Here is a 144,179-nt window from a genome sequence, read left to right on the forward strand (position 1 = left end):
AAAGTCGGGCCTAAAGAAGCCACACGTGTGAAAAGAAAACTCCGACCACATTTGGAGCAGTCGACGAAATGTCTGGATCAAAAGGTGGCCTAACTAGGGAGACTATACCCATTTTATTGGGCTCCTTTTTTGCTTATTGGGTTTGATGGGTAAGATTAAAATACCCTCTAGGGTTTTTTCCTGATATATATATATATATATAAACGAACAAATTAATAATATAAATGTGAAAATCTCCTGCATGATTCAACTGATGTCATTCCTACGTTTTGGATCTCAATGGAATAAGGTATGTTGTTGGACTGCCTTGTATTGCCTACATATTTTGTTAATCAATAAATATTTGAAATTTATAAGAAAATATTTATAACACGATTAAATATATACGAATACAATAAATTCATATATGAGATTGGTATCCAGGGCAAGCACTTACATGAAAATTAATTAAACCTACCTTGATTCGCAAGGAAGATGTAAAATAATGATTTCGATCAACTTTTGATTTGGAGTTCCACCTATATACTAAAAGCAAATTAAAAAAGAGGGAGAGAGTAAATAACTAAATAATAAATAAAAGATGGAAATCAATAAAGAGCTCCTTTGGTAAAAATGCGACAGTTGGAACAATCAACACGTGTCACTTTTAGAAACTGCTCCTAAAAATTCATTATTGGGTGGAGCAGCATCTCACCATGCACCTTTGACCGTGTACGAAAACTAATATAGATGTATATTAAGATTCACACACAGAATGTAGAATTATTTTATAGTTATATAGATTTAGTATCATTAGATGAGATTAAGATTAAATACTTATTTGTTTTCAAGGAATATATTCTTATTTATTATTGTTAATCTTAATCGTTTATTTTCGTTCATTTAATGATCTTAAATCTATATAAAACTAAAAGAGTTTTAATTAATTAATCAGTGATCATGATATTGCTATTGAATGACAATGTCATTAATCTAATTTAATTAGATACGATCAATTGGTATACATATTCTTATTTATTATTGTTAATCTTAATCGTTTATTTTCGTTCATTTAATGATCTTAAATCTATATAAAACTAAAAGAGTTTTAATTAATTAATCAGTGATCATGATATTGCTATTGAATGACAATGTCACTTAATCTTAATTTTTACGATCATATATGATTATACGTTGTACCTAGAATTGTGTCCATACTTTGTGGAATACCACCAAACCTTCTGGCCCAATGTAGATGCTACAAGTGTATGAATTTAAATGCTTTGTATTTGTTTAATTATCACTTTTTATGATTTTCATCAGTTATGCTCAAAATATAGAATTAAGACTATTTTATTTATGGATTAGAATGAAAAGGAGAAGGAACTTGAGATGTACGTTGGCCAAGTGGCCTTTAAAACTTGATTACTTTAGATTATGACATAACTTTAAGGGTTTATATAACATATTAGATTATTAGAATCGTTCTATAAAAATGTTTTTATAATATTTAATTTAAATTAATCGATTAATATATCAAATATCAGTTATTAAACTAAAAAAGAAATCGATGTAAAAATATTCAACTGGATGACTTTAAAGGTGAGGAAATAAAAAGTATTATATATATATATATAGGGCTAATTTTTAAAGCACGTGCGTGCACAATGAGTTCGCAAAATAAATGTCGGACAATAAATATGTATGCTTCCTAAGTAATATGCTTGAATTCAAGTAATTAACTATTATGTATTTGTAGATAAGTTCCAATCCTTTTCACATAAAAAATATCAAAGTTCTAAAGAACTAAGATATGGTTTTCATCATTTCTCATGGGCAGTATAAAAGCAGTATGTGTAAATGGCCTCTGGGGGCACCATTGTATATATTTATAGGAATCTCCTATGATTTCAAATTCTTGAACAGCAAATACTTTCTATAATTGGAAACTGTATCTTCTCCGGGAAGTAGTCGGAAAACAAATACCAGTACTTAAATACTTGGCTTAGTGTTCTTTAACACTGATAAACATTAGGGTTTATGTTTTTAATAGCGGTCTCATTTAATATGTGATTTCCGGCTCTCTACCACTACGGGACCGATGAATCTTGCATTACTGGGTTTTCATTATTAATTAAATGAAATAAACCACCCACCTTTGCTAATTTAATGGTATAATCAGATCAGATGTAATAATCTATTAAGTAATCATGGAATAGTGAAATTTATTTACTTTGATACCTTTATTATTCTACAGTTACAAACAATAAAAATAAAATGATAGCAATGTTATTTTTAGTAATGCGATTAAACAGTAATACACTTACGTTTAGAAAAATACCATCCATCCTTTCACTTTTACAGTACTGTCTTCTCCAAGTAAAAATAATATTATTCAAATTAAATATGGTTAGAATCAACACTTAATTACCGACCTGCGACAAACGGGTGTTGGTACAAGTGATTGGAATTCAGGAATTTGAGCTTGTAAGATCAAATTTGAATCCTACCACCATCACTCTTGGTGAACAACCCGTAAATTCTTATGTAAATCCCGATTGGGTTTTAGACATGCCTGACTTTGGACAGGAGGAACGGTCACTGACCTAAACTTTTAATAAAAAAAATATACCGACATACGCAATTATCTTATAATAGTTTTATGTGATTTTAATCCAAACCCATTTGATTGAGTAAGAATTACAATTTGAGTAATGATTTTTTCATTTAAATTCAAATATAAAAGATCTAAAATAAAATTTTCAAAGATATGAAACCAGGCCACGTTGAATTAAAAAGGAGCAAAATTTTTGTTACGAATTTGACGTACACGTAGCATGTTTTCAAAGGGTACATCATTCCAAAACAATTAAAATCAACGGGGCTAAACTATCATTTTCTGAAAATGATGGACTTGTACAAGGTGTCACCGTAAAACACATAAGATTAAACTCATTCATTAAACAACTCGCAGGTAGCCACGCGTTCGAAACCCCCGGCCGACAATGATCCACTCTATTCACAGAAGAAAATTATTGTACTCTAAAGGCCCACAAAAGTCCCAATTGGGTAAACCATTAAACTTTCGACACGTGGGGTCCTCCTAATTGATTCGCTTTGGAGTTTGGACCCCCCTCATTGGGAGAATACCGGAATCTCAACCTTGGGTCCGCACTTACGCGATTAGACGCGTGTTGATGACGCTTTTTATGCATTTATTAAAAAGATAGGGGGTCCCATGAATGGGGATAATACGGTTACTAGACGACGCGTGTTTGGACCCGCACTTTCTGACATTGGTATTTTTCCATCTTGAGCTTTTGTGCTGAAAGATTGTGTAGACGCACATTTTTCGTCCTTACATAAAATTATTATATATATATAATATATAATATATAATTTATTTGTTATTATTATTATTATTATTATTATTATTTTTTTTTTCCTCTTTTCTTTACAGGCTGAAATAAGAAAGCAAAGCCCGTTACACATGTGCCAGACCCAACACAAGGTTCCCAAACCCTAACAGTTTCTCGTCCAGTGCCGTTTCCAGAACCAAGCCAGCAAGTCCCCCACGCCCCACGTCTCTGGCCACGCACGCAACCGTCACCGGATTTCACGGCAACCATCAATAACCCCCACAAGCAAACAATGAGAGTTAGAGTTTGATTAGGACTCAAACTAGGCTAAAAATAAGATGCATTTACTTTGTATAAATAACCATGTAATCTCATAGTTAAAAAAACAGAGAGGATTAGGCGCAAGAATACAAGCAAACAAATCGACCAAAAGGCTAAAATACTTGTACTCGTTGAAACGATAAATAAAAGAGAAAGGTATTTTTTTTTTACCTTCGTTTTTAGTTGGCTTTCGTTGCATGCTTGATGTTTTCATTTCATTGAACCAAAGAAAAACACCTTCAAGGAGGCTCGGCCGATGAACTCTAGAGGAAGGTTCGGGGTTTTAAAACCAGATCTAGTCTCCTCTGAGGCCATTTTGCAAAAACAATGTGTATTTTTGAAACCGGGGGGTCGAAAGCTTTTGGAAAAGGCCTCCCTTTTTGTGTTTTGCCGCTGATGACTGGAGGCCGACGTCGATCGACGACGACGACGAGGCGGCGCTGCGATGGCCGGACTCTGGGTTCATCAAGAACCCAGGCGACCGTTCATCCTTGGATGAACACGGAGCAGAGAAATGAATGAAAAAGAGGAAAGGCATTCGTTTGAAAGAAATAATTTTTTTTTTTTTAAGCCCAGATTTTGACACATATAGCCCCAGAACCTGCGTGTTTTAAAGAAAAAATGGGGTAAACTACCCTTTGGTCCCTCGCATTTAAAGAGTTATTTTGACCCCGAATTGGCTTTTGAATTGGTCTCTAATTCTGATTTTCTTTCAATTTAGCCGCTTAACTTGTTTTTGATTCAATTTAATACTTATACTAACCTTTTTTATTTATTCCATATCATGTAATTATATACGTATTTTCTATATTTCATTTATATACTTAGTGTTATACATATATATTATTTTAATTAACTGTTTCTAGCTACTACATCTTATAATTTTATACGTTATATATGTATTTTTTTATTATTTATCAATCTTACTCATTTTATCTTATAATTATATTTCTATTAACATTTTTTTTGTATTTACATATGTATATATATATATATATTCATTTTACCTATTATTGATATTTTTCCTTTATACTTTAACATATATATTTCTTGTTTCATTCAATAATTATTTATTCCATTTTTATTTTATTTATTTCCCCTTTTACTTTTTACTATTATTATTATTTATTTATGCTATTATATTATTATTTTTATTATTATATACGTATATGTATTACTCATTTTTTACTCTTTATTTCTATATATCTTTTATGTATTTTTTATATTCTACATATATATATATATTTTATTTATTATTTTCATCGTTATTATTTCATTACTATTTTTACTATTATAATTGTTCTTTTTATTATATGTATATTACGCATATTTTTTTTTCTTTTTTTATTTTCATTGCTTTATATTTTATTTTATTATGTGTATTTTTTTTATCCATTTATATTTTGTTATATTCTTCTTTTTCTTTATTTGTATTTTCGTTTTTCCTTTGCATATTTATTTTATTTAGGCATATCATTTTTCTTTTTTGTATACATCGTTTTTTATATATGTTTCGTTTGTTCGCCTTATTTTTCTATTTCATTACTTTCATTACCTAACCCTTTCCTTGGCTTTTTGAGAGAACTTCAAACAATCAGTGGTAAGCAATTTGGATCAATATTTTATCTTTTAATTTAACTTTCAATTTTCTTAATTAAAGACAACTGGAAATTACACAGTACCGAAAGGGCAGTTCAAGGGTGCTAGCCCTTCCTTGACTGTAATCGACTCCCGAATCCGACACATCTCTGGTAAGACGCAGATCAGGTAAGAAATAGGGTATCCGATCAACCCATTTATTTTTAAAATAAATGATCGGTGGCGACTCCAATCCACATTTTCCTAAGTCGAAGCCCAATTCCGGGGCCCAACCGAAAGACGGTTGCGACAGCTTGGCGACTCTGCTGGGGACGGTAAGCGAGTCAGGCTAAGGTAATTTCCAGTTGTCTTTTTAACGAAAAGGGTAAGTTTAAATTTTAAAGGTAAAATTTCGATCCTTATTGCTTACTTTTGATTATATTTTTCGAGTAAATAGTTGTACTAATCGTTTTCTCATGATTTCAGCTTTCCAAACATTTTTCTAAGGCTCTAAACCCGAGCTCCGAACCCGTTTTAAGTGGGGGTGAAAGCGACGCCTTCGTGTGAATTTATTCACCGTATGGGCCTAGCAAGTAGCCTTCGGGATTCATATACCTTATGCCTTCGTGTGAATTTATTCTCCGTGGGCATAAGGGAATGTGTCCTCTCGAGTTTAACTTAGTCCACACAAGCCTGTAATGGGTTTCGGACTAAGGGTCTGGTCGGTCCAAGGGGGCGCCAGCAAGGAGAACTCGAGTACCGTTTTTAGAACCCAAACCGGGAGGCTTTGAATAAATAGAGCCTACCCCAAAACCACATTCCAAAACCTAGGACTTTATTTCCTAACCTTTTTATTTTTATGTTTTTTTATTTACCATTTATTTTATTTATTTTTATCTATTTCTATTTACTAACGTTTTTTGCCTTTGTGTTTGTTTTCTAGCATTTGCATCATTACAAGAGGCTATTGATCCCTAAAAAACGTTTGTTATACACAAAATAATTCGAGTTAAATGGACAAAGGTGTTGTAATACAAGAGATTGAAAACGCTGAGGCACGACTATGGTCCGAGAAGGCTCAGAAAGAGAAGGGAGACAGTCTTCAGGGAAACTATGTGTCAGAACTGGTTAGTTATGCCGCTGTCAGCCTGAAACAGAATAATTTCCAGGAGCTGCGAAACATTTGGGATAGTTGGAAGAATGACAGAAAGCAGAAGTTCAGTCAACGATATGGTGATATCGCCCTCTTGCTCCATGTCAAGACTGATGAGCCCTTACTCCGAGCATTAATTCAATTCTGGAATCCGGGATATAGTTGTTTCACCTTTAACCAGGAAGACATGGTGCCTACTATCGAAGAGTATACTACTCTACTACTGCGAAAGCATCAAGCTTGAGCGAGCCTACATTAAACACATCAAAAGCCAGCCCTTCAGAATGCACTGGCCAAAGTTGCAGGGTAGATGAGAATGGGTAATCGATCGGACTCAGCGTAGAGGCAGTGGAGAAGGAATTGAATGGATACACATAAAGCAACTAATGAAAAACCACCCCGATGAGTGGAAGACTATAGACCTTTTTGCACTGGGTCTGTACGGTTTGATTATCTTTCCAAAAGCTTTGGGGTGCATTGACGCTGCCGTGGTGGAACTATTTGAGCAACTAAACGAGTTAACCCAGCACCAGCCATCTTGGCCGACCTTTCGATCGCTCAACCATTGCCGAGAACTGGCGAGGAAGATTTACCGGGTGTATTCAGCTCCTTCAGGTCTGGATTCACAGCCATTTCTGGAAGACTAACGGGTTGCCTACCGCCGTTCAGCACCACCTATTCACCTCTAGGTGAATTCATCACCTTGAAGTGGCATGAAGGCGCTTCGAAAGAAAAATGGATGAAGGTCTTTACGCATCTTCAGGATCAGGATATTGTCTGGAGAGCCCCCTGGCTATTTCTCAGTGACGTTCTTTTCCGATGTGGTGACTCTGACACTGTGACCTTACTTGGACTTTGGGGAGCAGTCGGGTATGCTCCGCTATTAGCACTTAGACAGTACGGAGCACGTCAGTTTGTCCCAGCAACATGCGGGTTGGCTAAGTCAGAGTTTGAGTATCACGGCGCAGCTATAAGAAGATGATCAAAGAAGCAGCCGATTCGTGGAGGAAAGTATTCCGGATGGATGTTGTAGCTGCCAGAAGCATGCTCACTCCGGATTATGTGGAGTGGCGAAGGTCAAGAAAGAATGACAACATCCCTGTGCCAGACCATGATGACACCCGGACCATGGAAGAACACCTCATGCATGTCCCTTCTGAACTCGAGATAGCCAAGACCGAGTTGAAGCCGTGAATAATGAGCTGAGCAAGAATAAGGAACTTGAAGCTGAACGTTATCATGGAAGCTTGATGCTGACTCTCAGAAAGATCGGGCAAGAAAAATTGGAAAAAGAACAAAAAAGAGTCCGTTTTGAGCTTGAAGACTTGAGAAAGGGGTATCAGGATAAGGTCAAGGATAATTCCAAGTTGAAGGTAACCTCTGAATCTGGAAAGACAGCTCATAGCCTGAAAAGGAAGTTTGAGGGGCCTGATGAGAAAGCTTGGAAGGAACAGATGAAGACTGCCCAAAGACGCTTGGCAGATAGTCAACATCAGAACCAACGCTTGAGGGTTCGGGTGGCTGACTTAGAGAAAAACATGAGAAAGATGGCAAGACGATAGCTGAGTTAGAAGCTATTAGATGGGTTCAACAGGCAAGCAAACGAGCTTCAGATGGTGCCCTTCGACGGAGGACTACAATGGCGTTTCCGTTGGGAACAACACACCTTTAGTCTGTCTTTATGTCTCTAAAAAGATAAAACATTTTTGTCTGAATATTATTTATAATAATGACACTTTTCTGGATCAGTGCCTCCATGCATGCATCATACATTGCATTCTTGCATTTTATATTTCACGTTTGTTTATTTTATATTTTCCATGTTTTTACATTCATATTAACTAACAGAACATGTCTCAGACACCGAGTTTACCACCGCAAGCATCAGATACACATCACCCGCACAATACTCGAGCAAGAAAGAGACAAATGGAAGCCAGAATGGAGAAGATCGAAGAACACATGGCAAGACTTCAAAAGGAGCTAGAAGATAAGATGGCTCAGAACAGTGAAAGTACTCTTGAGTCCATCAAGAAAAATCAGGAGTCATTGGTCGACCAAATCGTAGCCAAGTTGTCAGGTCTACAGCAAGCTAGTGCATCAGGGGGCATCTCTTCCGAGGGGGTGGCCATACCACCAACCCCGCAAGTGGTTCTCTCACCCGGAATATTACCCGGGGACGCATCTGCTACTAAAGGGAAAGCAGCACTACCCGGGGACTCATTCGCTACCAAAGCGAAAGTTGCACCTGCTGAAAATACAAACTTCACAATCATCCCTGATGATCATTCCGGATGATTATAATGTCCCAGACTTTGACGAGGAAGATAAAGCCAAAAAGATGGAAGAAAAGATAAAATATTAGAAGATCAAATAAAGATGGTTCAGGGAGACCATGATTATTATGGAGTGGACGCAATGGAGCTAAGCCTAGTTCACTGGTGCTTCCACCAAAGTTTAAAATTCCTGAGTTTGAGAAGTTCGACGGGAACAGTTGCCCTCAGCCCATATCACTATGTTCTGTCGAAAGATGACAGGATATGGAGGGAAGATCAACTCCTGAAGAAGTTCGACGGGAACAGTTGCCCTTCAGCCCATATCACTATGTTCTGTCGAAAGATGACAGGATATGGAGGGAATGATCAACTCCTGATCCATTGTTTTCAGGAGAGCCTGTCCGGTTCAGCTATTCGGTGGTACAACCAGCTTAGCCGAACTCATATCAAGACGTGGAAAGACTTAGCCAAGTCTTTCCTGGAACAGTATAAGCATATCAACGATATGAGACCAGACCGGGTCATGTTACAAAGCCTGGAGAAGAAACACAATGAGAGTTTCCGACAGTACGCACAGAGATGGAGGGATTTATCTGTGCAAGTTCATCCACCTTTGGATGAAAAGGAAACTAGAAAGCTGTTTGTACAGACCCTGAGGGCACCTTACTTCGGGCATTTGGTAGCAATCACGTCGGGGAGTTTTTCAGATTTAGTCATGGCCGGCGAAATGATCGAGTTGGCCATTAAACAAGGAAAGATTGAGGGAGGACTCCAGTAAAAAGCCTCCCACGAAAAACAAGGAGCGAGAGATCAACAATGTGAACACCTACAACGTCAACAAGGGGGTTACGATCTCAAGCTCAAATTCCACAGCAGCTGTACCATCCGGTACTTCTAGACAGAACCAGAGGGAACCAAGAAGAGAAAGGGAAAGGGAGCAGTTTGATCCCATCCCCATGACGTATAAAGAACTATACCAACAGCTCTTCGACACTCATGCAGTGTCGCCTTATCCTATGAATCCAATAAATCCCCCTTACCCGAAATGGTATGACGAGAGCGCTCACTGCGAATATCATGGCGGTGTGCAGGGGCATTCGATTGAAAGTTGTCTCGCATTCAAGAGACTTGTGCAACGGATGAGAAACAAGAATTGGATCACTTTCAACTCCGGAGCACCAAATGTCGCTCAGAATCCCTTGCCCAATCATCAGGAGACAGGAATTAATGCCATTACTACTGAAGGGGGAAGGAGAATTAAATCAAGGGTTTCGGAAATTAAATCTCCTTTGGCTTGGGTATGGAGCCAAATGGTAAAGGCAGGATTTCTTGCACCGTATTCAGATACGACAGAAAATGAAGACGGTAATCATTGTTATTTCCACAACAAAGAAGGGCATAAAGTGCAAGATTGCCCGGAGTTCAGATTGTTAGTCCAGCTCATGATGGATCGAAAGGAGCTGGAGTTTTATGAAGAAATTTTAGATTCTTTGGAAGCAGATGTTTGTGCCACCGGAGAATCATCAGATAGAAAATTTGGTAGGGGTAGTCCTTTGATAATTACCCCTAAGGCAAGCATGACAGTAACGACACCAACCAAGGTGGTAATCTCCGCGCCGCGGCCTTTCAATATAAGGACAATCGGCAAGTGCCATGGAAGTACGAGTGTCAGGTGAGCACTTCCGGAGAATGTAATAGTAAAGTGGGGCAAAGACCACTGGAGCCATTCAAAGAAGATGTGCTAGTCGTCAATGAACCTATAAAGGAGGAAGAAGCTAAGGAGTTCCTCAAGATCTTGAAGCACAGCGAGTATAACATTGTAGAACAGCTCCACAACTTACCTACACGTACTTCAATGCTAGCACTATTTTTAAGCTCGGAAGCACACCGAGAAGCGTTGTTGAATGTCCTTAATCAAACGTTCGTGCCACAAGACATACCAGTCAGCAAGATGGATCGACTGGTGAACAATATTCAAGCTGATAATCTCATCTCGTTTTCAGATGATGAGATTCCATCAGGAGGAAGAGGCCGAACGAAGGCGTTACACATTACTACCTATTGTAAGGGGCACGCTTTGCCAAGTGTCTTAATCGATAATGGTTCAGCCTTGAACGTGATGCCTTTGATTACATTGAAGAGGCTACCAATAGATACCTCTCATATGAGAGCTTGTCAGAATGTGGTCCGAGCATTTGATGGGACCAAAAGAGAGGTAATCGGAAAGATTGAGGTACCATTGACCATCGGACCAGCCACCTATAATGTCGAGTTCCTTGTGATGGATATCATGCCGTCCTATAGCTGTCTTTTGGGAAGGCCGTGGATTCATCAGGCAGGTGCAGTACCCTCCACGTTGCACCAGAAAGTTAAATTTGTCATTGACGGGGCCTTGATAATTATCAACGCTGAGGAAGATATCGTGGCAAGCGTGACCACGGAGGCTCCATACCTCGAAGTAGACGAGGAAGCGGTAGAATGTTCGTTCCGCTCCTTGGAGTTTGTGAATGCCACATTTGTGGCAGAAGGGAAGAGAATCCCAAGACCTCGACTCTCCAAATGCACAAGGATGGAGATCAAGCAAACCCTAGGTCGAGGCGCCAGAACCGGGAGAGGTTTTGGGAAATATTTGCAAGGGATGATCAATCCTGTCATTCCTATCCCAAAATCAGACCAATTTGGGCTCGGTTTTCAGCCCGGTTATCATGAAAAGAGAAAGGAAATCCAAAAGAACCGGGAGAGAAGGTTAGCTAGATTGACTGGAAACGAACTCCAATGGAAGCCTATGACATTCCCGCCGCTTTTCAGAACATTCAAGTCAGGTGGTTATGTGTTTGAGACCACCACATCCGAGTTAGAAACGGCTCTGGAAGATCTGAACGTTAATGCCGTGACCACAGAAGATGTTGACAACGGAGATAGATCTGGGATATGCCTTCTGCCACATGGGTTCGTGCCTAGCAGTTGGTCGGTGGAAGAACTACCTGTGGTTTACAAGAATCTTTCAGAGTAATATTCGAACTATCCCTATTTGCCTATACCCGGGGCAATAGGTGATCTTTTGTAAGGGTGAATAAATGTTTTGTTTAAATTTAATAAAGGATGCATTTTTCTTTTCCATGGCAAACAAAGTTTTCTTTTATCATTATCTATCTCCTTCAGTATTTCATTTCCAGTTACTCTCAAAGTTAGTTCTTGACCATTCCGTGTGGGATATATCCTCTCACACATACACATCTTCCTTCTTTCAGGTTCCCAGATAACGATAATGTGGGCACTAATGACCCTGATCCGGAGGTGGATTTTGAATCAACCATTTGTCTTGGGGAATTTGAAGAATGCGATAATGAAGAAGAGTACAACTTACCTACCGAATTGTTGAGAATGATAGAAAAAGAAGAAAAGCAAATACTGCCGCATGAGGAGTCGATCGAAATCTTAAATTTGGGCACTGAGGAAGATCGAAAGGAGGTTAAAATCGGCACAACTCTTTCGACTGAAGCAAGAAAAAACCTGATAGCCTTACTTCAGGAGTACGAAGATGTGTTTGCTTGGTCGTATCAAGACATGCCGGGACTAGACACAGATATGGTTGTTCACAAACTGCCAATCAAACCAGAATTCAAACCAGTGCAGCAAAAACTGAGAAGAATGCGACCAGAAATGCTCCTTAAGATCAAGGAGGAAGTCAAGAAGCAATTTGATGCCGGTTTTCTCCAAGTAGCCAAATACCCTGAATGGGTGGCCAACATAGTGCCTGTGCCGAAGAAGGACGGGAAAGTACGCATGTGTGTCGATTACCGGGACCTTAATAAGGCCAGTCCCAAGGACAACTTTCCTCTGCCACACATAGACACTCTGGTGGACAATACGGCCGGGAACGCCTACTTTTCATTCATGGATGGATTTTCGGGGTACAATCAGATCAAGATGCATCCCGAAGACATGGAGAAGACCACTTTCGTCACAATGTGGGGAACTTTCTGTTACAAAGTGATGCCTTTCGGATTAAAGAATGCTGGGGCAACATATCAGAGAGCTATGGTGACCCTGTTCCACGACATGATGCACAAAGAAATCGAGGTTTATGTCGACGACATGATTGTTAAGGCACAGACCGAAAGTGAACACGTCAAGAATCTGAGGAAGCTCTTCCAGAGATTGAGAAAGTTCCAACTAAGACTGAACCCTAGCAAGTGTACCTTCGGGGTAACATCTGGAAAACTACTAGGCTTTATAGTCAGCAGAGAGCATACAGGTCGATCCTGATAAGGTTAAGGCTATCCAGAATCTACCTCCACCACGAACCCAAAAAGAAGTCCGAGGTTTTCTGGGCAGACTAAACTACATAGCTCGGTTCATCTCTCAGTTAACCGACAAATGTGACCCCATCTTTCGTCTCCTCCGAAAGAATAGCCCTGGAGCATGGGATAAAAACTGTCAGATGCATTTGAGAAGGTAAAAGAGTACTTCTCACACTCCTGTCCTAGTGTCCCCTATCCCAGGAAAACCTCTGTTTTTGTATCTCTCCATATTCGAGAACTCCATGGGGTGTGTTCTGGGTCAACACGATGAGTCTGGGAAGAAGGAAAGAGCCATCTACTACTTAAGCAAGAAGTTCACCGATTGCGAGGTCCGATATCCTCCTATTGAGAAGGTTTGTTGTGCCCTGATATGGGCTACAAAAAGACTTCGACAATACATGTTGTATCACACCACTTGGCTGATTTCCAAGTTAGACCCACTAAAATACATGATGGGTGTACCTGCTCTATCCGGAAGGTTAGCCCGATGGCAGATGCTTTTGTCTGAATTTGACATCGAATACGTGAGCCAAAAAGCGGTAAAAGGCAGCGCCATATCCGATTTTTTGGCAAGCAAAACTGATGAGAGCTATGAGCCGCTGGACTTTGATTTCCCGGACGAGGACTTAATGGCCATATCTTTAGAGGAAGCAAGCATTTCAACGGACGGTTCCTGGAGAATGCACTTCGATGGGGCATCAAATGCACTAGGACATGGCATCGGGGCAATTCTAGTCTCCCCAGAAGGGAGTCACTACCCATTTACCAGCAGACTGAACTTTGATTGTACCAATAACATGGCAGAATATGAAGCCTGTGTCTTGGGAATTCGGGCTGCACTGGGGCAAAATATAAAACTTTACGGGTGTATGGAGACTCAGCCTTAGTAGTCTATCAGCTCCGAGGAGAATGGGAAACCAAGGATAAAGCTGTTAGAGTACCGAAACTAGTGTTAGATCTACTCGAAGAGTTCGACAAAGTCACCTTCCACTACGTGCCTAGAGAAGAAAATCAAATGGCTGACGCTCTAGCTACCTTGGCAGCCACATTCAAGGCTGGCGGGGAGTCTGAAATGATGCCAATTAACATGCAGTCGTATGAGTACCCAGCTCATTGTTACCAAATTGAAGAAATGAAGGACACTAAGCCTTGGTACTACGACATTCTGCAGTATATCAAGCATCGGAATTATCCAGAAAAAACCACTGAAATCGAGAAGAAAACCCTTAGAAGGTTGGCAGCTGGATATGTCCTTGACAGAGAGGTTTTATACAAGAAAAGCCATAACCAAGTTCTGTTAAGGTGCGTCGATGCTGAAGAGGCAAAAATGATAGTGGAAGAAGTACATGATGGGGTTTGTGGAGCACATGCAAATGGGCATATGATGTCAAGACAAATAATGAGATGCGGATATTTTTGGTCCACACTGGAAAGTGATTGCATCAACTATGCTAGGAGATGTCATAAATGTCAGATTTATGGAGACAAGATAAATGTTCCACCCCATCCACTTCATGTAATGACGTCACCATGGCCTTTTTCCGTGTGGGGCATGGACGTTATCGGGCAAATCCATCCGAAGGCTTCGAATGGTCACCGTTTCATTCTCGTAGCAATTGATTATTTCACGAAATGGGTAGAGGTCGCGTCATACGCCAGTGTCACTCAATCCACTATTTTCAAGTTTCTGAAGAAAGAAATTATATGTCGGTATGGTCTACCTGAAAGGATTATCACCGATAACGCAACAAACTTGAACAACAAGATGATTGTGCTGCTTGCGAACAGTTCAACATAAAACATCACAATTCCACTGCTTACAGACCAAAGATGAACGGAGCAGTAGAAGCAGCAAACAAAAATATTAAGAAGATAGGAGAAAACAACTGAAACCTACAAAGACTGGCATGAGAAGTTGTCTTTTGCTTTGTTCGCTTATCGAACCTCGGTACGTACATCGACTGGGGCAACTCCATTTTCACTAGCCTACGGAATGGAAGCAGTGCTACCCATTGAAGTCGAGATTCCGTCTCTCAGGGTCTTGTCAGAAGTCAAACTAGATGATGCAGTGGGCACAATCCAGATATGATCAGCTTAATCTGATAGATGAAAAAAGACTGAAAGCCATTCATCATGGTCAAATCTATCAGAAACGAATGATCAGAGCACACGACAAAAAGGTGCGCCCGAGAATATTCCGTGAAGGGGATCTAGTGCTAAAAAGAATTTGGCCAGTCCAGAAAGATTTCCGAGGAAAATGGACGCCAAATTGGGAAGGTCCTTATGTCGTGAAGAAGGCTTTCTCCGGAGGAGCCCTTATCCTGGCTGAATGGACGGACCTGAGCTGCCACATCCCATTAACTCGGACGCAGTCAAGAAATACTTCGCTTAGGATGAAAACCCGAGAGGGCGTCCTAAGTTAAAAAAAAAAAAAAAAAACGTTTGGGGTGAAAACCCGAAAGGGCGCCCTAAATTGAAAAAAGAAAAAAGAGGAAAAAGAAGAGAAAATAAGGTGGGTTCAAGGTGAAAACCCGCAAAAGGGCGTCTTGCAACTAAGGATGGGTCCAAGTTGAAAACCGGAAAGGGCGATTTGGATATCAACGGTGGAAACATCCCGGCACATGAATCTTCTACGAACTCAACAAATCGGAGAAATGTGCACCCTCCCAAACGTTGTCGCATTTTCAAAGATCCTTTGGCAAAGGCTGCATTCAAAGTCACCAACGGCTTTCAACTCATAAGTGCCCACGTTATCGAGATCTAAGACATTCATTTACACATCATTGTGTATTCGTTTTCTAGAATGTTTGCCATGTATTATTTGTTCTTCTCCTCCCTTATGAATAAAGACCATCTTTCCTCCAATTCCTTTTGAGCATCTTGAATTAGATTTAAACCTAATGATTTATTTATTTTTATGAAAGATAATCGCATATTACTGTACAAAGATTCATTGAAAAGTACAGGTACCCAGAAGCCGATCAAGGCTCATGCACATGCTTGAGATGGTTGAGGAGCACCAAAAAAAAAAAATCATCATTAAAAAGTTTTGAAGAATTCAAGACCAGAGATCGGAACTTCAAGCTCAAGAGTCAACAACGACAGGCCACTGGAGATCGAGATTACTCTCCAGAGCTCAGAATAACATATGTTGCATATGCATTTTAGGCACACCTAAGAGCATGACATCCATAACATCACATATATGCATATCTTTGCAGGTTTTACTCAGAGCCAATTTCAACTTCACAACGAAGGATATTGGACTCCAGACAACGTAAGTTCAACTTCACGACGAAGGGACCGCTGGTTGTCAACAAACATTTCTCAATTTCAGAGCCAATTTCAACTTCACAACGAAGGATATTGGACTCCAGACAACGTAAGTTCAACTTCACGACGAAGGGACCGCTGGTTGTCAACGAACATTTCTCAATTTCAGAGCCAATTTCAACTTCACAACGAAGGATATTGGACTCCAGACAACGTAAGTTCAACTTCACGACGAAGGGACCGCTGGTTGTCAACGAACATTTCTCAATTTCAGAGCCAATTTCAACTTCACAACGAAGGATATTGGACTCCAGACAATGCAAGTTCAACTTCACGACGAAGGGACCGTTGCTTGTCAACAACGACTTCCCAATCTCAGAGCCAATTTCAACTTCACAACGAAGGATATTGGACTCCAAACAACGCAAGTTCAACTTCACGACCGAAGGGACCGCTGCTTGTCAACAAAATTTCATTCATTCAATTTCAACTTCACAACGAAGGACATCGGACTCGAAACAACACAATTTGCTCAAGAGTAGATTTCAACTCCACGACGGAGGATATCTAACTCGAAGCCAAACTTCACAACAAAGGACTCATACTCAGAATCTTCCAGTTTTGACTCAACCTCACGACAAGGGAGTCATTTCATGATCAAATTTCAACTCTATGACAAAGAATAGTGGATGTGGACGAAATTTGTGTCTTTTAATCTTTGCTTATTTTCGTTACACGATAATGAGCAAGAGGGGCAGCTGTAGACGCACATTTTCGTCCTTACATAAAATTATTATATATATATATATAATATATAATTATTTGTTTTATTATTATATTATTATTATTATTTTTTTTTTCCTCTTTTCTTTACAGGCTGAAATAAGAAAGCAAAGCCGTTACACATGTGCCAGACCCACACAAGGTCCCAACCCTAACAGTTTCTCGTCCAGTGCCGTTTCCAGAACCAAAGCCAGCAAGTCCCCCACGCCCCACGTCTCTGGCCACGCGCAACCGTCACCGGATTTCACGGCAACCATCAATAACCCCCACAAGCAACAATGAGAGTTAGAGTTTGATTAGGACTCAAACTAGGCTAAATAAGATGCATTTACTTTGTATAAATAACCATGTAATCTCATAGTTAAAAAAACAGAGAGGATTAGGCGCAAGATACAAGCAAACAAACGACCAAAAGGCTAAATACTTGTACTCGTTGAAACGATAAATAAAGAGAAAGGTATTTTTTTTACCTTCGTTTTTAGTTGGCTTTCGTTCATGCTTGATGTTTTCATTTCATTTGAAACCAAACAAGAACCCAGGCGACCGTTCCTTGGATGAACACGGAGCAGAGAAATGAATGAAAAGAGGAAAGGCATTCGTTTGAAAGAATAATTTTTTTTTTAAGCCCAGATTTTGACACATATAGCCCCGAACCTGCGTGTTTTAAAGAAAATGGGGTAAACTACCCTTTTGGTCCCTCGCATATTTTAAAGAGTTATTTTGACCCCGAATTGGCTTTTGAATTGGTCTCTAATTCTGATTTTCTTTCAATTTAGCCGCTTAACTTGTTTTTGATTCAATTTAATACTTATACTAACCTTTTTTATTTATTCCATATCATGTAATTATATACGTATTTCTATATATTCATTTTATATACTTAGTGTTATACATATATATTATTTTAATTAACTGTTTTCTAGCTACATCTTATATATTATTATTTTATTATTTATCAATCTTACTCATTTTATCTTATAATTAATTTCTTTAACATTTTGTTTTACATATGTATATATATATATTCATTTTACCTATTGATATTTCCTTTTATACTTTAACATATATATATTTTTGTTTCATTCAATAATTATTTATTCCATTTTTATTTTATTTATTTCCCCTTTTACTTTTACTATTTATTATTTATTTATTTTAGCTATTATATTATTATTTATTATTATATACGTATATATTACTCATTTTTACTCTTTATTTCTATATATCTTTTATGTTTTTTATATTCTACATATATATATATTTTATTATTATTTTCATCGTTATTATTTCATTACTATTTTTACTATTATAATTGTTCTTTTATTATATGTATATTACGCATATTTTTTTTCTTTTTTATTTCATTGCTTTATATTTATTTTATTGTGTATTTTTTTATCCATTTATGTGTTATATTTTCTTCTTTTTCTTTATTTGTATTTCGTTTTTTCCTTTGCATATTATTTTATATTTAGGCATATTTCATTCTTTCTTTTTTGTATACATCGTTTTTTATATATTGTTTCGTTTGTTCGCCTTATTTTTCTATTTCATTACTTTCATTACCTAACCCTTTCCTTGGCTTTTTGAGAGAACTTCAAACAATCAGTGGTAAGCAATTTGGATCAATATTTTATCTTTTAATTTAACTTTCAATCTTCTTAATTAAAGACAACTGGAAATTACACAGTACCGAAAGGGCAGTTCAAGGGTGCTAGCCCTTCCTTGACTGTAATCGACTCCCGAATCCGACACATCTCTGGTAAGACGCAGATCAGGTAAGAAATAGGGTATCCGATCAACCCATTTATTTTTAAAATAAATGATCGGTGGCGACTCCAATCCACATTTTCCTAAGTCGAAGCCCAATTCCGGGGCCCAACCGAAAGACGGTTGCGACAGATTGGTACGTGAATCACACGTGTTTTTGTTTTTTTCAGTATTACTATTATCATTAGTGCGTTTGTAGACGTCGATATGATCTAACCCTAATCAAACGAAGAAGGAAATCAAATTAATGTTAATATTTTTAATCAATTAAACATTACTTTAATTAGTTTTAACAAAATAATTCAAATTATTTTACCATGTTTAAGTTTTAAAAATTAGGTATAATTAATTTATGATAAATATTTTATATAATTTGTGATTAAAAAATCAAATTAATTTATGAATATATATATATATATATATATATATATATATATATATCTTTATATTCTTTTGCATATATAAGTAAGATTTTTTAATGTTATTAATAAATCAAAAATCATATAAATTTATATAATATATTTATGATGTTGTTTTTAAAGATGAGATTTTATGGTTAAGGTAATAATGTGAGTATAAAGGAGTCAATGAATTTGTGGGAAAAAAGAACATGCAAAAGAGTTGTAATTAGAAGATCAAATTAAATAAAATATAATGCTAAGGGACTATATTGAAAAAAGATGAAATTTATTATTAACAATAGAAATTGAAGTTACATAAATGTTATGCAGTGATAGAGGATCCTACTGTTCAAATTTGATCAAAATAAAAATAACATGAAGGAGAAATTAAATAAATAAATAAATCATGTAAAGTTGAGAGATTAAGTTGAAGAAATGACAAATTTGATACAAATAATGAATTGAAGTGACAGATATTTTAATGTAATTGAGAAGTATGTGATTCATATTTGATAAAAAGCAGGCTTAAACGAAATAGGATTAAAAAACAAAGCAATTAAGAATTAAATCATAAAATAATCATATTACTTAACTAAAAGTTAAACTAAAAATTTAAAATTTAAATATTCAATAGAAAATATAAAAAACATATATATTATATAAAAATTTAAATTTTAAAAAAGTGATAACTCGTAGCACTTGTACAACGGATGAAGATTATATTTTAAACGTTGCTATTGAATAAATGTTACTTTAATCCCTTTTTATTAATTGTTTGTTGATAAAGATATGAGTCTTAATGATATGAGTCTTAATTAATGATAATTATTAAAGGAAAGTCTACTTGTCATCCATGTTTCAAAATCAACTCCACTAACTCTTATCTTCCTCATCTTTTCATTCAACGTTTTCAAATAGGTCCTTAAATGTTTATGTTTTGATCTTTTACTCCTCATTTTACTTTAACTCTTATATATTTATTTATTTAAAGAAAATTGGATTTGAAATTAAGCACGCTCTGTACATTTATCAAGTTTCATGATAATTATTAAGCATGCTCATTTTATATTAAAAAAAGAATTATAGAATTTATAAATAGTAATATTATACATTTTATAAGATATATCTTTCGAAAGAAGAAAATGATAATATGACTATCGAACGCTTTATGGATGACTTGGTCCCATCGAGTACCGAAGGGTATATTTTCACGTGTTAGCAAAAGAGTAGATAAAGAGCAAAGGGTGGCGCGAGCGGTAGACGAGACATGGATCATTGATCACCAACTTGGTCTTCCTGTTGATTGAATCAAATGATGACTAGGTCAAAACTTTTGACTCCACTTCCTTTATTTTACTTTTTTACAATATTCCCATTTTTTTAAATAAAAATAAAAACTCTTATTATATTCATCGGGATTTGAACTAAAGAGTATCGAGCTTGTTTATTTTCTCACCCCAAAAGCTGCTTCTTGAATCGCAGAACAACCAGCACATTCTTTCAATATCCACCGAGTTAAATTTATATAGCATGGGGAAAATATTGTCCTTATTGGTGGGTGCTTTGGAGAGTGGATGTCATCGTGCTTTATCTTTTAGTTCCTTGCATCCCATTGCTACCACAAAAAGTTATATTAATAATTAAAATGAGAGAAAAATATTATAAAGGAAACAAGACTTAAAAAGCAAATGCAAAACGAAGAGATATTTGGAAAAAAGAAAGAAAAAAAAACAAGCCCCAATGGTGTTTGTCTATATTATCAAGCCCTATACAAATAGACATTCCCCTGTCTCACACGAGATTTAGTTTAGTTGATGTGTTCTAATTTTTAATTCGTTTGTATCCTATAATGTTCGATTATAATTATAATTATTGAATATATATTTATGTATATATATAACGATTAGAAAAAAAAGGCGTGTACACCGTAGAAAAAGGAAAAGTAATTTATCATAGAGTGGTTTTATTTATTTTTTTCCTGGAAAATCCTGTATTTTGGAAGAGAGGAAAGAAAATAAACAAGTGGGCACCAATTTCTTATTCTTTAATATTTGATTTGACAGTACTGAAAACACATCCCTTTCTCTTTGTTTTTAGTTAAGAAGAAGAACAAAAGCAAAGAATTTGAGTCTGACAAGATGAGCAAAACAGTATAAAAAGAAATTTTTTTCTTACATGGTAGACAGTTTAGACATAACGTACGTGTCTGTATATGCTCTCAAATCTTCACTCATATGTACTTTGCCTGTCTCTGCAACAACCCTTCTCTTTTCATTGCTTTCTTCTTATTTTATTATTTTCCAGAAACCTCAGCTTTTCTTTGATTTCTTTTTTCCTTTCTATGTCCTCGCTTTCTTCAAACACATCTTAGTTATTTTTTTTCTTCTAAGTTATTGTTTCAGATCAGGAAATAATACCACGTTTCTTTGCTTCTTTGTTGTGGGTTCTCACTGTTTCTTTAGGTTATGTTTGGAAAAGTAAGAACCAGGATCTCATCTGATTGTAATAAATTGAACATGAAGACTGGTTTGATTTGTTAACTAGCAGACAAGGTGTAGTATACACTGTAAGAAGTGTTTTTTTAGCTTCGGATTCAAGCATGGCGACGTACTTTCATGGGAGCTCGGAATTCCAAGGTGGAATAGCGGCGTCCGATGGGATGCAAACACTCTATCTCATGAACCCGAATTACGTATCCTACTCTGAAACACACCAACCAGCTTCTGCCACCAACATGTTCTTCTTGAACCCCGCTGGCAACGCGTTAAATCCCACAGGCTTGCCCCACGCGCCACCATCTAACCATAATGAGTTCATCGGTCTGCCTCTCACATCCTCCACTCCTCAAATCGGACCTTCCAGCTTGGATGATCACAACCGTCCGTCACCCCTAATCTCCGGCGTTTGCCCTAACTTATGGGGCTCGGGTATCGATCAACAGAATTCACCTCGAAGTAGCAACAATCCCCAGCTTCTGTCGGTGGCGTCCACCGCAGATACCATGTGTGGACCCCATGATGTCGCATCGCAGTTGGGGTTATGTCGGTCGGGGGTGTCACCGAGGCAAGGCTTGTCCCTGAGTCTATCGTCTCAACAGGCGCCTTAAAGGTCAAGTAACGTCGAAACAGTTATCCGAGGACAACCTGAAGTTCTAACGACGTCGCTGGTGGCTGCTGACGATATGAAGATACCCGGGAGCTCACCGTCGACGGTTTCCGCAGTTTCGAATGGGATGACCGGCGTTCAGAGTGTAGTTTTTCGATCAAAGTATTTGAGAGCAGCACAAGAGCTTCTCGATGAAGTTGTTAACGTTGGGCATGGGTCAAAAACTGGCCCTTCTGAGGGGACCAAAGAGAAGATAAAGGTGAACAAAGAATCAAAGGATGATGTGACCGGAGGAGAGGGGTCAAGTGCCTGTAAAAAAGTATTTGAGAGCAGCAAGAGCTTCTCGATGAAGTTGTTAACGTTGGGCATGGGTCAAAAACTGGCCCTTCTGAGGGGACCAAAGAGAAGATAAAGGTGAACAAAGAATCAAAGGATGATGTGACCGGAGGAGAGGGGTCAAGTGCCTGTAAAAACGGGGATAAACCCGGACCCGAACTCACAACAGTACAGAGACAAGAACTTCAGATGAAGACAGCAAAACTTGTCACCATGCTTGATGAGGTTTTTACCTTTTGATTAAACCATTCCAAATCACTATCATCAAAACCTGTGATTATTGTTTTTGCTTACCTTTTATCCTATGGTTTCTATTGCTTTAATTCACTAAGCCTGCATGGTCGGCCTAGACATCGGATGAGATGACGGTTCATTGTTGTTAAATTTATATTCCACTTGGGACAAATTTTGGTGCCTCTAGTTGAAAGGGATTCCACTATTATTTGTGACTTTAAACATGGATTTCCATGCATATTTCTACTGATTTTCTTTTCTTTTTCCCTTTTGTTTGTGACCTTGAAGGTGGAACAAAGATACAGGCAGTACCATCGCCAAATGCAAGCGGTGGTCGTTTCATTAGAGCAAGCGGCGGGATTTGGTGCTGCGAAAGCATACACAGACCTTTCTTTGCAGACCATTTCGAAGCAATTCCGGTGTCTCAAAGACGCGATATCCGGACAAATTAAAGCCACAAGCAAGAGTTTAGGAGAAGAGGATTGCTTAGGCGCTAAAATCGAAGGTTCAAGACTACGATACGTCGATCATCAGCTTCGACAACAGCGGGCGCTGCAACAGCTGGGAATGATCCAACACAATAATGCCTGGAGACCGCAAAGAGGATTACCCGAACGAGTTGTCTGCGTTCTTCGTGCTTGGCTTTTCGAGCATTTCCTTCATCCGTAACCCCTCGGTCCATCCTGTATTATATGTATGTATATTTGTACATATATATGGTCTCATTCGAAACGCCTTCTCCTTTTGGCTCCAGGTACCCTAAAGATTCAGACAAACACATGCTTGCTAAGCAAACAGGGCTTACAAGAAGTCAGGTCGGAGTTCTATTTCAATGCTTTTGTTCTTTATCTTGTTATTCATGGGAAAGAAATGGTGAATGGATTTGGGTTGGAATGTAGGTGTCAAACTGGTTTATAAATGCTCGAGTTCGGCTTTGGAAGCCAATGGTTGAAGAAATGTACATGGAGGAAGTGAAGGAACAACAAGAGAGAGCTAATGGCAGCGAAGAGATCATCACCGAGCCGCAAAAGGAATCAGGGTCCAGCTGCAGTGCTCAATCGAAGCCTAAATCCATCAACCAGAATAATAACAATAATAACGCTTCCCCTGCTAATCAATTCTCCAACTCTACAATCTCAACATCTCCCATGGCAGGGTCCCTTCTGCAACAGTCATTTAATCTCGCCGGGCTATCCAGTCTCAACGGTGCAGCTCAAACGAGCCCGAAAAGGCCGAGAAACGACTTGCAGAACTCTCCGATCGGTATCGTTCATGTCGAGATGGACATGAAGCAAGGTGAAACGCGGGAAATCAACATGAAGTTGGGTGACGAAAGGCTATTCAAAGACGGTTACTCGTATTTAAATGGGAGTGTTTATGGTTCGATGCGAGAAATCGGGAGGTTTGATGCCGATCAGCAACAGTTTCCACCGGCATTCAATGGGAACAGTGGCGTTTCCCTCACCCTAGGCCTTCCCCATTGTGAGAACCGACAAAACTTCGTATCAAACCACAACATTAATGATGTAGGAAGAAGGTTAGAATTAGGGGGAAACGAATCAGACATCTATGGGATCAACACACAACAGCAAGCTTCTCATCCCACCGACATCCAGATGCAAAACACAAAACGTTTCGCGGCGCCATTGTTGCCTGATTTTGTTGCCTGATCCAAGTCCAAATACGTTAAATAACGACTCCAAGTCAAGAACATGCATCAACCAAAGTGGGAGAGCTTGGGAAATAACCTTTCCAAGTTTCAGTTTATATGTATATCATGCTTGCCCTTCTTTTCAAGGATATATATATTTATATAGCTGGTTTATATATATACTTGCAGTATATATATATATATAGGTAGTTTATATGTTCTTACATAGTTTAGGATTGAATTACTTGTTAGGTTGAGCATTATATATCATATTTGGATATTGATATTTAAAGATTTTATTTATGGATAAACAAACGCATATAATCAAATAAGATTCTCTTCGTAGAAATATATATTATATAATTTCAATATTTTGTTTTGTTTTTGAGCTTTAAATAAAAGGAATTATATGTTATGCCGTTCATTAGATTTACAGATTTTAAAAAATAGATTAACATTTTTATTCTTTTTTGAATAAGAAAACAAAACTAAAACATAATTAACACTCAAATTCTCCTCTTCCTGGAGCAATGTTTTTATTTATTAACACATAACATATCACTTTTAATTTATTTAGAAAGAAAAGAGTTATATTTTTTAATATTATTTTAAAATGTAAAATTTGCTGCATCACTCTCAATAATAATCCGAGCAGCACCCAACTGTAAACCAATAGTGATCACATAAGCTTCAGCAATACAAGCCTCACCAACAGTATTCAAAGATAGCGCTCGCCCTATGACCACCATTCCATGTTCATCACGGGATATAATCCCCACAGCTAAAATTCCACCAGGTGAAATAGCTCCATCAACATTGATTTTGATGGTCGAGTGCGGTGGTTTACCCCACTGAAGTAACCGTGAGGACAAAATAAATGGACAAGAGCCAGTGTGGACTTGCGTATAAGCACCATGTAAAGCACGAGTTTCTGAAATCAAATGCCATCCCGGAGTTAAGCGCCCCTCATAAACAAATAAGTTACGTTTAACATCTTTTTAACATGTGGGTGAAAAAGTGATAAAGTATATATATAATGAATTGTTAAAAAAATGTACGTTAAGCCGATTGTTTAACGAAATTATCAAAGATGGCTTGGGTGGGTCATTTTCTTCTTCTTTTACCCAAAAATAATCGGTCGTCTTGAAACAAAAGGTAGCAAAGTGCAAAAATAGCAGTAATAAAAGCCCATATTTCAAGATGAAAATGGAAAGAGCAGAAGCGAATTGGTGTGATGAAGTAGAGGCTAAGGTAGACGCAGGGATCAATTCTCATCTCTTAAAATCCTCTTCTTCCAACCCACATAGCCTTCACCACCTTCCTCGTCTTATCGATCTAAAAAAAAATGCCAGGTATACAACAATGGCAAACTCCCTTGCTTTCTCCATCTATCAAGTTGAACCACTCAAATCAGCTTCTTCACCACACCAACTGACCAACATGTATCACCCTAGACGTCGCCCACAACTTACAAATCAATCCGCACTACCATTACACTCGCCGCATGCGAAACCCAAAAGAAGCTCCATCAAGACGAACACCGCGCCGCCTTTGACGGCCTTGATCTTGTTCTTCCCAACGGACAAAGCTCCGCAATGAGTTTTAATGTAGTCTTGGTGGCTTTCTGCAAATTTTATTCAACTCTATCTATATTGATAGATGATTAACTCAAATCAATTTTTGAGCTACCTGTGTTACATTTAAAAATAAATAAAGAAATAACCTGTCCATGTTAACCTCTTTTTTAATATAATCTTTTAGAATTTACATTTTATATAAAGCTGTAAAATATGAATAATTGTACGTACTTTTAAAGTGTACTTTATATTTTGTATATATTTATAGTTTACATTATATAAAATAAATAACATATTAAAATAGAAATAATAAACTACATCAACTCGAATCTTTCAGTGATAAGATAAACAATAAATTTCAGTGTTAGAATTTAGAGAAATTTATAAATAAAAAAATTATTTTAAGTTCTTGAGGTCAAATAGTCGGTGTCAAATTTTATTAGGAGTGACATTTTTTTAAAGCGGTGTCAATATTTTTATAAAACGATGTTAATTTTGTTTTAGTATTTTTTAATAAAATTTATGAAAAAAAACTATTAAAGTTAGTGCTCAAAATACATTTTTTAAATTACTCACTCACAGCATGAAACCATTGATAAATAAAATTATGAATTATTTTTCAAATTAAATTAATAACTTCATGATATTCCAACTACAGCTCAAATAATTTAGGATTTTTATTTAAGCAATCTCTTATCTGGTCCATGTCTATATTTTAGGTTTAATGCTTTTATTCGATCCTTTGAACAAATTAGCCAACGTCGTCATCTAGGGATGGACATGGGTCGGGTTGAGTCGGATTTTTGGTCCACCTGATCCGAGAACAAGGAATCCTTCACCTGAGACCCGACCCGACCAAAACAAGATTTCACCCGATCCGAATCTAACCCAATATATAACTTAAAAATCCGACCTGATTCGATCCGACCCGAAATAATAATAAAATATTATTTTTATTCAATAAAAACAGTGACTTAATTGAAAAGAATAATATATAGGGGTATTATTGTAATTATTCTTAAATATATAAGGTAAAATTATATATTTTTTCGGGTCGAATTTTTTCACCCGAACCCGACCCGAACGATATTTTTTTAATTAAAAAAACCCGACCCAATCGGGTTTAGATGTACGTGCTTGTTTATAATTGGGCCAGTATGTGCAACGGATCACTTTGTCTAATTGGATATTCGGTCTCCAATGGAATTTAAACAACAACAATTTACTACACTGGTCCATTAATTCCACCTACGAAATTCAAATATTGACAGATATTTTTTTTTCATTATTATTCTTTAAAAAACAATTAAAATTTTTAAGTATCTATTAAATATTATATTATAATCACGGAAGCTAGAATAATAATATTCGAGTGATTAAATTCTATTCCATCCGGTCGGCTAATTTAACCATGGCTTGAATTAATTTTATTCGATTTTTATAAAATATATATATTATAAGAAATTGCGAGGTTTATTTGGAATTAGGACTACAGAAATTTTGTTAGGCTGGCCACAAAAGAGTCAAGTGGCCACCGTTGGTCTCATCATCCAAGGGAGGGATGGGATAACTCACAAAGCGGAACAGAGCTTGAAATTGGACCACCAAGATCGAAACCCCTGGCTCAAGCCAACACTAACTGACAAAGCCAACCATTTACGTGTCCTTCTAAGCTTAAAAAACGTGGCTGTTTCTTATTCGTGGATCCAATATCATTGTGAGATCTGGAAAGCCATGCATGCAAATTGTAAAGGCAAACCCAACATTATTCTTTTTCCCTCCTTTTTGGCATGATCCAATGTCAGTATTTTTGGGGTATTCCTTTTTTTAATAATAAAAAAACAATTGTCAGTATTTTGGGGGAAATATTTTATTCCCAATGGGAATATATGTGAATATTGAATTTAATTCCGTATATTATATTAATTATGTTTGAAAGTATCGTCATGTTAGTATCATAAAAATTAATATTTGATTCTGTTGACTAACAAATTAAATTAATTTTTTTAATTTAAGAGTCACATCTAATATAAAAATTTAATAATCACGTTAATTTTCGATTTGTACTCTTAGTTCAACGAAATTGAGAATAATTATTAAACCAAAAATTTAATTTTTTTATTCGAACCCATTCATGCCAGGTTTGCACCAATTCAGATTTAACTATTCAGAAAACTTTAAAATAATATTAATATTTATATAACTGATGATTAGATTCAAATAAAAAAGGGTAAAGTATAGTAATGGTCACTGAACTTTTCTAAAGTTTTCATTTAGGTCCTCTAACTTTTAAAACTTGCAATACAGTCCTCTAATATTTAGTCTGTTTGCAATATGGTCCCTGACGTAACCGGCCATTTGACGCCGCTACACTGTCGTTAGTACGTTTGTAATATGGTCACTGAACTTTTCGGGCGCTTGCATTTAGGTCCCTAACTTTTAAAACTTGCAACACAATCTTCAATTTCATTATAAACCCCAAATTCCTTTTCGATATCGAATATCCTTTTTCGCTTCTCTCTTCTCGTTTCCAGCATAACTTTTCAGTCGGGGATGCATGGGAAATTCTAATCTAACTTTGAATTATGTGGAGGTGTTTACTTGAATAAGGGTCCATTGAGAGAAGACCAGACCAAGAGACTATCGGGATCATTAACGATTCAAGGTTTAATGTTAGATACATGTCATCTCATGTGAAGTATAGATGTTCGATGAAATGCTTGTGAGAAAAAAATGGGGTTAGAAATACAGAGTTGACAAATACTACAAAGATGAACTAAGTATCATTGTTGAAAGTCACCAACAAAACTGGAATTATTTTGTATAAATGACATATAATAATTTATTCTTTTAATCCTTGTGGTTAAAATTTTTCCAAAGATAATCAAATATAATGAAATCTCAAACAGCGCATTCACCTCTCAGTCTTTTTCGCTTACATACAATCTCATTTGTTTTTTGTTTTTTAATTTTCTACCATGTAAAATTGTAAACCCAAGCAATGTTCTATCTTTCAGTTTTTTATTTACAAAGAAAAAATGGAGGAAGAATTGTTGGAACGCAACATCGATTGCGTTTATTTCTTAGCCTCTCCCCTCACTTGCAAGAAGGTATTTATTTTCTCTTTTCCGGAAGTAAGCTTTTCCTCTTTCGCACTTTCCCATTTTCAGCTCGCATTGTGTGTTTTTTGTTGAAATTTTTATGTTTCTGGAACTGCATATCAATTATATGGATATTCAGTGTTAGTTTTGAACCAAAACCATCTAATTTTCTTTCTTTCTTTCTTTCTTCTTAATCAAAACTTTTAGTACTCCTTATGAAATATATTCAGTCCATTAGAATATAAGTGAAAGAGGGTCTTAGGCTCTTTTTTATTATCTTTTTGTTTGGTTTTTCTTTAAATCAGGGAATTGGTTGTGAGTATCGATATAGTGAAATCACCAGGCTCAATCCGAGAGACTGCTGGTACTAGTTTACTGGGAATTGTATTGATCCGACCTGTGGTTTTCGGCTTCCTGTGAGCTGGTATTCTTTTTAATAAGTTCATGTTGATTATGGGACTAATATATCATGAACGATTTGGATTTTTTTACATGTTTTGAAAATTTTATAGTTGAATTGTATTGAATTATAGCTTTAGAAGACAATTCTGCATGCATGCAACTCGAAAGGCATCATGACAGGGTAGTATATTTGGAGCAGCTACTTGACCCTGTCATGATGCCTTTCGAGTTGTAAAAGAGACTGAGAGGTGAATGTGTTGTTTGAGATTTCATTATATTTGATCATCTGTTGGAAAATATTTAACCACAAGGATTAAACGAATAAATTATTATATGTCATTTATACAAAATAATTATAGCTTTGTTGGTGACTTTTAACAATGATACTTAGTTCATCTTAGTAGTATTTGTTAATTCTGCATTTCTAACCCCATTCTTTTTCTCACAAGCATTTCATCGAACATATATGCTTCACCTGAGATGACTTGTATCTAACATTACACCTTGAATCGTTGATGGTCCTGATAGTCCCTTGGTCAAGTCTTCTCTAAATGGACCCTTATTAAAGTCAACACATCCACATAATTCAAAGTTAGATTAGAATTTCCCATGCATACCCGGCTGAAAAGTTACGCTGGAAATGAGAAGAGAGAAGCAAAAAAGGAAATTGGGGTTTAAAATAAAATTGAGGACTGTGTTGCAAGTTTTACAAGTTGGGGGACCTAAATGCAAGCGCCTGAAAAGTTCAGTGACTATATTGCAAACGTACTAACGACAGTGTAACGGCATCAAACGACCGGTTACGTCGGGACCATATTGCAAACAGACTAAATATTATAGAACTGTATTACAAGTTTTAAAAGTTAAGGGACCTAATTGAAAGCTTTAGAAAAGTTCAGTGATCATGACTATACTTTACCCTTAAAAATCTAATTTTGGCCGAGACAGGTATAATAGGGTTTAGCATTGTCTAAAATTCGACTTAGGCCGGGCCTAGGCTACCAGGCTGGACAGATACTCCATATACGAACTAGTTTTGAACCGACTTGGATCTATGGCCCGAATCAATAAATAGAAACCAACCAGTCGGTCGGATTCCGTTCTATTGCTTATTCGCCTGTGGGACGCAAAGGCTGGCCAGCGAAATAGCTATCGAAACGACAATCAATCTGTGGAAATACACATAGAAAGTGGAAATCAGCGATGGGAGAGAGCAACAGCAGCGTCGATGAGGATTTACTTCTTAAAGAATTCTTCGCTGAAGTTAGCGAAGTCGAAAGAGACAATGAAGTCGTCAGGTTTTCTCTATCTCTATCTCTATCTCTCCCCCCTTTTTTTTCTCAATTTCGTTGAATTTAATAATCATTCTCGTTATTCTCCCGTTAATTTGTTCTTATTCATGGGATTTATGTGTGTGTGTGTTTTCTTTTTAATTATTTTGGTTTGGTTGGTCTCAGCTATTAGGGTTTATAATTTGATGCCAGCATAAACTATGAATTTGATTTCCCTCCGTTTTTTAAAACTAAAAAGCTGCTTTCTTTCTGTACAACTTGAGCTCAAATAACATTCTTTACCATTCGATGATTTGGCTAACTTTTTAAGTTTGATACTTATAGTTATAACAATATGCTTCGTTAAGAAATATTTGCGTATAACTTGTTGCTCATTTTTCTATTTAATTTTGATGGGTAGTCTTTGTATTTGATGCTCTTTCTAGTTCCAGGTTACATTGTTATGCTGTTTTGTATTATAATTCAGATGGCATTGTTCTGCCATCTTGTTTTACAACTCGATATTGATGGATGTTTCCAAGATCATAGTCATGCTAATAGCCAAGTACCATCCAAGTTGGTGATAGCACTAAATCCAATAATACTTGATAAGAGAGTGCATTGATGCCTTCAATATTAGTATAACCAGTGTTCTATTAGCCTATGCTTAAGATCATCAGAAGTTAAAGGGAATTTGGATGCACTTGCTTATGATATAATATGTCTATGTAACATGAATTTGGGGTTCTTTGATGCACATTTGGTGGTTTAGTGCTGTAGTCCATCTGAAGCATTCTTATATTTTCTAATCCCCTTGTGCCTTTGTTGGTTTAGTGCTTGTTGTTCTGTTTGACTGGTGATGCCCCATATCCAGACCCAGTTTGAGGTGTTAGATATGTGGTGTGTCCAAAATGGGTACTTTAGTAGGTACAGAAAAAGAAAAAAAAGTTGTAGCAATATAGCTGCTCTCTCCAGCCCTCCCTCTCTTGATAAGTAATATTTTATTTGGGTGTTGCCACAATTATAATACTGACTGATTTTGGTCATCGAGTCTAAAACTGCAATAACTAACATTTATCTCTATTACGCATGTATGGCATGGTCATGTTCATCTTGCATTAACCCTAGAATTTGGGAAGTTTTATATTTGGATTAATGGTTTACATTTTTTTCCTTCGCGGCCTTTATTGTATGACATTCTTGAGGGGACCATCTTATTTAAAAGAACTATCTTAATCCACGAGAAATTTTACTTTTTCTGATCCTTGTTCCAATACCAAAGTGATATGGGTGTACATGAGAGTGCTACCTGACCACCACTTTCTAATATTAATTTTAGGAGAAATTTAACTTGCTTCTAGCAAATAATAACAAATTTTGATATTGTTGACGAGCTACTGTCTTCTATCATCCTTTGATCAACTTCTGGCACATTTAAATTATTTCTGGAAATCGTAGGATCCTTTCATGCTTCATGTTCTATCATCCTTTGATTAACTTTTGGAACTTCTAAATTATTTCTGGAAATCGTAGGATCCTTTCATGCTTCAAGTTGAATCCATTTGAATTTCTGAAGCTACCATTTGATTCATCCCCAGAAGATGTCAAAAAACAGTATCGCAAGGTATCTTCTTCTTCTTCCATGACCATTTCCCTAGCTGTTGATGATTTTGGAACTTGGATAGTTATTAATTTATTTCGTGCTTAACATATTCAGATATCATTAATGGTCCACCCTGATAAATGCAAGCATCCACAAGCAAAAGAGGCCTTTGGAGGTTAGTCGACTTTGTTTTACATCTTATACAGTGCTCTTTTCTCACATCTGGAAAGCCTGCCTTTTTAGATTAGCTTCAAATAGAACATTACCCAATTAATTAACTTATAAATATGATTGTTGTTGTTGTTCTGTTGCTTGTGGTGCTCGGTAACCAACGTTTTTGATAAAAAGGAATTATGGACACCTCTCTTCACCCCTTCTGAGGACCCATACACTGGAAATAAAAATTCAACATCCTGATATTCAGCATTGATGATGATTGATAGAGATGATACAACATTAAGGGCTTGTGCGGATTGAATATCTAAGGTTCTCATACCGCATCCTCTCTTTAGTCCCCCAACTATAAGAAGCTATAATGATCATCAGCATCAAATGTGGAAATGCCAGTAAATTTTGTTGAGTTTTTGTCCCTTGAGCTAGGCACTGCTTATTACGTTGTTTGTTCAAATCGATATGGAATTTAGGATGAAATTTAATGAATTGGAAGATGATAATCATTCATGGAAAAAAGAATATGATCGTGATGTTCATGCTGAACACATAAAAGAACATAAAACTAAATAAAGAATTGAGGAGATTCTATTTTTGCTCTAATAGTCCTAATTTCCATCTAGTTTGGCACCATAAAAATTTTCCTTTGCAAAAAGTTGAAACCATTTCAGTCTTAATAACATCAGATGTTAGCAATAGCATTGAATAACACCAGGCACAACTTAAGAGTTGCAGTGAGATTAACTATGCCATTGCACCACTACTTTCAACATAAGATGTTGGGATGTTGTGTCTTGCATCCACATACTTATATACCTTGTCCTTTTTTTAGCTCTATAAGTGGAGAAATATTAAAGATCAGTTGTTTTCGTTGTTCTCTTGATGCATCTCTATTTATTTTATAATTGCTACTAATGTTTATATCAGAATATCTTAACTACACTGGGATTTTGACTTGTGACAGTATTAGCAAAAGCCCAACAACAATTGCTTGATCAACAAGAAAGGGATTATATCCTTAGTCAAGTTACTGCCGCAAAAGGTAATGCTTAAATTGTAGTAACGTTCTAAGGAGTCCTTATCTATTTGCTTGGCTTTGTTACTTCTCACTTAAAATTATCTTCAAAATTGGTAACATTTGTTTTGAATCTTAATGCTGGTGCCATGTACTTGATGCAGAATCCAATTGTAGATTTTGTTCTCACATTTTTTTGGTTAACTTTTCCTTTTCATTGGAAATGTGTTGCCATAAATGCATCTGTTCGTTTTGATCTTTTCGACGAGCTTTTTCTCTCTTTTTTCGCTCTTTACATTAATAAGTAAAACAAACCAAAAACCTGTGGTAAAAGAAATGAGTTCTCATGTTTCGTTTGATGCAATATGCAGAAGAACTTAGAGCTAAGAGGAAGAAGCAGTTGAAGAAAGACACAGCTTCCAAGTTAAAGTCGTTAGTCGATGAGGTATGTCCTTAATATATTTTCCGTACAAGCTTTTCATATTGACCAATTTGGTGCAATTATAGTTTTAGCTTTTCATATTTTTGAGGAAGTAATGGATGTTCTATTATCTGTCAATATGCAGCCTTGATTGAAATTGCGTGGTTACATGTTACAATGTAATTGCCTTGATTCTTATGCCAACAGAAGAGACTAAGGCCGTATTTTTATTTGCAGGGAAAATCTGAAAAAGAGTATGAACAATCAGAGGAGTTCCAGCAGGAGTTGAAATTGAAGGTTCGAGAGTTATTGACAGAGCAGGAATGGCGGCGGAGAAAGATGGCAATGAGGGTATGCTAGATTCTGTTAACATCCTTGCTTTCTTTAGTTGTTATGGCATGCTAAAGGCTTATTACTATGGTGACCTAATCACCTCTCCTTACGGCATTCTCAGATATCTGAAGAAGAAGGTCGACTAAAGAAGGATGAAGAAGAGCAAAAGGAAATGTGGAAAAGGAAGCGTGAACATGAGGAGCAGTGGGAAGGAACGAGGGAAAAGCGAGTATGTTTTTTCTTTTCTTTTTTTTAAGAACCCAGAATAAGAAAGTTACCAGATCATGCTTCTCATGGTTTTTGTTAAATACTTAAATTGTTGGTTCTCTTATTTGTTTCTTGGCCAGGTTTCTAGTTGGAGGGATTTTATGAAGTCCGGGAAAAAGGTAAAACGTTATACATAACACACACATATATTGGTTAAGCTGTGTTTTAGTCTCGAGTCATATTCGAATTCCAATTATATGACAACAAATGAGTTAAAAAGAAGAAAAGGATTGACGGATTCTTTGTTGGTTGGTTCACAGTCGAAGAAAGGAGAACTTCGTCCACCGAAACTGAAGACAGAGGATCCAAACAAATCGTATGTTCAGAGGCCTGTAAAGAGGGGATAACTGCTGTTGTGCGTGCCCCTTCTTGCGGATTATTTTACAAAATGTAGCTTCCAACCAACTACTTTGTATTCCAATACTTATACATATTGGCATCACCTTTTGATGAACCGATCCGAATTTATCCATTTCAGGTCTTCCACTATTTTTCAAATTATTATATATTAACATATGTAATATATGTAGTCCAATTTCAGGTTCTCTATATAATTTTTTTCTTAATACATATAAACACCCGCACCTACATCTACATTTTATGTATTTATGCATATATATTAAATAATTATATTTTACATGAATAAATTGATCATAAGGTAAACTAAAACTAATTTGTGGTGTTGATCCATGTGAGTATTTATCCTATTTTAGAATTGTAAGGCTCTTTTTTCTCCATTTTAATGATCTAAACAAAAATTAATTTCATCAACTTATATAGATTACAAAGATCATTCAAATTTTACTGCTAGTATTTGTAAGAGTTTTTTCTTCTGAAAATTGGTCGGGTAAGTTCTCTTTATATGAAAATTGATTGGGGTGATACTATAGTACAACCTACTAAAACAAGATCATCACATATGATGGCTTAACCTGCAGATCAGGTCAGTAACAGAGAATGTAAGTGTAAGCTCTATCACGTTGATTACTAAAGTTTTTCTTTTTATATTTCTTCACACAAAAACATTACAACATTGTACACAGCACATAATGCGAAAATTACACCAATCTATACCCCCTCTATATGATACACATTTATATTTTCTCTCTCATCATCATGACATATAATGGGACCTCACAAGGAGGGCAGAAAAATATTTGATCTAAAATGACGAATATATATATATATATGAACTAAATGCGAAAAATACTACCAACCCATTGAAGAAACCACCCCCGACCGGCTGTGCTTTCTATGCTCAATTTACAGAGGGAAAAGCCTGAATTGCAACTTTCAGCACATTACGAAAAGCAAACACCAAACCTACACCGTATGCAATCTGATTTACCGAACTTGCATCCTTTTCATGATCTCAAGACCTACAGTCAGCTGAAACTGCCAAAAAAACAAAATGTCATATAGCCTTCTCTAAGTGGGAGAGATTACAGGTTCGGAATATGCCTGTATATGACAACATGCTCTATACAGGGCACCGGAACCTCAGGCGGTACAGCATGAGCCCGAATGGAAGGGTCTATTATATCCAAGCAAGTGAGCCTCGGTCATTTGCATTTGCTACTTGAGGACGACCTCTTGTTGGTGTCGGAGGTCTGTTAGCATTCAGCTCCTGATCCCATAAACAGTCATCACAGCAGTCCGTGTAGTAGAAGTAAAAAAAAAACATACAGAAAAAACCTTAGTTACTGCTAACAAAGAGGAAGAAGCAGCACCTGCATCCATGTATCTTCTGTATGACTTTCCGGTGATGCTTCAGGTGATGACATTGCTGGGGGTAAAGGATGAATGAGTTTTGGAACTACCACAAGATCTCTACCCAAAACTAAGATTGCGCCAGCATTATTAGCAGTACCTGAAAAAACAAGAATACAAAGTTTAAAGGCTAAATTCTGTAGACCTGATAGACGAAGGGTGCATAAATTAAAACACAAGACAGGGACACACCGCAATAATTTGTAGCAGAGAAAAGGGTGATTAAATGTCCCTGTGCAAAGCGCTCAAAGCCATCCATAACACACTCGTGAGCACGAACAATCAACTGGAGATCATTGTTATTGCAGAATTCCATGACACGATCAGGCTGCAAAAGGATAATACATTTACAAAATATAACATGAAAAATTTTCAAGTAATCAACAGAGTAAGTTCTACTTAGAAGAAACGAAACAAAGAAGCCATTTAAACAAGTATCTTAAGTCGAAAGTTTTAGCTTTCGAGGGTTTAAAAGATAGCATCATTCCTCTAAAGCTGTGGAAACCTGGAGGGGGGTGGGGTGGGGTTGAGAGAGAGAGTTTCATGGGTACAGTACTGAGATCAACCAGCCAGCAATATTTAACTTCCTCAAATATTGAAATCAAATCAACATGTAACTACAAAGAACTTGAATTGCTGTTAGCTTAACAATAGCTTTAGAGTAGCATACTCACCCCAAAAGTAACCAAACCTGGACCTCTAGCATTTGGTCGCAACCCTTCCACACTATCATTTTCCGTTGGATCGGACCTAGAGTAGAAAATGGCAATAAAATGTATCAGCAAATTAAAGCAATGAATACTTTATTTACTGACCAGAACAAACAGTAAAATCCTCTGACCATAATAAATCCATAAGAACGATCGAGCCTGCTTCCATTGTAATTGGACGCTGTAGGTTCTCAATCTGTTCCACATGATTTATAGATCGACCAATTCCACCATGCATACAGATGATTTTCTTTTCAATTAAAGCTGCCAGAGGAAGCCAATTGAATAAACGGTTTATTCGACGCCATGCCCATATTCCATCTCTTTCACCCTGTTACACAAACCATCAGATTTGAAACTAAAATATTAATCTACAAAGCTTGACTTAACGTCTTTCTAACACATGAAACAATACCATGCGCTCAATACACTCAATCCGGAAGCCAAAAAGTGCATTGATATCTGCAGCTTCATGATTCCCCCGAATTAAATGTACATTATTGGGATACTCAACCTGCAAAAGTAACATAATTAGGTGGCTCATCATCATTTCAATAGGAAGTAAAAGTGAGCATGAGAAGATAGTGGAAGTACCAAACTTCTATATTTAGTTATTTACCTTCAACGCAAGCAGAAGAGTAATGGTCTCCAAGCTGTGTTGGCCCCGGTCCACATAATCCCCTAAGAAGAGATAGTCGATATATCTGATAGTAATTTATACAAAATTAGTATCAAGTAAAATGATGTCAGATTAGAAATGATATGCAATACACCACATGCAGATTACACACAAGACAACATTATTGATAGATATTAAAAGAGCCAGTCATTAGTATGCTGAAACATCATAAATCAAGCACTTTCAGGGAACAAGATTGTTTCGCCAAACACTTACGCAATGTCCCCAGCTGTTGAAGGTGCACCATATTCATCAAAAAGGCGCATAAGATCTCCAAATTGTCCATGTAGATCACCAAAAATCTTAACTGGAGCCTTCAGTTTTAAAACAGTTGGTTCAACAGTAAATATCCGTTCAGCACTTTCACAAAGATCTTCTATGTCATTGCAATCTAAGAAAAACTGTCGACAAACTGGAGGTTTCCAACCACGAGGCTTCAAAAGATGTGCAATGACCTGGAAAAAAATGACAAAGCATTATAGTTGAACAAATGAAACTTTTCAAGATGCTTGAGGGAAGCATTTTGAAACATCAAATAGGAGCGCTACTGCAATACTGATTCAATTCTTAGGAGAAACTTCTATCAAATGTTGAATGTATAATAATTATCTACATGATTAAAACTGACTAAATAAAACAAATGGCGCTTTATGTTCAGTAATCCAATTAGAATGAGAGAAATCTCAAGGATGAAATCTCTTCAAGCAACATAGAACTAATAAAAGAAGAATTATCAGAAGATCAATAATTAACTATTTTTAATACTAATGTGCACCACTGAAGATTGCCGACCAATGACAAGATTTATGATGCATTCAGAGCAAGGTGATGAAATCAGGCCTCCAAATATTCACATGCAAATTATTTGTAGCTTTTCCAGTTTTTTTATTTTTTTCCTTTCGTTTCCTTTCCTTTGATATCGTGAATTTGAGCTATGACAGATTAAGCAGACGGGAGATTGTTTTCCCACAGAATGAGAATGAGATGTATAGCTCCAGCTGGTAAATCCAGATAGATATATAGCCTCTCATGCATTTTCTTATTTGCATCTTTCCAACTTGCATCAAGGGTAATAACCACCTCAGGAATAAAAAAGAATATTTATGGAGGATAATTGTTCTCACTAGGATAAAAAGAATGGAGGAACCTGTCATCTTCCCTTAAAAGTTAAGAAGAAAAAAAAATACTCGTCCTAAATTTTATTAAGAACCACATCTGTAAAAATAAAAAAGATTCATCACTTAAGAAAACCTCAAAGACTACTATAATCAATCACATTGCAATAAGGATAAATGCTTTAGTAATATCCTATTCCATCAAATAAAAAATAAAGACCATTCAAATCGAGAGAAAGTGTCAGTGATTGAGGTTTTGGGCAACAGCCATGCAGATACTGATCTTACTATTCAACACTTTGTCATTTGGACATTCAACAATTACCCCCAAAACAAACAGGTGCTATGCGAAAAGAAGGTGTCGATACCTTTTTGGGGACACTGTTGATTGACATCTGTCTATCTAATAGTTTCCGGGCTGCAGTTGCATTCTCAGGAGTCCCATAGCTAACCCGCCTGCCTTCATTTTCAAATTGATCAATAGACAGCTGTCTGACCATTCCACCTAAAGCTCCACCAGTCTCTGCTGCTATAACAACCTGTTGGCATAAAGGAAACATTAGACAGTCACGGGTAACAAACAATACTATATTGACCTGAGAACAGTACAACGTAGATAAAATTTTCTGATACTGACAGCTCTATGGTGAAGCCGAACTCCAGGAGGTGCAACATTATTTAATCCAGCAGAATCAGGCATCTTAACCAAAGTAGACATCACTTTTCCACTAGGTGTAGCCTCTGCCCCTCGATCCCTATCAGGAAGTTCAACTTCTCCATTAACTTGTCGTGCCTTGGCAGCGGCAAGTGTAGCACTTATAGCCTCAGCTTCAGCAGCTGATGCCTCAACCAAATAGTCAACTCCTTTGCCCATTTTCCTGCAAGTTATACCACATTATATAGCTCCTTGGATTAATAGAGGAAGGTTAACCATTCAAGGGACATGTAACACAAACAAGAATATAGGGGCAGCTTACCGGGATTCTTGAAGCATCACATTCTCAGTGCTTATGTCAGCATACATGTCCCCATTTACAGGGGGAGCAACTGGACTTCCCAGCACAACTGCTCCATCGGGAACAGCTTCAGTCATTGTTTGCCTTGCTCTTTCATCAATCAATCCATACCTTCCAGGTAATCGTGCATGAGAAGCAGCAGCTGCCGTAGTTGTCTCTGCAGCTGCCAGGTCTTCAGCAACAAGCAGGTCATCAAGCAATACCCCTACAGCACAAATACGACATATTACCACAATAAAAAATTATCAAATATTGATTCTCACGATTAGCAATAAGTACCAGAAAATAGCTGCACCCTAAACCATATTTTTATCCCAATATATTTTTCTTAATACACCCCATTCAATACTGGTCATATCACAACCAGGTTTCCTCTTCCCAGTAAATGCCTTTCTTTTCCTGCATGCTATCATCAATCACTGCTCAAATAACACAAAAAAGCCTGTAATTCCTATCTTAACAATCCTAAAGCACAAACCATCAGCCAGAAAGCTTGCACTTACAGGAAAACTAAAAGTATAAGAACTAGGAGAATCATTCAATAACACAAATGCAGTGAGCAATCCTAAATAACTACATGAAAATCCCATAATGCATCAATACATCGCACATACAAATAGTAATTAACAAATTAAAGACTACATTGTGCATAGGGAAAAACATCACTATTCCTTAAGATATAAACATTAACAAGCCTTTGGATTAAAAAAAAGGGTGCAGATGTTAAAGAATAAAAAGGCTATCTTACCACCACGTAAACCACCATAAATAAATATTAAGTCACCAACAGCTGCAGCTGCATGTCTGCAACGCCTTGTCAACTCAACAGAAGCATCTCCACCAGCAGCATCGGCACTGTATCTGCCAGTCCTTGGGCTCGTAACAACAGATTTTGTATCACACCAAACTCCCGCAGCAGTATCCAACACTATCAGAAAATTGAACATCTTAGCAGCTGGTAGATGTAGAGAAATAGTGTTTCCTTGATAATAAATGGATGAATGATCTCAGTAATAAATAACTCAATAAATTAAGCCATTGAACATGTCCTGCTTTTTTATAGAAATTTAACAAAATTTCTGAAACCTTATAACCCTAGTTCAGTTCAGGCAACAAAACCTTCAGATAGATGTAAGTCTTGAAATTTTGTAGTAAAATATTATTAAGATGTCAAACAGAAATAATAATTTTAGTGTGTTTTTACAAGATGGAAAACCCCAAGTAACAAATCGGTGGACAACTTTTAAATCTAAGAAAAGTTCCCTATGGTCTACGCCACTATTGCATCCTTTTCCCAGCAGAAAGAGGACAGAGGAAGTTTTCAACAGTTTTGACCTGAAAAACTACTTCTAAACCTTAAATCTTTGACAAACCCACATTTGATAGTGTAACAGTAAAACCGATAGCACAGCACATTACTAGAAGTCAATACATTGGAAAAACAAGATCAAGTACCTGCAACGCTTGATGAGTCTTCAACCATACGTCCACCACCAAGTGCTCCACCAGAAACATGTAGCCTTGCATTGACAAACACCTAGAAGCATAGCATGTACATGTGATTCATCTAACTAGAAGAACTCATAGACTGAACTAAATTATTTAAAAGTGAGTGCAGGGAAGAAAAAAAAAACTCACTGCTGCATGCTGATATCTTGGTGATGGTGAGACGCCAGGAGCAATTGCCCATTCCCAACGGCCATCCCTGTGTTTTGCAAGTCCATATGCACTTGCCAATGGCTAAGAAAAGACCACAGAGAAAGGAAACCATGGACAGAGTACAGATTGAGCAAATCTAATGCTAACAAGGGATCAAAACATTTTAAAAGTACAAAAGGGACAAAATTAAGACACCATTTACAAGCATCTCAGCTCAATCTTTTAAAATATCTTCATTGCTATTATTTTCAAATTCTTCAGAATTCATTAGAATGCATCTTTCTTCTTATCAACATTGATAAAAAATAAACTGAAATTAGTGCCAAAGTTCATTCAGATGTAGTTAAGCTTTACCCAATGGAAAAGCCTCCCTGAGCAATAATAAATGACAAGTTAAAACTATAGGATATGAAATCTTCTGGCATATTGTTCAGAAAACCAAATTTAAAAAACAAACATAATTATGCCATACATTTACCAACTCTAGACCATACAATGAGGACTTTTCGACTCACCACACTGTTTGCATCTCTACCTCCACTGAGCAGAAGAAGGCCATCCGATCGTGCACTTGCAGTAGCATACCTAGTTAAACCCAAATTGTCAACAAGTAACTAATCTACAATGATCAACATAAATAATCAAATAAACAAAAGTAACAATAATCACATAAGACACTTGACATCATTGTCTATGAAAGCATAAGTAAGACTACAAGCTTTAACATACAATGTCACAAAGTAAGAAGTACATATAAATACATTATCATTTATCATGTGCAACAGCATCCATGGTAAGATGGGCATAGCAATAAGTACAGTATCAGATAAGTAACAGTAGTTTTGGTTCATATCTTGCATACTGCTCTTTCTAAGAGACCCATAACTATAAAAAGAAAACAGAGCGTATATCCTAAAATTGGCCAATTAACACCAATTGTGTGTGTAGTTTACGAGAGTGTACATGCATGGAGGTGGACTTTCCCCTTCGGGTTCCAATTTACGCCATTCATAAGGCTTGGCAGCAGTGTCCAAGGCCCATACATCTGCCAAGGGTCGTTTTCCTAGACATGATAACCAAAATTTCCAACAAACAATTCATTAAGAACTTCCAACGTGCATGAAAATAAAACAGAAAGTATTTAATGATAATCTTTAAAAAGTGCCTGCAAGAGAAACAGAGAGAAAATATTTACCATCATTCCCACCAATTGCCAGTAGATACCTTTGCCCTACTAAAGCCATAACATGGCCATAGCGCGGCCCTGGTCCAGGGCCTTGAACAACAACCCTGAAATACAATTGACAGTCATATCAATAAACAATTGAAACACTATAAATAAGGTGCATACACATGCATCCTTCAAGGCCTAACCTATGCCACCGTGGTCTTTGCTGTGTGAGATCAAGAACATGAAGATCCTCAGCAGACAAACCTGCTGGACCAATTCCACCCTGAGTCAAAATAAAAGTTCATAATGAGGAATAATTCTTGAAATAGGAAGAAGTTTAACTAAATAATTTATATACAGGAAAATACATATACACACTATAAAATACTGCAGTGTGTACAAACCTGAATAACTACCATAGTTCCGACAGCAGTTGCCACATGTGCTGCCCTGGGTGTAGGTGGCTCTCCAATGGGCGTTATCCTATGAGGTGAATTACATAATATGTCATGATGAATTTTGAAAGGTAAGCAGCAGTAAGCCTTAGACCTAGACATACCTAGACCATTTATTAGTTAACACATCATAAGAGTGCACATCGGCAGTAGCACCTGCTAGTCCTGCAATTAAATTGAAACAAAACAAGTTTAAACCATGAAATCATCAACAACAAAATGAAACTTTCTTGAGAGATAATTTGTTAGAAGGGGGACAGGGGCAATAACAGCCTTGGTATACCGCATGTTTCAGAGATTTGTAGAGTGCTCTAAATTCATAAAAATCCAAATAAGGTCCTACTATGAAGTATTAATTGAAATCGATCAAACATCATTGAATTCTTCTATACAAAACAATGGGGGGAAATGGGAGAAAAAAGGGGGGGCGGGAGAAAGAAAGAAGAAGCTAACATGAAGGATGATGTTTTGGACTCCAAATAATCCACGGTGCTATAATAGTAAATGGCACCAGATCATGAGAATTTCAAGACAATGAAGAGGATTTTTATTTTCTGAGCTTTAGGAGCATTGAACATTTCAAAAGAATAATAGAAGCATGAATTATAAAAGCAAGAAAATGTAGGCATATTTTTTTTTGGAAACAAAGCAGGTTTTATTTGGAATGTGAATCAAGACCAGGATATTTAAAACTGTAGGCTGGAAACAATCATATAGGTATTTTGAATTTGACTTTGAAACTAGGTAAGATGTATAATATGTATTCAGACTCCAAGTTAGCGCATAAAACATCTTTAAAGGGGGATATTAATTGTTATTAACTGCAACTTCCATCCATACCAATTAAGCCTTTTTCCTAAAGAAATTGGGGGCAGGAACTGAATTCATACCAGCAGAACCAAATACCGAAACATAAAATTCATGCAAGATTCAAGATGGAAGTGGCTATACTTCACTTCTAAGACCAAAAGAAAATCTGCATTGACAAAACTCGGTATGTGAAGTTCATATGACACCTCCATTATTACAAGCTACAGGAACAATGAAATTCATTTAAGACGCTATTCAACAAAGAAGAATCTAAGAGACAATTCATATTCTACTCCAAAAAGTACCAGCCTTCTACATGCCTTGGCACTGCCTTACCCCTTCAGAATTTTTCCTTTTTTTGAAATAACCCCTTTACTCTTTGGTGCAGTAGTTTCTTCACCAATCCAACGGAGAAGAACAGTTATATACCTTACTACTAATCTACAACAAAATAAGTTCAGCCAAAGCAAGGCAGGGGTCCTCATCAAATATGAAACATTTGTAGCTAAAATTGTAGGGTTTACATAAGTGTGCATCTTAAATCCTCCAAGGTTCTAGAACAAAGATGGATATGAATAGCCAAATTTTTATACATTCTAAAAAAATTAAGAGTTTCTTATACAAACATCAAATCAAAATGAAATAAAACAAAACCAACTTACTGATTCCAGCGCTTCCAGCTGATGATGGAGTCCCAGAAGAAGAAGAATTCCCTTCTAGTGCCGTGGCACCACCAAACAGAATCAACCTGGGCCCAATATACCCAGGCGTCCCTTCTTCCCCCACAGCTGCCACAGCCGTTAGGGTATGCCCACACCTAGGGCCGGGCCCGTCTTCTTTCTTCTCTATGATTGCGTTCACCACCGAATAAGTGGGAGCACACCTCGGCCCCACCACTGGAGCTTGCGGCTGGCCTTGAGCAGAAGGCGCAGCTGCTGCAGACTGTTGTTGCGCCGAAGAAGGAGGAAACCCAAGTCCTGATGACGAAGCCTGAATCTCTAGTTGATGATTTTGTTGTTGATGGTTTTGTTGTAGCGGTTGTTGCTGTTGCTCCCTCCCCATTGGTGCCGGAGATTGCATAGCTCCGTTGTGAGTCTGATCGTGATCGTTCTCCGACACTGTCGACGAATCCACATCCATTTCCCTAATGTTCACAACTTAATACCTATGTTTAATAAATCGTAAATAAAGGGCAGTCTGTCTTTGCTCTACGCTAGTGCTCTTCCATCGACGGTGTAAGGTTGAGCTTTGGCATATACCGCTTTACTTATTTACCGCGTCTATGAAGTAGGATGCGAAGACATGAAATTGTAAACCAAGATTCTTCAACAATGGATTTCGCTCGCGAAACAAATCATCATGCATGGAAGGCCGCCGCCGTCTCCTTCACCGGAAGATTGATAAGTACCAGAGAAAACTGAAGATGAAGAACAGGGTTGAAAAATCAAAATAAAAGAAAAAGAACCTTAATTGGGATAAATCAAGATCTGCCACCTAAAATCAAAGCTAATTCGACTTTTCAAAACCCTAATTTAGATAATGAGTTAACCGCCTCGTAAATAATTCCACAACACTTTCTATAAAGGAAAAGAATTACTTTTCCAGAAAAAAAAAGGAGAATTTTGAAGAAAGAAAAACGAAAAAAAAAACTTCTTTTTCAGTTTTCGTTCTTTTTTTCATTCGAAGCTTTTCTAATACCCTCTATAATCATCGAAGCCGTCGAAGAATTATAAAACGAAAGAAAACGGAACGGAGACAATCTCAAAGCCTTTCAATAACAAAAACAAACAAGAAGATGAAAGGGAAAAATAATAGGAAAATACCTTACTTTCTTTATCTCTATTTATTGGAAAGAAATGAAATTAACTTAATTTAATTGCTTTTTAATTTTTACTGGGAGCAGCCGGTAAGGAATGTACGGAAGGAAGACTAGGGCGCCGTCTTGATCCTCTTGGAGACGTGAATGAATGCGGGGGAGGGATGACCGGATGGACGCATAATGAGGTTGAAATATTAACAGTGATTACCGGTTCCTATTTACAAGGAGTTTTTCTCTTTTTGCAACCTATTAAGGAGGAATTCAAAATTTCACGCGCACTGTCATGTGCTGTAAAGCACGCTCGAAGATGAAAACCGACACGTGGAAGTACTGTTTTCCACTCTGTAAATAAGGGAATTACGATCATTTATTATTTTAAGGATTAGCTTGCCATTTTGTACGGTGATAAATACGTCATATTATATGAAGGAAAATCTAAATATGTATTTAATTTTTTAATAAAAAATTTATTGAGTAATTTCAATTATATATGATAATATTATTTTGGGTAAAATATGCAATGGTCTCCCGACTATATGATACTATTTTGTTAAGTTCATTGAATATTAAAAGTTATAAAATGGTCCTGTGACTATAGCGAATTACTTTGTTGATTCTCTCAACTATTAAAAATTACAAAATGGTCACTCGACTATTCATTATGTTCTAAACTCGTACTTTTTCGTTAAAAAATTAATGATCTTTGAGCTAGACGTTAACATGCTGACTGAGATATGATAGTCGTTTGAGATTTTGACATTAAATTTTATCATATTTCAATCAGTAGGTTAATGTTTAACTCAAATTTTAGTTAATTTCTTAATAGAAAATGATAAGTTCAGAACATAATGAATAGTTGGGGTGATACTTTTGTAACTTTTAATAGTCGATGGACTCAACAAAACAACTCCATATAGTTGAGTGACCATTTTGTAATTTTTAATAGTCGAGACTCAACAAAACAATATCCTATAGTCGGAGGACTATTTATGTACTTCACCCTATTATTTTTTTAGAATATGAGATTGAATAATTGTGCTTACAGGATGATGTACATTGTGGGGTGATTAAATTCCCCCAAACATATACTATTTTTTCAATTACTTTAACTTATTAAAAAAAATAAACAAGTAATTTTGCAATTTAACATTGATTATTATATTCAATTAAATGATTAAATAAATATGATGTTATATGGATTTGATTAAACAAATTATTCCATAATACTATGAAATAATATGGAATATATTAAAAAATATTGTAATATGGAGAAGATAACAAAATATATGCATTTTTATAAGGTTTTTAAGGGAATAATGTTAAATAAAAAATTAATGTTTCAGATTAAAACATAATTTAAGAAAATAAACTAAAATTTATGTTTGAATTGTGTAGTTTAAAATTTTAAGTTTTATATTTGTTTACGTGTATTATTTTAAATTGTATGATTTGTAAAACATTCTACAAATTTATTCTTAAATCATTCCTAATTTTAAAGCCACGTGTAAAACTATGGGGTTATTTATGTAATTTAGGGTTTCCTTAGAAAAATAAAAAGTTCACGCTCTGATGAACTTAAAAAAATGGCTCCAGAATCGCAGTTCAAAAATTTCCACCATTTCCCAACGGTCCATAATTTAAAACACACACTTTATTCTCCCCGTCCATTTCAACATAAATTCCCCGCCCGATCGGAGATCCTCTTCGCTCTCCCTCAACAAAACCGTTCAAAACTTCGCTCTTTATTTATTCTCCAACGTTCTTCCTAATCACTTCCAAATCTTTCTCAAACCCTAAACGCTTCACTTTGACTCAAGACAAAGCCGTTCCCTTCCAAAATGCCGTTCATTTCTGATACAGCGAGCGCTATCAAGAGCCGTTTTGGCTTCCATAAACGGTCAACTTCATCCGAGTCAGTCTCCTTGTCGTCGGTTCGTAATACGCCGGATCTTCTAGGGAAATCGGCAGTGAGGGAGAACCCCGGTCATTTCACTGATGCCACGTCAGCAATTGGGAGCCTCGGTGAGTGGGACTAATATTTGACTGAGAATACTGGAGCAGCGCCACAGTCGTCCTAGAGCTTTGAGTTCCGTGAAGATCCGTCGTTTTGGAAGGACACAATGTGCAGGTTGGTTGCAATGTTTAAATCTTATCTTTGATTTTCTTAACAAAAGCTAAAAAGAGGGGGGGGGGGCAAGAAAAAGGAAATGTTCTGGATAACCGAAAGTAAGTGTATTACAAGAAATGGATTTAAGATTAAAACTAAGAATAGAAAGTAAATGTATAATTAGTCACAGTAGTGTTTTTTTTTTTCTCTATTTTGCAAGTAAAAATCCAAGTAGCTCAAAAGAAAACCAAGCAAAGGCATTTATTGTTGATTTATATCAAAGTTAAGCTAATTGAATATAATTTTAGGTTTTTTTGGAATTATTAGGTTATCATAAGAATTCGTCCCCTTAGCAGTTCTGAGATTTCACTACAAGGTAATAGAAGTGTATTAGGCAAGAAAGTTGCCAGACAATTACTTGGACGGGACATCCAGAATCTCGTTTTACATTTGATATTGTTGCCGATGAACATGTTAGTCAGGTATGCCTCTTTTTTATCTTCTTTTTCGTTTGATTTTCATGTTTAGGTATACGTTGTTGTTAAATTACGACATTTATGCGATTTTATAGGAGAACTCTTCAAAGTAGCTGGATTGCCCATGGTGGAAAATTGCATGGGAGGTTACAACGACTGCATGTTTGCAAATGGCCAAGTGAGCTTCCAAGTCCCTCTGAATAAATTTTTTTCTAGTATTTCTACGAATAGTTGATTAGTTTCCCACTTTGTCGGTCTCTAAATTTAATTTGTGTTCTTATATTGGTACTGGCTCCAACTTAAAATGTATATTACAGACTGGGAGTGGGAAGACTCACACAATGCTAGGAGACATTGAAGGAGGGACTCGGAGACACAGTGTCAACTGCGAGATGACACCTAGGATGTTTGAACACTTATTTACAAGAATACAAAAGGTGTGTTGTATGTGCCTTATAAGTTAGGGTTACTAAATAACCTCACGAGTTTCTTAGGTACAATTTACTTCCATCAGATGCAAAATAGTTATATTTCATGATCATATAGAATGATAGAAAATTGTACTATCTGCAAAATAATATTTGATAGATGGATCTAAGGATTAGTTTTGAATATTGAGTGTATTGAAAGGCATTGCTGTTAAATCTTGTGCACTTCTTTATTAGCTGTTTAATACTACATCCCAAATGCGTTTAGGTGCTAAATAATGGAAATTGCCATTGAATTATTTATATAAACTTTGTTCGGATAGAATGAACTTGTGTAAGCAAAATAAATACCAAATTTTCTATGAAACTTAATACATAGTTGCTTCTTTATGCTAGGAGTTTACAATCTTCTATACAATGTTTCATTATTTTATAAATCTCTTGCCTTTTTTATCTCATACTATTCTACTGTGATATGTCAGGAAAAAGACAATCGTAAAGATGAGAAATTAAGATTTACATGTAAATGCTCGTTTCTAGAAATGTATAATGAACAAATTCTTGATCTCTTAGATCCATCATCAACCAATTTACGGGTAAAGTCACCTGCGTATGGAGAACAGTTCTTTCTCCTTTATCTAGTACAACACGTGTAGCATGAAATGCAGGTTTTCTTTTCCTGAACTGAAGAAATTTACTATTCTTTGGTGGTTATATTGCAGATAAGAGAAGACATGAAGAAAGGGGCCTATGTTGAGAATCTTAAGGAGATAAGTAGTTACAAGTTCACGAGATGTGATTCAACAGCTAATTCAAGTTTTGACACTTAAAAGTTACTCATATCTAAGGTTGTAAATGAGACGAGACATATCACGAGCTGTTCGAAATCCACTTAGTTAAAGTTTGGTCAACTCTAGAATCGAATGGATTCGACTCGACCTCGACTCGAATTCTTAACGAGCCGAAACGAGCTACTTGTACCCGACTCGAAAAACTCGCGAACAACTTGAAAAAATAATATATTAATTTTTTAGATTTTTTAAATTAAATTATTAATAATATTAATATTTATATGTTGCTCTTTTTTATATATAAAAAAATATAATATACGGTTTTCATGTACTTAAATTCATGTTCGAGCTCAAGTTTGAGTTCCAATCGAGCTAAGTTCGAGAATATTTCAAGTTCAAGTTTTTTCGAGCTTGAGTTGAGTTTGAAAATTTTAAGCTCGTGAGCTTTTGAGTTGAGTTGAGTTGAGCTTTAATTTTTTATTTCGAGTTTGAGTTGAACTTGATAATTTTAAGCTCGTGAGTTTTAGAGTCGAATTGAACTCAGCAATACTAGAGCTTGACTCGGCGCGTTTCAACCCTACTCACATCATAAAGCACATCTAGATCGTAGATGTTCAAACTTAAGGATTCTTAGTTAAAAGTCATAAACTTACAAAAGCAGTTAAGATTGTTTTCTAGAGTTAATTTTGATTGTATAAGCAACTTCTTTTTTTTTCTAAAAAGAGTTGTCCTTGATCTTTTCCCAACTCATTATTAACCTAAAAGCGCTGTAAAATATTTCAGGGTGCAGTAAACAGAAAGGTGGCTGCCACTAACATGAATCATGCTAGTAGTCGTTCTCACAGCTTATTTACATGCATAATTGAAAGTAAGGTATGTGTGACGTTTAAATTGAAGAGTTCCTATAAAATCACTAGTAAATTGTACGTAATTCATACTCTTTCATGGATTGTTTTTACCTTGAGACAAGAGATTCTAAAGAAGTGTTTGATACCAGTGGGAGTCTCAAGCTGTAACTCACCACCGCTTTGCTCGGCTTAATCTTGTTGATTTAGCAGGCTCAGAAAGGTATAAAATGTCAAAGTGCTAAAAGCATAAGCATTTTTTTCTCCTAGGTTTATCTGAATATATCATTTATAATTTGCCCATGACATACAGGAGTTCTGGGGCTGAAGGTGAACGCCTCAAGGAGACTACTAATATTAACAAGTCTCTTTCAACATTGGGGTGAGTTATCTTTACTTTAAAATTTAATATCAATTTATATGTTCCTTGTTTTCATTGTACCACTCCATAACTAACAATTTACATTTGCAGACTTGTGATAATGAACCTTGTAAATATTTCCAAAGGGAAGTCTCTCCATGTTCCTTATCGAGATTCAAAATTCACTTTTTTGCTTCAGGTGAAGTGCTTATATGCCATGGACTTTTTGAAGTCAAATCTGCTACTATACGAGTCCTTGTTTGCAGGAATAGGATAGCTATTGTACATTTAACTGAACCTGTTTTGGTTATATGCATAAACATATATGTGTATGTATGTTTTTATTGAGAACATTTAATTTCCTGGATCTACTCTGCAACTGAAAGTTAATTCTGTCTTGCTATTCTCTTTCCAGGATTCTCTAGGAGGAAATGAAAAGACAACAATAATTGCAAATATTAGTCCATCTAATTGGTTAGTGGAATAAATTTTGTTTTTGTTTCTGCACTAGTTGATATTTTCAATTTTCAATTCCATTTACATGAGTGAATCTGTTTTGTTTAATTTCTTTTTATCTATTTTTTTAAACTGACCTGAATTTTAAATGTTCTTTTATTGCCTTTCAATGTGCTCGACTTACTTTGTTAGGGTACATAATTTTAAATGACAATTTTTCTTTTTTCTTCTTTTGGACATCCTCCGTAGTTGTTCCCTAGAGACACTAAGTACGTAGAAGTTTGCACAGCGGGCTAAATTTGTTAAGAACAATGTATGAGATCTTTGCTTAACTACTTTAAAAACAATGCACGGCTAAATATTAGGGTTGGCGTATATTGTATTTAATGTTGATGAATAATACAAGAAAGTATTCTCTTCCTAATATTTTACATATACTAGTAATAAAACCTCTTGTTGAGTTTGGTGTTGTGGCACCAATTTAGTTAAAAAGTCAAGTGATACCAATTTAGAGAACTATAGTGAAGCAAAATAGAGTTATTCTTAAAAAATATTTAATTAAAAATGTTTCTCTTTCAATTTGAAAAGCTATCCAACTTTCTTTATATACACAATCTCTTCTAAAATGCAACATTTTTTATTAAAAAAATATATTCACCCTGTTATTTGCTTTTGTCAAATTCTAGTTAATATTTATTACTTTGCTTTTGGGTGCCATATTTATGGAAAGATCTCGAGTTAATGTATTGCAGGCAGTGGTGAATGAAGATGCATCTGGAGATGTTGCTATGAGGCTGCAAATTCAACAGCTGAAGGTAATATAGTTAACCTTACGCTCATATTTTGAAGTACTCTAAAGTGCTTCTCCTGGCTATAGTAATGTTAAACTGTAACTCTGTGAGTCTTGTGTTTTGCTAAGTTAATAAATGTTAATTTAGGAAATTTCAAGCAGCAAGCACACTTCTGTTTAATGAATCCAACTCGTGCCAAAGCATGGTTCCCATAATCTTTCAGGTTTCTAGTTATCCTTAATATTCAGAATTCTGTTTTTTTCAGAGAGAATTATCTCGTCTACAAGGTTTTATTAATGGCAAAGCTGAAAATCTAGATAATGATAGTTTGGCATCAAGTGTTCCAGCATCACCTGCGCCCTTAAAAGGGGAAGGTCTTCATGGATCATTCAGTCCACTTACATCTGATAAAGGGATATCTCAGGTATGCAGAAATCTTGCTTAATTGAGGAAAAGCCTATTCTAGAGTTGTTAAATTAATTTTCTTTTTCTTCCAATTATGACTTTGTATTTCAGAAAAAAGATTATGAAGTTGCTCTTGTTGGGGTCTTCAAGAGGGAAAGGGAGAAAGAAGCCGCTTTACAGGCCCTGACTGCTGAAACTCAGGCAGCTATGCAGTTGGTATGTCCTATGAAGTACCTTTTCTTTATTTTGATAGGTTTCAGTCTTCCAGGCTGAAAAGTTTGAGTTAACAAAAGTTTCTGAGGTTTGGTAGTTAATCTTGAGCTACATGATTTGTTAACCAAAAAAATCTTGAGGCATATGAATATGATATGCTTAAATTTTAATATATAAAGGAATTCTGTGAGCTTTTGTTTACTTAGGTAACTCTAGAATAAAATGTAATTTGATAAGTTACTGAAGAAAAATTTGTCACTTTGTGTTGGACTATTGTTAGGCAAAAGAAAGAGAAGATGAGATCCAAAGCTTGAAAATGAGGTTAAGGTTTCGAGAAGCAGGAATTAAGAGGCTAAAAGCTGTTGCTTCTGGAAAGATGTCTGCAGAGACACGTATTACAAGAGAAGGAAGAATACTTGAAGGAAATTGAGGTTTTACGAGCTCAAGTTGATCGCAACCAAGAAGTCACTAGATTTGCACTGGAGAATCTGCGACTGAAGGAAGAGATTAGAAGGCATGTTTACCTGATCCTCAAGATTCTCCATTTCACTCTTTGAACATTATCCAGTTATTTTACTAGCTGTACAATTGAAATCTGTAGAGTTATAAATACCAAAATAGTTTTTGGTATGAGCAAACCAACCAGCTCTTTGAACGATTAACTGGTTTGTTTAATTTAATTTTTCAATGTTTGCTTAAATTGGCTTCTAATATTCCATGTTATTTAGTCTTTTCTTACATGTTATTAAGAGGATTGCATTAAGTAGGTCGGTATAAAAAGAAAATCTTACATGCACTGGTATCTGTGTTGCTTGTGTAATTGCATTTAATTTTGAATGGTTGCTTATTTTGGCTTCTAATATTGCATTTTGTTTATTCTTCTTTGTATAAGCAGAAATAAATTAACACTAATGTTATGTCTCTGATGTATGTTCCTACTCACAGATTAAAGTCCCTTTGTGATGAAGGCCAACTGGAGATGATGAATGAACATATTAAGGCATTACAAAATAAGGTGCAAAAAGAAGTTATTCAAATATTTTACTACTTTTCAGTTTCACGGTCAATATTGATAGTTAGGGCAAATGTTGCTTACTCCCTTAACTATTATGCAGTTGCTAGAACTAGATTGGAAACTTGTGCACGAATCATATTCCTTAACCATTGAGGTTTGCTAACCTTTGTCATGACTTGAATTTTGATGATTTTAATTTTTGCGAAGAAAAATTTCTAAATCTTGGTTTTGTAATCTTCATGCAATGCAGAAAACAAATTTTAAAGTGGTGACAGGAGTTTCTGATGATCTCGATGAACTGATTTCTAGACAGGTTGGTTAATATTATCCGTTGTCTTCTAGGTTCCCAGAGTGGTTATTTTCCAACACAATCTTCTATAATTTTAATATCTTAATGAACAGAGAGCTCTCTTTCTTTTTCCTTTTTTTTTTATAAGAAGAGTAGGCCTCATTAAAAAACCCCTTCATGATTAATGGAGCAGAAAATGTTCCTTAATCAGCGGAAGGAGGAAAAGACTGACTTAGAATTCATTAATAACCGAAAAAATACATAATGTTTTAAAAACAAACATAAACACTCCCTTTACAATAACCAACCCAAAGCATAAAAAGCAGCCTTAACAAAACAGTGAAACTAGCCAATACCAGCCTTAGCTAAGCTATCAGCCTCAATATTGGCTGACCTAACAAAACAGAGAGCTCTCTTTCGTGTGTACTTTTTAAAACTCAACTCTGTTAAGTGGACTTTAACATTTCGATTTTGAGCATGCTTCTTTGGTGATGAAACTAAATATTAGCTGCAGTTGAAACTAATACTATAGAACAATATTATGCTATACCTGTATTGATCTTCGAAATTGCAAATAATCTCTGTATTCAAACCCTAGCAATCCCAGGACTGCAAATAGGAAGCATAATATTATGACAGCAAATTGGATGTCTGAATTTGAACAAAAAATTATGTTGTCTTTTGCAATGTGTCTCCTTCCATAAAATATCTATTACTACATATTTCTTGCCTGAAAAAGAAATTTTGATATATTGAAAACAGGATGAGAATTCTGGTTGTTGCTCTAACCTGAAGGAGGAAAATGAATTTCTCGGAATGCAGGTATACTTGGATGAACTATTTCTTTGAACCTCTTCTTCTGGTAAAAGATGGAGTTCATGTGATTCATTGATAAACGTTTTCGCTTAACAGGCCATTCACAACAAGACGCAAATGGATGTCTTCCAGAAAAAAACTTGAATTTTGTCTCGAAGAGAAGGAAGAGCTGGAGAGGTATGTTCAATAGTTTAAGTGATTATGTACAATTCCAAGAAACAACAATGAAGCATCATATATGGATTTGTTTTGCCGATAAATTAATTATAAATTTTTGCAGGTATGCGAGTGATTTACTTAAAAACTTGAAGAAGAATGATCTTCAAAATCGGAGAAAGAAGCCATATAGCAAATAGAGCTTCGTTCATTGCCAGCCGATGTGCCTTGATGCCATAGCAGCTGCAAGTCAGATAGAAGCAGAAGCCCATTAGAGGGCATTTAAGTTATCCCAAGAGAACGATGAATTACGATCCAAGCTTAAGGGCTATGTTGAGGATAACAAGCAACTCGAATTATTTGAGCAGAAAGCAGCTGAAAGATATTGTAAAAGTTTGAATGAAGGCGACATTAATGAAAATGTCACTACGATTCACGCTGATGCTGATTTACATGAAAATGGAAAAGAAGAGCAGGTGAGTTGAAGAAAGTTGGTGGTAACCTCGTGCAACAGCTTACTGAGATGCATGAAGAAAATGAAAAATTGACGGGTTTGTATGAAAGAGCAATGCAGGAGAGAGAGGAGTTCAAAAGAATGTTTTCCTCTTTGGGAACTCCAAATAGAATGGATCCTAGAGAATTTGAATGCCCTGAGAAGCTAGTTGAAGTCGATGGAGGGGAAGGCAGCTTAGATAAATCTCATGTGCAGCTTAAGCAGGATGCAAGAGAGAGTCAAAAGTTGCCGGAAGTGATTCCAAAGGTCGAAGACACACATTTAGATCGTCAATCAGAAGCAGGGAATCACATAGCAATAGACCAACTAGATACCACAGCTTCCATTTGTTCACATGAGCAGGATACAGGAGAAAGTCTAAAGTTATCTGAAGTGATTCCAAATGTCGAAGAAACACATTCTGATCATCAATCAGAAGCAGGGAATCACATGGCAATAGATCAACTAGATACCGCTGCTGAAAAGTTGTCTGAAGATTGAACTTCTGCAAGAGCAATACTGAAACGGGAAACGAAAAAATTTCATATTCTGCCAAGACAGTTACTGAATTCATCTTCCTTGAGAAATCGTTCCATGAGATAGATAACATTTCCAGAGAAAAAAAGTGACTAAAAGTGGGATAAAGGAGAAACAACGACACCTCGAATCAGTTGCAATCATTTCTTCCAAAGCAAAAGAAAGAAAAGCTTTGACCGATAGTAAGTTATCAGCAATCAAATACACTCTTTCAAGCTTTTCTTCTTCAGTTGCTTTCTTCAAACAGCGAGAAGCTCAAGCAAGGACGAAACTAAATACCTTATTGTCCTACTTGAACAACAAGAAAGAAAAATTGGCCAATCTTAAAAACTCCAAGATAGAAATTGAAGCGTCCTTGAATAAGATACGGGAATCTGAATCAGCAACAAGGAGCAACATTGTCCTTTTAAAATCAAAGCTCGAGGAAGAAAGCATAAGACAGGAGAATGACAAGGTTTTATTCGCCATCGATAACTTCCATAAAGTCGATCCAGCGCAGAGAAACTTGTGTTTAGGTGGCAAAGCTACCGAGTTACTAAAGACTGAAGAAGAGAAAAGCAAGCTTTAAAACGAGATCAAATCGTCATGCGAAAGCTTAGCAAGCATTAGAATGAGACACCAGGATTTAAACAATAAGCTGATGAAGGTAGAACACGACAGAGAAGCCGTTTCAATGGAAATACAAAAAGGATCAAAGTCAGTGGAGGAGTTGAAGCTTGCAATTGAAGGTGCAATACAAGATAAAGAAACCCTCCTCGAAACAGCAGAGCATGGGAAAGCTGAAATCGATGGTTTGATCTTGGAGTATCAGCAGAATATTTTTGATGCGGATCTGACAGAGGCGCAGATGAATGCCATTGATGAAGAATTGAATCTCGAATTAAGGAGACTAGAACAGTTGCAGACAATGAGAGCTGCATATGGGCAGAGGGTAAAGCAATTGTTGTCTCGTTCGGGTTTGTTGTCTGAAAAGCTAGAAGCATATTTACACAGTGTTTGGGCTTCTTTCGAGGAGGCTAAGATCTTGTTAGGGCTGGATCGCTGAAATGTCTGTTAGATCAATGTTTTTAACAGGCACCTTATGTTTTCCACACTAATTCAGAACTCGAAATCGTGTCAAGTATGCATGTAAATTTTGCTGTAACAAACTATTCCTTCTCGTTAATGTCTTCCTAAAGCAGCAAGGGTAAATACCCTTTCTAAGGGTATTTTGGTACCAACTCCGGTGCCCTTAGTAATTTTTTATTCGAATTTTAAAAATAATACTATTAAAAAAGTATTATAGATATCAAGCATAAATTATAAATATGCTTAATAAATAAATAAATAAATAAATTTGTTAAAACTCCTGCCTAATATTCTTCATTGGAGAGACTGGACAACCTTGTAAGACAAGCATAAACTTATTTTCTTGCAATAGCATTAAAAGAAAATAAAGTCAAATTTAAAATTAAAAGAACAAATTATAGTGTTAAATGTTTTAAAACTTTGTTGAGTGAAACAATTAGTGGAAGTAAATAGAAGCAACCGAACAAATATTTTGACTGGCCAATCTACACGCCGGTCAAAATCATTTAGCATTGGCCAATCTACGCTGCCCATCTTTTAGATCCCTAAAAGCTAACTCATAAATATATCGAAAGAGAGGACTGACCAATTTACATTGTCGAATTTGGTTAAAGTTATTGTGTTCTTTCGTTTTCTTTACCGGATTCTTTAACAGAGTGGATGCCAGTTTTAGCACGCTGGCTGGATCTTGGACGTTTGATTTGGTGTTTATCTATAAATGAGCTTATTTAATTAACAAGTTTGTTTTAAAATTAAAAAAATAATTAAGCTGTGCAAGTATTGACCCATTTGCTTAATTAAGCTGTATATTTATCTTAGTATTCATATTTGTAATTAACGAGAACGAAAACAAAATGTACTAGCCAGAATTATCTTTCGAGATTCTCGGCTATTCTTCCGTGTTGATAAAAATTTTCCTCTCTAATTTGCTTGCTGTATTTCGTTTTGTTCTACCAATTTTATCTTTCACATTCTCGATTTTCCTTTGTGTTTCTTTGTTGATCTGAAAATCTGTTTCAAAATGAATCTACAATTAGATTCTCACGTGGTTACTTGTTTTTTTCAAAATCACGCTTCTTGTTTTTTTTCTATCCTCTGTTTTTCTCTTTGTTCTTTTTTGTTTTGACTGAGAAAATTTAAGGAGAATTATGTACCTTTTAGCCAACGATACCTCCTCAAAAACGAAGGGGGTCACTTTCGATGACGGAGGAGCCGAAGATGGCGAGAAAAGGGATGAGGTTCGGAAAATCAATCGGCGTCACCTCGTCGGAATGCGCGGCGGTGTGTTGTTGTTGTCCATGTAGCATCCTGGAGCTGCTTGTGGTGACCCTTTATAAGTTTCCCGCAAGACTTTGCTGAAAGGCTTGGAGATGGAAGAAGCGACGGTTGATGAAGAAAAATCAAGAGTTGTTTGGTCCGACTAAACGTTGGCCTACGAGAGAGGAATCGGAGGCTGATCTGGACCGCATGATGGAGAAAGGTGAGCATTGTGGAGCTGATAATCATGATGATTGTTGCGCCAGAGTCGAAGATTTTGAAAATAAGACGTGGAATCAATTTCATGAAACTGGATTTTGGAGGAGTCCTTCGGAGAGCGAAATAGGAGAATAAGGCTTTCATTTTTTTTCTTCTCATTTGTTTAGTTATTTTAGTGATTTAATAAAATTAAAATTGTTTGTATGCACTCATTTGTTAAGGTTAGTTGCATCAAGGGCTAATTAATTTGATTTAAAATTAAAAATATTTTAATTAAATTCTTTGAACTATAATATAAATTATGTAAATAGTCTCTTTCATTATATGATTTTTTTCATTATAAAATAATAAAATATTCACTGATTTAATAATAGTAATAAATTGATTTTTATTTAAATTAGTTTTAAATCTTTATATATTGTTTAATTGAATCTTAATTTTAAAAAATTAATTCTAACATTTTTATTAGTTTAATCCTCCTCATTTTTATTCCAGGAAAAATCATAAAGAATGTTGCTTCTTTCTCTGGCTCGCCGTCCCACACTCCCGAAGCCTTCCTCTTCCTTCACACCGTCGCCTTTAAACCACTAATGAGCAATCTCACTAAGTTAAGCCAGGATGAAGGCTCATCCCAAAAGGCATCCAGTATCCACAAAATAAGTATTAGCATTATTTGAAAAATAATTAGAAGTAAATATTTCAAACAATCTATACGTAAATTTTGTGAGATTTAAAAATATTAAGATAGAATTTTATTGATTCTGAGTTGTTAATAACAATTTTTAAATTCGACGAGATTATAATATTTAAAGATAATTACTATCTAATAAATATTCATAGTTTTAATATCTAAAATTATCTTTGATTATTATAGTGCTACGAGTCTAATCAAATTTAAAGATTGTCTTTACGTCTTAAAATCAATAATTTATTGTCATTATATTCTTAAATATCATAATGTTTATATATAACATTTAAAAAAATAAATGTTTAACTATAATCTTCTAAATATAACATGTCTTTGTTTTACCAAATGCTAGTTAAATTAGATCTTTCTCAACTTTAATAGTGAAAGACGTTTCCCATATATATAACATGTCTTTAATAAAAAAAATACCGATTTAATCAATAATGTATCTTAATATTATTTTGATAAATAATAAAATATCTGGATATTAGATGCACTAGGTTACATAATAAAATATTGGATAAACTACACATTTAGTATTTAAACTATCAAATTTGTTTCGTTTTGGTATTTAAATTTTTATTTATTTCAAAATTATACATAACATTTATTTTTTTGTTTCGTTTTGGTACCTCGCCGTTAGAATACTTAGCATAACTATTACAACATGACACTTTTTATGGGTAAATTATATCATTCACCACTCAACTGTCTTTTCACTCTTATTTTGGTCACTAATATTTATTTTTTTAATTTAATTACTTAACTTTCAAATTACTCATAATTTAATCATTACAACTTTCAAATTTGATTTTTTATTTTAATTATATATTAATAAAAATATCATGTCACAAAATTATTAAAAAAATAAATTAGAGTGATTAAAACATGAGTAATTTGAAAGTTGAGTAGTTAAATTAAAAAAATTAAACTTTAGTAACTAAAATAGAAGTGAGCATATAATTAAGTGATTAATGGTGTAATTTACCCATAGAAAATGCAGTTTAAGTTACAATAAAACAAAAAGTAAACGTTAGGCATAATTTTGAAACAAATGAAAGTTTAAGTATTAAAACAAAATAAAACAAATAGTTTATATACTAAATGTGTAATTTACTCTAAAATATATTATATTGTTTAGTTAGAAAAAGTTAGTTTTTGTAACTTTGGTTAGGTGGGAGTGACGGAATGATTAAAAGAGAGAGAAGAAGCGTCAAAGGGACTACAGTTAAGCTGCCACGTCAGAGTCGAGAGGACCCCAGCTTTAGGTTCTTTGTTTAATTGTTTGTTTTCACTTCCTTTTCCCCATCCCAAAGTCTCCTCTTACTCGCCACTCTCTTCACTCCAGTTTCACACTATAATAAAAGTCATTCCTTTCATTGATTCCCAAAAGAACAATTCACAAAACAAAGAGAAAATTAACCCAAATTCAAACTCTTTCGTTTTGCACAATCTTCAAAATAAATAAAACTCTAGTTATTTTTAGAGCCCCTGTTTTATTAATCGATATGCTGTGTTGATCATCAGCTGCTTTTCTTTTGAACTCTCGAATGGAGGTAAAGTATATTATGGGTGTTTCTTTGATTTTGTTTCCGGGGTACTTTTGGAGGTGTTTGGCCGGTCAGAAAATGGAGTTAAAAAGTTTTAATATTTTTATGGGAAAAGTTGGTGAATTTGCCTGGATTTTTAGTATCGGTTCTGAATGTTGGAGTTTCTGTTTTAGTAAACTTTAATTTGTTTGATGTTTCCAGGGATTAGTTTTGTTGATCTTATGTTAGAATAACTGGTTTGTTGCATCTGATCATTATGGTGTCTATATCTTCATTGTTGATTATACATGGACTATTTTTATGGACAAGTCTTTACCAAGGTGTTGAACATTTTACGCTGGTCACCGTTGGTTCCACTTTTGTATCCAAGACTTAGCTGAGTTTCATTTTTAATGGTAAAATTTGGAATTGAGATTGACAATATAACGTCGGTGCTTGGCCTTGTAGAGTATGGAAGATACCAAGTCCGAGGCTCATTTAACCTCTGCTTCAGCATTTGTGGAAGGTGGAATCCAGGATGCTTGTGATGATGCTTGTAGCATATGCCTTGAAGAATTTTGCGAAAGCGATCCATCCACTGTATGCTTGCCTGAAAAATTTATTTTGGATTTTTGTTGGATACGGGGATGGAGATCTTTTGATCCTTGTTTGTTCATTGTTCTTTTCCTTACAGATGACAAGCTGCAAGCACGAGTTTCATCTGCAGTGCGTTCTTGAATGGTAGTATGAATGAATCGAGTACCTATTTTATAAGTTCATTATAGTTCTTAGTTCAGGTTGAATCTGCACATATAATTAGCAATGGATCGATGATCTAGTTTTGATTTTGAAAGTGGTTATCTACTTACTTTATAAATCAGTCTGGAAATGACTTAGTTTCATAAAATTCTCTAATTCACTAGTAAAATTGAGAAATATTTAATTTAGCTCACATTATTGCCTTAGGGTTTAGATATTTGGATTCTATAGATATTGTTTATCTTACTTGGACTCTTCATGTTCTCTGAAGTATCTGTATCCGACACATATTCGGACATTGATATGGCGGCATGGTCCTCTAAATATACGGACAAAATTGGAAACAGGTTAAGCATAGTGTGTGAGAAAACATATACTTATCCGACACTCTCCCCTCTTGTTTTGATTACAAGTTATTTTTAGTGTTGTAAACGCAGGAAGCTTTGTAATTTATAACAGAATTAGATAATCCAATTATGATGCTAAAGTAAATAAATTTGTGTTCTAGTTGTCCAATACTAATGCACTGATGGGTCAAATTAAGAATTAGGGGGTGACTTTTAAATATGAAAGCACATAGTCGGTACTCAGATTCATTTTTTATCACCATAGAAGAGATAAACGTCCTATGATTCTTCTAGATGTCAGTTATGTTGGTTGAATGGAGTTATTGTTGAGTGTGTATAACATTTTTGTAGATGCCGGTTATTGTTACTTGTTGAAACTGCTTCTCTCGGCTGGTCCATCACCACCATCAAAGGATTTTATTATGGAACAGAAATAAAGAGTATGGTGATGACATAGAGGTGTTTAGTGGTACATTAGTGGTATGCTGTGTCAATGGAGGTTTTTGGAGTTTTCTCACATGAACGTGGAGATAAATATTTCTGAAATTTTGTTTATTCTAGTACTTGAGGAATATTGAATATTGGAGTGATAGAGATGATTTGTTTCGAATGTCACATTCACGTGAAATCACGTGAAATCTCCAGTTTAAAATGATGGCCTTTCTTCCACCCTACTGTCATTCGATCTCAGAACTAGTCTTGAACAGTGATCTATGATTCTAGCATAGATTTGAAAAAAAAATGAAAACTTCAAACTTGAAGTCTGGTTTTCATTAGATGGGATGCTTGAGAAGAATCTGCAAAGAATATCATTGGCAAGTGACAACTTCAGTTATTCTGGGCCTTGGGTCATAAAATAATTACATACTATAAGAATTATGTGGCCCTCATGATCTGCAATAATTCCACTTGATAAAAGCATCTGATGTGAATTTATGGGTTGTTTTGAAGATCATTGATATATTACTTGTGCAGGTGTCAAAGGAGTTCTCAGTGCCCCATGTGTTGGCAGCCAATTAGCCTGAAAGATCCAATTAGGTACCGTTTCATATATTTTTTATTTCCTTTTTTTTCAAAGTTTCATTTACTGGTTTTATATTCCTCTAGCTGGTGTGTATTGGAGGCTAATAATTTATTTTTCTTTGGCAGTCAGGAGTTGCTTGAGGCCGTTGAACATGAAAGGAGTTTTAGGTTCAATCCATCTAGAAATGCAACCATATTCCATCACCCGACTTTGGGGGATTTTAACCTACATGTATGTATTTCTCGTTATCTTATTAGATTTATGTCATTCTCTTTTTATGATCATCATGTTGAACCTAAAGCCCAAGGAGCCACATTCTCATGCTTTGCTTTCAACACAGCTGCCTGTGGGGGCAAATGAAGCTGAGCTCGAGGAGCGGATAATGCAGCACTTGGCTGCTGCTGCTGCAATGGGGCGAGCACGTCACATTACAAGAAGGGAAGGTCTGAGGAATAGGTCATCTGCTCAAGCTTGTCCACGGTTCTTGGTAGTTTCATCTCATCCGAACTCTCCCTCTACTAGTCCTTTTTCATCATCCCCAACTCACAGAGATGGTGAGCCAGCCCCTGCAAATACCGTTGGCTCTCCATACTCTCAAGAGAGAACTGCGGGGGGAGAATCTTCAGTATCAATTACTCCTATACCTTCTGTGCAAGCTGATCAACAGTCCTCTTCAGCATCTGGCTCCAGTGTTCTTTTGGTCAATGATCAAGGCTTGAACAATAGGTACTTGTTGTTTTCTAACTCGATTCTCCTTATTTTTCTGAGCTGAATTTCTTTAGAAATTTTCAACCTTTCGTTATGTCAATCTCAATAATATCTTCTGTTGTTCTCTTGCTGGAGGTCTCCTAATCAATCTCCTAATAGTCATGATAGAGCAGGACCTTCAGAATTCCAGTCATTTTCAGAATCATTAAAGTCAAAGTTTAATGCTGCTTCAATGAGGTATTGGTCATAGACAAACATTTGATATTTTATTTACGCCCCAGGGTGATATTTCAATGATTCTTTTACATGATATATTCTAAATTTGTGACTATATTTTGAGTTATGGATATTTTTAGATACAAGGAGTCAATTTCAAAGAGTACAAGGGGGTGGAAAGAGAGGTTTTTCTCTCGCAACACTTCCATGTCAGATCTTGGTTCTCAAGTTAGGAGAGAGGTTAATGCTGGCATTGCAACAGTCTCGCGAATGATGGAGCTTTTAGAAACCCGAGATAATAGAACTAGCATGGCTACTGTATCAAACAGTTCAGAAGACAGGTCTAATCCAGAATCAAATAGTCAACAGATTTCCAGTGCTGGTGGAGAAGCTACTCCGACTGAAACCAGTGCACTAGCTTCTTGTGCCACAAGTTCTGCTTCCAAATAAGTGACATATTCGTATCTGCATCACCCAAAGATGTTTTAGCATAAAAAGGTAAGCTAAGGTGTTGAATGATGCTTGTTTTCAGTTGCAGCATATTAATGATAATTTCTGATGTAAGTTATTAAACTTGACTATCACTAGGATGATCGGTTCTACACAGTCTCTCATAATTCATATCTTCTTAAGTTATACACACACTCACGCACATGCATACATATAAATATTATGTTGCTTTCATTCAATCTCTAGTGCTTACATATGCTACATCTGGTGGCCCCATAGTCTTTCCTTCTCGAATTCTTAATTGCTAACTCCAACGTTAACGTGTACAAAATTGATATAAAATTGCAGACATTTAACTTGGAATTCTGATTGTACTGTACCTACTTTGTCGCTCCAACACTTTCTTTTTTCTCTTTACGAGTGTCTGATATATTTCTGAACTCGGGCATAGAAATTTAACCCTCCAAATACATGAAAAATAGTTTTAAAGTTGAACATACTTGTATAGGATATGTATTCATGTTCGACACCCTCACCTGAGACCAAGTGACATTGGACTGAGCTACACATGAACATCAAAGTAGCATGCTAATAAAAGTATAAACTTTCTTACATAGCTTAATTCTTTTGCTTTAACATTGTCTTTGGTACTTCTTCATTTCTTAATGGGCACGACTTCTCTGATTGTGGATCAAATGTTCTATTTCCAGATATGCCCCGTTTTTCATAGATATTTGGCAGACATGAAGAAACCAGTTGGTGATCGAGAACTGATCCAGAATGGAACATATGCTACTGAGAAACAATTTAGTTTATGTTGAAGACTACAGAAATTCTAGTTTGACAAGTTCCAAGGTCAATGGGATCATACACATTTAAAAACGTCTTGGTATTTTGCTACTTAATAATTGTTTCAGGCACTTGTTGTCTTGAACGTTATTCTGGTTTTCAACATAATTTTGTACTTCCGTACAACCTTATTATTAGCTTGTGAAACATTCATTTTCCACTGTACCAAAATAATAATACTTATTTTAAGATTGAATCATTTTTATCTAAATCGATTCAATGTTGGATTTGAGGAAGCCAAAAATATTTTGCACCCATTAAAAAATTGAAACATTTTGACTACATCCATATCAAACACAACACGAACCGTAAGACTTCAGGTAAATTAAAATTTTACCTACGATCTTCAATTTATGCTCCATTTACTATCAACATAGGGTATGTTAAATTTCAACCTTGGTCACCTATCCATGCTCCTTGACATGAAGAAGTCGATAATTGAACGGACCATTAGTTTTTTTCCCCGGGACAATTAGGTGTATTAAAATTTAAAACTGTAAAAGCGAGCTATATTAACAACGGAAATGTCTTTAAAAAACCATAGAAATGAGAAACAAGGGATCGCCTTATCCATGAATCATAACAGGAAACCAACAGGACGTAGAGAACTGCAGAAAATATAAAATAAACCTCAGGATAGTATGTCAACATCCCTGAGGGTAATTATCAGAAATAAACCAAGAGGATGTAGCTAAACTAAACTAATCAAACTCAGTAATATCGTGAACCAGTATCACATGCACGCCCCCCTGGTATGAACCTTTAGGTTCAAACCCCTGATCTCTGGCACCCCCAAGAAATCGAGACCTCTCTCCGTAGGAGTCAAAGTTATCAGAGTTATATCCTCTATGTGCGTCTCCAACAGCAGCAATGCTACCATAACCATGGGGATTATTAACTGTACGAGGATAATAGTCCATCACTGCTTGCTGGTATTGTTGTAGTCGTACAAGAGATTCCTTTCGCAGGAACTCATCTCTGCGATTGGCGTGCCGTGCTCGAAGTGCTGTTAGCTGTTCCTGATATTGGGTATTGATTGCATTTATTTTCTGAAAATTAAAAAACAAATTTGTTACCACTATGCAAAACCTATGCAGTATTGTTGAAAACAAGGTTAACCAAGTAACATCTAAAAAATGGATAGGTGTCTGAGAACAAGAATGTATATGCCAGTTTACTTCATTAAATAACTTCCGTACAAAGGCATCGTTTATGTCAAATGCAATAAAATGGAATCATACCTGAAGAATAGCCCCTCTTAAATACACCCTATTAAATGAAGCCAAAACTTTAGACAGAGGTGGCAAGTGGCAATTATAAACGACTAGCTCGTACATATAGACTGCCTATCCAGAATAATAGCAAGTACAGACCACAAAGTTGCATATTATGATGAAAAAGTTTCAGTTTTGGAGAAAACTGCTGCTTTTAGAATTTGAATTCTGATTGCTTAGGGCACACAGGCAAAAACATGTAATGGAAAAAGTTTCCTTGTTTGTAAAAATTGGTTTTGCCAATTACACATTGGAACATAAGCAGCTAATATTGAGAATACGAAGCAAAATGAACTCTATATACACACTTCTCTATGTCTAGTATTTTCGACATCCTCAGCATCGCTCTGTTCTTTAGCAAGCTTCATTATGTCATCGTGGAATTTCTTCTCAAGACCTTCCAAAGTTGGTGGCAGAACATTTTGCTCATAGCCAACTTCCATATTTTCATCATGGGGTCGAGATCTGAGATCGGCATTTTTTTTTCTCTAAAGATAGGCTGGGATCTGGCCTCTGGCCCTGGAAAAAAAGTTCTTGATGGCCTATCCAACATTAAACAGCTCCAATAAGAGCAGTGGTCCAACAGAAATTTTAAGCCCAATTAATAATGAAGTAAAGGCATTCCATCTTATGCCATTCTCCCAGTTCTTTAAGAATATAAAGATAAAGTTATCAGAGTAATAGAAGAACCCCAATCAATCACAGCATTTTTGCAGAAAAGTACTTCAGGACATTCAATCATCAGCCAACCCGTGTTACACTCATATGTTACTTGAACACAAATTGTGAACGTCGAACACCACTATCTGTCTGACACCGGAATGTTCAAAATTTTACATGATTTCCTAGTACCTGGAGGGTCTTTGGAGGATCATATCCTCATACGTATGTGTGGATATGCATCGGACATCACTACTTCAAGAAAAAGGAAGAGTAAAAGCAACGTACAGAACTCCATATTGTTCATAATGTGTTTCTTATCTCTCACTTAGAAAAATTATGAAAAATAAATAGACCATGCTTTAGGAGCAAAAACACACAGTATGGGGAACAAAAACAAGGATAGTGCAGCACACTAAGAGAAACAGGTCAATGAATCTGGAATAGCAAATACCAACACTCCAAAAGGTAACATGACCTGACCTGCCAGTTCCACAGGCTCTACAACCACAAACCATAAAGTAAAGGACTTAATGGGACATTACAAACATGAAACATTTACCTATCTAAACATAAGTGTTTTAACACTTTATGAGATAAATTATCTTTCATTTTAAAAGGTATGATCTAAACCTCTTTTCCACCAGGGGAGCATGAGACCAATACCATAACTTTTCATTTTATGGTTAATGTGCCACAAGAATGGCCAGGTTGCAAAGAAGATTTGGAGTAGCCTCTCAGTTTTTGAGTAGAGAAAAGAAAAAACGATATTCTAGATTTGTTTTAGTTAGATTTAGAAAGCATCCCTAACAAGATGTTAAAGTAAATATGCTAAAGTACAAATTGAAGTGCTGCAAATGCCATAACCCACATCTAATATTGTCGTACAGCTATAATATCCTTGTTCATAGTTTATACCTGATGTTTGCTTCTCTACATCTATTCTTTCTACAGTTTTATAGACAACAAAAGCATATAAAATAATGCAAGGACATCTAGTTAAGACACACACGTAGAGAGAGAAAGAGCGTCCAGAAAACAATCTTGCCTTCATTGAACATTTTGGGTGTCATTGGATTTGACACTTTCGATCCATCTCTTTCCCACCTCCACTGGCCATCTGATTTTGGAGTTTGATATGGTTGATCCCTTTCAGGGGTAAATGCTTCTAGTTGTCCTTGAAATTGATCAGACTTAACCTCCATCCTCTGTGCAGGCATATGCTGCATCTGAGCAGAAGCATATGCATTCCCACCAGAGTCGACATATTGCCCCTTTCGTCTCATCAGTCTTACTTTGAAACAAGCTTCAAATATTGAACCTAACAAGAATGAAAGCAACCACAAACAAAATCTCATGACATTATTTCACAAGAAACTGATATAGAACAGTATTAAGTCATTGCATAAGGAGGGGATAAATTTTAAGTTGAATTACTAGAAAGAGCCACCCCTATCCACACATCAATAAATACAGCTCGTCTCTAATAAGCAAGACCTTTCAAATTTCAGCTAACTGCTAAAAAATTGAAACGTCACGCCGAAATCGTATCTATTACAAAATTTAAGTTCCCACAACAAAGCAATAATACAAGCCACATGCTAATACTATTGTGATTGGAAAAAGAAAAATTTCTCTCAAGTTTATGGTTTCGAAAATTACCTTATTTGATTTTTTGGTCTGTCGGAAACCTGAAGGCGAGAGAAAAATTAAGTCAGGGACTGGCCGATGAGCATAGGGAACGGAATAAAGTGGGAGGAAGAGAAAGACGAGGCTTGTTTGGCGGCGGAAATGCGTGAAGAGGATTTGAGAGCGGGTCGGAAGATTTTAACCCTATGCTTGGATCTAGGGTAAAGAAGGTAAAGTAAAATAGAGCAATTTTTTTTTTCGTTTGAATACATTTTTGAATAAACTACCTATCTGAAGCTTTATTTACTTTTATATTTTTATTTTAATCATTTAATTATTTTTAAATAAAATTATATTTACATTATTTTTATTAAATAATTAATAAATAAATTTAATTAAAATAATAACAATTAATCTTCAAAATTTTATATATTCTATAAAATTAAAAAAGTATTATCTTTCCATCTTTAGTTTTATTTTCATATACGATATCATCACCATATATAATGTCACTAATAATTTTTTTAACTGACTACTCATTTTGGGTTAAAAATATATTTTCTATATACAAGTATAACATTATCAATTTTGTTTATTGTCGTAACCGTCTTTCGGTTAGGCCCCGAAATTAGACTTCGACTTGAAAATTGTGGATTGAAGTCTCCACCGACCATTTTAAAACGAATTTAGGTGGGTCGGACACCATCTTACATGATCTGCATTTTTATCATAAATGTGTCGGGTTCGGGAGTCGGTTACGGTCAAGGAAGGATTAGCACCCTTGAACCGCCCTTTCGGTACCAATTAATTTGCCGGTTGTCTTAGTTGCGAAAATTCGAAATTAAAATTTAACAGACCCGATTCAAATTACTTACAATTGATTGATTTGAATACCCTTAAAAGATAAAATCGTTTGACTCGTAGCAGAGTATAAAATCGAATTAGGATAGCAAGTGTGCAAACGTGAGAATAATAAATAAAACAAGAAAAAATGAAAAATAACAAAACACGTAAAAAAATAAAATAAAAATAAACAAAATGAATAAAATGTTAAAAAAAAAGACACAGATAAAGGAAAAATATTAATGGAGTAAAAAAATAAAAAAGGTAAAAGAAATTAAAAAGGAATAAAAATAATGTGTACATATAAAATAATATTTACTAAAATAAATAAAATAATAAATATATAATACTAAGTAAAACAAATAAAAAAATAAAGATATAAATGATATTAAGAAAAAAAAATAATAGGAAAAATAAAATAAAGTAAAAATATAATATATATATATAAATAAATAAAAATAAAAATAGAATATTAAGAAATATATATATATATATATAAAGACGTATAAAATATAATATTAAGAAAATATATATATACATAGTAAATGGAGAAAAATTAATACATTTATACATATATATATATATGTATATGTATATATATATATATATATATATAATGATATAAGATATATATAATAAAAATAATATAATATAAATAAAAAAGGAATATAGTAAATAAATAAAAAATATAATTAAAAATATATATATATAGGGGACGAAATTAATATAAAACTAAAATTAAAGGGTAAATTTCAAGGTAAATTAAAGATTAAGATTGACTTAGGGGGAATATTAAATACTTTAAAAAATGAACATACATCGGGAGTAGATTTAGGTTCGAAACTTCGAAACTCTACCCCTTTTTGGTCATCGGCGCAACCCATGCTTTGGGTTATTCAAACCAAATCTCAAGAAAAATAACATGCACATGCGAGAAATCAACGAATCAATGTAAAAAAAGATGCTACCTTTTATTTCCTTTTCGAATCGTTTACAATAGCTTTGCCTTTGTATTTTTTCGTGCTTTCCTCTGTATCTTCTATGTAAATCGTGTGTTCCAAATGGGGAGGATTACATGTATTTATAGTGAAAAAAACTAACTATTTTTAGAATCCTATTAACAATAGAATCCTAATGCAACTAGACTCCTTGCTCGGTTGTTGCATGTTTGTTGGTGTGGTTGTTGCTTTAAAAGATATGGTGGTGGAAGAGTCCTCTTAGGAGATGAACTCTTGCTAGTTCTATCTTTTAAGAAAATGGGTGTCTACAGCTGCCCCTCTTTATCCTTTTTCGTGGAACGAAAAATAGGACAAAGATAAAAAGACATAAATTTTCGATCAGTGGAGTTGAAGAATAACTCCCTGTCGAATTGAGTTGCGGATGGCTCTTCCGTCTCGAAGTCGAGTCCATCTTGAAATGATTTGAATAAGAATGTGGCTTCTCGTTGTAGTCCACTTTGGTCTTCTTCTCGGTTTAAAGACCTTGGCTAAAAATTCGACTGGAAAGTAATCTCTTGACTCCACAATGTGGTTGATATGCTCTTGAGCTGAATGAAATCGAACTCGAAAAGTCTTCGTTGACAGATAGCTTTTCTCGACTTAAGCTATGCTGACGGAAAAAAGGCTTCTTGCTACTAAGTCACGGCTAACCCATATCTTATTCTCGGCTTGAAAACCTCGATTACAGCCGGATAATAGTGTGATTGAGGTGTTATCGAGCTGAATGGAATCGAACTCGATAATTTTATTAACAGATATCCCTTCTTACCTTGAGTTATGCTGTAAATGATGTGCCTTGGAGCTAAGCGTAGTCAAACTCGAAGGTCTTTGTTGACAGATAACCCTTCTTTGAGTTGGATATCCTTCGTCATGAAGTTGAAATACAATCTAGAGATGGATGTTGCTTGTGTGCACGATTCCCTTCGTCGTGAAGTTGAAACCGCAAGTGGCACCTTCGTCGTGAAGTTGAGCCTGGTAATTGGATATCCTTCATCGTGAAGTTGAAATTCAAGTAGGTAGTATTGTTCAAAGTCCAATATCCTCCGTCATGAAGTTGAAATTGGCTCTGAAAATTGTTTGTTGACAGTCAGCCGCCCCTTCGCTGTGAAGTTGAGCTTGTGTTGTCTCGAGTTCAATATCCTTCGCTGTGAAGTTGAAGTTTACTCTGAATGAAACTGAAAAGTTGTTTGTTGACAATCAGTCGCCCTTTCGTTGTGAAGTTGAGCTTGTGTTGTCTTGAGTCCAATATCCCTCGCTGTGAAGTTGAAATTGGCTCTGAAACTGGGAAGCCTCTTCGTCGTGAAGTTGAGCCTCAAATGGCACGATATCCTCCTTCGTGGAGTTGAAATCATGGATGTGCGGGTACGATATCCTCCATCGTGGAGATGAAATCGCGGATGACCCCTTCGTCGTGAAGTTAAGCCTTGACTTGGATATCCTTCGTCGTGAAGTTGAAATCCAAGTATTGCATGTTGCTGGTGGACACGATTCCCTTCGCCGTGAGGTTAAAACCGTGGATGTCCCTTTTATTGTGAAGTTTGGCTTCGAGCTAGATATCCTTCGTTGCGAGGTTGAAATATACTCTCGAACTAATTATGTCGCTTCGAGTTCAATATCCTTCGTCACGAAGTTGATATTGACTCTAGCTAAGACCTGTCTGGAATTTTGATTATGGAATCTTAAAGTTTCGATCCCTGATCTTGAATTCTTCAAATGTTCAAATATGATGTTTGTTTTTTATCCTTGATCTGGGAAATGATTCTCGACCATCTCAAGTATATGCATGAGCCTTGATCGGCTTCCGAGTACATATACTTTTCAATGAATCTTTGTAGAGTAATATGCAAATATCTTTTTCATAAGTAAATAAATCATTAAGCTTAAGCTCAATCCAAGATGCTCAAAAGGAATTGGTTTGGAGAAAAAAAAGATCGTCTTTTATTCATGAGGAAAAAAAGAACAAATAACACATGGCAAATATTCTGGAAGATGAAGACATGATGAGGTGTAAATGAATGTCTTAGATTTCAATAATGTGGGCACTTCTGAGCTGAAAAGTCGTTAGGTGACCTTGAATACAGCCTTTGCCAAAGGATCTTTGAGAGTGCGACAACATTCAGGAGAGCACAACCTTTCTCTGACTCGTTGAGTCCGTGGAAAATTCAGATGTTGAGGAGTTTCAATTGTCTGGATTTCTTGAATTATCCAAATCGCCCTTTCAGGTTTTTAACTTGGACCCATACTTGGTTGCAAGACGCCCTTTGCGGGTTTTCATCTTGAACCCACATTATTTTTTGTTCTTTTTCTTTTTTCTCTTTTTTTAATTTAGGGCGCCCTTTCGGGTTTTCACCCTAAACGTTTTTCATTTTTGTTTTTTTTGACTTAGGACGCCCTTTTGGGTTTTTATCTTAAGCAAAGTATTTCTTGACTGCATCTGAATTGATGGGATATGGCATTTCGGGTCCATCCATTTCAGCCAGGACAAGGGCTCCTCCGGAGAAGGCCTTTTTCACGATATAAGGTCTTTCCCAATTTGGTGTCCATTTTCCTCGGAAATCTTTCTGGACTGGCAAAATTCTTTTTAGCACCAGATCTCCTTCACGGAATATTCTCGGGCGTACCTTCTTGTCATGTGCTCGAATCATTTGTTTCTGATAGATTTGACCATGGTGAATGGCTTTTAGTCTCTTTTCATTTATCAGATTAAGCTGGTCATATCTGGATTGCACCCATTATGCGTCATCCAATTTAACTTCTGTCAAGACCCGTAATGACGAAATTTCTACTTCAATGGGCAGCACTGCTTCCATTCCATAAGCTAATGAAAATGGAGTTACCCCAATCGAGGTTTGTACTGAGGTTCGGTAAGAGAATAAAGCGAAAGACAACTTCTCATGCCAGTCTTTGTAGGTCTCGGTCGTTTTCTCCACTATCTTTTTGATGTTTTTGTTTGCTGCTTCTACTGCGCCGTTCATCTTTGGTCTGTAGGTAGTAGAATTGTGATGCTTTATGTTGAATTGCTCACAAGCAGCTTTCATAATTTTATTGTTCAAGTTTGTAGCGTTATAGGTAATGATCCTTTCAGGTAAACCATACTGACATATGATCTCTTTTTTCAAAAACTTGCAAATAACAGATTGAGTGACACTGACATAGGAAGCAACCTCTACCCACTTAGTGAAATAATCGATAGCTACAAGGATGAAACGATGACCATTCGAAGCCTTCAGATGGATTTGCCCAATAACATCCATGCCCCACATAGAGAAAGGCCATGGTGACGTCATGATATGAAGCGGATGAGGTGGGACATTTATTTTATCACCATAAATATGACATTTATGACATCTTCTAGCATAGTTGATGCAATCACTTTCCAGTGTGGACCAGAAATATCCGCATCTCATTATTTGTCTCGACATCATATGTCCATTTGCATGTGCTCCACAAACTCCGTCATGTACTTCTTCCATTATCATTTTTGCATCTTCAGTATCGACACACCTTAACAGAAATTGATTATAGCTTTTCTTGTACAAGACCTCCCCATCAAGGACGTATCCAGCTGACATCCTTCTAATGGTTCTTTTATCAGTTTCAGTGGCTTCCTCTGGATAACTTCGATGCTTGATATACTGTAAAATGTCGTAGTACCGAGGTTTAGTGTCTTTTACTTCTTCAATCTGGTAGCAATGAGCCGGGTACTCATACGACTGCATATCAATTGACATCATTTCAGACTCCCCGCCAACTTTGAATACAGCTGCCAAGGTAGCCAAAGCGTCAACCATTTGATTCTCTTCTCTTGGCACATAGTGGAAAGTGACTTCATCGAACTCTTCGAGCAGATCCAATATTAGCTTCCGGTATTCCATCAGTTTTCTATCTTTGGTTTCCCATTCTCCACATAGCTGATAGATTACTAATACTGAATCTTCGTATATCCGCAAGGTCTTTACATTTTGCCCCAGTGCAGCTCGAATTCCCAAGACACAAGCCTCATATTCTGCCATGTTATTGATACAATCGAAGTTCAGTCTGCTGGTAAATGGGTAGTGACTTCCTTCTGGAGAGATCAACATTTCCCCGATACCATGTCCTAATGCATTTGACGCCCCATCGAAATACATTCTCCATGAACTGTCTGTTGAAGTACTTGTTTCTTCTAAGGATAAAGCCATCAAGTCTTCGTATGAAAAATCAAAGTCTATCGGCTCATAATTCTCATCGGTTTTACTTGCCAAGAAATCTGATATGGCACTTCCTTTTATGGACTTCTGGCTCACGTATTCGATGTTGAATTCAGACAATAACATTTTCCATCGGGCTAACCTTCCAGATAGAGCAGGCACACCCATAATGTATTTTAGTGGATCCAGCTTGGAAATCAGCCAAGTGGTATGATACAACATATATTGTCGGAGTCTTTTTGTAGCCCAAACTAAAGCACATCAAACCTTCTCAATAGGAGGATACCTAACCTCGCAATCAGTGAACTTTTTGCTTGAATAGTATATGGCTCTTTCATTTCTTCCAGATTCATCATGTTGACCCAGGACACACCCCATTGAGTTCTCGAATATGGATAGATACAAGAACAGAGGTTTGCTTGGGATGGGGGACATTAAGATGGGAGAATGAGACAAGTACTCTTTTACCTTCTCGAATGCAATCTGACAGTTTTCATCCCATGCTCCAGGGCTGTTGTAACACCCCAACCCGTATCCGACCCGGATACGAATCCGAGTTGTCACATTGACCTTTCAAAACATGTACTTGTATAAAATAGTGAGTAATTTAAAACTTTTATAACATATAAATGACTAATTTATATAAAAGAAAACATTTTCATTATTACAAAATCAATCAGAGCGTGTATATTTCACTTATTTATTTATATATAACTATTCAAAACATTTATAAAACTGTTCATAGCTTAAACAATGTATTCTGTTGAAAACATGCCAACTAGAATTTTATATACTAAAATACATATTATTCACCTCTTTTCTGATCTAACCTTTAGTAAGGAGAACTGATCTGTCTTGCTCCACATTGCTCTTTACTCTTCTCGAAACCTACGTGTAGAATCACTTACACGTTAAGTCAAAGACTTAGTGAGGCATATAAAACATATAATGTAAACGGTAATTAATAATCATACATAAACAATTACTATTATCATTTCATACAACTTATACTTTTATATGTAACAAATATATATACATACATATATGTCCTTATCATTCATATCTCTTATCTCATGTTCCTATGATCTCTTATGTCCATATCATATATCTCATAGACTTGTTATTATATCATCATTTCAATCAATTATACTCATTCACATATACCTTAACCTGTACTCATGTATATCATATAACATATACCATATATACTAGCATGAAACACGTACACCCAAGCAACTATATTATTATCTTCATTTTTATTAATATTATCTATTTAATAGCCCATGATACACATGTGAGAACTAAAGATATGCGAGTACATAGAGGTTGTGCACTAATGCTGTCACCACAGCTCGTATAAATGCACCGAAGTGCCACGTATAATTACACCGAAGTTCCACATAGAATTGCACCGAAGTGTCGCGTAGAATTGCACCGTAGTGCCATATAATAATGTCCATAAGGACCACATATCATTCCTTAAGAATCATACACATAGACTAGGGATCAAGTATGTGTCTCACAAGACTTCACACATGTTCTAAAGAATATATATATATATCCCGAAGGACCACGTAGACCCTCTACCCTTGGCATGCCAACTATACCCCTAGCTCTCATGACACATAACATGGGCATTATCTTTTATATCCTTTTACATATTCATGTAACCATATTATATATTCATATAAGCTCATGGTTTCATTCACATATACATGTAATCACGTAGTTCATGTCAATTCTCATATGAGTTCATATTCATATAAACATAGGATTCACCCTCATGTATCACATATACTTTCTCTTTCATATAGCTCATAACATTTCTCATGTGTTCATATGACATGTAAATCATTATCATCTTATCATGTTATCACATAAACATATAATCTTACAATACATACAAAAACACATCAATACATATATTCACATATATCTATCATTTCATTATCCTTATTATTATTATTATTCTTATCCTCACCATTTATCCCTTTTACTTACCATATTCATATCGATAACACATATACTCATGCACACATATAAATCATAACAAACGCATACTTCTACAAATTCATGCTTTTCACTATTGGAAATAGACTTATTGCAAGTCTTATTTTCCATTGAACCTCATATACTAAATAATATGCACTCACCTTAGCCTTGTTTGCTTTGAATCAATCTTAATCCTTAGATTGTTCTGGAACAAGCTTCATTCTATATCTACATCATAATAATACATTGATACATATCAGTATACTAATTGATATCTTCTAAATTGTCACTTCTTAGGCTAAAAGAAAACTATTTTAATCTTTAATGAAGGTATGCATCGATGTACTATACAGTGTATCGATGCATTCCCTATCGGTGTATTGATGCACTACCTGTGCATCGGTGCATAAATGATATTCGATGTTTGTTTAATTGAGAGTGCATCGATGCACATTGAAGATGCATCGATGCACACAACCCAGAAATTCCATTGCAAGCACGAAATTCACTCTCTTTTCATCTCAACTCTTCATCTTTCACCTCCTTTAATATATCTAACTCTCATACACATGTTTAAACTCATTTATATTAATTTATCTCATCTTTAACCTTAATATCCTCCCCTATTTAGGAACTTCAAGAATCATACCCTATTTTCCACATGTTTCAAATTCAATTATAACACTTAATACTTCTTAATTAAGCTGATGACAAGTCAAATTTAACTTTAAGTTTAACTTATCAACTTCATTTCAAGATTTCACTCAAGAACTCCAAATCTTTAATCTTCCCTAACTCATTTATCTTTTGATTTTAAGATAACTTAAGCTTTCCTTAAGCTTAAGTATCACCTAAGAATCATAACCCAACTTTTAATTCAACAAATAACCAACTAATTAAGAAACTCACCTTTGAGCTGGAGCTTCACGCACAAAGAAGAAAAGAAGAGAAGAGAATTCTGGAAACATTGCTTTTGGTTTCCTACACTTCCACGTGTAAATATATATCCCCCACTATCACATTTTTAATTCCTTAAATGATCAAATGACCATTTTACCCTTTAGTTCCTTTAATAATTACTAACAACTTTTAGGAAATACTTTCAAATAAATTATTGAACTAATCCATTCTTCTACTTTAGTCACCAAATTCTGAAACTTTACAATTTGGTCACTAACCCATAGTTTGGGATGTTACAAATCTCCCCTCCTTTTTAAGAAAAGTCATCCCCAAATTTTCACTGCACATCCTGAGAAGAACATATCTTCTAACGTTCTCATGCTGCTTTCTGAACTTAATATTTTGTATCATCATTAATAACTTGGTTCTTATTATTTCAATTATTCGACTACCTTTTTACTTTATATCTCCTATCATGTCACTTATCAGATAGACAATAACTTTAATTATTATTACCCAAACTCATAAATCAATCAAATTCCTTATCAATCTTCAATTGTCTTGCAAGAATAACCAAACTTTTATTTCATCCTTACTTGACTGACTACAAAACTTCCTTAATACATATAAATCTTTCTTCATTTCTCTGACTACATCCACTTGACCAAGAAACATAACCACATTCTTTCAAATTCCTTAATACATATAAATCTTTCTTCATTTCTTTGCATAACTAAACAATTTCTCATATTACCTAACATACCTTTCTTACTTCTGGTTAAACTTATAATCTATATCTAAACATAATCTTTATCACATCTAATCCTTTAAACTTCATCCTTTCATTTTCTTCATAAATCAAAATCTTCTTATACACCAATCATATCTTTCTTTCATGTTCACATACTCTTTTCTTATCACTTAAACTTATATCTGATTACTAATCTTTATTATATCTTTATAACTTTATTAATCAACTTCACTTATACAGAACCTTATTCTTATCGTATCTTGCTTGTATTTTCTTTCTTCAAAACTTTCTTTAAAACATATAAATATTTATCTCCTTGCCTATATCATATCTATATGATCAAAATACACAACCAAATCCAGATTCGTATCTCATTTGATTAACTTACTTTATGTTTCCTTCAAATCTTATAACTCTAACATCCATGCCATTACAGCTAATTAATAACAACTTTTCAATCTAGGGCGTAAGCCCTGATCAAATTAATCATAAACATCATTTTAGTTAAAATCAACCCAGTGTAATTCACTTATCGAACCCATACTCTCATTCATATACAATATTATGCCTTGTCTCCTTTATTACCTTTCATTTCAATGATTAAAATACATAACCATATTTCAATCCACACCATACTTAATTAGCTTACCTTGAAATCATCTTCTAATCCTTTAACTTTAATACACTACTATCTTATAACTCTGTTAGTCAACATCGGTTCTTCAAATCTAAAATGTAAACTTTCATTGAACCATTCCTATATATTCTTTGCAGTCGGAATTATTTCAACAATAGTTTACTCAACTAATTAAATAAACATTCAATCTCATACACCATGTCACTTCCATTGTTCAAGCTTAACATTATAACTTTATTTATAAACTGATCATTGATGTACTCATACTTAAACTCTTCTTATCAATCCTTAGTTTTACTCAAACATATGAATCCTCACTTCTTTCAATATTTCATATTCTATGATCAGAATATATACTTGTATCCATATCCACTTCATATTGGTTATCATAACCCAACATATCTTGAAATCTTATAATTCCAATTGGTCTTTATCCATTTATCCTTTAAATACAAAAACAGTATGCATCACTTGTCTTATACATAACTAAACCATATCATGTCTTCATACTCCCATGCTCTTTATATCACATATATTTATCCTTAACTATCACTCCTTATCACAATTTCATTACTTTGATAGTCAACTTTACTTGTACAAAACCTTATTCTTTATCATTCTTATACTTATGTTTTCTCCACTTGTTTCAAAAATCACCAGGTTTCAATACTCATCTAATCCATTTAAAATACTTTTTCTGCTTCGATTTACATAACTTCTGAAAGAGCTTTTAACCCAATTCACAGGGTTGTTTAAATGCACTACCTGTGCATCGGTGCATAAATGACATTCGATGTTTGTTTAATTGAGAGTGCATCGATGCACATTGAAGATGCATCGATGCACACAACCCAGAAATTCCATTGCAAGCACGAAATTCACTCTCTTTTCATCTCAACTCTTCATCTTTCACCTCCTTTAATATATCTAACTCTCATACACATGTTTAAACTCATTTATATTCATTTATCTCATCTTTAACCTTAATATTCTCTCCTCTTTAGGAACTTCAAGAATCATACCCTATTTTCCATATGTTTCAAATCCAATTCCAACACTTAATACTTCTTAATTAAGTTGATGACAAGTCAAATTTAACTTCAAGTTCAACTTATCAACTCCATTTCAAGATTTCACTCAAGAACTTCAAATCTTTAATCTTCCCTAACCCATTTATCTTTTGATTTTAAGATAACTTAAACTTTCCTTAAGCTTAAGTTTCACCTAAGAATCATAACCCAACTTTTAATTCAACAAATAACCAACTAATTAAGAAACTCACCTTTGAGCTGGAGCTTCACACATAAAGAAGAAAGGAAGAGAAGAGAATTCTGGAAACATTGTTTTTGGTTTCCTACACTTCCACGTGTAAATATATATTCCCCACTATCACATTTTTAATTCCTTAAATGATCAAATGACCATTTTACCCTTTAGTTCCTTTAATAATTACTAACAACTTTTAGGAAATACTTTCAAATAAATTATTGAACTAATCCATTCTTCTACTTTAGTCACCAAATTCTGAAACTTTACAATTTGGTCACTAACCCATAGTTTGGGATGTTACAGTTATTCATTCGGAGAAGGCAAAAGATTGGATCACACTTATCGGTTAACTGAGATATGAACCGAGCTATGTAATTCAATCTGCCTAGAAAACCTCAGACCTCTTTTTGTGTTTGAGGTAGAGGTAGATTCTGGATAGCCTTAACTTTGTCGGGATCAACCTCAATGCATTTTCTACTGACCACGAAGCCTAACAGTTTTCCGGATATCACCCTGAAAGTACACTTTCTAGGGTTTAGTCATAGCTGGAACTTCCTCAATCTCTGGAAGAGCTTTCTCAAATACTCGACATGTTCAGTTTCGGTTTGTGATTTGACAATCATGTCGCTGATATAAACCTCGATTTCTTTATGCATCATGTCATGAAACAGGGTTACCATGGCTCTCTGGTATATTGCCCCAGCGTTCTTTAATCCGAAAGGCATAACTTTGTAACAGAAAGTTCCCCACATTGTGACGAAAGTGGTTTTCTCTATGTGTTCAAGATGCATCTTGATCTGATTGTACCCCGAGAATCTATCCATGAATGAAAAGTAGTTGTTCCCAGCTGCATTGTCCACCAGAGTGTCTATGTGTGGCAGAGGAAAGTTGTCCTTGGGACTTGCCTTGTTAAGGTCCCGGTAATCGACACACATGTGTACTTTCCCGTCCTTCTTCGGTACATGCACTATGTTGGCCACCCACTCCGGATATTTGGCTACTTGAAGAAAACCGGCATCAAATTGTTTCTTGACTTATTCCTTGATCTTAATGAGCATTTCTGGTCGCATCCTTCTCAGTTTCTGCTGCACTGGTTTACATTCTGGTTTGATAGGCAATTTGTGGACTACCATATCTGTGTCTAATCCCGGCATATCTTGATATGACCAGGCGAACACCTCTCTGTACTCTTGAAGTAAGACTATTAGGTTGTGTCTTGCTTCTATCGAAAGAGTTGTGCCGATTTTAACCTCCTTTCGGTCTTCCTCAGTGCCCAGATTCAAGATTTCGATCGTCTCTTTATGGGGCAGTATTTGTTTATCTTCTCTTTCTACTATTCTCAACAATTCATTAGGCAAGTTACATTCCTCTTCAGTGTCGCATTCATCAAATTCCCCGAGACAAATAGCTGATTCAAAATCCACCTCCAGATCAGGATCATTAGTGCCTACATTATTGTTATCTGGGGATCTGAAAGAAGGGAAAATGTGCACGTGTGAGAGGAAAATATCCCACACGAAATAATCAAGAATTGAATTCGAGAGAAAGGAAATGAAGTACCAAAATGAAGAAGATAGACAATGAATTCAAAAGGAAATAAAGGAAAATTTGTTTGCCATGGGAAGAGAAAAATGCATCTTTTATTGAACTTAAACCAAATGTTTATTCGCCCTTACAAAAGATTACCTATTGCCCCGGGTATGGGCAAATAGGGATAGTTTGAATATTACTCTGAAAGACTCTTGTAAACCACAAGTAGTTCTTTGACCGACCAACTGCTAGGCACGAACCTAGGTGGCAGAGGGCATATCCCAGATTCATTTTCGCTGTCAACATTTCCAGTGGTCACGACATTGATGCTCAGATCTTCCAAATCCGCTTATAAGTCTGATAAGGTGGTCTCAAATACATAACCACCTGACTTGAAAGTGTGGCAAAGAGGCGGGAATGTCATGGGTTCCCATTGAAGTTCACTTCCAGTCAACCTGGCTAGTCTTTTCTCTCAGTTCTTCTGAACTTCTTTTCTCTTCTCATGGTAACTGGGCTGAAAGCTGAGCCCAAACCGATCTGGCTTTGAAATAGGAAGGACTGGATCAATCCTCCCTTGCAGAAACTTCCCAAACCCTTTTCCAGTCTTGGCACCTTATCCCAATGTTTGCATGATCTCCATCCTGGTACACTTGGAAAACCGGGGTCCAGGAATCGTTCTTCCTTCTGCCACAAAGGTGGCATTCACAAATTCCAAGGAACAGAATGAACATTCCACTGCTTCTTCATCTACTCCGATGTATGGGGCCTCCGTGGTCACACTTGCCACAATATCTTCCTCAACATTGATAATTACTAAGGCCCCGTCAATAACAAATTTAACCTTTTGGTGCAGTGTGGATGGTACTGCACCAGCTTGATGAATCCATGGCCTTCCCAAAAGACAGTTGTAAGAATGTATAATATCCATCACCAGAAACTCAATATTGTAGGTGGCTGGTCCGATCGTTAGTGGTAACTCAATCTTGCCAATTACCTCTCTCTTGGTCCCGTCAAATGCTCGAACCACGTTCTGGTAGGCTCTCAAATGAGAGGTATTTATTGGCAGCCTCTCAAAGGCATCACGTTCAAGGCTGAGCCATTATCGATCAACACACTCGATAAGGCATGCCCCTTACAATAAGTAGTGATGTGTAATACCTTAGTTCGACCTCTTTCTCTGGATGAAATCTCATCATCTGAGAATGAGATGAGATTATTAGCTTGAATATTACTTACCAGTCGATCCATCTTGCTGACTGGTATGTCTTGTGGCACAAATATTTGATTCAGGACTTTCAACAATGCCTCCTGATGTGCTTCAGAGTTTAATAAAAGTGCCAACATTGAAGTGCGCGTTGGTAAGCTGTGGAGCTGTTCTACAATACTGTACTCGCTATGCTTCAAGAATTTGAGGAATTCTTTAGCTTCCTTCTCCTTTATAGGTTTATTGATAGCCATCACATCTTCCTTGAATGGCTCTAGTGGTCTTTACCCCACCTTGTTGTCACATTCTTTGGAAGCGCTTACCTGACATTCGTACTTCCAAGACACTTGCCGACTATCCTTGTATTGAAAAGGTCGAGGTGGCGTGATCACCACCTTTGCTTGCGGAGTTACTGTTATCATCTTTGGTTTAGGAGTAATAACCAAATGACTACCCTTACCGAGTCTTTTGTCTGATGATTCTTCGGTAGCGTAAACATCTGCCTCCAGAGAATCCTGAACTTCTTCGTAAAATTCCAACACTTTCTGGTCTATCATGAGCTAGACTAATGTCCTGAATTCAGAGCATTCTTGCACTTTATGTCCCTCTTCATTGTGATAACAACAATAGTTACCACCTTCACCCTTTGCTGCACATGACTGTGGTGTAAGAAGCTCTGTCTTTACTATTTGGCTCCATACCCAAGCCAGATGAGCTTTGATTTCTGAAACACTGATTTTAATTCTCATACAATTTTCGGTGGTGATTGCATTAATTCTGGTCTCCGGATGATTAGGCAAGGGATTCTGGGCAACGTTTGGTGTTTCAGAGTCGAAAGTGATCCAATTCTTGTTCTGTATTCGTTGTACAAGCCTCTTGAATACGAGACAACCTTCGATTGAATGTCCATGCACACCGCCATGATATTCGCAGTGAGCGTTTTCGTCATACCATCTCGGGTACGGGGGCTTCATCAGATCCATTGGGTAAGGTGACACTATATGAGTGTCGAAGAGTTGTTGATATAGCTCTTTATATGTCATGGGAATGGGATTGATCTGTTCCCTTTCCCTTTCTTTCCTTGGTTCTCTCTGAGCTTGGTTTGAAGTACCAGATGGAACAGCTGCAGTGTTTTTTGAGCTTGAGATTGTAACACCCTTGTTGACGTTGTAAGTGTTGACATTGTTGATCTCTCGGTCTTTGTTCTTCGTGGGATACTTTTTATTGGAGTATTCTCCATCGATTTTTCCTTGTTTAATGGCCAACTCGATCATTTCACCGCCCATGACTAGGTCTGTAAAACCTCCCAACGTAATTGCCACCATGTGCCCGAAGTAAGGTGTCTTCAGGGTTTATACAAACAACTTTCTAGTCTCATTTTCATCCAAGGGCGGATGAACCTGCACAGACAAATCCCTCCAATGCTGTGCGTATTGTCTGAAACTCTCGTTGTGCTTATTTTCCAGGCCTTGTAGCATAAATCGATCTGGTCTCATATCATTAATATGTTTGTATTGCTCCAGGAAAGACTTGGCTATGTCTTTCCATGTCTTGATATGAGTTCGGCTGAGTTGGTTATACCACCAGATAGCTGAACTGGACAGGCTCTCCTGAAAGCAGTGGATCAAGAGTTGGTCATTCTCTCCATATCCTATCATCTTCCGACAAAACATAGTGATATGGGCTGATGGGAAGCTGTTCCCATCGAACTTCTCAAACTTCTCAGGAACTTTAAACTTTGGCGGAAGCACCAAACCTGAAACTAGGCTCAGCTCTTTTGTGTCCACTCCATAATAATCATGGTCCCCTTGGACCATCTTCATTTGATCTTCTAACATCTTGATCTTCTCTTCCATCTTTTTTGCTTTGTCATCTTATTGAAATTCGAGATATTGTAATCATCCGGATAATTATCAGGATTAGTTGTGGAAGTTTACACCTTTACAACAGATGATGATTTTCCTTTGATAGTAGAGGATTTTTCTTGTGGTTTGGGTAAGATCCCAGGTGAAATAACCACTTGTGGGGTTGGTGATATGGTTACCCCCTCGGAGGGACTTCCCCCTACTGCACTAGCTTGTTGTAATCCCGATAACTTAGCTACAATTTGGTCGACCAATGACTCCTGGTTTTTCTTGATGGACTCCAGGGTGCTCTGATTGTTTTGAGCCATCTCATCTTCTAGTTCTTTTTACAGTCTTGCCATGTTTTCCTCGAGTTTTTCCATTATGGCCTCCATTTGTCTCTTCTTTGCTCGAGTATTATGTGGATGATGCATATTTAATACTTGCGGCGATAAATTTAGTGTTTGCTCTTTCCCTTTCTGAGACATGTTCTGTTAGTTAATATGAATGTAAAAACATGGAGAATATAAAAATAAATATAAAATATAAAATGCAAAGTATACAATACACAATGTATGCAATTTAGAGGCATTGATCCAAAAAAGTGTCTATTATTATAAATAATCCTTATTTATACAGAAATGTTTTATCTTGTAAGAGACATAAAAAACAATCAAAGGTACGTTCGGACTAAATTCTCTAGACCCCGAACAATTTCTAGTAGGTTGACAAGTCTTCTGCTTTCATCTGTCATTGGTTGAATGCCTTGTCGAACCACTCCAGCTTCTCTTGCCAAGCCGTGAAGATGACGGGCTGCTTTTTGCACTTGATCCAAGAAATCTCGGATGACTGCGTCACTATCTTTCACCCTTTGTTGTGCTTGCTCCCAACAGAAATGCCACTGCAGACCTCCGTCGAAGGGTACTATCTTAAGCTCGGCTGCTTGCTTCTTGAATCCATCCACAATAACTTCTAACTCGGATATTGTTTTTCCATCTCTCTCATGTTATTTTTCTAGGTCAGCCATCTGGATTCTCAAGCATTGATTTTGATGTTGACTGTCTGCTAAGCGCCTCTGAGCAGTTTTCAACTGTTCTTTCCAAGCTCTTTCATCAGACCCCTCGAACTTTCTTTTTAAGCTATGAACTTCGTCTTTCCAGTATTCAGAGGTTACTTTCAACTTGGAATTATCCTTGACTTTATCTTGATACCCTTTTCTCAAATCCTCGAGCTCAAAACGGACTCGTTTATGTTCTCTTTCCAGCTTGTCTGATTTATCTTTCTGAGATTCGGCATCTAGCTTCCATTGATAACGTTCAGATTCCAGTTCTTTAACCTTCTGTTTCAGCTCGTTATTCACAGCTTCAAACTCCGCCTTAGCTATCTCAAGTTCAGAAGAGGGACATGCCTGAGATGTTCCTCCATGGTCCGGGTGTCTTCACATTCTGGCACCAGGATGTTATCATTCTCTCTCAGTCTTTACCACTCCATATAATCCGGAGTAAGCATGTCTCTGGCAGCCACAATATTTATACAATATACTTTCTTCCACGAATCAACTGCTTCCTTGATCCTCTTCTTATAACTGTCACCATTATACACAAACTCTGATCTAGCTAGCCCGCATGTTACAGGGACAAACTGACGTGCTCCATACTGTCTAAGTGCTAACAACGGAGCATACCCAATTTTACCCTAAAGTCTGAGTAAGGTCATAGTATCAGAATCCCCACACCGGAAAAGAACGTCACCGAGGAACAACCAGGGGGCTCTCCAGGTAATATCCCGATCCTGAAGATGTGTAAAAACTTTCATCCACTTTTCCTTTGAAACACCTTCATGCCATTTCCTAGTGATGAATTCTCCCAAAGGTGAATAGGTAGTGCTGAATCGACGATAGGCTACCCCATTAGTCTTCCAAAAGTGTCTGTGAATCCAGACTTGAAGGAGCTGAATACACCCAACGAACCTTCCTCCGCCAGTTCTTCTGCAATGGTTGAGAGATCGAAAGGTTTCGGCTAATATGACCGGTGTTAGGTTGACTCGCCTTGGAAGTTGTTCGAATAACTCTACCACGGCTGCGTCGATGCAGCCCAAAGCCTTCGGAAAGATAACCAGATCGTACAGACCTAGTGCAAAAAGGTCTATAGTCTTCCATTCATCAGGGTGGTTCTTCATTAGTTGCCTTATGTGAATCCACTCAATTACTTCCTCGTTACCTTTGTATCGAAGTCGATCAGTCACCCATTTTTCATCAACCCCTGCAATCTTAGCTAGTCCGTTCTTGAAAGGCTGACTCTTGATGTGTTTGATATATGCCCTCTCTAGTATGATGTTTTCGCAGTGCAGTAGGGTAGTATACTCTTCAATTGTGGGCACCATGTCCTCCCGGTTAAAGGTGAAACAACTATATCCCAGGTTCCAGAATTGAATTAATGCTCGGAGCAGGGGCTCATCAGTCTTGACATGGAGTAAGAGGGTAATATCACCATATCGTTGGTTGAACTTCTGCTTTCTGTCATTCCACCAACTGTCCCAAATATTTCGCAGTTCTTGGACATCGTTTTGTTTCAGGTTGACAGATGTGTAACTAACAAACTCTGACACATAATTTCCCTGAAGATTGTCTCCCTTCTCTTTCTGAGTCTTCTCGGACCATAGTCGTGCCTCAGCGTTTTTAATCTCTTGTATTACAACACCTTTGTCCATTAATTCATATTTATTTTATGTTTAACAAACGCTTTTTAAGGATCAATAGCCTCTTGTTATGATGCAAATGCTAGAAAACAAACACAAAGGCAAAAGGATTAGTAAAATAAAAATAAAAAAAATGAAGAAAGAAAAAAACACAAAAAAGAAAATGGTTAGGGTAAAAATATCTTAGGTTTTGGAATGTGGTTTTGGGGTAGGCTCTAATTCTCCATGGTTTCCCGGTTTAGGTTCTAAAAATGGTATCCGAGTTCTTCTTGTCGGTGCCCCCTTGGGCTTGCCAGACCCTTAGTCCTAAACCCATCACAGGCTTATGTGGACTAATTTAAACTCGAGAGGACACATTCCCTTATGCCCGCACGGTGAATAAATTCACACGAAGACATAAGGTATATGAATCCCGAAGGCTACTTGCTAGGCCCGCATGGTGAATAAATTCACACGAAGTTGTCTCTTTCACCCCCACTTAAGACAGGGTTTGGAGCTCGGGTATAGAGACTTAAATGAAAAAGATTTGAAGGCTGAAATCACGAGAAAACGATTAGTACAACTATTTACCCGAAAATATAATCAAAAGTAAGTAAAAAAGGATCGAAATGTTACCTTAAAATTTAAACTTACCCTTTTCGTTAAAAAGACAACTGGAAATTACCTTAGCCTGACTCACTTACCTATCCCCAGCGGAGTCGCCAAGCTGTCGTAACCGTCTTTCGGTTGGGCCCCGAAATTGGGCATCGACTTGAAAAATGTGGATTGGAGTCGCCACCGACCATTTTAAAACGAATTTAGGTGGGTCGGACACCATCTTACCTGATCTGCGTTTTTACCAGAAATGTGTCGGGTTCGGGAGTCGGTTACGGTCAAGGAAGGATTAACACCCTTTGAACCGCCCTTTGGGTACCAATTAATTTTCCGGTTGTCTTAGTTGCGAAAATTCGAAATTAAAATTTAACAGACCTGATTCAAATTACTTACAATTGATTGATTTGAATACCCTTAAAAGATAAAAATGTTTGACTCGTAGCAGAGTATAAAATCGAATTAAGATAGCAAGTGTGCAAACGTGAGAATAATAAATAAAACAAGAAAAAATAGAAAATAACAAAACACGTAAAAAATAATAAAAAATAAACAAAAAAAAAACAAAATGAATAAAATATTAAAAAAACAAAGACACAGATAAAGGGAAAATATTAATGGAGTAAAAAAATTAAAAAAGGTAAAAGAAATTAAAAATGAATAAAAATAATGTGTACATATAAAGTAGTATTTACTAAAACAAATAAAAATAATAAATATATAATACTAAGTAAAACAAATAAAAAATAAAGATATACATGATATTAAGAAAAAAATAATAGAAAAAAATAAAATAAAGTAAAAATATAATATATATAAATAAATAAAAACAAAAATAGAATATTATATATATATATATATATATATATATATATATAAAGATGTATAAAATATAATATTAAGAAAAAATATATATACATAGTAAATGGAGAAAATTAATACATCTATACATATATATATATATATATATATAATGATATAAGATATATATAATAAAAATAATATAATATAAATAAAAAAAGGAATATAGTAAATAAATAAAAAATATAATTAAAAGTATATATATAGGGGACGAAATTAATATAAAAGTAAAATTAAAGGGTAAAATTAAAGGTAAATTAAAGATTAAGATTGACTAAGGGGGAATATTAAATACTTTAAAAAAAATAAACATGCCTCGGGAGTAGATCTAGGTTCGAAACTTCGAAACCCTACCCCTTTTTGGTCATCGGCGCAACCCACGCTTTGGGTTATTCAAACCAAATCTCAAGAAAAATAACATGCACATGCGAGAAATGAACGAATCAATGTAAAAAAAGATGCTACCTTTTATTTCCTTTTCGAATCGTTTACAATAGCTTTGCCTTTGTATTTTTTCGTGCTTTCCTCTGTATCTTCTATGTAAATCGTGTGTTCCAAATGGGAGGATTACATGTATTTATAGTGAAAAAAACTAACTATTTTTAGAATCCTATTAATAATAGAATCATAATGCAACTAGACTCCTTGCTCGGTTGTTGCATGTTTGTTGGTGTGGTTGTTGCTTTAAAAGATATGATGGTGGAAGAGTCCTCTTAGGAGATGAACTCTTGCTAGTTCTATCTTTTAAGAAAATGGGTGTCTACACTTATCATGTAACGTTTATATAACTTTAATTTTTATATAATGATTTAGTACGTATTAATTTAATAAATACACAAAATTTACTACGGTAATTATAATCTTAATTTTAACAAAAAGAGGCAACCTTCGATATAATAACTTATAATCGTTATAATAGTTATGATATTTAAAAAACTTTCGTTTGAATAATAAATAATTTGGAAATGGTTGTTAATGAAAATATAATGAAAAATAAAAATATTTATTTTTTTAATTATTAAAATGTTAGCACCCGAAACGCTGGAGGATATTCCTAGTTATTAGTATAATAATTACCATTTTTATACCCCTCCACCAAAAAATAAAAGGATGATGAAACACAGAAAAACAGTTTGACGTATGAAATACGAATGGATTGATTAAAGAACACTGGATGATAAGATTTTAATGCAATTGGAAGATGTTAAAATAAAAGCAAGAGTTTGGGACTGCAGGGTTTCCACAAAGAATGGCAACAATATATTCGCCAAATGTATCCATCATCTACATGGACAAAATCAAGGAGCAAACGGTGGGGAATGATGACAACAGCCTCCCAAGTTCCACGTACTCTTCACTATGTATACATATTTCACTAATCCAAAATCTTGTTCATGTACTGTCAACTTACACAGTCAACTTACCTCCTCACTCGAGATAGAACTGACCTTAACCTCGATCTCCATGTCTTTAAACATGGAAGTTGCGATCACAATTGACATTCCCAGCAGCACGCCTGATTAGATAAGGAAGTCATTCCAATCCACACTATCAAAAAGAATTACATATCTGACAAATCAACGTGCAAATGTAGCAGACTCTTAATGCTAACTCGTTGCCTCACATTGTCATGAGTGTCCTCCCCACTCTAATCCTTGTAGATAGCCAGACTTTTGTGAAATGTTTTATCAAGGTAATCTAAAATATTCCCTAATTGTAGATTTTTACTGGCTTCTCAAAAGTGTGCCGGTTCTGCAACGAAGCATGGAAAATTATCAAATTATAGTCAACTACATAGGCTTATCAAAGGCTAATTTTCATGGACTTGCATAAAAAGCACCTAGATTAGATATAGCCTCGAAGACAAAGCATACACAACCAAAGAACATCCTAATTCCTAATGCTAGATGCATCCTTAACTGAAATTCATACGTAACTCAAAACTTTTTTACAAAGAGCAATTACCTGAGTAACTGCATATGCTCTTTTAGGAGCATTGTCAGAGTGCTCCAATCCAAGATACTGCTCCCAAGCACCATAAACATCCCGCCTCTGAGTTTAGTAGAAACAAAATTAAGGAACAATCATATAGCAAAACTACAAAAACTTTCAAATATCTGTAGGTTTAGTGCACACACCTGAAAACGACTAGATACAATATCAGAATCTTGAAGGTACTCCGGCCGGCCAAGTGAGAGGAAGGCAAATTTCCACTGAAGAAAATAGATTTCAAGTAAATTTAATTTTATATATATATATATACATATATATAAACTCAAACAAAAGTGAAAAGAAAAATGGCCACTTCAGTATATATATATATATATATCATATATATTAACAGTGTACGTGCAGCAATTGAGGCTCCTAACATGCATCAAATCATAACTATTTCCCTGAACCCAAAAAGAGAAAAGAAGAGAAGCAAGAGTGACTGCAGTATGATTAGAGTAAATTACTGAGCACAAGGTTAACTTAGGACAAACCTTAGCAAACTCCTCATCTGGAACTTGAAGCTTCTTCTGTATTCGGACTTTTATTTTGGTCAAAGTCTAACCTTCATGAATCACCAAAAAAAAGGGGTCGCCAAAATTCAGAATTTGCTGTCAAAAACAGGACACGGAAAAAGTGGTAAGGATAATATTGATCAGGAAGCAAGGAAACAGAAAATAAGATAATGCAACACGCTCGTTACCATCTGGTTCTGAGCTGTCTCCTTAGTAAAGTGGTAAACATGAATAAGGCGGTCATTTGGACCAAGATTTTTCTCATCCTCTGGAATCTGTACACCGAGGGAAAAACATCAAAACCAGCACTCAATATATTAGAGAAGACATATAGAGCATTCTTTCCATCTGGATGTGATGGATGTATATGACACGACGAAAGGGGAAAGGGAAGCAACTGACCTCTTCTGCCCGCAGTGTCCAGTATTGGTCATTTATATTCTCAATCTTCTCACTAGGTGGGAAAATCTGTGGAAACATGATGGAAACATACAACATTATGAAATAAATAGAAAGAAAAATAAGAAATGACCAGGAAACCCAAATTAGAAAATCAGGAAGAGTAAAAAACATGAGGCATACAGCAATATGCAGCAAAAAAAAACTATACCAGGTAACTACTTTCCAACAAGAAATGATAAGTTTTAAACCAATGCCATTGGAGGATTGAATAGAAACTATGGTGTTTGACAGTAGGTACACTGGGTATCCATGTCAACTTAAACTAAACAAACATGTAAAAAATGCTCCTTCTGCTCATTTCACATTCTCATCAAACACTGAGATCAGTGAAAGTAACCATGAAAAGATGACATTCACACCTTGTAGATCTTGTGATAGAAGACTTCAAGCAACCTCAGTTCTGCATCAGGATGAGACAACTCCACCTGTTTCAAAATGATGAGTTGTAGTTTTACTCTATTAAGAAAAGGCCCACAAAACATACATTCCTTCAACGTGATTATTTAACTAATAAAATGAAAGGAAACCTACTTTTGTCTTAAGATCGTTAATCACATCACCAACAGTGCTGTTTTGGAAGCCTAATAGTATGGATAACAACCTGGCATAAGATGGGACAGAATTTTGTTGCATTAAAACAAAATTTTGACGTCTTTCATTGAAACTCTTAAATATGATCATACTCACTTCATCCTTTGTAGCATGATGAAATGCTACCTTCAGTGTTTTCAAACCTTGTAATTCTGGCAGAGGGATGTCTAATACTTCATAGTATAAAATATCAGAAGTCTGTCAAAGAGCAAATTCAACTGGCTGGTTAGCTTTTAGCCTTTTCATCCTTAGGCTTTTCTCAATGTGCATTACTAAGGCCATTTGATTACCTGATTGTAGTGGAACAGCGTGTCTGACAAATGATCCACTCCACGATACTTAACAGGCTGAGGTTTAGGTTGCTGAGAGTAACAGTTGTGCGAAGTAAGCCTGATTTTCGATGGATCATCCAAACCAAGTTGCTGAGCTACTCTTTCAACAACATCATCATAAGTATAAAGCTTTGACCTAAACATTCAAAAGAGAACGGAGTATAAAACATTAATCTTCACATGCATATAAAAATAGCACAAATTATGACACAATAAATTTTCAGTTTACCAGTCAGTTACTAAAGATACGTAAAAAATAAAGGTAACTTCAACTGAAAATTCGAACTTACATCTCCAGACAGAAATCTTCTTCCTTGGGTTTTTCCAAAGACCGAAAGTGCACAACCTACCACAAAAAAGGGGAAAGAAATAAATGCTAATGTTACTTTAAGCTTGTGGAAAAAAGAGTTTATTAGAGCACATATGACTGAACGCTTGTGCCTTCCAAACTAGTGTGATAATATCCATTGATGATCAATAAACTCAGACAATAATCCAAGAATTTTACATGTTGAATTAATGACCTTAAGACAAAATCAAAAGACAGTGTCACTCTAGTCAAAACAGCAGAGTAAAAGGAACTTTACAAGCTGGTCATCCGCCCCAAGGAGAGATGATTCTTACTACATAAGGAGATCGGAGAAGATTCTAGTAAGAATTATGTTTCATCAAGGATTATGAATGTATACTAAAGTGAGATGACTCTGATCCGTTTCCTAAAATATCATCAAGCTTTTCTTACAATAAAAAGATCAATAAATAACATTTCTTTGCGACCAACAGATTAAGAAGACCAGGCTTAGATATGAATGTTTTCTCCTTTTATTTTTTAAAGAACAATAGAAAAGGCTGTTTAAGTGTTTTCAAATAACATTAAGAATTAAAAAATAAATAAAATTAAATAATGAAGGAATGCTATGTATCCATCTACAGAACCAAGTCACAGTAGACACTCAATTGCTATGGTAAGTAAATCAGAAGCACTTAAAATGACAGAGTGATTGACTGTAGCAGTATATCCTTGTAAATAGGCTAACATGCAAAAACATGAATAGACAAAAAAGTGAGCTAAAATAGTTTCAAGACTATTAAGGCAAAAGATATCTTTAGTAGATGGAAAATAACAATATCCCTGCATATATTATTGAAAAAAAGAGCAACATGTATTTGGCAAGGATTATCATGATCTTTTCAATTTCAGTTAGAATGAAGGTTAATAGAGGTTAATAAAGGCATTAAAATGAAAAAGGGGTACACTCATTAATCAACCCAATAAGTGAAACTTCTATTGGCAGCTTTCTTGTATTTAGTTTTTTTATGCAATCCACTGCACCTTTATGAGGAAAATAAGCATATCGAATTATTATGTTCTTATACGTGATTTTTATAGTTTCTTTAATAGAAAATGCAGATCCATGTGTTTTTACTATCTTCATTCACCAAATGAATTTTTCAAAGAGTAGGAAAAATGAGATGCTTTCCGATTGGGGAAATGAACACAGAAAGAAATGGCTTATTCAGCAGTAAAATGTATTGATACTTTTAAATTTCATCTCATCAATCAAATGTAAGGGCACATTAAGACAATGCAACTTATGCCAACAATGTTAAAAGTTAATTCATTTTTTGCTTTAATCCATCTACAATGATTATCATACTTTGGCATATTTTTCCTCAAATGTTAGATCAGAAACTGGCCAAGGAATTCTTTAAATGTGCCTGAAGAAATATATCACTAAGCTTCAGCTTAGCAGGCTAATCATTGAAGGAGAAAAAATAAGTGCTTGATAAATTGCACTCTAGCCCCAGAATCTCATGAGAGAAAATCAAACTACTAGCCATATTTTATGACTCCAAACAGTTCCAAAAGCGGTCCAGGCATCAGATAGGACTGAAAGAAGCATGAGTGATCTACCTACCACAAATCATTCATTGCAAGCAAATGTTGGGAAGGTGAACTTATAAAAAGCAGCAATATAACAGACAGTTCAACCTTCACACTTCTCATCCAGTGAAAATGGTTGGTTTAAGCTCACTGACTAGAGAACTGTAGACATAAAGGATGAAGAGAATGTACCTGGCGGTTATGAACATATTCCAGAAATGAAGGAACATCTGGATAGCGGTACTGAGTAGCACTTTCAAGAGGGAGGGACTTTTGAAAGCAAATTATGTCACCATCCTCAAGCTGCCATGAAAATGATAGATGAATAGAACACTTTAAAATGATCAAAACAAATTACTCCAAATGAAATGCAATGTGTACCTGGCTAGCCCGGAATATGATTTTCTTGTCAATTGGTTCACACATAACACTGGGCTCAAACTTAATTTCCTGGAAATTAAAGCAGAACCAAAGTATTATGCCTCATAAAAAATTCCAAAGTCGAGCAAAAGGTTAGGACAAATTAATCAGATGAAAAATAATACCATGTCACAGCCAAACCCAAAACCCAAAAAACTACAGTTATACAGGGTACTGCTAAACAAGTTAACCATCAACGGTTCAGATGAAAACAGTTTAGAAAAGGCCCAATTAATTCCAGCTAAATCCAGTAAAGGGAAAAAATGTCACATCTAGACCAATACATTAGCTTCAACTACCAAAATAACTAGTAAAAATATCTAAAACAGCAAAAGGAAAAAGGAGTTAAAATCCTCTGATCAGAAGACTCCTCAAATGCAAGCATAAGAAAGAAAAATGACAGGAAGGAGTTTACTGAGAACTGAAATTGCACTACTGTGAAAAGAAATAGAAGCTAACCTCAAAAAGATCGATCTCTTCATCAGGACCATACCCTGCCATTTTGTTCAATTTGGACAAAATTTCTATTGGCTTCCCTGCACTTTTCACGAACAGCCTTCCAACATATCTAATAGAATAGAAAGATAACACATATAAGATTTTACGTAAATATCCAAAAATCAAGGGGATATAGACAACAAGAGACATCCTACCGAAGCTCTTCTTTCTCTGGATCATAGTGCTTGAAGAAAAGCAAAATATCTTCTTTTGTTTTATATGGTGGAGTGATCGGTTGTAAATCCTGAACAATCATGTCCAACATCATGATGCAAATAAGAGAAGACCCAAACATTTATCAAAGGCAAAGGAGAAAAACAAAAAACAAAAGATCATATGGCTTTAGCAAGATTCATAACCAGAACTTGTCTACAGAATCTAGTAAAATACAGCCAGTTTCAAACCTCACTAACCCCTAACTTCTATTCCTTCCTACTGTAACAACAGATAACTTTTTTGCACTAGAAAGTTTTTAGAACCAAATCAGGTCAATCTGTTTGGATCTCTTAATTTTAGTTTTGGGGGTGAGAATGAAGATCTGAATGAAAACACCATTGGACAGAGTTCAAGCATCAAAGAAGAAACATGCTGATTAGAAAGGCTAAACCAAATTACCAGTCCAAGCTCAACTTCGAGGAACAACTTTAGTTCTGCATTGTGAACCTTATTTTTTTTTTTTGATAAGAATTTCAGGCCTCGTTAAAAATCAGCGGAAGGAGGAAAAGAGTGTCTTAGGATTTTATTGAACCATAAATTTACATAAGATACAACCATTGTACACCCCACCAACCAAAAACTCAAAACAACCATAAAACAACGTAACTATAAATATAGAATCAACCAATTCCATTGTGAACCTTATTTGATACCTCCCTCAAGGCTCCGACCTACAATGAGGAAGAGACAATTAGGCACAGAGTTAGATCCTTGTCAAACTGATAAAAGAGCACATTTTCCTTGATTATTCTGCATTTTTCAAAGACAGACAGTTAAATACAAAACTATGCTGAACAAGGGATGGAGCAAAATCTAGAAACAAATACTCCTCAAAAAAAGACTTCTGAGCCATGGTATAATAATTTATGGTGAGAAATATTACCGATTGTGTTTCCTCCAAAGGTGTCAATGGTCGGTTTGGACGGTAGGTATGGTTTTGACGCTTGGCCCACAACCAGAATCGCTGAAATTGCACTGGTACACCAAACTCTCTAGCAACCTCTTCCTGCTCATTGAAACATGGTAAATCAGGAACAAAATCATAACATGTACAGCCAAATAGAACCACAATGTATCATAAAAAAGAACAAGAAGATAACTTAAGATTCAACTTGATATGGTTAATGAAACATCATTAAAAAGGTAGTAATCAAGAGGAAAACAGGAAAAGAAGAGTACCAATTTGGTGAAAAACCCCAATCATTCCAAAAAATATATATAACCATAAACATCAATTAAAACAATGGGAAACAAAATCTTTTTGTCTCTTCTATCATACCTTAAACACATTGAAAGTCGTCTGCTTTTGAATATGGAAACTCCTGACTTTATCATGATCCACAAGATCAAAATAAATATCCTTGCCAATCTGCTCTGCAAGGTCATCATCTCGTGCAACCTAAAACAAACATAGCTATTAGAAAGTACACTCAAAAATGCTCAAACCATTATCTAAATTAATGACTCAAACAACAACCTTTATGATAGTGTAAAGGTGTGCCTCTGCCTTCTCTTTCTTTTTATGTTCTTTTTCTTCCTGTTCTTTCTTCAATCTCTCCTGGAGAAGTTATAAAACATTCCATATTAGATTGTCAGGACGGGATCTCAAATTATTAACTTTAGATACAAGTATAATTCTTAAGACAAAATAGAATACTCAAACTCGCATGATAGCAGCTTGGTAAGAAGCTGATTGCGCTTGCTCTTGATAAAGCAACCCAAGAGACAATCATATTGAATCACACTGATTTCTTCAAGCCAAGTTTGAGAAGAGCCATTCTATTCAATATGTTGATCAACTCTCTATTCAATATGTTATTCTACTCTTAGTTGATAAACTACTCGAAATCATATTACTCGACATCCTTTAGGACCATTGGAACAATAAAACTAATGCTCAACCCTATAGTTGGGAGCCTGTTAATTTTACAATCCAAGCTCCCCACCTGCCACAACCTTTAGGCTCAATTCATTTGCAGCAGTTAATATATTAACAGTGGCATCTTACCCTAAGATGTTCAGCAATATCCTTCTCATCCACATTACATATTATTTTGACATTGTCACTTTCTCGTATATACACAAGCATGTACGCATTTGAATATTTGGTAAATTTAAAAGGAGTATTATTGAATCCAGGATTCGTCTGTGGTAACTGCCACATCATAAGGAAATTCCATTAAAATCAAAACCTCAAAGATACATATATAATTTAAATCTGAAAGGCTTAATATGAAAAAAAAAATTAAAAAAAAACTGTTCAACAAAAGGTACCTCTTCCCCACCATACTGCTCCTCTAGTGCCCTTTTCATATCTTCTTTGGTTACTCTTTCATCATCAAATTTATACCTGAAAATCACACAAGTTGAATGCAGTAAATATATAAAAATAAGTAATATTTTCACCACTCCGGACTCTTAATTTAATAATCAGCATCGACTAATTTAATAATCATGCAGCAGCCTAAGAATTTAACAGTTTATTCTTTTATCCAACAACTAATTAAAAATCAATCTGACATCTTTTTTCTTTTGCTTGGAAGAAGATTATGCATCAATTTGACTGAAGCACTTGGTAAAACTTTCATGTGATTAGCACTAGAATGCTTGACTGCTAGCACCAAATCTGTCAATTGTTGATCCAGCAAGAAAGACCTAAAAACATCATCAAAAATTGGCTATGCATAGGCTCTCCCCATCAAGGCCACATGGACATATTTAGCCCTTTATAGAACTTCAAAATGTGAAATATCTGCTAAAATCATCTTAAGAATTTCAATGAACAAGCATACAAACACGCCCTAAGATGCTTCAGAAGATGATTCATACCACTGATCAGAAAGAGTTGGCCTGATATATGCATAATAATGTCCACCGTGCACACCACCACTATGAACGAGGACACTGTAAACAAACTCAGATGTGAGCAACAAACATTATTTTTTTTATAAGAATTGAAGGCCTCGTTAAAAAACCCCTTCTTGATTAATGGAGATCGTAGAGAAGCTCCTTAATCAGCGGAAGGAGGAAAAGAGTGCCTTAAGATTTCATTAAACATAAAGAAAATTACAAAATAAATACAACACACCAATACACCCCTTACAGAAACTAGAAAACCATAAGACAACCATAAACAACAACACAGAAGTCAGCCTATTCCAGCCTTAGCTAAGGCTTCAGCCTCTAAGTTAGCTGTCCTAGCAACCCATCTAACAACACCCTCAAAAACACTAAGCCTATCAACTATGTCTTTAACAATAAAAGCATACACATCTGGACATAATTCAACATTCTTAATCCAGACCACTGCCATCCTTCTATCACTCTCAATAATCAACCGATCCTTAACAATGTTGGAGCAACAAACATTATTATAAGAATAATAAACCATAAAGCAATATTTCTGGCCCATAAAACTGTGCATCCGCACCTTGTCTACCTAACGATTATCAGAACATTGAAAGGAAAGAACAGAGGAAACAAGATAAATGCTAATTGTTATATGCACCTGTGAAGCGTGTAAAGATTCCGAACACTCCTATCAGCTTCTGGTGATAAGTATTTTCCATCATCTCGGTCAAGGTCAAGTTGCAAAGGGAACTCATAACGGTCATTAATCTACGAATGTAGTGGAAAGCTTTAGTTCAAAACAGTATGCCGTTAGAATTGTACTGATTATCTTGATCCATAATTTTTAAAGAAAAAAAGAAGAAGTAAATTATTCATTTGCATTTGTTTTATATACCAACTGAGAGGTGGATACGAATAGTAAGACCAGTAGAAAAACTCAAATGGCACGATACTGGTACCATTTAGTTTTATAATAAAACCACAATGATATCGACTACACCGGTTTGGATAACAAAACCCACACCAAAAAAAAATTCATTTATAAGTTAAAACTATAACAGAACATGCCAACCAATTCTAGAACTCAAGATATCAATGATTATCTTTTGCAATATTCATTTAGGTATAGTAAGAGTTAAGCAAGAATATAGAACTAGTGGGCTCTATACTCTGTGAAAAGGAAATGATTGAAATGTATTTGAATGCATTGTGCACAAATAATGGAGGCTTTTGGACTGCAGATAACCCAAAGATCAAGAACCACATAAATCTAAGATGTCATAACAACTAACCTTGACCATGGTGTCTCGCATAAAATCATATTCAAATCGTTTAAGCTGAAGTTGAAGGACTGGAGGGAAATCAATGAACAACACGCCCTTCTTAGCATCCTGAAATAACATCATCCAAAATGAAAATCCATTCGTTTAAATGGGAAAAGATGTAACATGTAATCGGGTATGATGCCGTACACAATACAAAAAACAAATTAATGCTTGGGTTGACAGGAACAGCTAAAGTCATTCAGATACTGCAAAACACAACATTTAGCTACAATGAACCACACATTTTGTTCATGCCGGACAAATAGCATCCTCTTATGCAGCTCTTGCATTAATGAAAACTGATCTAACTGAAAGCGAAGTTATCAGTAATCAAGTTATTTCTGGTGTATGCTCAAATCATTCTATTGGTATTCTCTTAGAAGCTTACAACAGAAGATTACCTGCAATCCATATTGCTCAGCATGATATTTATTATCACCCTCAAGACGTTCAACTTCTACATACTTGTCAAAAGAAGCATAAACATCTCGACAGCCTTTAACATCAAGCTGAAGGTCTGGTTTAGGTAAAAGTAAATTAGCATCGCATGATGAACAAGACTCATCAGACTCCAACCAGTCTTCAGAAGAAGGAAAAAATACCATAAAATGACTCCTTCCTTGTAGATTTATAATCCACATTAATGCACTCAATGTAGTTCATCTGGTGGCCTTCAAACAATTTCTGTATGGTGCCCTCCACAACAGTTCCCTGGTGGCATAAGAGAGGTGATCAAAACTTTGACTTCAGTTTCACATTAGAATGCACTCTTTTCCTCCTTCCGCTGATTAAGGAGCTTACCCCTAAGCTCCTTTAATCAAGAAGGGGATTTTTAACGAGGCCTTCCATTCCTATCAAAAAAAAAGTTTCACATTAGAATAATTTGGGATGAAAAATTATTGAAGCTTTTTACCTTCATTTTATCTTCAAGTTTTTCACATAGAACTCTATTAAGTTCTTGAATGTCATGCTGCATGAAAGAATCATATGTGTCCCATCCAAAAGATTTGGTCAGCTCTTTCGTTGCAACACTGTTGTCACTGTACTGGAGTTTGTAAAACAAACTCTGCAGAGCAAGAGGAATGCTTCCAGATGGCATATCATTTTCAGTTGTAGGCATGTGATAAACTGCCTGAAAGGTAACATTCAACACATTAGCAATACTGAATAAAAACACATCAGTTCAAAAAATAGAGAGAGAGAGAGAGCATCAGCAATTACCTTTCTGAAGTAAGGAATGTGATAAAGAGTTTGGAGCAGAGAATTCATATAACATGTTGCTCCTTGATTCTTAAGACCGACATAACCAGTTTCTTTCTTTGAGTCACATGCCCAGTAATCCACAATTTTACGGACAACAACCTCTGCTTCAACAATCAAAGTATCATTCACAAGATACCCTCTGGAAGGATCATATAACTCGCCAAGGGGCATAAAGGATGTAAAACCCCAGTCACTTTCTCTTGCATTAAATTGATGCTGTGTGTCTGCAATGTTAAAGTCAGATATGAGCAAAATTAATAACCTTAACATTGTTCTATACAATGTTACAACAAAATCCACTTCAAGTTCCCAAAAATGAACATAGATCAGATGTTATACATACAGGGAAGCACTGTACATACAAGGAAGCACTGTGTTCACAAGGACAAAAAAGGAATTTTACAAAAGATTAAGATCGGAATACAACATTCTCGGAATACAACATTCTAGGAATACAACATTCTAAGAATATCCTCTAAACTTGAAAAATAAATACAATCAGCCAAAAATAGTCATGTCTCCTAATAATCAAAACGGATAATGATATCAAGAAACCCCCATTGAAAAATAGAGCATCATAAACATGTCAAAATGTTACGTTTCTTTCTCATGTGATAAGTAATCAGATATGACCTACCTATAGTTGCATCAAATATTAATCTTTTCATCAGAGGATAACAAAAGCATACTCTTCAACAAAATAGAACAAAATCACCTATAAGTAATGTTCTTATATTGGGAAAGAAAACCGATGCTCATGCAATTTCACATACAAGATCAAATCCAGAAAGATTACTTAAACAGTAAGTGTATGAAACGCAAGGTAAAAGGGTAATACCTTTTCTGACTGAAAATTTATTATGAATTTGATTAATTACTGTCAAACTGAACTGTGCATATCTACTCCACCCATAGGGTAAACTTGCCGAGTCAGCAACATCCAAATACATAGACAAATGATCCGCATTGTTACCCTTCGGAAATATCAATATTCGCCTAAGAAATTCAAAACCAAGAGTATCAATCCTCAATTACTATCGCCAAAACAGAAAAGTAAGGGGAATAAGCAATGTACCATTTATAACCACCAACGACAAAATCATCAGAATAGTGCTTCTTAGTGTTTAGCCTAGAGAAGTTATCAATCTTCCAAGTGAATCTTGATGAAGGAGGATCCTCCACTGGTTGATTTTCCAAAGTATTTACAGTCTCGGTTTGGGATACAACTAACAAATTGAGACATAAAATCACAACCAAATCAAACCCTTTTTCGAGTGATGCCCACAAGAAACAAGTGCAGCAATACTTTGGAACTTATCTATTTTATAAGAAAAAAGTACCTTCCATGGGCTGGTGATTGTCGGTCAAATCAGAGTGTGGCACAAGCATTTCCTCGTCTTCCTGTTGCTGGAAAAAAATAAGTAATCAAATAAATTCCCAGAAATAACTAGATCAGAAGCAGTTAAATCCACGAAGAAATCAAAATTGAAGATAAAAGAAAAACCCTAAACAAACTCCAAAGACATCAATTAATCAAAACGAAAACAATTCAAGAGAATAATAAGAGAGAGAATACATCGATTGGGGCGGGGGTCATGACAGTCATGACTGTGAAATTGAGAGGAATATTGGAAAGTTATAAAAATAAGAGAGAATATTCTTTTTCCTTTTGGGGGTTTAAGGTGAGAGACCCGATTTATTTGACTGTGAGGACTGTTAATGGGCTTTATTTGAGAAATGGTATTTTCGGAACTTTGTTAATTTTCAGTGTTTCGTTCTTCGCAAGTTCAATTTTGGAGTAAATATAATAAAGAGTAAACTACATATTAAATACCTAAACAATTACTTTGATTCCGTTTTGATACCCAAACTTTATTATTTTTTAAAATCATACCTAAAGTTTAGTTTAGATACAAACAGTAGGTATAGTTTTAAAAGGTTAAAAAAATAAAACAAAAGTAATAGTTTAGATACTAAATGTGAAGTTTGTTGAAATTCAAAGAAGAAATCGGTGCATTTATTGCACCGAATGAATTTAGTGCAATGGTCTAAAAGGTAGCTGATAATTGTTGAAAAAATTGCTAAATGGGATAATCACATTTAGTCATTGTAATTTAAGGTATTTACAAATTAGTCCTTAAGCTTCAATTATAAATACCCTGCTCATTTAGCTTCAAAACCATCCCAAAGCATTCTAGCTTTCTTCCAATACTAGAGAGAATTTAGAGAATTTCTTGAGAGTTGTTTTTCTTTTTTATCAAAAGAGAATTATCATTGTTTTCCTTGGTAGATCGAGAGAAGTTGTAATTCCTATTTTCTCATAGTGAAATTATTCTACCGTTGTCCGTGGTTTTTACCCTATATTATTTAGGTGTTTTTCACGTAAAGTTTGTGTCTCTTTTATCTTCATTTTTATTTTCTCAAATTATCAGTTGCGATTTTGCTCTATCCGATAGCCGTCTTCAGCAACAATTGGTATTCGAGCCAGATTAGAGTGTGTAATATATGCTTATTGTCTTTGTGGTTGCCACCAAAAGGTGGATCCTCCAACATAAGAAAGTAAGAAGTTATTACCCATTCTTTGAAGGTTTCAGAGAACTATTCACGATAGTGAAATAGTGGGAGCTATCCGTAAAAGAAGCTATGGCAACGAAATTTGATATTGAAAAATTCAATGGGAGAAATTTCTCTTTGTGAAAATTGAAGATGAAGGTCATCCTGAGGAATGACGGTTGTCTACCAGCTATCAGTGAAAGGCCGGTGGATTTCACAGATGACAACAAATGGATCGAAATAGACGGGAATGCTATGGCAAACTTTCATCTAGCATTAGCATATGAAGTATTGTCAAGCATCGAGGAAAAGAAGATATCTACGGAGATATGGGATCATCTCACCAAATTGTACGAGGTCACATCGATGCACAATAAAATTTTCCTTAAGAGATAATTGTACACTCTCCGTATACCATAATCTACTTCAGTGACGGAGCACTTAAATACACTGAACACTTTATTTTCTCAGCTTACATCCTTAAGCTGTAAAATAGGAGAACAAGAACGTGCTAAAGTTCTATTTTAAAATCTACCGGATTCGTATGATCAACTCATCATCAACTTAACAAACAGTAATGTCACTAGTCTAGTCTTCGATGACGTTGCAACTGATGTTCTACAAGAAGAAAATCGGCGCAAGAACAAGGAAGAACAAGTAAATCTGCAACAAGCAGAAGCATTGACAACGATGACAACGATGACAACGATGAGTGAGAGATCAACAGAATGTGGCCAAAGCAACAGTCACAAATATGGTAGATCAAAGTCGAGGAGCAAGAAGAATTTAAAGTGTTACAACTGTGGAAAGAAAGGTCATTTGAAGAAGGATTGTTGGAGTCTAAATAAAAATTCCAATCCACAAGGCAATACTGCAAACACTTCAGATGATGGAGATGCTCTATGCTGTGAAGCGTCAACCACTATGGAAGGTAGAAAAAGATTTGCAGATATATGGCTCATTGATTCAGGAGCAACATATCACATGACCTCAAGAAGAGAATAATTCCATCATTATGAACTTATCTTAGGAGGATCTGTGTATAGTTGCAATGATCATGCCTTAGAGATCATTGGTGTGGGAACCATCAAATTGAAGATGTATGATGGAACAATTAAAGTTGTTCGAGATGTGCAGCACGTGAAAGGCCTGAAGAAAAATTTATTATCCTACGGATTGTTGGATAATAATGCAAGCAAGATTGAAACACGAAAAAGAATCATGAAGATGTTCCGTGGAGCGCTTGTGGTGCTGAAAGATGAAAAGATAGTTGCAAACTTGTACAAGCTGAAGGGAGAGACTTTGGTAGAAGCAGAAGCCTCTGTTGCCTCATGTAGTTCAGATTCGACAATTCTATGGCATCAGAAACTTGGACAGATGTCAGAACAAGGAATGAAAGTCCTTGTGGAGCAAAAGCTACTTCCAGTCTTAACAAAGGTATCACTTACCTCGTGTGAGCATTGCATAACAAGTAAGCAGCACCGGTTAAAATTCAATACGTCAAATTCTAGAGGCAAAAGTGTTCTAGAATTGGTTCACTCTGACGTATGGCAAGCACCGGTTACATCCTTAGGCGGAGCAAAATACTTTGTCTTATTTATTGATGACTACTCTAGGAGATACTGGGTGTACCCTATTAAGAAGAAGTCAGATGTGTTTTCAACTTTAAAAAACTTCAAAGCGCGGGTGGAACTTGATTCTGTAAATAAGATCAAGTGTTTTATAACAGATAATGGAGGAGAATACACAAACGAAGAATTTGATGACTTTTGCTCGAAAGAAGGCATCAAAAGACAGTTCACAGTGGCAAACACTCCTCAACAAAATGGAGTGGCAGAGCGGATGAACATAACCTTGTTAGAAAGAACAAGAGCAATGTTGAGGGATGTAGGCCTAGAAAAATTATTCTGGGCAGAAGCAGTCAATGCCGCTTGTTATTTGGTGAATCGAGCTTCATCAACTACAATAGAGCTAAAAACACCAATGGAGATGTGGACTGGTAAACCAGCTGATTATTCAAACCTCCATGTATTTAGAAGTATTGTGTACGTGATGTACAACTCCCAAGAAATTTCAAAGCTAGATCCAAAATTCAGGAAATGCAAATTCTTGGGGTATGCTGATGGTATAAAGGGGTATCGCTTGTGGGATCCCACTGCCCTCAAAGTGATCATTAGTAGGAATGTTATCTTTGTAGAAGATAAACTACAAAGAAAAGAAGAAGATGGTAGTGTTGAAAAGTCAGAGACTATAAAGATACATGTGGAAAAGGAGTTTGAACAAGAAGATTCTTCTAAAGTAGAACCAGCACATGATGAACAAGAACCAGAGAGTTCTGAAGCTCCAACAACTCGTCAATCAGATCGTGTAAGAAGACGTCCTAATTGGCACTCAGATTATGTTATAGAAGGTAATATTGCATATTGCCTTTTAACAGAGGACGGTGAGTCATCAACATACCAGGAGGCAATAAACAATTCAGATGTTTCACTGTGGATGATGGCTATGCAAGAAGAAATCGAAGCCCTTCATAAAAATAATACATGGGACCTTGTGCCACTACCACAAGGAAGGAAACCAATTGGTAACAAATGGGTCTTTAAAATCAAGCGAAATGGTGACGATCAAGTTGAGAGGTATCGTGCAAGACTTGCGGTCAAAGGATATGCTCAAAAAGAAGGTATTGATTTCAATGAAATATTTTCTCCTGTGGTTCGACTAACAACAGTTTGAGTAGTTTTGGTGATGTGTGCTACATTGAACTTACATCTAGAGCAGCTAGATGTTAAAACAGCTTTTCTTCATGGAAATCGTGAAGAATAAATTTATATGCTCAAGCCTGAAGGTTTTGAAGAAAAAGAAAAGAATAACTTGGTTTGCAGATTGAACAAATCTTTGTATGGTCTAAAGCAGACGCTGAGGTGTTGGTATAAGAGATTTGATTTATTCATTATGTGACTTGGATACAACAAACTTAATGCTGACCATTGTGTTTATTTCAAGAGGTCTGGTGATAACGATTTTGTTATATTGTTGTTGTATGTGGATGACATGTTGGTTGCAGGACCCAATAAAGATCATATTGAAGAATTGAAGGCACAACTGGCTAGAGAATTTGAAATGAAGGACTTGGGATCAACAAACAAGATTCTAGGGATGCAAATTCACCGAGACGGAAGTAATAGGAAGATTTGGCTTTCACAAAAGAATTACTTGAAGAAGATATTGTCAATATTCAACATGCAAGATTGTAAGCCAATTTCTACCCCTCTTCCTATTAACTTCAAATTATCCTCCTGTATGAGTCCTAGTAGTGAAGAAGAGAGGATGAATATGTCTCGAGTGTCGTATGCATCGGCAGTGGGAAGTTTAATGTTCGCTATGATATGCACAAGACCAGACATTGCACAAGCAGTGGGAGTGGTTAGTCGGTACATGGCGAATCCAAACAAAGAGCATTGGAATACAGTAAAGAGGATCCTGAGATACATTAAAGGGACCTCAAATGTTGCATTATGTTACGGAGGATCAAACTTACTTATCAATGGGTATGTTGATTATGACTATGTAGGGGATTTGGATAAAAACAAATCTACTACAGGATATGTGTTCAAAATTACTGGTGGAGCTGTAAGTTGGGTTTCAAAATTACAGTCAGTTGTGGCTACATCCACAACAGAGGCAGAATATGTAGCAGCTATACAAGCCAGTAAAGAAACAATTTGGTTGAAGATGCTATTGGAGGAGCTTGGACACAATCAAGAGTATGTTTCTCTGTTTTGTGACAGTCAAAGCGCCTTGCATCTAGCAAGGAATCCAACATTTCATTCAAAGACAAAGCACATACGAGTTCAGTACCATTTCATTCATTAAAAGGTGGAAGAATGGACGGTAGATATGCATAAGATTCATACCAAAGACAACATAGCAGATTTCATGACGAATGCAATCAATGCTGATAAATTTACCTGGTGTCGATCCTCTTGTGGCATGTCAGAGACGTAAGCAACATGAAGGTACAAGGTAGAAAGAATGGTGTGAAGATATAATTGTTCCAATCAAATCTTCAAGTGAGAGATTGTTGAAATTCAAAGAAGAAATCGGTGCATTTATTGCACCGAATGAATTTAGTGCAATGGTCTAAAAGGTAGCTGGTAATTGTTGAAAAAATTGCTAAATGGGATAATCACATTTAGTCATTGTAATTTAGGGTATTTACAAATTAGTCCTTAAGCTTCAACTATAAATACCCTAGCTCATTTAGCTTCAAAACCATCTCAAAGCATTATAGCTTCCTTCCAATACTAGAGAGAATTTAGAGAGTTTCTTGAGAGTTATTTTCTCCTTTTTATCAAGAGAGAATTATCATTGTTTTCTCCTTGGTAGATTGAGAGAAGTTGTAATTCCTATTTTCTCCTAGTGAAATTCTTCTACCGTTGTCCGTGGATTTTACCCTATATTATTTAGGGGTTTTACATGTAAATTTTGTGTCTCTTTTATCTTCATTTTTATTTTCTCAAATTATCAGTTGCGATTTTGCTCTATCCGATAGCCGTCTTCCACAACACAGTTTACCCAAATAAATATATATTTTCACTATCTTCATGAAAATATAATTTCACTTCAAATATCTTATAACTCACATTAATAGAACTATCAAATCCTTTAATAAAAAGCAAAAAATATTTTCTTCCAAAGCACCACATTTTTATTTTCAACCAACAAATTTACATAACAAGTACACCAAACAAGCAGGCAGCTCAGGAAGATGGATCCTACCTATGAAATTCTAACACAAAATGACTGCTACTATTATTCTGCCAATAACTCCAACTTTTAAAACCAAAATTCAAACTAAAAGGCTGCTTAGCATTAACACAGGACAGCTCAAGACTCTGAGACTAACTTGTGTGGCTGACAGGATGAGTAGTGAGTCCATAACCAAAGGGATACAATGGGTCGTAATTCGGATCCCCGACATTCATCGGCAGCTGCTCAACCGTCTTGAACCATGTCCGAGGCAGTTTGCCGCTGAAACCATAGTCTCCAAAAAGAACATCGGCCACGCCTTGGCCTTCGGAGCCTGGAAGCCATGCAGCAATCAGCGAATCAACTTGTTCAAGATGTGGCATCATAACAAGGGGTCTTCCGGATATCAGAACAACCACACACTTGATGTTGGCGCAGACATTTTGGATTGCATATTGACCTTGTAATGGGATGGTCAAGTTCAAATTATCACCCGCTGTCTCGGCATACGGAGGCTCCCCTACAACGATGATGCCATAAGAGAAATTGTTGGTCTTGACGAAGTTGAAATCTGGGTTCTCTTGGTAGACTATCTCTGTGCTTGGATCAACAGCTTCTGAAATACCTTTCAGAATGGTGGTTCCTGTTGATTTAAACGACATTAATATGCGGTTTTCTGATGGTTGTGACTTGTGACTTAGTGTTGAAAGCTAAGTTTCAAGAGACAAGAATGGTTTATTACCAGCAGTCAAATTGTTTCCATCACCACCTTGCCAGTTGATGGTCCAACCGCCGCATTGATTTCCCAAGTTATCGGCATGGCTGCCGGCAACCAGGATCTTGGACGAGTTCTTGGGAAGAGGTAGCATTGGTTCATCTGCATTTTTTCCATTCTTCAACAAAACAAGCGATTTCCTCACTGCTTCCCTGGCCAAATCTCTATGAGCCTGAAATAAAAACCAAACAGGTCAATCCTGGTATACCCTGAAAGCTCGTCTTAAATGTTGAAAAAACATGCTGGTTTATAACCTGATGTCCGAGCTGGTCGACAAAGCTTTCATCAGCCATGGGGTTTTCGAACAAACCAAGTGTGAATTTGACTCTCAAGATTCTCTTAACAGCATCATCAATACGGCTCATGGGGATGAAATTGTTACTGACAAGGCCAGTCAAAGTATCAATAAACTCCGTATAGTTGTAAGGAACCATAATCTGTAAAACAAGCAGTCCAAACAGGTAAATCCGGAAGCCACATCGAGTCCGACTAATCCAAAACCGAGTCAGATTGGACCCTGAGCATACAAATACCTATCAAGGCCACTCACCATGTCAAGGCCTGCTTGAATCCCGGTGAGAACTGAATATGTATAGTTGGCATGAACAGGATATGTCATCCTATCAAGCGCCTGCCAATCAGAGATGACAAATCCCTGCAATTTTAAACACATACATAAGCACAGATTATATCATAAAACAATGTGTTATTTATTTCTCCTGCAGGTTTCATATTAAGTTCTATAGAGTTGCAGTCAAATTTACCCTGAACCTAAGAGCCCCCTTGAGGAAATCGGTGACTAGTTCGCGGTTAGCATGCATTTTCAATCCGTTCCAACTAGAGTAAGAAGCCATAACTGTCCCGACTCCCTTATAGACGGCCGCATTATAACCCGGCATGTGAATGCTAAGCAGTCCGTGTCTATCGATCACTGTGTTGTTTTCATTGATGCCCTTTGTTGTCCCACCATCTCCCACAAAATGCTTGGCACAAGCCACCACCTTATCCCTTTTCCAAAGTAGAAAACAGATAAACGGTTTCAGTTACTTTAAATTAATCCATAAATTCTTATATGTATGCATTGTAGATTTCCTGTTAACATACTTTCCACCAACATAAGGAGCACCCTTAGGTGAACCCTTTGGAATTTCCCCTTGGAGTCCATTTATGATATCTGTCATTTCCCTGACGACATTAGGATCTTCACTGTAACTCTCATAACATCGACCCCATCTCGGATCTCGACAAACCTAATAAAACTTTGTAAACATTAGAGTTATTGAAATGTATTTCTCTTAATAAAAACAAGTAAATCCAACTGATGATCGATCGAGTACTCCATTACCGCAATGCAGGGTGCAAAAACATAGCTTATGCCAGTAGCTCTAACTTCAAGAGCTGTTGCAGATCCAATCCTCTTCACAAGATCAGGATCCCTGTAACAATGGAGATTTATCATGATGCAAATAAGAGAAGACCCAAACATTTATCAAAGGCAAAGGAGAAAAACAAAAAACAAAAGATCATATGGCTTTAGCAAGATTCATAACCAGAACTTGTCTACAGAATCTAGTAAAATACAGCCAGTTTCAAACCTCACTAACCCCTAACTTCTATTCCTTCCTACTGTAACAACAGATAACTTTTTTGCACTAGAAAGTTTTTAGAACCAAATCAGGTCAATCTGTTTGGATCTCTTAATTTTAGTTTTGGGGGTGAGAATGAAGATCTGAATGAAAACACCATTGGACAGAGTTCAAGCATCAAAGAAGAAACATGCTGATTAGAAAGGCTAAACCAAATTACCAGTCCAAGCTCAACTTCGAGGAACAACTTTAGTTCTGCATTGTGAACCTTATTTTTTTTTTTTGATAAGAATTTCAGGCCTCGTTAAAAATCAGCGGAAGGAGGAAAAGAGTGTCTTAGGATTTTATTGAACCATAAATTTACATAAGATACAACCATTGTACACCCCACCAACCAAAAACTCAAAACAACCATAAAACAACGTAACTATAAATATAGAATCAACCAATTCCATTGTGAACCTTATTTGATACCTCCCTCAAGGCTCCGACCTACAATGAGGAAGAGACAATTAGGCACAGAGTTAGATCCTTGTCAAACTGATAAAAGAGCACATTTTCCTTGATTATTCTGCATTTTTCAAAGACAGACAGTTAAATACAAAACTATGCTGAACAAGGGATGGAGCAAAATCTAGAAACAAATACTCCTCAAAAAAGACTTCTGAGCCATGGTATAATAATTTATGGTGAGAAATATTACCGATTGTGTTTCCTCCAAAGGTGTCAATGGTCGGTTTGGACGGTAGGTATGGTTTTGACGCTTGGCCCACAACCAGAATCGCTGAAATTGCACTGGTACACCAAACTCTCTAGCAACCTCTTCCTGCTCATTGAAACATGGTAAATCAGGAACAAAATCATAACATGTACAGCCAAATAGAACCACAATGTATCATAAAAAAGAACAAGAAGATAACTTAAGATTCAACTTGATATGGTTAATGAAACATCATTAAAAAGGTAGTAATCAAGAGGAAAACAGGAAAAGAAGAGTACCAATTTGGTGAAAAACCCCAATCATTCCAAAAATATATATAACCATAAACATCAATTAAAACAATGGGAAACAAAATCTTTTTGTCTCTTCTATCATACCTTAAACACATTGAAAGTCGTCTGCTTTTGAATATGGAAACTCCTGACTTTATCATGATCCACAAGATCAAAATAAATATCCTTGCCAATCTGCTCTGCAAGGTCATCATCTCGTGCAACCTAAAACAAACATAGCTATTAGAAAGTACACTCAAAAATGCTCAAACCATTATCTAAATTAATGACTCAAACAACAACCTTTATGATAGTGTAAAGGTGTGCCTCTGCCTTCTCTTTCTTTTTATGTTCTTTTTCTTCCTGTTCTTTCTTCAATCTCTCCTGGAGAAGTTATAAAACATTCCATATTAGATTGTCAGGACGGGATCTCAAATTATTAACTTTAGATACAAGTATAATTCTTAAGACAAAATAGAATACTCAAACTCGCATGATAGCAGCTTGGTAAGAAGCTGATTGCGCTTGCTCTTGATAAAGCAACCCAAGAGACAATCATATTGAATCACACTGATTTCTTCAAGCCAAGTTTGAGAAGAGCCATTCTATTCAATATGTTGATCAACTCTCTATTCAATATGTTATTCTACTCTTAGTTGATAAACTACTCGAAATCATATTACTCGACATCCTTTAGGACCATTGGAACAATAAAACTAATGCTCAACCCTATAGTTGGGAGCCTGTTAATTTTACAATCCAAGCTCCCCACCTGCCACAACCTTTAGGCTCAATTCATTTGCAGCAGTTAATATATTAACAGTGGCATCTTACCCTAAGATGTTCAGCAATATCCTTCTCATCCACATTACATATTATTTTGACATTGTCACTTTCTCGTATATACACAAGCATGTACGCATTTGAATATTTGGTAAATTTAAAAGGAGTATTATTGAATCCAGGATTCGTCTGTGGTAACTGCCACATCATAAGGAAATTCCATTAAAATCAAAACCTCAAAGATACATATATAATTTAAATCTGAAAGGCTTAATATGAAAAAAAAAATTAAAAAAAACTGTTCAACAAAAGGTACCTCTTCCCCACCATACTGCTCCTCTAGTGCCCTTTTCATATCTTCTTTGGTTACTCTTTCATCATCAAATTTATACCTGAAAATCACACAAGTTGAATGCAGTAAATATAAAAATAAGTAATATTTTCACCACTCCGGACTCTTAATTTAATAATCAGCATCGACTAATTTAATAATCATGCAGCAGCCTAAGAATTTAACAGTTTATTCTTTTATCCAACAACTAATTAAAAATCAATCTGACATCTTTTTTCTTTTGCTTGGAAGAAGATTATGCATCAATTTGACTGAAGCACTTGGTAAAACTTTCATGTGATTAGCACTAGAATGCTTGACTGCTAGCACCAAATCTGTCAATTGTTGATCCAGCAAGAAAGACCTAAAAACATCATCAAAAATTGGCTATGCATAGGCTCTCCCCATCAAGGCCACATGGACATATTTAGCCCTTTATAGAACTTCAAAATGTGAAATATCTGCTAAAATCATCTTAAGAATTTCAATGAACAAGCATACAAACACGCCCTAAGATGCTTCAGAAGATGATTCATACCACTGATCAGAAAGAGTTGGCCTGATATATGCATAATAATGTCCACCGTGCACACCACCACTATGAACGAGGACACTGTAAACAAACTCAGATGTGAGCAACAAACATTATTTTTTTTATAAGAATTGAAGGCCTCGTTAAAAAACCCCTTCTTGATTAATGGAGATCGTAGAGAAGCTCCTTAATCAGCGGAAGGAGGAAAAGAGTGCCTTAAGATTTCATTAAACATAAAGAAAATTACAAAATAAATACAACACACCAATACACCCCTTACAGAAACTAGAAAACCATAAGACAACCATAAACAACAACACAGAAGTCAGCCTATTCCAGCCTTAGCTAAGGCTTCAGCCTCTAAGTTAGCTGTCCTAGCAACCCATCTAACAACACCCTCAAAAACACTAAGCCTATCAACTATGTCTTAATCCAGACCACTGCCATCCTTCTATCACTCTCAATAATCAACCGATCCTTAACAATGTTGGAGCAACAAACATTATTATAAGAATAATAAACCATAAAGCAATATTTCTGGCCCATAAAACTGTGCATCCGCACCTTGTCTACCTAACGATTATCAGAACATTGAAAGGAAAGAACAGAGGAAACAAGATAAATGCTAATTGTTATATGCACCTGTGAAGCGTGTAAAGATTCCGAACACTCCTATCAGCTTCTGGTGATAAGTATTTTCCATCATCTCGGTCAAGGTCAAGTTGCAAAGGGAACTCATAACGGTCATTAATCTACGAATGTAGTGGAAAGCTTTAGTTCAAAACAGTATGCCGTTAGAATTGTACTGATTATCTTGATCCATAATTTTTAAAGAAAAAAAGAAGAAGTAAATTATTCATTTGCATTTGTTTTATATACCAACTGAGAGGTGGATACGAATAGTAAGACCAGTAGAAAAACTCAAATGGCACGATACTGGTACCATTTAGTTTTATAATAAAACCACAATGATATCGACTACACCGGTTTGGATAACAAAACCCACACCAAAAAAAAATTCATTTATAAGTTAAAACTATAACAGAACATGCCAACCAATTCTAGAACTCAAGATATCAATGATTATCTTTTGCAATATTCATTTAGGTATAGTAAGAGTTAAGCAAGAATATAGAACTAGTGGGCTCTATACTCTGTGAAAAGGAAATGATTGAAATGTATTTGAATGCATTGTGCACAAATAATGGAGGCTTTTGGACTGCAGATAACCCAAAGATCAAGAACCACATAAATCTAAGATGTCATAACAACTAACCTTGACCATGGTGTCTCGCATAAAATCATATTCAAATCGTTTAAGCTGAAGTTGAAGGACTGGAGGGAAATCAATGAACAACACGCCCTTCTTAGCATCCTGAAATAACATCATCCAAAATGAAAATCCATTCGTTTAAATGGGAAAAGATGTAACATGTAATCGGGTATGATGCCGTACACAATACAAAAAACAAATTAATGCTTGGGTTGACAGGAACAGCTAAAGTCATTCAGATACTGCAAAACACAACATTTAGCTACAATGAACCACACATTTTGTTCATGCCGGACAAATAGCATCCTCTTATGCAGCTCTTGCATTAATGAAAACTGATCTAACTGAAAGCGAAGTTATCAGTAATCAAGTTATTTCTGGTGTATGCTCAAATCATTCTATTGGTATTCTCTTAGAAGCTTACAACAGAAGATTACCTGCAATCCATATTGCTCAGCATGATATTTATTATCACCCTCAAGACGTTCAACTTCTACATACTTGTCAAAAGAAGCATAAACATCTCGACAGCCTTTAACATCAAGCTGAAGGTCTGGTTTAGGTAAAAGTAAATTAGCATCGCATGATGAACAAGACTCATCAGACTCCAACCAGTCTTCAGAAGAAGGAAAAAATACCATAAAATGACTCCTTCCTTGTAGATTTATAATCCACATTAATGCACTCAATGTAGTTCATCTGGTGGCCTTCAAACAATTTCTGTATGGTGCCCTCCACAACAGTTCCCTGGTGGCATAAGAGAGGTGATCAAAACTTTGACTTCAGTTTCACATTAGAATGCACTCTTTTCCTCCTTCCGCTGATTAAGGAGCTTACCCCTAAGCTCCTTTAATCAAGAAGGGGATTTTTAACGAGGCCTTCCATTCCTATCAAAAAAAAGTTTCACATTAGAATAATTTGGGATGAAAAATTATTGAAGCTTTTTACCTTCATTTTATCTTCAAGTTTTTCACATAGAACTCTATTAAGTTCTTGAATGTCATGCTGCATGAAAGAATCATATGTGTCCCATCCAAAAGATTTGGTCAGCTCTTTCGTTGCAACACTGTTGTCACTGTACTGGAGTTTGTAAAACAAACTCTGCAGAGCAAGAGGAATGCTTCCAGATGGCATATCATTTTCAGTTGTAGGCATGTGATAAACTGCCTGAAAGGTAACATTCAACACATTAGCAATACTGAATAAAAACACATCAGTTCAAAAAATAGAGAGAGAGAGAGAGCATCAGCAATTACCTTTCTGAAGTAAGGAATGTGATAAAGAGTTTGGAGCAGAGAATTCATATAACATGTTGCTCCTTGATTCTTAAGACCGACATAACCAGTTTCTTTCTTTGAGTCACATGCCCAGTAATCCACAATTTTACGGACAACAACCTCTGCTTCAACAATCAAAGTATCATTCACAAGATACCCTCTGGAAGGATCATATAACTCGCCAAGGGGCATAAAGGATGTAAAACCCCAGTCACTTTCTCTTGCATTAAATTGATGCTGTGTGTCTGCAATGTTAAAGTCAGATATGAGCAAAATTAATAACCTTAACATTGTTCTATACAATGTTACAACAAAATCCACTTCAAGTTCCCAAAAATGAACATAGATCAGATGTTATACATACAGGGAAGCACTGTACATACAAGGAAGCACTGTGTTCACAAGGACAAAAAAGGAATTTTACAAAAGATTAAGATCGGAATACAACATTCTCGGAATACAACATTCTAGGAATACAACATTCTAAGAATATCCTCTAAACTTGAAAAATAAATACAATCAGCCAAAAATAGTCATGTCTCCTAATAATCAAAACGGATAATGATATCAAGAAACCCCATTGAAAAATAGAGCATCATAAACATGTCAAAATGTTACGTTTCTTTCTCATGTGATAAGTAATCAGATATGACCTACCTATAGTTGCATCAAATATTAATCTTTCATCAGAGGATAACAAAAGCATACTCTTCAACAAAATAGAACAAAATCACCTATAAGTAATGTTCTTATTGGGAAAGAAAACCGATGCTCATGCAATTTCACATACAAGATCAAATCCAGAAAGATTACTTAAACAGTAAGTGTATGAAACGCAAGGTAAAAGGGTAATACCTTTTCTGACTGAAAATTTATTATGAATTTGATTAATTACTGTCAAACTGAACTGTGCATATCTACTCCACCCATAGGGTAAACTTGCCGAGTCAGCAACATCCAAATACATAGACAAATGATCCGCATTGTTACCCTTCGGAAATATCAATATTCGCCTAAGAAATTCAAAACCAAGAGTATCAATCCTCAATTACTATCGCCAAAACAGAAAAGTAAGGGGAATAAGCAATGTACCATTTATAACCACCAACGACAAAATCATCAGAATAGTGCTTCTTAGTGTTTAGCCTAGAGAAGTTATCAATCTTCCAAGTGAATCTTGATGAAGGAGGATCCTCCACTGGTTGATTTTCCAAAGTATTTACAGTCTCGGTTTGGGATACAACTAACAAATTGAGACATAAAATCACAACCAAATCAAACCCTTTTTCGAGTGATGCCCACAAGAAACAAGTGCAGCAATACTTTGGAACTTATCTATTTTATAAGAAAAAAAGTACCTTCCATGGGCTGGTGATTGTCGGTCAAATCAGAGTGTGGCACAAGCATTTCCTCGTCTTCCTGTTGCTGGAAAAAAATAAGTAATCAAATAAATTCCCAGAAATAACTAGATCAGAAGCAGTTAAATCCACGAAGAAATCAAAATTGAAGATAAAAGAAAAACCCTAAACAAACTCCAAAGACATCAATTAATCAAAACGAAAACAATTCAAGAGAATAATAAGAGAGAGAATACATCGATTGGGGCGGGGGTCATGACAGTCATGACTGTGAAATTGAGAGGAATATTGGAAAGTTATAAAAATAAGAGAGAATATTCTTTTTCCTTTTGGGGGTTTTAAGGTGAGAGACCCGATTTATTTGACTGTGAGGACTGTTAATGGGCTTTATTTGAGAAATGGTATTTTCGGAACTTTGTTAATTTTCAGTGTTTCGTTCTTCGCAAGTTCAATTTTGGAGTAAATATAATAAAGAGTAAACTACATATTAAATACCTAAACAATTACTTTGATTCCGTTTTGATACCCAAACTTTATTATTTTTTAAAATCATACCTAAAGTTTAGTTTAGATACAAACAGTAGGTATAGTTTTAAAAGGTTAAAAAAATAAAACAAAAGTAATAGTTTAGATACTAAATGTGAAGTTTGTTGAAATTCAAAGAAGAAATCGGTGCATTTATTGCACCGAATGAATTTAGTGCAATGGTCTAAAAGGTAGCTGATAATTGTTGAAAAAATTGCTAAATGGGATAATCACATTTAGTCATTGTAATTTAAGGTATTTACAAATTAGTCCTTAAGCTTCAATTATAAATACCCTGCTCATTTAGCTTCAAAACCATCCCAAAGCATTCTAGCTTTCTTCCAATACTAGAGAGAATTTAGAGAATTTCTTGAGAGTTGTTTTCTCTTTTTTATCAAAAGAGAATTATCATTGTTTTCTCCTTGGTAGATCGAGAGAAGTTGTAATTCCTATTTTCTCATAGTGAAATTATTCTACCGTTGTCCGTGGTTTTTACCCTATATTATTTAGGTGTTTTTCACGTAAAGTTTGTGTCTCTTTTATCTTCATTTTTATTTTCTCAAATTATCAGTTGCGATTTTGCTCTATCCGATAGCCGTCTTCAGCAACAATTGGTATTCGAGCCAGATTAGAGTGTGTAATATATGCTTATTGTCTTTGTGGTTGCCACCAAAAGGTGGATCCTCCAACATAAGAAAGTAAGAAGTTATTACCCATTCTTTGAAGGTTTCAGAGAACTATTCACGATAGTGAAATAGTGGGAGCTATCCGTAAAAGAAGCTATGGCAACGAAATTTGATATTGAAAAATTCAATGGGAGAAATTTCTCTTTGTGAAAATTGAAGATGAAGGTCATCCTGAGGAATGACGGTTGTCTACCAGCTATCAGTGAAAGGCCGGTGGATTTCACAGATGACAACAAATGGATCGAAATAGACGGGAATGCTATGGCAAACTTTCATCTAGCATTAGCATATGAAGTATTGTCAAGCATCGAGGAAAAGAAGATATCTACGGAGATATGGGATCATCTCACCAAATTGTACGAGGTCACATCGATGCACAATAAAATTTTCCTTAAGAGATAATTGTACACTCTCCGTATACCATAATCTACTTCAGTGACGGAGCACTTAAATACACTGAACACTTTATTTTCTCAGCTTACATCCTTAAGCTGTAAAATAGGAGAACAAGAACGTGCTAAAGTTCTATTTTAAAATCTACCGGATTCGTATGATCAACTCATCATCAACTTAACAAACAGTAATGTCACTAGTCTAGTCTTCGATGACGTTGCAACTGATGTTCTACAAGAAGAAAATCGGCGCAAGAACAAGGAAGAACAAGTAAATCTGCAACAAGCAGAAGCATTGACAACGATGACAACGATGACAACGATGAGTGAGAGATCAACAGAATGTGGCCAAAGCAACAGTCACAAATATGGTAGATCAAAGTCGAGGAGCAAGAAGAATTTAAAGTGTTACAACTGTGGAAAGAAAGGTCATTTGAAGAAGGATTGTTGGAGTCTAAATAAAATTCCAATCCACAAGGCAATACTGCAAACACTTCAGATGATGGAGCTCTATGCTGTGAAGCGTCAACCACTATGGAAGGTAGAAAAAGATTTGCAGATATATGGCTCATTGATTCAGGAGCAACATATCACATGACCTCAAGAAGAGAATAATTCCATCATTATGAACTTATCTTAGGAGGATCTGTGTATAGTTGCAATGATCATGCCTTAGAGATCATTGGTGTGGGAACCATCAATTGAAGATGTATGATGGAACAATTAAAGTTGTTCGAGATGTGCAGCACGTGAAAGGCCTGAAGAAAAATTTATTATCCTACGGATTGTTGGATAATAATGCAAGCAAGATTGAAACACGAAAAAGAATCATGAAGATGTTCCGTGGAGCGCTTGTGGTGCTGAAAGATGAAAAGATAGTTGCAAACTTGTACAAGCTGAAGGGAGAGACTTTGGTAGAAGCAGAAGCCTCTGTTGCCTCATGTAGTTCAGATTCGACAATTCTATGGCATCAGAAACTTGGACAGATGTCAGAACAAGGAATGAAAGTCCTTGTGGAGCAAAAGCTACTTCCAGTCTTAACAAAGGTATCACTTACCTCGTGTGAGCATTGCATAACAAGTAAGCAGCACCGGTTAAAATTCAATACGTCAAATTCTAGAGGCAAAAGTGTTCTAGAATTGGTTCACTCTGACGTATGGCAAGCACCGGTTACATCCTTAGGCGGAGCAAAATACTTTGTCTTATTTATTGATGACTACTCTAGGAGATACTGGGTGTACCCTATTAAGAAGAAGTCAGATGTGTTTTCAACTTTAAAAAACTTCAAAGCGCGGGTGGAACTTGATTCTGTAAATAAGATCAAGTGTTTTATAACAGATAATGGAGGAGAATACACAAACGAAGAATTTGATGACTTTTGCTCGAAAGAAGGCATCAAAAGACAGTTCACAGTGGCAAACACTCCTCAACAAAATGGAGTGGCAGAGCGGATGAACATAACCTTGTTAGAAAGAACAAGAGCAATGTTGAGGGATGTAGGCCTAGAAAAATTATTCTGGGCAGAAGCAGTCAATGCCGCTTGTTATTTGGTGAATCGAGCTTCATCAACTACAATAGAGCTAAAAACACCAATGGAGATGTGGACTGGTAAACCAGCTGATTATTCAAACCTCCATGTATTTAGAAGTATTGTGTACGTGATGTACAACTCCCAAGAAATTTCAAAGCTAGATCCAAAATTCAGGAAATGCAAATTCTTGGGGTATGCTGATGGTATAAAGGGGTATCGCTTGTGGGATCCCACTGCCCTCAAAGTGATCATTAGTAGGAATGTTATCTTTGTAGAAGATAAACTACAAAGAAAAGAAGAAGGTAGTGTTGAAAAGTCAGAGACTATAAAGATACATGTGGAAAAGGAGTTTGAACAAGAAGATTCTTCTAAAGTAGAACCAGCACATGATGAACAAGAACCAGAGAGTTCTGAAGCTCCAACAACTCGTCAATCAGATCGTGTAAGAAGACGTCCTAATTGGCACTCAGATTATGTTATAGAAGGTAATATTGCATATTGCCTTTTAACAGAGGACGGTGAGTCATCAACATACCAGGAGGCAATAAACAATTCAGATGTTTCACTGTGGATGATGGCTATGCAAGAAGAAATCGAAGCCCTTCATAAAAAATAATACATGGGACCTTGTGCCACTACCACAAGGAAGGAAACCAATTGGTAACAAATGGGTCTTTAAAATCAAGCGAAATGGTGACGATCAAGTTGAGAGGTATCGTGCAAGACTTGCGGTCAAAGGATATGCTCAAAAAGAAGGTATTGATTTCAATGAAATATTTTCTCCTGTGGTTCGACTAACAACAGTTTGAGTAGTTTTGGTGATGTGTGCTACATTGAACTTACATCTAGAGCAGCTAGATGTTAAAACAGCTTTTCTTCATGGAAATCGTGAAGAATAAATTTATATGCTCAAGCCTGAAGGTTTTGAAGAAAAAGAAAAGAATAACTTGGTTTGCAGATTGAACAAATCTTTGTATGGTCTAAAGCAGACGCTGAGGTGTTGGTATAAGAGATTTGATTTATTCATTATGTGACTTGGATACAACAAACTTAATGCTGACCATTGTGTTTATTTCAAGAGGTCTGGTGATAACGATTTTGTTATATTGTTGTTGTATGTGGATGACATGTTGGTTGCAGGACCCAATAAAGATCATATTGAAGAATTGAAGGCACAACTGGCTAGAGAATTTGAAATGAAGGACTTGGGATCAACAAACAAGATTCTAGGGATGCAAATTCACCGAGACGGAAGTAATAGGAAGATTTGGCTTTCACAAAAGAATTACTTGAAGAAGATATTGTCAATATTCAACATGCAAGATTGTAAGCCAATTTCTACCCCTCTTCCTATTAACTTCAAATTATCCTCCTGTATGAGTCCTAGTAGTGAAGAAGAGAGGATGAATATGTCTCGAGTGTCGTATGCATCGGCAGTGGGAAGTTTAATGTTCGCTATGATATGCACAAGACCAGACATTGCACAAGCAGTGGGAGTGGTTAGTCGGTACATGGCGAATCCAAACAAAGAGCATTGGAATACAGTAAAGAGGATCCTGAGATACATTAAAGGGACCTCAAATGTTGCATTATGTTACGGAGGATCAAACTTACTTATCAATGGGTATGTTGATTATGACTATGTAGGGGATTTGGATAAAAACATCTACTACAGGATATGTGTTCAAAATTACTGGTGGAGCTGTAAGTTGGGTTTCAAAATTACAGTCAGTTGTGGCTACATCCACAACAGAGGCAGAATATGTAGCAGCTATACAAGCCAGTAAAGAAACAATTTGGTTGAAGATGCTATTGGAGGAGCTTGGACACAATCAAGAGTATGTTTCTCTGTTTTGTGACAGTCAAAGCGCCTTGCATCTAGCAAGGAATCCAACATTTCATTCAAAGACAAAGCACATACGAGTTCAGTACCATTTCATTCATTAAAAGGTGGAAGAATGGACGGTAGATATGCATAAGATTCATACCAAAGACAACATAGCAGATTTCATGACGAATGCAATCAATGCTGATAAATTTACCTGGTGTCGATCCTCTTGTGGCATGTCAGAGACGTAAGCAACATGAAGGTACAAGGTAGAAAGAATGGTGTGAAGATATAATTGTTCCAATCAAATCTTCAAGTGAGAGATTGTTGAAATTCAAAGAAGAAATCGGTGCATTTATTGCACCGAATGAATTTAGTGCAATGGTCTAAAAGGTAGCTGGTAATTGTTGAAAAAATTGCTAAATGGGATAATCACATTTAGTCATTGTAATTTAGGGTATTTACAAATTAGTCCTTAAGCTTCAACTATAAATACCCTAGCTCATTTAGCTTCAAAACCATCTCAAAGCATTATAGCTTCCTTCCAATACTAGAGAGAATTTAGAGAGTTTCTTGAGAGTTATTTTCTCCTTTTTATCAAGAGAGAATTATCATTGTTTTCTCCTTGGTAGATTGAGAGAAGTTGTAATTCCTATTTTCTCCTAGTGAAATTCTTCTACCGTTGTCCGTGGATTTTACCCTATATTATTTAGGGGTTTTACATGTAAATTTTGTGTCTCTTTTATCTTCATTTTTATTTTCTCAAATTATCAGTTGCGATTTTGCTCTATCCGATAGCCGTCTTCCACAACACAGTTTACCCAAATAAATATATATTTTCACTATCTTCATGAAAATATAATTTCACTTCAAATATCTTATAACTCACATTAATAGAACTATCAAATCCTTTAATAAAAAGCAAAAAATATTTTCTTCCAAAGCACCACATTTTTATTTTCAACCAACAAATTTACATAACAAGTACACCAAACAAGCAGGCAGCTCAGGAAGATGGATCCTACCTATGAAATTCTAACACAAAATGACTGCTACTATTATTCTGCCAATAACTCCAACTTTTAAAACCAAAATTCAAACTAAAAGGCTGCTTAGCATTAACACAGGACAGCTCAAGACTCTGAGACTAACTTGTGTGGCTGACAGGATGAGTAGTGAGTCCATAACCAAAGGGATACAATGGGTCGTAATTCGGATCCCCGACATTCATCGGCAGCTGCTCAACCGTCTTGAACCATGTCCGAGGCAGTTTGCCGCTGAAACCATAGTCTCCAAAAAGAACATCGGCCACGCCTTGGCCTTCGGAGCCTGGAAGCCATGCAGCAATCAGCGAATCAACTTGTTCAAGATGTGGCATCATAACAAGGGGTCTTCCGGATATCAGAACAACCACACACTTGATGTTGGCGCAGACATTTTGGATTGCATATTGACCTTGTAATGGGATGGTCAAGTTCAAATTATCACCCGCTGTCTCGGCATACGGAGGCTCCCCTACAACGATGATGCCATAAGAGAAATTGTTGGTCTTGACGAAGTTGAAATCTGGGTTCTCTTGGTAGACTATCTCTGTGCTTGGATCAACAGCTTCTGAAATACCTTTCAGAATGGTGGTTCCTGTTGATTTAAACGACATTAATATGCGGTTTTCTGATGGTTGTGACTTGTGACTTAGTGTTGAAAGCTAAGTTTCAAGAGACAAGAATGGTTTATTACCAGCAGTCAAATTGTTTCCATCACCACCTTGCCAGTTGATGGTCCAACCGCCGCATTGATTTCCCAAGTTATCGGCATGGCTGCCGGCAACCAGGATCTTGGACGAGTTCTTGGGAAGAGGTAGCATTGGTTCATCTGCATTTTTTCCATTCTTCAACAAAACAAGCGATTTCCTCACTGCTTCCCTGGCCAAATCTCTATGAGCCTGAAATAAAAACCAAACAGGTCAATCCTGGTATACCCTGAAAGCTCGTCTTAAATGTTGAAAAAACATGCTGGTTTATAACCTGATGTCCGAGCTGGTCGACAAAGCTTTCATCAGCCATGGGGTTTTCGAACAAACCAAGTGTGAATTTGACTCTCAAGATTCTCTTAACAGCATCATCAATACGGCTCATGGGGATGAAATTGTTACTGACAAGGCCAGTCAAAGTATCAATAAACTCCGTATAGTTGTAAGGAACCATAATCTGTAAAACAAGCAGTCCAAACAGGTAAATCCGGAAGCCACATCGAGTCCGACTAATCCAAAACCGAGTCAGATTGGACCCTGAGCATACAAATACCTATCAAGGCCACTCACCATGTCAAGGCCTGCTTGAATCCCGGTGAGAACTGAATATGTATAGTTGGCATGAACAGGATATGTCATCCTATCAAGCGCCTGCCAATCAGAGATGACAAATCCCTGCAATTTTAAACACATACATAAGCACAGATTATATCATAAAACAATGTGTTATTTATTTCTCCTGCAGGTTTCATATTAAGTTCTATAGAGTTGCAGTCAAATTTACCCTGAACCTAAGAGCCCCCTTGAGGAAATCGGTGACTAGTTCGCGGTTAGCATGCATTTTCAATCCGTTCCAACTAGAGTAAGAAGCCATAACTGTCCCGACTCCCTTATAGACGGCCGCATTATAACCCGGCATGTGAATGCTAAGCAGTCCGTGTCTATCGATCACTGTGTTGTTTTCATTGATGCCCTTTGTTGTCCCACCATCTCCCACAAAATGCTTGGCACAAGCCACCACCTTATCCCTTTTCCAAAGTAGAAAACAGATAAACGGTTTCAGTTACTTTAAATTAATCCATAAATTCTTATATGTATGCATTGTAGATTTCCTGTTAACATACTTTCCACCAACATAAGGAGCACCCTTAGGTGAACCCTTTGGAATTTCCCCTTGGAGTCCATTTATGATATCTGTCATTTCCCTGACGACATTAGGATCTTCACTGTAACTCTCATAACATCGACCCCATCTCGGATCTCGACAAACCTAATAAAACTTTGTAAACATTAGAGTTATTGAAATGTATTTCTCTTAATAAAAACAAGTAAATCCAACTGATGATCGATCGAGTACTCCATTACCGCAATGCAGGGTGCAAAAACATAGCTTATGCCAGTAGCTCTAACTTCAAGAGCTGTTGCAGATCCAATCCTCTTCACAAGATCAGGATCCCTGTAACAATGGAGATTTATCACAAAATTTATTGTAATGGTCTTGGAAAACTTTAAACAAAAACTTAACTTCAAGTGGAAGAAGCTGAAGAAAATAGGTCTTACCTTGTAGCACCTAGGCCAACATTATGAGGAAATACGGTGGCGTTATACACATTGTTATGTCCATGGACAGCATCAATGCCATAAATCATTGGAATCCCTAGCCTGGTTGAGAGTGAACCATTTTGGAAACCATTAACCATGTTGATCCATTCTTGAGGGGAGGCTTGAAGGCGCGGTATGCTTCCTCCTCCACTTAAGATGCTGCCGATTTTGTAGTCCCTCATGACCGCTGCAGTGGCTGCTTGCCGGTCGATTTGTACCATCTGACCAATCTTTTCATCGAGAGTCATTCGTTTCATGAGGTCCCGAATCCGCTTGCTAATAGGCTGCCTGGGATCCTTGTATTTCATGTACTCAACTCCTGCATGTGCCGTGGCGACCAATAAACTGAAAAGAAGAAACCCCACTAAAGGGGCTGATATTTTTGCCATGATTTAATTGTTCAAATTGGTTCCTGGAAGACGAAAAACAAAAATTAAATTTTATGTTCCGTGAATACTTAAAATTTATTTTACTCAAAATAAAAAACAAGATTTCATTTCCAAAGCTAAAAGAATCAAAAGAGAAATTTAAGCTGAAAATTAAATTATACTCGAAGCTAAGAAAATAGTAAAAACACAAGGAAAATAAAGAGAAAATTAACCTTGGATATTCTATCGATCGCTAAAAACAATCGTTTTGACGTATGTTTAAGATTTTGGCAAATTTATAAGAGAAATGTATAGGGGAACTGAGAATATTTCAACTTAAAATTTTAGATAAATAACAACAGATATTATTTTATATATTTGATTATCTAAATCTTTAGTCTGTTATGATTTGTTATGATTTAGATTTTTTTTATTTTGTTTTGGTCAGTAAACTAATTTTAAACTAATTGAACCAAATATTAGGATAATGTTTATAACTATTATTTGATTTTTTACATTTTTTATTTTTTATATTATCAATAAATTTCTTCCTTTGATATTAATTTTTTTAAGAATAAAAGACAAAAATACAAATTTTAGAATTTTAGAATTTTTTTAGGATAATAAGTACACTTATTGGTATTTTTTATTTGATATAAAATAACATAATTAATTTTTATTTAGTAAATTTTATATTTAAGATTTATATACAAAATATAAGAAGATGTTAACAAATAAGATTAAGAATCTAACCACGTATATTATCAAATATACATTTTTATAAAAATATATAATATTTTGAAGAAAGAAAAACATGAAAATTTGATTCATGCTCTACTCATTTAAATGTTTGATACATTAATCATCTATGTTCTGCTCATTTTCATCAAATATTACAAAGGGATAGACCGAGGGAAGGTCGAAGGGATCGCATTTTAAAAAAAATTAAAATTAAATTTTTATTTTATATTAATAATTTAATTTTATATCTTTAAAATTTTATAATTTTATATTCCGTCGATTTTTAATATATATTCCTACAAGTTCACATCAATCACATCATATCCTTCGTTCGTCTCATATCTTAATAGAATTCACTGCAGCACAAAGTTTAATGACCACATTTATGTAACATAGCTAACGAGTGGAGTAAAATTAATGAGTTTTATATAACATCTATCCCATTATCTGTTATTTTTATATTAATATTGTATTCGTATTCTACATATTTTCCTGTCACAATTTAGTTTTTCTTATTTCCAGAAGTTCTTTCATGTCTCCTTTTCGACATAACTAGATGAAAATGTATACACGCCGAAGGTAAAGTTGAAGCAAGCAGCCAGTAGAGTTGCCTCACTTTGTGCCCATTGTCCACTGCAAGAACTTCTCGACGCTGTCGAGCCCGCACCACTCTTTCACAACCGGCATGATGGCTGGAACCTCCAACTGGAATGCTGTTGAATTAGATTCGACAACGCCATTCCATGAACCAAGTTGCCTTCTGGCTTCAACTATGGCCGCCCTTGTAGCACAGGGAACTGAAACCGCCAGAATTAACTGCGGCTCACCGGATGCTGCAAAACAAGAATCGACGAATGTTGTTGATTACCAAAGTTTTCAAAAAATGAATGTTGATGGGAATTTTAAAAGCTTGCCTTTTGAAGAAAGCAAACGTTTCTGATGACGTCTGCTGTTGAGGATTTCGACATTGAATTGTTTGGGAATGGTGTCCAGTGTAGGGACTTTATAACTCCATGTTCCATTTGCGGTCACTAATCCATCTGAGTTTGTTGGATATTCTTCAAACATAAAGAATCCAATTCCTTGAACATAAGATCCTTCTATCTGCAAAACAAGATTGTTTCCTATGTTAATCCGACTTGCATGAGTACCAGGTACGTGTTCGATATGAATATGCTCAATTTTCCTTTTTTCGTTAATTTTCATATACTTGAAGTCTGTATTCTTGTATCATGTCTAAATATGTTAAAGATCAAATATTGAATACAAATAGAAAAGTTCAGACTGTAAACACAGGCTAACCTGCCCTAAATCCACAGCAGGGTTCAAACTTTGGCCACAGTCATAAATTATATCTGAGCCCAAAATTGTGGTTTCCCCAGTTTAAAGGTTTACTTCCACCTGCAATGCCACATCTTCACCATTAGTAAATATGAAATCAATTAGTACAATCTGTTATGCAAATGATGAATATCGTTCACGTGTCAAATTACGAGTGTTGGATAAGAATACGCATACGTTATGAGTTCACAGAAGCAGACTCAGGTATAAAAAGTGTACTTGCCTCACTCACTGCTGCACCATAGTTTAGGTAATGCATTGAAGCAGGCTCAGGTATAAAAAGTGTACATGCAGATAAGTTCACAGAAGTTTGATATGCGTGCATTGCATGAGAGATGAAAATAGTGAAACAAAAAGGATACCATAGGTAGTATTCTAGAAATCGGACCCGGAAATGAAGCTGTAGGGGATCCAGTTTACGGCTCGACGATTGGTTCAATTGGAGAGAAGATTTCATCTAGTTTCAAAGTGGAAAAAGAAATGAATTCTGAGTTCATACCTGAAGAATCAATGTCTCCCATTCAAGAGTTCCCGTTTGTTCAATCAACTTTTCCTTAAGAGCTGTAAGCCTCTCAACCAAGATGCTGCAGCAAAGTCTAACTGCTTCACAGCTCGATTCCGACGTGGTGCTACCACCAGTGATACCCCCTTGAATCAAACTCAAAGTATTGGATTGAATGACTCTTACTTTCTCCAAAAGCTCTTCAGTGCCATCACGTTTGATCAAACCAAGACCATATGCAGCCACTTGTTTCACTTTGGTCCATAGACCCTGACCCATATCAACCCTTCCAACTTCAACAACAATGGATCCATCTCTTAGGTTGCTTACTTTCCCAGGGGTTGGCCTCACATTCACTTCTTGAGTAACCGGCACACGTGAAATCCCTCGTTTCCCCCATTTATTAGATCTGTTGAATTCCTGTATCATTTCAGTCCTCTGGTGAAAACTTGAAGATGTGGCCAACTTACCCCATATTGCAGGTAAAGTACACCCCAATGGTTCACCTGAAGCACTCTTGTAAAAGAATTGGAGGCTGTTATATGTATGGAGATTGATACTTCGAACGGTGTCAACTTCAACGGTTATAAACTATGAATTATATTGGTTTGAATTACATAGTGTAAATTATGTTGAATGATTATAGACTATGAATTATATTGGTTAAGAATTGGAGATTATTATATGTATGGAGATTGATACAGTAAAATGTTATAAACATAGTGTAAATTACATTGAATGGTTATAGACTATGAATTATATTGGTTTGAATTTACATATGAATGATATGTATATCTACGTAATGAAGATAATATAATAAAAGTTATTGTCAGTGGAATGTCGTACGACGATAAACAACCAAATAAACATGTTTTACAATAAATCTAATTATAGAGGTTGTAAAAAGAAAATATAGTGAATGGTTATGTATGAAAGAAACATGTTCCTTTCATTGAATGGTTACATATATTTTATGTATATTGTTGTAAAAAGAAAATTTTATAAATTGTGCTCAAACGGGAAATGATATAGTATAATAAATAAAGAAATGTGAAAATATGATAAGATATTAAATGGTTATGTATGAGGATAGTAAAATATTATATTATAAAGATTAATCCGTTAAGTTTTAAATTAAACAGTTTTAGATTATGATATGAAATATTATTAAACTGCTCAGATGCTATGCGAGTTCGAATATAAAGTGGAAATTAAATATTACATTATGATTTTATGTGGTTAAATAATATGAGTCTAAATGATTAAATTTAGAAATTTTAAAAGAAACAAATTTTTTGCCATTTTCGAACAGTAATTGTTATACGAAAAGTGTGACATTCTTAGCTTGTATTCGGGTACGAATGTGAGTTAAGAGTGTTACATCGAGCAAGTGCTTAAAAGCGACGGTATGGTGGTATCAATAGACATAATTAAAATATGATTTTATCAGATCTCAATCAGTAGGTTAACGTCGAGCTTAGACGATCGTTAATTTTTTAATGAAAAATGATGAGTTTAAAATATATGAATACTCAGGTGACCATTTTATAACTTTTTATTGTATGAGAACTCAACAAAAGAACGCAATGTCATATAGTCGAAGGTCCATTTATGTACTTTACCCTTAATTTTAGTAACTTTTTTTATATTTATTATATTTTAAATTTTAAACAAATTTTTTGAATATTTGCTTAACTTAAAGGTTAAATAAACCCTAAAATTTTATTAAAAATAATTAGTTAAACCCATAAACTTTAGAAAATTAATTAAATCTTTTTGTCACCTCACCGTTCATAAAACAACAATATCTTAATAATTTTATAATATTTTTAGATTTATAATTTTTAAATTTTAAATAATATTTCATTTTTAGTTTTTATTTAAATATTAGATAAATCCTCAAATTTTATAAAAAAAAATTAAATTCCTCTATCACAACTACGTTCACAAGTGGATTAACATGTCAGTACCTATGGATTACTATGTCAATATTATTAAACTATAACGATCAACGATAATTTTTATTGAATTTTTTATAGATTAATTTCTCATATTTAAAATTTTAATTAAGTGTAAATAATCATAAACTTTATTATTATTATTATTTTACTTCGCATCCCAGTAATAAGGATTCGGTTCATGATAACTGTTTTTTATTAGTTATTCGTACGATAATTTGAACTTTCATTAGAATTATCAATATCACTTAATTACTGAAACATAAGAATTATCAATAAATATTTAATTTTATGTAAAACTAAATAAATGTTTCACTTTCATATTAAATTATTTTGATTTTATTTTATGAATTTATTATAATGTCAATAAGGCTTTTGTGTCATTCTACTAACTACATTATGTCACTGATATGCATGTTTAATTTTTTAGATAGAAATGTTTATTATTGTCGCCGTTGTTATTACTCTTCTTTTTCTTATTATTATATGATAACCATAATCACAGGGCTTTTTATTATTAATCCCATGTCCATACTGATTCAAAATTTGCCAGTCAATGAAATTATCAAAATAAAAAACTCAAATAATAAAAAATATGATTAAAGAATAAATTTTTCTTTAAGATTTTTTTCTTTATTCTTCTTTTAAGTTTTATCTTTTTGTTTGTCTAGGATGATGGTGCCACCATTGGCATTCAATGAATGCCCATGGGTTGGAGTAATTATGGTTATTTTTTCTTCCATATTATTTTATATTTTAAATATTTAAATTTCAATAATTATTTAATATTTTTATATAAAAATAGTCGATATTTTTTATTTATTTTTTAACACTTTATTTCAATGCTGAATTTAATATCATATCTTCAATTAAAAATTATTTGATTATTTTAATAATTTATCCTTGGTTTAGATTCTTAATTAATTTTTTAATGTTGATAGATGCTTGCAATCACACAGATAGTTCATGCTTGAGTTATAATAAATTTCTATTATCAATATACTGTTATCACTAGTTTTGTTTTTATGTCAATATTAATAATGTTTATCATTTATCGTCGATTGTGATGTTTTTCGTATTTCTTTTAGAGTTTTTGATTAAATTTTTTAAGTTTTCTTTATATATCATTTAGTGATTAATTTGTATAAATTTATATATCATTAGAATAATAACTAAACATCTTACAAGAAAATGTAGTTATTATTCTAATGATTATATTTTTACATATAGAAATATATACACTTAAAAGAATGCATAAATTATTCTTGGGATTCATGCTAAAATAAATTTTTCGAGTAGATGCCAAAATAAAATTTGCGAATTCATAAATTTATGATTAGATTAATTTAAATTAGCAGTTATAAAGATTTATGATGAAGAACTTTTTAGATTAATATATTTTATTTATAATATCAAAAATTCAAAATTTTGATGTTATTTTAAAAAATTTACACTTCGTCCTATCAAATTAGCTACTAATTATTATATTTATATTATCTCTTACATCATATTTAAATTCTATTTTGATTATTCTTTTATTCTTAAAAAATAAGATTAGACCATAATTAGAGATTCAACAATAAAGCCACTTACACCCGGATAGTTTCGATAAAGTAAGGTGCCGACTAAGAGGATAGTTTGCGAATGGAGCAAACTCATTTAGGAAAATTTTCCTCACCTCTACAATACTCAATCTAGATTAGTCGATCAATAGATTTGATGTCAGTGATTAATTAAAAAAATTAATTTTTTTTTTAATTTATTATAAAATAATTACTGCAGAGAGATAACATGATACATTAATTTAATAGTTAATATTTTTATCACCTCAATTATAATTAAAATATTATTTTAATATTTTAAATAATATCAACATAAAATTTTAATTATAATTGAAGAGTCAAAAGATATATAAGTAATTAAATTAACAGGCTATGTTATCCTCTAATAGCGGTTATGGTTGCTATAATCATTTTAACTGATTAAAAAATTAATAATTATTTTTTAATTTTTAAAAATTATTTAAACATAATTTAACAACATCTAGTATACCGGACCAAATTCTTTGAACAAAAGCTCCTTCAGTCTGCAACATCTAACATATCGGATCAAATTTCTTTTACATTCAAGTCATGCAAAGTTGCATTGTATTCAAGCTATAATCTGACTTATAAATCCACATCAGGATTTCAGCTTTGCCCCCACAGTCGTTCGAGTATCAGTCCGCTGTTAGAAGGCTACCTCATCTGCAATGCTACAGATTCGAAATAACAGTAGAGAGAGTTTGAAAAAAAATTAAAAATTAAGATGAACTTGAAAGCAAAATGAAGCAAGAAAAACTTACCTCGGTCACTGCCACACTATAGATTAATGCATGAAAGAAAGGTTAGGTAAATATGAACTTGCAGATAAGTTCAAAGAATTGATTTAATGAATAAGCTTGCATTGGTATCAAGCTGTAGTAGATAAAAGACGATGAAAGTTGAAACACTTATGCTAAAATGATTCGAAATAACAAAAAAGGTTATTTTAGAACTATTCAATTTCAACTTTGAGTACATGCTACAATTACATCAAAACTCAAAACTATAATAAACATCAAGATATACATATTGCTTTCATGAGTATAATCAAGCATACATGCACACATATATACATGCATACTGATCTATCTACATCGGAAAACCATAGTTTTCATACTCTAAGTAACCTTCATTCGAAGTCAAATAGTTCGGGGGGGGGGGGGGCAATTGTTGCAATAGAGATGCCTGACCACTTGACATAGGGACTTGGGTTTACATGCACATATACATATTTACATACATACATACGTATGTACTTACTGACCGATCTATCTACATCGGAAAACCATAGTTTACATGCTCCAAGGACCCTCCATCCAAAGCCAAATAGTTAGGAGGGGGCAATTGTTGCAGTAGAGATGCCTGACCACTTGACATAGAAACCCAATTTTGCTCAACAGGTGCATCGACTGTTGTAATGTCATGAATGCTCGATCTTTTTCTTTCTTTCTTTACCGAACTCTGTCTAAGAAAGTATTTCTGAGCATGGCTAGCCACTTGAGTAGGTGTTCGAGTTATCACTACATTTCTCGATATACTCCGCCAATCACCCTTACCAAATTTCTGCAGACCAATTAAAAATAATCTGTTTGCCATATCAAAAACAAAAAACATGAGCAGAAGAAAGCAATCATTCATTCGGTTCAACACCAGATATAACAACAAGAAGTAGCATCAAGTTGGCACCTAAGATATAATTCAAAACAGAACAGTAGTTAACAATCCTATGAACAAAATCAATCCATAAAATGCAAAAACCTTTATGAACACTTAACCTGCTTGCTATATGAGTGAAAATAAGATGAAGAAAACAATTATTCATTGAGTTCAACAAAAGATAAAAAGAGAACTGGTAGAATCAAATCAGCAACTAGCACGGAATCGACAACAGAATGGTTGATTAACAATGCTATGAACAAAATCAATCAATCAAATGCAAAAATCTTCAAGAAGATTTAACCTGTTTGTCATATCAGTGAAAATGAGTTGAAGAAAGTATCATTCATTCAATTCAACCGATAATTGAGAACAAGTAGCATAAAAAATCAATTAATAAAATACAAAAAGCTTTTACAGCTATTTGCTTTAGATAGAGCATCTCTTTCTTTCTTTTAAAATCCTTTGACAATATGATTTAGATAAATAAATTCTAGTTGACAACTCAAAACTGACTAAAGTCAATATAATAGACCTAAAACACAACATTTACTATTCAAGCAATCATATAAAAAGTAAAAAAAAAAAAAGAATTCTTGTTAAAATCATCTCTAGATTTTAGACTCAATTATATTATTCGATTTAACTTTTCTCAGAAAATATTTATAAAACAACAAAAAGGTAATATAAAAATCAGAAGTCAACGTACTTGTGTTCCTCTTCTGTCCACGGAGTTCCTTTCCTTTTCTCATTGTCTTTTGAAGTGAAAGATATCTGTTTTTCAGAATCACAACTAGATAAGGCAGATGAATCATCAGCATAATTAGGAACTTTAATTCGACCGGCATCGATTTCGTAAACATCGTGCAAAAGCATATCAAAATGCTCTTTCACTTCGCCGGCTGACTTTCCAGGAATCCTGTCGGCAATCTTCTTCCACCGATCTGAGATTTCTTCAGGGAAGGTAACCAACGCATTCTCAAACAGCTTATCCTCCGAACGAGTCCAGTACTGAGTGGTAGAATCCCGTGTCGACGAGCGAGTTAAGAAAGGATTAGAGGTATTTTGATTTTGCGGATCCATATTCTTTTGCAGGTGTAGATGAACTTTCTTGAAGTTTTTTGCTTTACAGGTCCAAATGAACTTTCTTGAAGCTTTTATATTGCAAATGCAAATTTTTTAGAAAAAGACGGTTATGGTCTGAACTTGGAAGGGTTTAGGCATTTTGTATTTTGTTTCTTCAGTTTCTCTAACGAGAATTCTTAGTCAGCACGACTTTGTTATAATTGGAAAAGTTTTGTTAATAATCTATAAATTTAAGTATTTCTTTCCATTTTCCTGTTTTTCATTCCTAATAATAAATATTTGTGTATGTGTACTCTGCTGTAAACAAAAGCAACCTAGTTAAAATTGTTATAACCTTTACTATTAGAATCAAACTAATTATTGAAATTGAAATTTTAAAAAGATAATATTTTAAAAAATAAGGTAAACTTCAGATATCATTACTCTTTTAATTTTTAATTTTTATATTAAACTTTAATTTTATTTCAATTATACCACTAAACTATTAAAATTCAAACAATATGAAAACATAAAGAAAACATCATTTTAATGCAATTATTAATATCTAAAACAACATCATTTCTGACATTAAATTTTTAACTTTAAAAAGATATCGATAAATTTTTAAATATCTATATTTTTTATATTATATTTTCTCAACCGTCTATGACAATCGATCTTCATCTACCATTAATTGTCTTTCGTAATAAAATCATACTAAAATGTTTGTAATTTAGTCATACTTTTTAATATTAATTTTTTACGAAGCTCACCTAAAATCAACAAAATTAAATAAAAATAATAATTTAGAAAGATTAGAAATAAAATTAATTTTTATAATTAAATTACGAAAATAAAACAGCACCCAAGTTAGATGACTAATTATGTCATCTACCCAATTGTAGAATTTAAGTCTAATCGGAGGCTTTATTATCAGAAAGGGAAAAAAACAACCACCACCACAACAATTTGTTTATTGTTTGGATATACGACAATTTTGTTTATTGCGTATGTGTGGTGTATCCATGGGGTCTTTTCATCTATTGGACAAATTCGGTACATTTTCGGAGAAAATTTCTAGTTGAAATATGATATTGACATAATACAGTAGCTTGCTGAAGTTCCGTTCAGGTTGTGTGAAGAAACCATTGAATAAATTGAACCAGACAGCCTGCAGATTCCCGTAGCTTGCAGCCTAATGTCCACTGTAAGAACCTCTGAATGTTATCAATCCCGCAAAGCTCCTTCACGGCCGGCGTGGTGGCAGGTACCTGCAACCGAAATGCCTGATCAGACTCATCTTCGCCACCCCATGAATGAAGTTGTTGTCTGGCTTCTTTAAAGGCTGATCTTATAGCACAGTGAACCGAGACCGCTAACACTAACAGTGGTTCTCCAGGAGCTGCAAAACACACACATGATAGAAGTTGATGTGAAGTATCATGTTTACCAGTCTCATAACTTTGTGATCTTATATTCCGTGCCCGATGCATGAGCTAATGCCAACAATAAAAGGTAGCATCTTTGATCGCCTCGAGTACCAACTACGGTACCACCTAATACAGATAGTATAGACAACGAAAACGTGGGTATTAACTAGTCCATAACAAGAACTCCTATATCCATTTCGTCATTAGAGTGCACTTTCAAGTTTCAACTAGTATTTGCAGGACTATGAAGCAGTTTCTTCAAGGTAAGTGTTTCTCCCATAATCGAATATATGGAGTTTCCTACAAAAAATAGGGTATCTATGCTTCAACTGCAATTCGTTTTACTAAACTTCTCAACTCTATTAATAGCTTTTGTTTCTAATTTGTGAGGCAAGGCCATTAACTGATCTGAATAAAGAGTAACACCACACTAAAGGACATGTCAGAGTGCAAAAAAACATGAGATAAAGTTTGTCCAAAATGATACAGGAATTAAGTGCATATATAAGCAAATATGTTGTGCAGAAAACGAATCGTAAACTCAAATAAAAATGGAGATTGATATTGCAGAAAACAGGCCAAAATGATACAGGAATTAATTTCCGCCAGTCAAGGACCCCTTTCACCGAATACACACCGTCACCAGAACCTGCCCAGCACACCCAGTCACGGATCAGTCTATTACGACGAAAATCCTGCAGAAAACGGATGAAATCATTCCACTGCTCGTTCTCCCAGTCAAAGAGAATTCTTCTAAACGTTATGTTCCAATGCCAACCCCAAACTTCCTTGGTACCAAAGTCGGCAATCACTCCAGCTTTGTTACATGCTAATGCGAAGATCCTTGGGAATTTAATTTTAAGCGGGGAATCCCCAAGCCACCGGTCAGACCAAAACAATATGGATTTACCATCCCCAACCTACAAAACGAAATTATTTCTCAAGCATTTTCCAAACTCATCATCCTTGAAAAAATATTTAATTATCCCATTCCATGTCAAGGATAGCCGTTGAAGTTTATGCCCGTTAGGGAGCAGATTCCTCTCCTCATATTTATACTTGCACCTGATTACTTGCTGCCATAAGCCATTTTTAAGGTTAGCGAATCTCCATACCCATTTACCCAACAATGCACGATTATGAATACTCAAGTCGATAATTCCCAAACCCCCCGATCTTTAGGACAGCAGACCGAAGACCATTTCACCCACGGAATCTCTCTCTTCTCAGAGGAACCACCCCAAAGGAATCTTGACATCAAACCAGATAATTTGTTGTAAACTGCTATCGATAATTTAAAGATCGACAATTAGTAAATGGGATGGGAGGAAAGGACCGATTTAAGGAGGACAAGTCTTCCTCCAAAGGGCAGTACATTTGCTTTCCAACCAGATATTCAGAATTATGTTTGGGGCTGAGAGGGAGACCCAGATATTCAGAGGGGAAATTTCCCACATCACAACCCACTGTCAAAGCCCAGCTGAAAACTGTAGCATCAGGAACATTGATTCCATATAACTTGCTTTTCTTCATATTAATCTGTAATCCATAAGCAAGTTCAAAAACACGAAGTACTCTTTTGAGGTTGCAAACTTGTTCCAAAGATGCGTTGCAAAAAATTATTAAGTCATCTGTAAATTGTAAGTGAGAGATTTTTATCGACTCTTAACCGCCACTGATTAAAAAACCCGAAAACAGGCCTTTCTGAGCTGCCTTTGTAAGCATTTAATTTAAACTTTCTCCCACGATATTGAAGAGTAAGGGAGAGAGGGAACACCCCTGTCTCAAACCCCTAGCTATCCCGAAAGCGTCAGTAGGCACTCTATTTACAAGGACCAAAATCGAAGTGGTTGAAATGCATCTTAGAATCCAATCGCACCATAAACCTCCAAAATTCATTTCCTACATAACCCGAATCAGAAACCCCCAATCCACCGTATCAAAAGCTCGCTTGAAGTCAATTTCAAAGACTACACCCATCTTCTTCCTTCTCACTAGTTCATCAATGCATTCGTTGGCAATAAGAGAGCAATCCAGGATTTGACGACCTGGAAGGAATGCGAACTGAGAATCACTAATAATGGAATCCGCACAACTTCGCAAACGATTCGCCAAAAACTTTGACAGGATTTTATACATCCCACCCACCAAACTAATAGGACTGAAATATTCTACCTTTTCCGGATTGACAATTTTCGGGATAAAAGTAATGAATGAATGATTAATATCATCTTCCCAGTGATTCCCCTGATGGAAATCATTAAAGAATCTCATAATTGGATCCTTGAGGTGCACCCAGAATTTTTTTGAAGAAACACATGTTGAACCTATCGGGCCCTGGATCTTTGTTGCCATCCGTAGAATTTATCGCACTCCAAACTTCCTTTTCCTCGAAGGCAACTTCCAACAAGGAGGCCTGAACTGATGAGAGTCTTTTGAACTCCAAATTGGTATTTTCCACCTCGATCGCTGTTTTGGAATTGTAAGCCTTGAAAAAGAAATCAAAAATAAGACTTGGATCTGAGACAGAAGTACCATTGATGTTAAGGATCTTAATGGTGCTGACTCTCCGCCTGTTGAAAGCCATAATGTGGAAAAAACGGGTGTTTCGATCCCTCTCAGTGAACCATTTTACTCTGGATTTCTGAAGCCACGCGCGTTCCTCTTTTCTCAATTCTTTGTAAAGCTGGGATCTTAAGAGCCCCAACCTAACTGAAGCACTGTGACTTACCACCCTGCTAGAATTTATCTTCTGATCTCTGAATATTGCTTTCAAGGGATAAAATGGATTTGTTCAAATCGGATTTACGATTGCCAGACCATTTCTTTATTGCCATCTTAGATTCCTTGAGCATGTCAAGCACACCCATTCTTCGATTTCCCTTTTTCAAACTCTAAAAATTGGAGGCCATCATATCTACAAAACCCTCTTCCTCCAATAAATAATTAAAGAACTTAAATGGTTTCGGACCGCTCGGACAGCCCACACAACTGAGGAAAATAACATTGTGATCAGAGATGGATGTCTAATAGATTTTGCCCAACATCTAGAAAGGTCGAGAGGAATTGTGTATTCAACAAAAAACGATCCAGCCTAACCAAAGTAAGAAGAACCCTATTACTGTTCCACGTAAATTGACCTCCCAGAAGAGGAAGGTCAATCAACATAGATGCATGAACAAAATCATTGAACACCTCCATAATTGTCAAGTTAGGAATGCCACCAAGTTTCTCATCCACTTTCAGGAAGGCGTTGAAATCACCACCCACGCACTAAGGCAAACAATGACTGCTCAGGAACAAAGACAAATCCTCGAAAAACTTCTCTTCTCTGAATCAATTGAAGGACCATACACATTTATAAACCCACACTTTCAATTACAAGAGTTTACTGTCCCAATAATCGCAACAAAACGCCTCGAAACAAATTGGCTTTTCATCGTAAAGAAATCCTCGTCCCATATACTCAGCAAGCGTCCAGCCGAGCTTACTGAAGGAGGAAAACAAAAAGAATTCCTAGCCTTATTCCACAACTTACGGCGCACACATAATAAAAAGTTTAGCCTCTTGAAGAAATAAAACATTTGGATTTTTCTGGGAAACAAGTCTTCTATCTGCTCTGAACTTTTCACCTCTCCCTAACCCTTTAATACTCCATGAGATGACAGACAAATTCATTAAAATGAATCAAATACCCGTAAAAACCAGAAGTAAACTATCTCCCCGACTTGAGAGCCTTCTCAATTTCACACAACTTCCTCATCATCACCTTCCTACCACCTCTAAAGGAAATTTCAAGAATTTTTCTTACCTCCTGCACTGCCCTAGCTTCCTCGTGACTTCTTTTTGAATTCGAACCCTGATGAGGAGGGGAATTGAGGCTATAAAAATCATCTTCTTCCAGAGCTTCACGGATGGATTTCCTAACTAAGCATCTGTGCTCCGGATTAAAAGCTTCACCGCCAGGTCTAGAGGATGAGCGGGGATCATCGTCATTACTAACAAAATGACTTTGCATGTTCTTAGATCTATCATGCCTTACCAAAATTTGAGAAGAATCTTCTATAGTACTATCCAGACCCTCAAAAGTATCAGGGACAAACTCCAATGAGCCTAAGTAAGACCTGAAATTAAGAAGGGAGTTACCACCCAGACCTAAGAGAAGAGCCCAAAGAAAGACAGGCTTCATTTAAGACCAGATTTACTTTTGGCCCATCATCATGGCATGGAAGGCCTAAATCACCATCTAACAATTGGCCTGTAGGAAAGAAAAAAGATTGAATTGAGGAATTATGACCCCCACTATGACATCCGGATACCAGGTTTCGAGGCAAGTCTGTAGAGCCATCATTGGCATTAATATTATCATGCACGTAGCCAACAATCCGAGTCCTTGGAATATGGGTTGTCCCCACAGAATGTAAAACGTTCAATCCTTCTGGCTCCACCGCTTGACTCCATCACCGAAATGAGCCAAGAGTGATCGGAGAAGGTTCCAATTTTTTCGGAGATTCCGGCTGCACCACGATGTTATCATCATTATTATCATTATGCTCGCCAAACTTGTTAGAAATCAAATTTAATTATGAAAAAGTCAATAAAGACGGTTATAAAAATAAAGAAAATATATAAGTTGCATGGATACACAAATAACTACGTGGATAATAAAGTGATAGCAACTTGAATTACAAAGAATTGCTTAATTATTAAAATAAGTGAGAGCGAAAGAAAAATAAAGAAATTTGAGAGATAGGTTGTAAAGCTTAGCAAAACGTTAAATAGTGGGGTTGTATTTGTAAACTAGCAGTAGCTAGTATTGTAATATTGAGGTAGTGTCGTTGTAACGTATTTTGTTTCAATAAAAGTTCGAGAGTTATAAATTTCGAGTTATAAATTTCGAGTGTTCATCTACGTTTCCAACAAGTGGTATCAGAGCTTGGTTCAAGTTCAACGTGGTGGAGAATATGACCAACATGATTCAACCACAAATTCCGAGATTGACAAAGATAAATTATGGCAACTGGAGTATTTAAATGAAGGCGTTTCTAGGCTCCCAAGATTGTTGAGATATCATCGAGGATGGTTACACCGAGCCTGAAAATATAGCAGCAGAAGCAGTCTTGACCAATGAAGGCAATAAGGTATTGAATGAATCCCGAAAAAGAGATTAAAGAGCGTTGTTCTTTATTTTTCAAGGAGTATATGAATTTACCTTTGAAAAAAATTATGATGTGAAGACCGCAAAATAAGCGTGAAAGAGTTTGCAAAAATCTTAAGGTGTCAAAAAAGCAAAGAAGAATACATAGCCGCAGCAGCGTGCACTTGTCAAGAAATGAATAATCGCTTGGAGATGATAAGCGGAGAAAAGCTCGGAATATAAAATCAAGTTTGAGAGAAGTGTTAGAAATCAAACTTAATTATGAAAAAGTCAACAAAGACGGCAATAAAGCAAATGAAATATACAAGTTGCATGGATACACAAATAACCACGCGGATAATAAAGTGGTAGCAACTTTAATTGCAAAGAATTGCTTAATTATTAAGAGAAGCGAGAGAGAAAGAAAAATAGAGAGATTTGAGATATAGGTTGTGAAGCTTAATAAAGCTTTAAATAGCGGAGTTGTATTTGTAAACTAGCAGTAGCTAGTATTATAATATTGATGTAGTGTCGTTGTAACGTATTTTGTTTCAATAAAAAGTTCAAGAGTTATAAATTTCGAGTGTCTATCTACGCTTCCAACAAGTGGTATCAGAGCTTGGTTCGAGTTCAACGTGGTGAAGAAGATGACCAACATGATTCAACCATAAATTCCAAGATTGACAAAGACAAATTATGGCAACTAGAGCATTCAAATGAAGGTGTTGCTAGGCTCCCAAGATTGTTGAGATATCATCGAGGATGGTTACACCGAGCCTGAAAATGCAACAGCAGAAGCAGTCATGACCAATGAAGGCAATAAGATATTGAAGGAATCCTGGAAAAGAGATAAAAGAGCGTTATTCTTTATTTTTCAAGGAGTATACGAATCTACCTTTGAAAAAATTTATGATGTGAAGACCGCAAAATAAGTGTGGAAGAGTTTGCAAAAAACTTAAGGTGTCGAAAAAGCAAAGAAGAATACATAGCCGCAGCAATGTGCACTTGTCAAAAAATGAATAATCGCTTGGAGATGATAAGCGGAGAAAAGCTCGGAATGGAAAATCAAGTTTGGGGGAAGTGTTAGAAATCAAACTTAATTATGAAAAAGTCAAAAAAGACGACTATAAAGCAAAGGAAATATACAAGTTGCATGGATACGCAAATAACCACGTGGATAATAAAGTGGCAACAACTTGAATTGCAATGAATTGCTTAATTATTAAGATAAGTGAGAGCGAAAGAAAAATAGAGAGATTTGAGAGATAGGTTGTGAAGCTTAGCAAAGCTTTAAATAGTGGGGTTGTATTTGTAAACTAGCAGCAGTTAGTATTGTAATATTGAGGTAGTGTCGTTGTAGCGTATTTTGTTTCAATAAAAAGTTCGAGAGTTATAAATTCCGAGTGTCCATCTACGCTTCCAACAAACCTTTCTTCCAACCTCAACTGGAAGTTACCGTTACTGTAAACCAGTTCGAATTCCGGGATCACTTTGATATTGAAAATACGATTCTTCGATCTAACTTTGAATGTGCTGGAAATATCTAAAGGACTAGCAGCTCTTAGAATCATCTTTGCCATAGTTTAATCCTCAATATTCACTGAGGACCTGTCCAGATCAACGAAGACACCCATTTATTTCCTAATAACTCAAAAAAAATCTTTCTGCCAACAATGTAAGAGGACCTCCACAATCGAAACAGAATAGAATGCCATAGGGATACAGGCTTCGTTAAGGAGCGGTGCAACATATTCGAACTGCATTCGAATTGCTGATGTTTTTTTAGTTATCATTTCGAATTGCACGGGTCATTACCCCATTTAGCTAACTTGGCATTAATTCCATCATTTCGAATTGCATTCTGAACAAACTCCATATCAAACGATCTCTTCACCATATATACCGCTTAAGGAGGCATCTAACCAAGCTGAGTTATCATTCTGAGTTAAAATTGAAAATAAATTCAGATGTTTCATAGGAGGACTCCTCAATCAACTCATCTCGCTTCTCTTCTATAGCTGGTTTCAAAGGTTTGGGTTGCCCTAAGAGAACTTCACGGTATAACCTTGAATCTTTTGGTATATACATCTGACAGTTCATGTTCCTGTTAGTTTGAGTAGCACCCACTCTCCTTCCAATACCTCTAAACGTTCTAAGTGGTTCTCTATTGTTCCTCCTAGAAGAGCCAGGAAACTTGGCCTTCGAAACAGAAATGATACATCCATCCACTTTGGAGTTATTCAAGTGATCGATTGCCCTATCCAAATCCCCCAAGCAGGAAAATCGGTCAAAAGCAAACGTCGAATATTGATATCTAGCTCTTCTGTTAATATCAGGTATAAAGACTTTGGTAACTTTACCCTGCTGATTGAACAGATCCCATAAGGCGTTTCTAGTGACTCGACGACTCAGGTTATCGACGAACGCCGTCCATTCCTCACCAGAGGATGTGGAGACACCTCCCCTCCTCGTCT

At 35.6% G+C, this 144,179-nt stretch overlaps 9 protein-coding genes and 3 pseudogenes across 9 annotated transcripts; 4 read left to right on the plus strand and 8 right to left on the minus strand.

Moving 5' to 3' along the window:
• The first annotated feature begins 21,572 nt into the window (after positions 1–21,572).
• Positions 21,573–24,612, plus strand: LOC120157099 (annotated as a pseudogene).
• A 6,117-nt stretch (positions 24,613–30,729) lies between these two features.
• LOC120157098 (J domain-containing protein spf31-like) lies at positions 30,730–35,171 on the plus strand. Its single transcript, XM_039168349.1, has 9 exons — positions 30,730–30,901; positions 32,408–32,498; positions 32,592–32,652; positions 33,613–33,690; positions 34,035–34,108; positions 34,322–34,435; positions 34,539–34,646; positions 34,765–34,803; positions 34,945–35,171. The coding sequence occupies exons 1-9, from the start codon at positions 30,807–30,809 to the stop codon at positions 35,029–35,031; spliced, it is 747 nt and encodes a 248-aa protein (XP_039024280.1). The 5' UTR covers positions 30,730–30,806; the 3' UTR covers positions 35,032–35,171.
• A 522-nt stretch (positions 35,172–35,693) lies between these two features.
• On the minus strand, positions 35,694–45,696 carry LOC120156923 (serine/threonine-protein phosphatase BSL3-like). The gene is made up of 21 exons (XM_039168190.1): positions 44,732–45,696; positions 43,364–43,424; positions 43,209–43,287; positions 43,008–43,087; positions 42,829–42,923; positions 42,597–42,696; positions 42,149–42,218; positions 41,613–41,714; positions 41,430–41,511; positions 40,723–40,902; positions 39,936–40,179; positions 39,596–39,836; positions 39,327–39,497; positions 38,060–38,298; positions 37,784–37,868; positions 37,580–37,678; positions 37,296–37,495; positions 37,129–37,204; positions 36,647–36,782; positions 36,415–36,554; positions 35,694–36,311 (listed from the first exon to the last, which is right to left on the minus strand). Exons 1-21 carry the CDS (start codon positions 45,207–45,209, stop codon positions 36,222–36,224), a joined length of 3,048 nt encoding a protein of 1,015 aa, XP_039024121.1. The 5' UTR covers positions 45,210–45,696; the 3' UTR covers positions 35,694–36,221.
• A 1,694-nt stretch (positions 45,697–47,390) lies between these two features.
• Positions 47,391–57,302, plus strand: LOC120156924 (annotated as a pseudogene).
• A 3,994-nt stretch (positions 57,303–61,296) lies between these two features.
• Positions 61,297–64,347, plus strand: LOC120157007 (E3 ubiquitin-protein ligase RHF2A-like). The gene is made up of 7 exons (XM_039168271.1): positions 61,297–61,428; positions 61,523–61,569; positions 62,910–62,972; positions 63,084–63,189; positions 63,299–63,684; positions 63,802–63,903; positions 64,023–64,347. Exons 1-7 carry the CDS (start codon positions 61,300–61,302, stop codon positions 64,330–64,332), a joined length of 1,143 nt encoding a protein of 380 aa, XP_039024202.1. The 5' UTR covers positions 61,297–61,299; the 3' UTR covers positions 64,333–64,347.
• Positions 64,348–65,838: 1,491 nt separating this feature from the next.
• On the minus strand, positions 65,839–66,960 carry LOC120156952. Its single transcript, XM_039168217.1, has 2 exons — positions 66,764–66,960; positions 65,839–66,230 (listed from the first exon to the last, which is right to left on the minus strand). The coding sequence occupies exons 1-2, from the start codon at positions 66,896–66,898 to the stop codon at positions 65,883–65,885; spliced, it is 483 nt and encodes a 160-aa protein (XP_039024148.1). The 5' UTR covers positions 66,899–66,960; the 3' UTR covers positions 65,839–65,882.
• A 23,341-nt stretch (positions 66,961–90,301) lies between these two features.
• LOC120157156 lies at positions 90,302–103,081 on the minus strand (annotated as a pseudogene).
• A 5,557-nt stretch (positions 103,082–108,638) lies between these two features.
• LOC120157022 (beta-glucosidase BoGH3B-like) lies at positions 108,639–110,978 on the minus strand. The gene is made up of 7 exons (XM_039168283.1): positions 110,823–110,978; positions 110,582–110,727; positions 110,242–110,485; positions 110,028–110,132; positions 109,732–109,914; positions 109,445–109,649; positions 108,639–109,345 (listed from the first exon to the last, which is right to left on the minus strand). Exons 1-7 carry the CDS (start codon positions 110,961–110,963, stop codon positions 108,855–108,857), a joined length of 1,515 nt encoding a protein of 504 aa, XP_039024214.1. The 5' UTR covers positions 110,964–110,978; the 3' UTR covers positions 108,639–108,854.
• A 106-nt stretch (positions 110,979–111,084) lies between these two features.
• On the minus strand, positions 111,085–117,938 carry LOC120157023 (ubiquitin carboxyl-terminal hydrolase 12-like). The gene is made up of 18 exons (XM_039168284.1): positions 117,847–117,938; positions 117,611–117,677; positions 117,345–117,495; positions 117,108–117,265; positions 116,232–116,497; positions 115,924–116,142; positions 115,614–115,722; positions 115,413–115,528; positions 114,979–115,077; positions 114,345–114,454; positions 113,709–113,783; positions 113,156–113,231; positions 112,891–113,037; positions 112,360–112,440; positions 112,162–112,281; positions 111,752–111,889; positions 111,526–111,555; positions 111,085–111,331 (listed from the first exon to the last, which is right to left on the minus strand). The coding sequence occupies exons 1-18, from the start codon at positions 117,874–117,876 to the stop codon at positions 111,152–111,154; spliced, it is 2,172 nt and encodes a 723-aa protein (XP_039024215.1). The 5' UTR covers positions 117,877–117,938; the 3' UTR covers positions 111,085–111,151.
• Positions 117,939–123,503: 5,565 nt separating this feature from the next.
• On the minus strand, positions 123,504–126,332 carry LOC120157021 (beta-glucosidase BoGH3B-like). The gene is made up of 8 exons (XM_039168282.1): positions 125,883–126,332; positions 125,688–125,778; positions 125,447–125,592; positions 125,107–125,350; positions 124,893–124,997; positions 124,597–124,779; positions 124,310–124,514; positions 123,504–124,210 (listed from the first exon to the last, which is right to left on the minus strand). The coding sequence occupies exons 1-8, from the start codon at positions 126,311–126,313 to the stop codon at positions 123,720–123,722; spliced, it is 1,896 nt and encodes a 631-aa protein (XP_039024213.1). The 5' UTR covers positions 126,314–126,332; the 3' UTR covers positions 123,504–123,719.
• Positions 126,333–127,645: 1,313 nt separating this feature from the next.
• On the minus strand, positions 127,646–133,550 carry LOC120157178 (indole-3-acetaldehyde oxidase-like). The gene is made up of 6 exons (XM_039168410.1): positions 133,545–133,550; positions 128,874–129,467; positions 128,598–128,831; positions 128,429–128,485; positions 127,948–128,137; positions 127,646–127,866 (listed from the first exon to the last, which is right to left on the minus strand). Exons 1-6 carry the CDS (start codon positions 133,548–133,550, stop codon positions 127,646–127,648), a joined length of 1,302 nt encoding a protein of 433 aa, XP_039024341.1.
• Positions 133,477–135,214, minus strand: LOC120156931 (transcription factor DIVARICATA-like). Its single transcript, XM_039168198.1, has 2 exons — positions 134,783–135,214; positions 133,477–134,002 (listed from the first exon to the last, which is right to left on the minus strand). The coding sequence occupies exons 1-2, from the start codon at positions 135,154–135,156 to the stop codon at positions 133,690–133,692; spliced, it is 687 nt and encodes a 228-aa protein (XP_039024129.1). The 5' UTR covers positions 135,157–135,214; the 3' UTR covers positions 133,477–133,689.
• Between the last annotated feature and the right edge of the window lie 8,965 nt (positions 135,215–144,179).

The sequence above is a fragment of the Hibiscus syriacus genome, unplaced genomic scaffold, assembly GCF_006381635.1.
Source record: "Hibiscus syriacus cultivar Baekdansim isolate YM2019G1 unplaced genomic scaffold, ASM638163v2 tig00111238_pilon, whole genome shotgun sequence".
Classification (NCBI taxonomy): Eukaryota; Viridiplantae; Streptophyta; class Magnoliopsida; order Malvales; family Malvaceae; genus Hibiscus; species Hibiscus syriacus.

Coding starts and splice junctions, on each gene's coding strand:
- LOC120157023 (XM_039168284.1), bottom strand. CDS start 117,876: ATGACTGTCATGACCCCCGCCCCAATCGAT. Junction 115,529..115,613: donor AAGGAAGGAGTCATTTTATG/GTATTTTTTCCT, acceptor TACCTAAACCAG/ACCTTCAGCTTGATGTTAAA. Junction 111,890..112,161: donor CGACTTTCAATGTGTTTAAG/GTATGATAGAAG, acceptor TTCAATGAGCAG/GAAGAGGTTGCTAGAGAGTT.
- LOC120156952 (XM_039168217.1), bottom strand. CDS start 66,898: ATGGAAGTTGGCTATGAGCAAAATGTTCTGCCACCAACTTTGGAAGGT. Junction 66,231..66,763: donor AAAATACTAGACATAGAGAA/GTGTGTATATAG, acceptor TTTAATTTTCAG/AAAATAAATGCAATCAATAC.
- LOC120157098 (XM_039168349.1), top strand. CDS start 30,807: ATGGGAGAGAGCAACAGCAGCGTCGATGAGGATTTACTTCTTAAAGAA. Junction 32,653..33,612: donor AGCAAAAGAGGCCTTTGGAG/GTTAGTCGACTT, acceptor GACTTGTGACAG/TATTAGCAAAAGCCCAACAA. Junction 34,647..34,764: donor AAGGAACGAGGGAAAAGCGA/GTATGTTTTTTC, acceptor TTTCTTGGCCAG/GTTTCTAGTTGGAGGGATTT.
- LOC120157022 (XM_039168283.1), bottom strand. CDS start 110,963: ATGTTTGGGTCTTCTCTTATTTGCATCATGATAAATCTCCATTGTTAC. Junction 110,728..110,822: donor TTTTTGCACCCTGCATTGCG/GTAATGGAGTAC, acceptor AAGTTTTATTAG/GTTTGTCGAGATCCGAGATG. Junction 109,346..109,444: donor TGGAAACAATTTGACTGCTG/GTAATAAACCAT, acceptor TTAAATCAACAG/GAACCACCATTCTGAAAGGT.
- LOC120156931 (XM_039168198.1), bottom strand. CDS start 135,156: ATGGATCCGCAAAATCAAAATACCTCTAATCCTTTCTTAACTCGCTCG. Junction 134,003..134,782: donor TGGACAGAAGAGGAACACAA/GTACGTTGACTT, acceptor TATGGCAAACAG/ATTATTTTTAATTGGTCTGC.
- LOC120156923 (XM_039168190.1), bottom strand. CDS start 45,209: ATGGATGTGGATTCGTCGACAGTGTCGGAGAACGATCACGATCAGACT. Junction 37,869..38,059: donor TCAACAGCTGGGGACATTGC/GTAAGTGTTTGG, acceptor AATTACTATCAG/ATATATCGACTATCTCTTCT. Junction 36,312..36,414: donor CAGAAGATACATGGATGCAG/GTGCTGCTTCTT, acceptor TTATGGGATCAG/GAGCTGAATGCTAACAGACC.
- LOC120157021 (XM_039168282.1), bottom strand. CDS start 126,313: ATGGCAAAAATATCAGCCCCTTTAGTGGGGTTTCTTCTTTTCAGTTTA. Junction 125,593..125,687: donor TTTTTGCACCCTGCATTGCG/GTAATGGAGTAC, acceptor AAGTTTTATTAG/GTTTGTCGAGATCCGAGATG. Junction 125,351..125,446: donor GCTCCTTATGTTGGTGGAAA/GTATGTTAACAG, acceptor ACTTTGGAAAAG/GGATAAGGTGGTGGCTTGTG.
- LOC120157007 (XM_039168271.1), top strand. CDS start 61,300: ATGGAAGATACCAAGTCCGAGGCTCATTTAACCTCTGCTTCAGCATTT. Junction 63,190..63,298: donor TGGGGGATTTTAACCTACAT/GTATGTATTTCT, acceptor CTTTCAACACAG/CTGCCTGTGGGGGCAAATGA. Junction 63,685..63,801: donor GATCAAGGCTTGAACAATAG/GTACTTGTTGTT, acceptor CTCTTGCTGGAG/GTCTCCTAATCAATCTCCTA.
- LOC120157178 (XM_039168410.1), bottom strand. Junction 128,832..128,873: donor GGGAGACATTGATTCTTCAG/GTATGAACTCAG, acceptor CTTTGAAACTAG/ATGAAATCTTCTCTCCAATT. Junction 128,138..128,428: donor ATGTGGCATTGCAGGTGGAA/GTAAACCTTTAA, acceptor CTTGTTTTGCAG/ATAGAAGGATCTTATGTTCA.